The sequence below is a fragment of the Vigna unguiculata genome, chromosome 4, assembly GCF_037176805.1.
Source record: "Vigna unguiculata cultivar grain cowpea cultivar isolate G323 ecotype 2 chromosome 4, ASM3717680v1, whole genome shotgun sequence".
NCBI lineage: Eukaryota > Viridiplantae > Streptophyta > Magnoliopsida > Fabales > Fabaceae > Vigna > Vigna unguiculata.
This window is the reverse complement of record NC_140795.1, coordinates 46,189,723-46,313,070: the sequence shown is the minus strand read 5'-3', so window position 1 is coordinate 46,313,070 and position 123,348 is coordinate 46,189,723. Positions and strand designations below refer to the sequence as shown.

Here is a 123,348-nt window from a genome sequence, read left to right as displayed (position 1 = left end):
TTACTTACTATATATAAATTTGGTCACCTGTTAATTATCAAATCATATTTATAGTTATTACATATAAATATTGAATATATTTTATATTGTTTAAGATAGTAAGCATTACCATAAATGAATAGGATACATAGTAAACAGGGGTGAGAAAATAATTGGTTTTATTATAACATGGATTATGTGGGTTAAAATAATATTCACCACATTTTATAAAATTATCTTAATTATTAAAAAAAAGTATTTGTAGTTCTCAAATAAGTTACACTGATACCTATTCAATTGTTGTGATAGATTAAACAGCTTTTTTTTTTGGGATTAACTAAAATTAAAAAAAATATAAATATAAAAGTTATTTAAGAATAAAAAATACTAAATTAAGAAGAACATAATTTCATTCGATAAAATTTAAAAGATGCATAAAATAAAGAAAATATCTTAATTTCTTTTATTTAACATATCTAAGAATAAATAATAAGAATAAACTTGTACACGAATTATGAAAAATTACAAGTATTATAAATATTTCACGTATTTTCGCTTATCTTTTCACCCATTATTTATATATATATATATATATATATATATATATATATATATATATATATATATATATATATATATATATATATATATATATATAATCATCCTTGTATCTTATTTATCAAATATCGTCTTCTTTCTTGATATTGTACTACCGTGATAATAATTATGTTCCGATATATTTAATAATTCTCCATTATTTAAGAGTTAAGATTAAAAAGATTAAATGTAGTTTGAATTCTTCTTCTTTCTCTTATATTTTTAGACATTTTAAAGAAATGGGATGATTGATCCTAACAATGTTGTCATTCTCTTCATCATTCGAAACGTTTTTTGAAAACAATTCCCTGAGACATGATGATTAGTACAAAATTTGTTTTAGATACTATTATCTTCTCACTCAACAAATTTGTTTACATATTAAGGGTTTTTTTTTTCAATTTCTCTATTTTTTGTAAATATAAAAATTATTATTTTTAATAACTAAATATCTTTAGAATTGAGTTCTCAACCGAAGTAAGCGTGTCAACAAAATATATTTGAATTTTCGTGTCTGGATCAATGATATTCTTCAACTCTGCAGCAGAAGTAGATAGGTTTCTTACCTGTATAATGTACAAGCCACATTGTCAATGGTGTGTAAGGACCATTTCATCATAAGAAAAAGAGACAAAAAAAGGGAGAAGAGAATTAAAGAACTGCAACTAAGTGTTACTTCATTCATTCTGTTACAAATAGATATTGTATATAATGAGAATTAAATATGTAATAATAGAAAAATACATTTTTAATTTTTTCTTCTTCTTATTAATAATATATATATAATTTTAGAATTATCTAAATGTTTTATATGTTTGACATCTTACCAATAATATTATCTTTATATAAAATATTATAAAAGATTTAAATTGTTTAGTTATTTCTTTTCCCTTATTGCGAATTTCATAAAATCTTGCCACAGTTTGTTATTACTGAAGACGAGTTACATTTGATATATTATTTTTCCGATATATTGTTTCTTATATTTTAGTATTTTCATGGATATTGTTTCTTGCATTTTAACACTTTCAGTTTTTGTAAATCTTTTGTTCTATTTCAAAGGTCTAAACAATGCACAAGACCACACCTCTTTTCTTTCACATGCCCATGTACACCTAAGATTTGAAATTAACTATTATTTTGAAATTTGAAATTCTTCTCCAACCAACTAATGTTATGAATGTGTGTGGTACTCATCAATGATGTAACTGTATTGAACAGCAATATTTAATGGAATAGATAAAAAGTAGTTGAACTTGGTGCAAAAGATACATCATTTTCTTCAAATGGGGATGCTACATAGTTTCTTTTTTAACTTACTCTTTCTTTGTTTCCACCAAAAAAAAATATAAAAAAGTAAGATGGGTTATGTTTTGGTGAAAAGAAAAACAGTTTAGTAGTAGAAGAGATGATAGAAGATTAATTAACCAGAGTAATTGATTTGAGGTTTTTAACGTAAAGAACGTGAAAACCTAAACCTATTTCACATTGTTCCTTCCTATGTTGTAATTGATTCTAATTGATAGAATTTTGACATATATGCATTATAATTGATTCTTGTACCTCACCTACCATACCATACATAGTCATCTTCATCTTTCTCCCTTGCATGGTCCCACAGTGATAAAAACTCTAAGCATAAAGATAAAAGGGTACAAAATTTTATTCTCTGCAACAGTCATATTCTTCAATTCTGTGGCATAAGTAGAAGCCACGCAAATTTCCCAATGGTGTGATAGTGTGTAAGGATCATTCCATTATCACAACAACAACTATAAGAGAAAGAGACAAAAAAAAAAAAAAAGGAAAAAGAGAATTAAAGAACTGCAAGTGCAAGTGTCATTTCATTCATTCTTTTACAAATAAGTATTATATATAATGACGATTAAACATTTAATAATAGAAAAATATATTTTTAATTTTGTTTCTTCTGTATTATATTAAATTTAGAATTGTCTATTATATTAAATGAAGTTTTTATATATTTGACTAGAGATGGTAAATTAACTTGTCTGGTACACATTATTTTAAGTTGTTATCGTTTTGATAAAAAATCATCTATGGGCTACGACTCAATCTTCTTAAATTGAGTATGGGTATATGAAGACGAGTATGGATATAAGGGGATGGGATGATTATGTATATACATGTAATGCTTTAGTTCTTGATTCTCATATTGCATTGATATATATATCATCATGTTTCCATTTAAATTATTTAAGTATTTGACTTGGTCTATATTTACAAAATTCACATAAAGTACTTTCTCTCTTATTATAATCTTGATTATATTTTTTATTTTTTTGTATGATTTTATATTCAAATAATGTATTATCAACTTCAATGAATAAAATAGATTTTATGTCTCACATTTGATTATTTTTACTTAATACTTTATTTATTACTTATTTTTTTCACATAAAAAAAAGTTTGACTCTTAATTTGAAGTATTCTATCAAGTTAGCCATTCACTTACTAGGTAACATAAAAACTTATCTTCTTTTTGTTAAAAAAATAGATCTGTCTAATATTCTTAACCACGAAGGGATCTGAATTGATTAATGAGTTTTTCACTTGTTTAATGTGAATCTTGAAGGAGTCTTTAAGTCTTAAAGCTCAATTAATCAATTTCGTTGTTATGGGTTAATGGACTGTTTAAAAACAATTAAGAAAGATTGTGATAGAAGAGAAAGAAGCAATACACCACAATTTATACTGGTTCGATTCAAAAAGAATCTACGTCCAGTCTTCTCCTAAGTAAATCCACTTTACCACTAATACAATTAGAATCCAAGAATTACAAGAACACCTATATAATTCTAGAACCTAAAACCCAAGAACTTGATCTACTAATCAAGAACTCCCCCTAGGAGCAATGCATCCACGCAATTGTACCTAGGCCTACACTTCACACAATGAAGCAACTGTAATCAGGAATACAATAAACAGAATCAACAAGAAACAAATACACCTATGTTGTGCAGATTTGACAATATGCTCCTTGATTCAAGCAAGACCCATCATGGTAGAATCAACTATCAATCTTCTTGGATCTGCACTTGAATGATCTTCCAGAATGATCAATCTCTCTGTGACTATCAGAAGGCTCTCTCTCAGAAGGAAAAACTGCGTGATTTGTCAATGCTGTCCAGTCCCAAAACAGATTCTAAAACCAGCTTTTATACAGAGTTTTCTGCTGTCATTAATTGATTAGCAATTTACCTAGTCGATTATCGTGAGTGTATTTTCATGGCCTTAGTGCAGTACTCACAACTAATCCATTAGTTAAACAACCAGCCATTCATGTTTGCACCAACAAGAGTGTAATGGTCCAAAGCAGCACAAAGCAGGCCTAATTTACATCTGATAAAGAAAAACTATTAGCCTAATGCATAACCTAACTAGACCAAATCTATGTTTTATTCTAATCCAGTAGACATCATCAAAACCATTCTTCATTCATAGGTGAAGTAGCTCTGCCTACCAACACTTTTATATTTTTTTATCCTCAATTTTTGTTTTATTTAAAAAACTTTAATTTTGCTATAACAACTTTTATCATCTCTCACCTATTCGACTATTTTTTATAAAATTTTATCAATCTTCAAGGTATTTCTTATTTTACCATATTATTAATTATACATTTTTTTCTTTGTACAATTTTATTCAATGATGTGTCAAATCATTTTTATCTTTTTTACTTATTTTTTTAATTTTTATTATGTAAAATATTTTTTTGATAATTCTTTATATAATATTTTTATTTTCTAATTCTTTTTCCCGTAAGTATAATTTTACCACTACAATTACATGAAAATCATTATTATAATATAATAATTTAATGTTCTCAAAATCATGTTTACACAATCCAACATATATTAGAACTTAAAAAAAAATAGTTTAAAACAACCTTGATTATATACAAAGATAACCCCATTTTTTTTGAAAGTTTTACCAGTTGCAAACCCTACTCACAAAGCCTTATTCTCCCTTCTTGGTAATAAATAAAACAAACATGTTTATGGTTTCAATCTTGTGTTGTAATGCAAGCAAAAGTAGATGAAAACCATGTGAATACCATAATGCAAAAGACAATTTTAGAAGCATTCTTAAGTTCAAACTCATTTTCATTGTTCCCACTTTAGGAATGAGCCCCACGACCTTAATAATGGGAAAAATGTTAATTCAACAACAACTAATACATTGAATATGGATAAAAAAAATAATTTAGAGGAAAAAAATGTCTTGATTTATAAAATTTGGAGGCTCTTTCTTTTCTAATATCCTGTTTGAAAAAAAAAAGTATTTTGGGAATTATCTTCATTATCATTTATTTTTTCTTGTAATTGTTAAGGGAATTATTTAATAATGTTAGATCTTATTATTATGTGTATTAAAAAGATTCGAGTGAACTAAATTAATTGGACTATTTATTAATGAGCCTTATTAGTTTGGATAGGATTAGGGATGGCAACGGGGCGGGGCGGGGACGAGTTTCACTATCCCATACCCATTCCCGTATAAAAAATTCATCCCCATCCCCATACCCAAACCCAACGGGTATCAAACTTTTTTCCCATCCCCATCCCCACCGGGTAACGGGTATAATCTCGTACCCATACCCGTACCCATGTTCTAACTACTTCAATATTAATTTTTATAAAAGAAAAAAAATTACGGTAAAGAAAACATAATATTATGAAATATTCAATATTAGGAGGATTTTCTTCGATGCCAAATACATTAAAATAAATTATAATTGTTTATATTTTATATTAGAATACCAAATAAAATTTCATGTGAACCAAAACATTTATTAAATTTGCAAACTACAACATTAATGAACTTAGTTGATAAAATTAAAAAATATTTCAAAAAAGTATAAAAGGAAAACAAATATTCAAATTAAAATATATTTTAAATGTTTGTTTACTTCAATTTTTTAAATTCTAATGAATCTCTTTTTTATACACTAATAAAAGTTATAATATATCACTTGATCAAAATGACACAAAGAACAAATATTCAAATTAAAATATATTTTAAATATTTGTTTACTTCAATTTTTTAAATTATAATGAATCTCTTTTTTATACACTAATAAAAAGTTATAATACATCACTTGATCAAAATAACACAAAAAACAAATAATAAACATAATAATAAAATTTTGACATAGATTTTGTATCTTTTGAACTTCAATATATATTGCATAGTGACAAAAAAATATTCATAGAAATTACATTAAATTTTTATATTGTAGTAAATAAAAGTTATTTATACAATTAAAGTAAAAAAAATTACAGTATGATTAATAGTGAGTTATAAAATAACAAATAATTAGATAGAATATATCGAAATATTTTATTCTACATGATGAAAATAAACAATAAATAAAAATATTAAAAAACTAACAAATGTGTGTTTTAGAAATAATTTGAGAGACTATCGAAAGAAATCGCACAAAGGAAATCAAATGTATAATTAAGGTATGATAAAATGAAAAAAACCTTAGAGAACTAATTATTAAATTATGTTTGAAGTGGTTAAAAATAAATAGAAATATCATTAGTGACCAAAAAATTTATCATTAAATTACAAATAAATTAGTAATTAAATTGGTCACTAAATCAAGTACCGATTCGATCATTGAATCAGTCATTAATTTAGACAATAAATCAACTACTATCACCAATGACGAAAAATAGTGACTGATATGGGTTACTGACTAAATCAGTCACCATTTCATTTTTTCTTGTAGTGAATTATCATATACTATTCCTAAATATCATTATATATATATATATATATATATATATATATAATTTTAACCACTTCAAACAGAATTTAAAGTGAAACAATTACATTATGATATATTATTCTACATGATGAAAATAAAAACAATAAATAAAAATATTAAAAAACTAACAAATGTGTGTTTTAGAAATAATTTGAGAAACTATCGAAAAAAATCACACAAAGGAAATCAAATGTATAACTAAGGTATGATAAGACGAAAAATATCTCAGAGAACTAAGAAAACTTTTCAAATATCAACATATATACTTAATGGTTGAAAAATAACGAAAATTACTTTAATGAAACAAAAGAGTTCTTCAAATTAAACAAAAATTAATAATAATAATAATAATAAGTAAAGAATTTTTTTTATATTACCTTAAATTGAGAGTATAAACATTCTCATGTGAAAGGAAAATTTATAATAAATAAAAATATTAAAAAATATATAAATATTCAAATGTAAGGCATAATTTTTTTTATTAACATACATTATTTTAACATAATTACATAAAGGTTATGATAAGATAAAAAATATATTGGAGATGAGAATGAGTTTAATGACAAATGAAATAATTAAAAGAAATAAAAAATAGAATATATATATATATATATATATATATATATGGGTTACTTGATTAATTGTGAATATTTTAATAATTTAAACGAGAATGAAGATATGGCGGGAACGGGTATTATGGCGGGTATATGTACATCCCCATACCCATCCCCATACCCAACTGAAAAAGTCGGGGATTCCCCATACCCATACCCATACCCAGTCAATGCGGGGATTCCCCGTCAAAACGAGGACGGGTTCGGACAATACCCACGGGGACGGGTTTATTTGCCATCTCTAGATAGGATCATGTTTCTACTTTTTTCATTGGGCTGAATTCTTAGAACTTGAAATCCAAACAATACTATACTTAAGGCTCTTGCTATTTACACCATTTTTTTGCTAAATAATCCATTTAGTTTTTTTATTTAAAATGATATATTTTGTTTTTACTTCCTTTTTTATTCTATGTTCTAAAGTTACTTTTCTGAATATTAAAAAAATAAATATGTTTTGAAACATGTACGTTATGAATTAATGTGAAAAGAAATATGACCACTTAAGATAATGCTTTTAAGAACACGTTTTTTACATTCTGAAAAATACTTTCCAATATACGAATTTTCTTTACGTTAAGAAAATAAAATGCGTTTTGGAAAGTACATCAAAGAATTTAAAAAAGAGTTTTACGGAAATTAGTTTCTAAAACACTTTTTTTACTTCTTATTTATATTTCAAAATATACTTTTTGAAACAATTTTTTATTTTTTATTTTCTTAAACCTTTCAAAAATTGCTTTCAATTAATGAAAATAAAAAAAGTTTAGAAAGTACTTTTTACAAGACAAAAACTTCTAAATAGTACTTTTTTTTTCATATTTCAGGATATATATTCTTAACATTTTAACATTTTCGGAACGCAATTTAATTTCTTAATACTAGCGTTGCGTCTGTGTGTACGCATTTTTTATGCGTGATATTATATTAGTAGGAGACGATAATGTAATATTTTAAAGTTAATATATAAAATAAAATTATATTTATTAAAAATAAAGTGAAATATATAAAAAAGATGAGAGAATAACTGTTGATAAATAGAGAAAAAGAGTAAAAGCTGAGATAGACGATTTTTAGAAAAGCTTGTAAAAGTAACGGTCAATTTTCAAAAATATAATAAATAATTATATTTTAAAGGACAAAATTGATATTTTGAAATGTGAACACAAAAGAAAGAATTTTATTCGTATATTATTAAACTAGGGTAAATATATAACGATGAATAAAAAAACTTTGGTGCATTTAGCAAAATGGGAGTGTAAATAGCGATAGAATATGCTTAATCACTTGTCCTTTTTTTTAAGTGAATTAATAAATGGAGTAAAAAATTCTACTCCTACTTTTAATTCCTATGTATGTCCATTAACGTTTTGCATTTTTGTAATCTTTTCGGAAAAACGTCCACATATCGTTATACATTTAACGTAATAATAAAATATATAAATTAAGAAAGATAATAATAAAATGTTTAAAGAAACGATAAAATGTACAGAACGATTATAAGTGATCAAATGTGCAATTTTTAATATTGATGATTTAAGCTGACACATTTTTAGTGACACTTTTTATTTACAAGAGGGAGATCACTTTTTTGGTGCTCCCAAAAGTGATAACTTTAGTTTGAGGGAAAAAAAAAAGCTGATTCTTCTGTATCAAATTTAACATTTTATAAAAATTAACCTTTTTGTTTACGACTTTAATATATAGAATAAAATTGTTGAATTATGTCCTTAATTATCAACACAAGTTGCCCTCTCAGTGACCAAATTTTTAATTGTAATGCATGCATCAATCCCTAACACCAATAATGCACCAAAATTTATGTACCTTTTGTAGTACGGCATGTCCCCATTTGAATAATTTTGAATGATAGTGTTAATAAAAGTTATAGATTACAATCTTGAAAGTTATAATAGTGGCTAAACTTTATTCACCAAATCTTTTTCTGCTAATTAACTACTCTTAATAGTGTACCACTTCATATCACATTCTCATAAATTACTATTTCTCTTTTATTTGAATCCAAATCCATTTCTCTAGAACTTCCAAGAGATGTGGATGAACCCTAGATTGAGCACAAAGGAATATTATATGTGGAGTAAGTTGGCAATTGATACAATTATTGTCATGAAGAAGACAAGTCATTTTACATCACGAGACTCCTTCATCTAACTTTTGAAGGAGAAAACAATGATGATTTTGAAATAGGAGAGTTTTTCACAATAACTATTTTTCTTAAGTATAATTATAAAGTGGTCAACAATATTAATTATTTTTAAGAAAATTAGTTTTTTTTTTCTCAATTTTATTTGAAAATTTTCAAGCAAGCCTTCTTGTTTTTTTTATTCAATTAAGTTTTAATTTTTTAAAAATTGATTCAATTAACTTTTTTATATTATTATTACATATTAGGTTCGTGTTAATATTAGTGTCATGTGTTAGTGTCAAATGTCACTTAACTATATTTAATTCGATTTCTATATTTATTTTTTAATTCAATTTTTTATTTTAAAATAGATTACTATTATTCTTTTCCAAATTGGACCAACTTTTATAAATTTTATGTTTGAAATTTCCGTTTAGAAATAATCATTATCTTGGCTAGTTAATTCTAACTTTTCGGGAAAGTTAAAAACTTTTTAATTTTGAATAATGTTATAAATATAATATTTATATTTTTTGGCTTCTGAAAATATTTGTATAAATTAAAAATATGATGAAGTTTTATTTTTAATGCAGGCACTTCTCCTGCTTCCCCTTACTACGATGGTTTTGCAGATTTATTAATTTGGTGGTTTCAACAATAGTTTTCTTTTTCTCTCAGAGCAATGCATTTGTGGTGAAATTAAAGTAGAGTAAAATGGACTTTCTTAACTCTTAGGTTTAGATCTCTGACAATTTTTATTTATGATAACAGTAACATTATGAACATGAAGTGTTGGATACTTCTTTCATAGCTTTTTCTTTTTTTTGTTATGTTTCTCTTTCACTTTTTCTAGGTTATTGTTCCCCATGTAAATGTTTGCCGCGTATATATAACTTTATACGTACTTTTTTTTTTCTCTTTTTACTTTAATAGGAATATATAATCTAAGGAAATCCAAAAGAAAATTTAATAAATTGGAACCCCTGATCAAGTTGTTCACATAAATAAGTCATATATAAAAGTAGAAGGTTGTTGGATTATTTTCTATTATGTATAAATTTGTTGGAGAGATATATGAGATCCGTATTGGAATCAAAATATTTGAAACTTTGAACGAAAGATTTTGGAAATTGGTAGAACACTCCCCAACTCAATTGAGAGTAGGTAGCTCAAATAAGTTTTCAACTACTTTTTGTATTTACTGTGAAAATTACTTCAATTATGATGCATAATTAAGTATATGATAGGGTTTGATGTTTGTATAGTATATGTATAAGAAAGTTGAATAAGAAAGTTTTATTGTAAGTTGATATATAAATATTTTAGTCAAATATTATTATTATTATTGTTAATTTAAGAGGAAAAAGAAAATCAACTTATACTAATATAGAGAGTTTTAGTGTTGGTTATTTTCGACATTATACTTCGATTAATTATTGAATCAAAGCATAACTTATCAAGATTATTGACTTTGATTAACTCAATCATAAAATATTATATTGTAAGTTGATATATAAATATCTTAGTCATATATTATTATTATCATTAATTTAAGAGGAAAAAAAATACCAACTTATACTAGTATAGTGAAGAGTTTTAGTGTCGGTTATTTTTGACATTATACTTTGATTAATTATTGAATCAAAACATATCAAGACAAGGTAAAAATAGAGATTTTTGACTTTAGTTATAAGTGAAGCAACATTAGGCTTTAATTATCTCTAAAATTGAAGCCCAAAACAATAAAAAAAAAACAAATAGACTTTGAGTCCAAAAAACAAAGGCTTTTCGAGTATAAGCTTTGATTCTTTGGACAACTAAAGTATATTGTGGTATTTAAAAACAAAATATTTTCATTAAGTAACTCCTACACTATATTAAACAACTTGAAAAATTAAACCAAAATTTAATTCTACCAAATGAACTAGAAACAAACAACATAGGTAAAAGATAAGAACTAGTACTGAAATATAGATTTTCATGCTTTTACAATACACACACAAAATTATCATATTATTTTTAGGATTCAAAAGAAGGGTATGCTATCATGAGAATATAGTCTTGAAAGATTCAATATTAAAAACATTCAAGCATGAGAGCTCTTTAAATGGTGAACAAATTATAAATAAAGAACAACAAACTTAACAACGAATATCAAATATTCATTTAAATATGAGATGAGAACTTACGAATGAAGAAACCTATAAACGAAAGAACCTTAATTTAAATATTGTGGTAAAAAAGCAACTTTTTTAAAAATTTAATCTTAGATAGACGAATAGGCTTCAATTCTTATAATTAAAAATATAATTTTAAAAATGTCATTACATTTAAAAAAAATTCGTTTTGCTTGAAATCCAAGTCTATTAAACAATTTCAAATACATGTTGTGCATTGTTACTATATTTATCAATGAGTTACAACTATCATTACTAAACTTAAAACCTTATAAACATGATGTTACATCGTCTTACCTTTACCACTTTTGAACTCCATATATTTCAATAAAAAAATTTATCATAAATTTAATATAACTACTGAAATCAATTAACCCGACAAATATATATATATATATATATATATATATATATATATATATATATATATATATATATATATATATATATATATATATGATCTTGATAACACTTATTAATAATTAAAAAAAAATAACAAACACCATAAAATTTACATCAATGTATCATAAGTCAATCATCATATATACCGAACTATTCAAAACTTTAATACATTATATTTATAAAATATTATTCCTTATATATTATTTAATTTATTTACTTATAAGATGTTTCAAATGGGAAATACAACTTTAATATACTATATATTTACAAAATATTATCTTTTATACATCATTTATGTTATTTACATATCAAATTTACATTCACATTTGAATGGATCTTTTATATATAGTATAGAAGATTTACATGGAAGATATAATATAAAAAAAACGTGAGTTTAGCTTACATAAATAATTCACACTAATATCTATAATCCAAAGCCTTAGTAGATTTATAAGTAAAAATTTTCTATCATATACATCCCTCAACTTTCTATTTTTACTTTTACCTAATATGTATCTAAAACTTACTTGAATATGTTCTTCATTTATACTCCAATGTTCTTCACGTTAACCAGAGATCTCGAACGAAAACACTCGGAATTTGAACCTGCAAGGTAATGAAAAGACTCAGAATATGAACACAATGAGAGCCAACCTATAACAAAATATAAAATTCCCAACAGAGAGAAAGGTGCTGAATTTAAGCATAAAATACAGTTGATCTAAAACGTGGCGAACAGAGGGACAACGTAGGCAAATGCTAGATTGGTGGTGCATGCCATGTGGAGAGTTACGAGTTACAAGGTGACATTGTTTGAGGTAGAAGTTGCTGTTATTGTTAGCACTGAATCTTGTTGTTGAAGATGCATCAAATTGTTTACATTTTTATTAAAGGACAACCTCACACACAATTCACCAACCTTTTAATATCATATTATATACTTATCATACAAATCTCTTCTCAAAGATTGTGTCATTGTTGTTCCAACCAAAACCTCCAAAATGGAACACTACTGCTATTTAATATTCATTGCTGAGATCTTTGCTCTGTCTGTGCCATTCTTCTGCTGCAGATTATGTTTGGTTCATTGTATTAATCCTAATCAGTAACTAAATTTTCTATTGTTAACAAATTTATAAGAGCAAGTTGAAATTAGGGTTTGTGTTTGAATAATGGAAAACTGTGCCCTAATAATTGGAAGCAATGGCTTGGTGTCCCCAAATTTTACACCTGCCAATTTCCTGCATCTCCACGCACCCTGTTACAGCTCATTCTCATAAAAAAATTTATTTCTTTTTAAATAACTTAACCAATAAAAGTGCACTGTTTACAAGTAAAATTTTGATTTCCAAAAAATAATATATCGTTAGAAATCCTTTACAATAATATAAAAATGAGTGAAAATTAATTTTTCATAATATAAAATATATTTAAAATTTAATTCTTAATATAACGTAAAATTATGAACTAAAATTTATTTTAATAATTTATTGTTCGTTAAATTTGTGATTTTATATGTTATGGGATTAACCATTAGTCTTAAAATCTTTCATTAATATAAAATAAAATCTATTTATAGGATATAAATAGAATTAACTTAGGTTTGTTTAAAGTTCAACTCTTAGATAAAAAGAAAAAATTTCAGCATTAAAAAAAATAAATTTTGAGAGAAGGAATATCTCAATGCCATTGTGACACGTGTATGGATTCATGGGTTATATATATGGGCCAAAGTCACACCTCAAAACTTGGTCATGAAATTAATGCATCTCAAATTTTGTTCCTACTGAAGCTTACTCTGTGACACCATGAGAGCACCATCAGCAATCCTCAGGAGCCTCTCGTTGCGGCGGATTCAGCCCCGGGCCGCCTCGGCTGCGGTGGCACCGTTGCCGGCAACAACCCAATTCAGCCGCGACCTCACGGCGGAGCTGACCACCCTCCAGTCAGCAACCAAGAGTGGCGAATATTTCATCCCTCAAATATTTTTTGACGCAGCAATCAGCACCCAAAAGATAGCGTCAAACACACTCGCTCACGTTTCCTACTCTTCCGATGTGGACCGTGAAGCAGTGGAAGAGTACCTGGAAACCAACACTGATATTCTGGACGCATGCAACTACTTTGTGGAAAGAGTAGAGAGCGTGAAGAAGAACTACGTGGAGTCGCTGAGAAAAGTTGCACGCTTTGTTGAAATTAACGCAACATCACGTGCTTTGGATGGATTGGTCCAATTGGAGTCATGTGAGGGTACAGAAAAAAGGAGAGTGAAAATGGGGAAGCGAGGGTGTTGTTTGGGAAGAACAAAGCAAGGCCATGAAAGTGAGTTGGGTGAGGTTTTGTGTGGCTCGAAGGGCATGGCTTTGATGAGTTGTTGGTTTCTTGAACAGGGTTTGTGTGTTGATTGTGGGAAAAGTGAAAGTCCGATGATGAAGGGTTGTTCATGGTTGAGGATTGTGCAGGAGTTGGGAGAGAAGAAAAGGAGAAGTGGGTGTTTGCAGAAGACGGTGGGTGCAGCGAGGGAATTGAAAGAAGTGATAAAGGGTAAGAGGGGAAAAGAGATGGTTGAAGGTTGTGTTGAGAGAGTGAAGAGAAGGTGCAAGGAATTGGAAGATGAGATTGGTTTTGTTGAAGGGAAAGTGAGAGATTTGTATAGGAGTTTGATTGATGTTAGAATGGCTTTGTTGGGAATTCTTTCCCAGGCTTAGATCAATTTTTAGATCAGATTAAACTAGGAACTTAGCTTAGGTTTGATGCCATTTTCTGGCAATCACGGATGTATAGAATTGATATGAGATTTATTGACAAAATAAATCACCTCTCCCACTTCATTAATCTTTCAATTTCAAATTTCTCATACTTACGTAAATCTTTCGATTTCAAAATTCAGTGAAAAGATAATGATATTTTGATTCATCTCTTTTATCTAATTTTAACTGACGATCACTCTTAAATCATTACATCATGTCACCAAACAAAATCAAAATAGACAATTAAAAGATTATTGATGTGGTAGGTTAAAAGTGGTAAAAGAAATGGATTAAAATATCATTATTCATCTGTGAAGATTGTTAAAAGTGTAAGTCTAAGTCCCTCATTGACTAAAAATAAGATAGTAGAACATTATATAAGGATAAAGATCCATAAACTCATTATCTTAAAGTTTTAGGTTGAGAGTGGTGTCAGTGTCTTATGTAGTTGGGCTCAGGTCTCATTGATGTTGTATCTCCCTGGTAACTGGATAGTCGTAAAAAGTGATATCAAAACCGATGGTTAAAACCGACTCAAAAGAACATATGCAAGTTCCTGTATTGAAAGTCAACCTAAAAAAGATAACATCGTTACGATCTTATATTTAAGATTTTGTTCACTTTAAAATCTAGATAATTAAAAATAAAATCATAAAAAAATTTCAGATTTTAAGGCAAACAAAACTTCAAATAGAATGATTAATTTTAATGATGTTATCGGAATAAGTTGGAAGAGTTAGTTTTTGGTGTGCATAATCTTCGACTGTTTGGTCGTTTGTTATTTGTGTTAGTTTTGGACATGATTGTTGCTTAATTTTCACCAACACCCAAAATTTTGAGTTTTTTCACCACATATTTTTTGGAAGGATCTAATTTAACTGATCAATTTTGGGCAAATTTTTCTCTAAATCATTTTTTATTTATTTATAAAGTTTCTAACTTGAACATAAACAATGATAGTAACAATACAATGATGTGAAAGGGAGCTGAACTTGTGGTATGGGAATCAGAATCATGGAGTGTAAAGCACTAACCATTTTCTAATATTAACACTCATATCACATGTTTAGCAATCCCATTAATGTAATCAAAAGTTGAAACTTTCAACTCTTTTCAGACATTATAACCTTTTTTAACGTTCCTTTATTGCGTACAGTAAATAGTACATATTTTATGAATGTTGAAATTGATAATATTTATTACGTTAAATACATATATCTCTAAGTTTTTATAAACCTACTTGGCACATGACTCTGTTTCTTTTCATATGTTGATCATATATAATTCACATGATTATCAACACTTTTCTTTTTCTTTTTTTGAATAAAAGAGTATATTTATAAGGATTTGGTGCATATATTAATTAAAAAAAGTAACTTGATGTGTTGCTTTTTACTTTGAATTCTCTGGAAGCTGAAAACGAGAAAGGAAACTTGATTTGGACTGAACTTTGAAACTAGAAGGCGAATTCTCTTTTCATAGGTAGAGTAAGAAGGATAATGATATTATGACTCATATTTTTTTATTTTTATTCTTTATTTTTGACGTGATTTAGTGTATGTCATTAATTAATACTATATTTTTCTTTGAAAGAATCAATGATCTACACTAATTTACGTCAGACATTAATAAATGAGAGTCAAAAAATGAAAGTCAAATTAAAATTTTTCAAATAAGAAATACATGAAAAAAAATAAAAAGCAACTAGGGTATTAAAATAAATTATTAAAAGGGATATTGTGGTGAATAATATCCCTCAGAAAATTTTAACATAATTCAAATATGTTGTTTGGTCCATGCACTCATCTTATCTAGTGAGATAGGGTAAGATTATTATTGTTGTTGAAAGGATCCGAAAACAAATTGTTGGTACATAGAATTTGTTTTTGTTGGGATGAAACATGGAATTTGTGTTTATTGGGATGAGATTGTAATATGTCACCTTCTTAATCAAGATTTTTTAAGTCTACAATCTTCAGTATAAACAAGATATTAGAATGTTTACAGATATTTTGATACTAAGTCAACATCACTTAAGTACTAAATATAATAATTAATAAATAATATTCAATAATTTTTTATAGTACTTTAATAGACCCATTTAACATTCTCTATCTTATCTTCGCGTGGTAATCTTACTTAGATGTGTATTCCAAGATGATATTGTGCGATATAAATTTTATATATAATACATATATGATCTCAATAAATCACAAATTTTGAGTTTATATTTTACAGATAAACCTAAGCTTAAAAACTTTTTTCATCATGCAAATATATCAGTTTTCACTTTTAGTCACTTGTAATTTTTTTTTTCTTTACTATTTCTATAATAGTGTAATATTTAAATATTCTTTTAGTACTTACCCTCATTTTCTATTAGGTATTTATGTAATATGGGATTTCACACCACAGTATTTAGAATAATTTCTAATCCACTGTGCATGCTCGAGATCATAACATATACATTTTATAGAATTTTCAATATAAGACGGATTTTATAGAACATTTTTTATTGAAACATGTTAACGTGAAATAAAATGTTACCCTAAATCTTAAGATCAAAATATCATTTTTTAAGTTTTGAAAAAATAAAATGCATATAAAAAATTATTAAAATGTTATTCGTTTTAAAATAAAAAGTTTGAAAAATACCTTATAATTTATTTTTTTTATCGTAAATGTTAGTTTTGTTAGTAGAGGAAGTTCTAATTATGACCGCTTGCACTTTTCTTTTTAAATCTTTTAAATCAATTTTATATTTTCCAAACTTTAAAAGAGTTTGAATCTACAATTTCTCCTATCTTTTCTTTACACTTTTATCACTAGATTAACTTTATAGTTCTATAACATGCATAAATTTTATATTACAATAATATACAATTTATTAATATCACATTATTTATAAATATTTTATTTTATTAAAAATAATGACAGTCATAAAATAAATATATATATATAGAATAATAATAATAATAATTAATAAGTACTACTATAATGATGATAATAAACATTTAAATAAAATGATAAAAATATAAAGGAGAAAGAAATTAAGATAATTTTTATAGAAAAAAAATAATAAAGAAAATTTATATATATATATATATATATATATATATTATAATATTCTATGTATGTTCATTTAATAATCATCTGAAAGCTAAAGCCTATCGGAATATATATACATATGACGATGCATCGGCTCCTTTAATATATATATATATATATATATATATATATATATATATATATATATATATATATATATATATATATATGAGTTTTATTTCTTTTGATACACGATGCATGGAATATAATGATAGCATTTTTGTTTAGCTAATTACATTGAACGTCGTTGAATAAAGCTTAAGTACATAACGTCAGAACATTAAATGCTTAGAGCTTTGGACAAATGGAGATAAACCAAATCTGAACAAAATCTAAAAGAAATTGAATGCAAAAGTATACCTATATATGTATGTATAGATTTAGATGTCTATAAATAGCAAAGATTCAAAGCTAAAAGAAAAAAAAGTCAGTGAGAGTGAAAGTGAAAGGAAGCAATACAAGAAGTGAATGATAAAAACAACAAAGGCGTTACAAAAAAAAAGAGTGCTAATAGTGCGAGTGTATAAAAAGGAGAAACGAGCATTTATCTTTTTCAATCTTTGAGGTAAGGGAGAAGAGACATTTATCATTCTATCTTTTGACTTTTATTTTTTTTTTCTTATCTCCTCGTAATTATTTTTATATTTACATTTAAGTGAGGTGTACCTAACCTCATTTATTTATATTCATATCCAGTAGTGCACTGGTCCTATTTATTCAATTTATATTTACTCTCATTTATTTATTTATATTTATCTCTAGTACTTGTCCTTTTTATTTATTTTAATTATTCATTGATCCTATATATTTATTTATATAATTATATGGTTTAATATTGAAATAAAATTTATGATAAATAAAGATTTGATTATTGTAGTTGGAGGTATGACCTTGGGGATTTATACGAGTTAGTATTACTCAATATGAGATGTTCTTGAGTTACTTGTTGGCCATGAGCTCATTTATCCGGACTAGTCACTACAAAATTATTCAATATCTTTATAAAGTATAATAAAATCTAGTTTTATGGATTTGAGAGAATTTTCATATTTTATTTTATCTTATTATGATATGCTGTATTTTTTGTGTGATATTTGTCTCACTTCCCTATTTTATGATTGTATGTGAAACACAAAAATTTGATAACCTTATCATAGATGGCTGCCCCCAACATGCCTGATCCCTTCTTCGCCGACATTGTGGGTATTTTTCCGGGGAATGCATGGCAAACCAATGCAGTGAATAATTTTATAACATTTCAGGGAACGAAAAACTCTACCATCACTTTTCTCTCTGCTCCAAATGCGCCGATTGTCATCGAATGACAAATCGGAGTTACCTTCTATTTACTTCCAACAGTCCAAGTGAACTCTATCCATAACCTTTTTCCTCTACCTGTTTGAAAATCAGTATATGAGAAAAAAACTGTAAATAAATAACACTCCTTCCTCTTTTAGTGTAGAAAATATAAAAGGTATTAAACGATATAGATATAAGATGCATATAGTATTATATATATATATATATATATATATATATATATATATATATATATATATATATATATATATATATATATATATAGTATAATTAGATATCATCGTATTGTCTTTAAATTTTATAAGTATATTGTAGAAAATAATAATAATTAAATAAATAGTATTTTTTTTTCGTCACAAGTTTCACCTTAAAATTAATGTATCATAGTAAAACTCATATATATATATATATATATATATATATATATTTTTTTTTTTTAGTATAATTAGATATCATCGTATTGCCTTTAAATTTTATAAGTATATTGTAGAAAATAATAATAATTAAATAAATAGTATTTTTTTTTGTCACAAGTTCCACCTTAAAATTGATGTATCATAGTAAAACTCAAATAAAGTAATATGAAATGTATATAACACGACTTCTGCTGTTCACATAAGTGTTATAGAGACCATAAAACAAAAATAAAAGATTTAAAATATTACAAGAATCACAAGCATAATAAGATATTAAGATAAAAGAGCAATGTGATATATTTGAATAAGCGAAAAAAAAGGTGGTTATTCAAACATGAATTGATTCTAGAAAAGAAGGGTAAGTTTGCTCATACAAAAATACACCCAAAATTCTAATCCGTTTGGGGCACACCATTAGGTTAAAGGATTAGTTGTCAATTTTCTTTTTTAATTATTTATTTTTCTAAAACTATACTATTTTAATTTCAGAACACTAGTTTCTCCTTGTATGATAAGGAAAACTATAATAGTATTAACGTTGTGAGGATGTAGAATAAGTGGATCAGAGATTTTCAAGATTTATTTATTTCAGTTATTTTCATAATTACTGACCAATTTATATTTTAAAAGCGATAAATTATACTTTTATAAATTCAATTATTTCCACACCAGAATGATTAGGTGAGTGAATGAAATGTGATAAGACTATTTTGTCCATGCGTGAGCACTTGAAGTTGGTGGATGTTTCGTAAAGAGTGAAACAAATGAAGTCCACTCATTTGTGTCTTCTCCTCTATTCTCTCTCCCACATTTGTGTGTCTATATTATGAAATTTTGATGCAGTGTTGTTTTGTTTCGAGTGTGTGGCAAAACGAAGATTTAGCAAAAGAGAGAGTATAAAGAAAGAAAAGAGAATTTGGTAATAGAAATGGCGTTGAAGGAGACATTTTACATATCTCATGGATCACCCACTTTGTCCATTGATGAAACCATTGAGGCTAGGAAGTTTCTTCAGTCATGGAAGAACGACGTGTTTCCTCACAAACCCTCTTCAATTCTCGTCATCTCCGGCCACTGGGACACCACAGTTCCGACGGTCAACGTGGTTGACTCCGTCAACGACACCATCTACGACTTCTATGGATTCCCCAAAGAAATGTACCAGGTTTCCACCTAGTACCTCTAAATTTATGACACCCCTCTTCTTCATTCTTCTAGTTGCATTCTTTGTTTTGAGAAAGTATGTGCTTTTAGTTTCGTTACAAAGGAGGAATTGAGTTTTTGACTTGTTGCTGTTTGATAATTTCTCCCAAAAGAATGTTTTGTTTGTTTTCATTTGAGATATAGGACTTTCCATGGTGATGTTGTTTGGTATATTTTTGTGGAAATCTCTTATGCTTCCTCTGTTGTTAGCTTAAATATCCTGCTCCTGGAGCACCAAAATTGGCAAGGAGGGTGAAGGAACTACTGAGAAAATCTGGTTTCAACCGTGTTGATGAAGATACAAAGAGAGGACTGGACCATGGAGCTTGGGTTCCTCTCTTTTTGATGTACCCAGAAGCCGACATTCCAGTTTGTCAGCTTTCTATTCAATCAAACCAAGATGGAACTCATCATTATAACCTTGGAAAAGCATTGGCCCCTCTTAAAGATGAAGGTGTACTCATCATGGGTTCTGGAAGTGCTGTTCATAACTTGAGAGCCATTAGTCCTAACTCCACTGTTCAGCCCTGGGCTCTAGAATTTGATAACTGGTTGAAAGATGCTCTTCTTGAAGGAAGGTATGCAAGTTTTCTCTGTTCTGGTGTTCAAACTAGATAAGTGTTTTACTTTGTTATGGATGTTTAACTACATGCATCTAATTACCAAGCTAGTGCATGGCATTGGAAAACTAGCCATTGAATGTTGTAGAGTTTGGCTCTTCATGGATTGGTTGTAAATCACTAGGAACAGATAAATGCTTAGTTGTTCTTATTAAGGATGTTAGCTGCCATGGATCACTTTACCAAGATACTGTATGACATAGGAAAACTAACTAGACATTAAATGTTGCAGAATTTGGCTCCTATGGATTGTTTGTTAAAGTTTTGTATTGATTTTGTAGATATGAAGATGTGAATCATTATGAAGAGAAAGCACCACATGCAAAAAAGGCTCATCCATGGCCAGATCATTTTTATCCGCTGCATGTTGCTATTGGTGCTGCTGGTGAGAATGCAAAGGCCAAACTCATCCACAGTAGTATTGAACTTGGCTCTCTCTCTTACGCTTCTTACCAGTTTACATCAGCAACTGGCAGTTGAACTTCTTAATACAGAATTCCTGCTGTTCATTTGTGTTCTTTGCATTCTGAACTTTCTGTTCTTTTTCCGAATGGTCATCTAATATGAATGTGGTTTATAGGCATGCCTTCTATACTTTGTTGTATAAAAGTCAGGCATATTTTATAGTTCATTCAATGTGTTGAGTTGTTCTAGTCTGAGTAGATTCAATTGATAGTACAGGCATCAGTTTCCAGTGATAATCCAAGAGAAGACTAATTTATCTACTTTGAAGCCAACATTGATGAATCTTGACGTCAATGCTAGTGGGGTTGATCAACTAACATACCTAATAAACAATCATTGAGGATGATCAACTAACATACCTAATAAACAATAATTGATGTTGACATTTTATATTCATTACATTAAAGATATTTATGTTTTAATTATTTCATATTGATAACAATTTTCGTTTTTTTAAAGTGAAGTTAAATTTATATTTTACAGAGCATAATAGATGCAAATGCTTTTGGAAAATTTTATTTTGGTGAATTACAGACATATAGATATTTAATATTATCTTTTCCCCATTTACATAAAATTTAATTTGCATGATGCTTTTACATTATCAAACCAACAAACTAATGTAAACTGATTTTATAAAGTTGGTCTGAAGGGTTTAGAAGAGAGGGTGAGATAGGTTGTATGTCAATAAAAATACGAATATAAGCTGATGTTATGATATTTTTACCTGTTAAATAGTTTTTACTTATTTGAATATATATTTTAATTTGGAATGAAAAAATTTAAATGAAAGTATCAAGCGTGAATATTAAAAGTTATGAAAGGTTATCATTAGAGTGAATATTAGTTAGTGTTTGTTTAAATATTGTATCAAAGGCTCTTTGTGAATGCTATTCCAGGATTCCCTCTTGTTATGATCCTTTTCCCTCTCTTTTGAACTTTCTTTCTCTTTTGGAAGATCTTTCCTCTCCCTCTCCAATTTTTCTACATCTTTATCTTCCTTGGCAGATTCTTTGTTGTCACCACTATTATTGTTAACTGGTGTACTGCTTCTGCGATCACTTCTCTCCTTTTCCCTATCCCCCCAATCCCGATGCTTGCCATCCTTTCTTTTTCTTTCTTTAAACCTATCTTCACTTTTAGAATCAATTTTGTTTTCTCCAACAGCTTCATGAGTTTCCAAACTGTCCCTTTCTTCTGCCATTGAACTGCCCTTTCCAACTTCTGGTGTATTGCCACGTGATGCATGCCAAGAATCCAAACTCCCACCAGGAGTATCAGAAAATCTCTTCCCCCTATACTCCTTTGATTCTTTCCAATTCAAGTGGCTGCTGCTGCTTACCATACCATAGCCATCCTTATCTGTCTTAATGTCACCTTTCGAATCATTATGACTATCTCGTTCATATCTGACATCCTTGTTGTCATCTCCTCTGGCATCAACTCGTGCATCTTTTTCACTTTTAGCAATCTGAGAAACCCTTCTGACTTCACCATGCAATTCCTTCTTCTCAGAGTTCATATCACGATTCTCAAACCGGAGATCCCTACTCTCCTTGAAATCCCTAGATTCTATCCTGTTCTCAGTTCCAGTGGGATGATCTGTATGAGAATCATTTGAAGATGATGGCATCCGATACACTGTATGAAGAGGAGATCTTCTATCTGCATCACGAGATTCAGTACGGAGTGTCTTTGCCACCCGGGAATCCTGACCCATATCATACGGAATATGGTGGTCATTTGAAACAGATGGCATCAACTTGGAATATGTACCAGAATCTGGATGTGGATGCTTTGAAGACTGATGAACAGAATCTTCATGAGACCTCTTAGGCACCCCGCTCATAATGAAAACCCAACACGGTTAGAAACCTCAAAAGAAAGCAATCCGACAGCAAAAAAAACTCCTATCTCTGCTGTCCACACATTCCACAGTAGTCAGTAGCTGCAAGCCAACAATGGAAACAATATAACACCACATTAATTAATCACACCAAAAACAATTTTGAAATGCATTCAAGTTCAACGTATGTAAACACGACAAAGAGAAATAATGACTGAAGTCAACGAGAAAGCAACCGACAAAGCACATCCCCAACACAATCAACATCAAATTAACACACATACCACAACATCCCAACACAATCAACATCAAATTACACATACCACGACAAACATAACACCACATTAATTTATCACAGCAAAGGCAATTTTCAAATGCATTCAAGTTCAGCATATGAGAAACACGACAAAGAGAAACAATGACAGAACTCAACGATAATGTAACCGATCAAGCAACATCCTCAACACAATCAACATCAAATTAACACATACCACGACAAACATAAAACCTAATCAGAATTAATATTTTATAATGTCCATATATAACTTATCATGCCAAAAACAAATTTCGTATGCCTTCAAGTTCTACTTATCAGAATCACCACAAAGAGAAACAATTATAGAGAAGTCGCGCCACAATAACAAATGAAGCAACATGATATCAAAATTAACTGATGCCACGACAAACATAACTTAATAAGATTTTTGTATTCTTAATCAAACACAGCATTTACATGCAGTATAAATATAATTACAACCCTAGAATCAAGTATCGAATGCCAATTAGCCAGAACCAAAACTTAAATCTCTCACTCACTCACACACACATAATCATCCTCAACAACAACAAAATCTCTCCTCACGCACACACGTCATCATCATGAGCAATAACATTATCATAGAACTCAATACCAAGCGACCTAGTTTCCAGCCAAAAAGCCGAGCATACAATTAGAAACACTGTCAATTTCAATAGAAAACCTCCAAACAACTTAAAGAAAGGGAACACCTACTGAAGAGGAAAACTAGATAAGCATAAAGAAAACTCACTAAAAATTTCCGTCTATTCTATTTCCTCAATTTGAACAACATGATGGAAATTGAAAAATGTTGAACCATCTAAACACTAGTCAACATCACTCCTACATAAGTACAGAACATATGGCCTTCAGGTAAAAGGCAAATGTCTTAACCTTGTGCACCAATTTCACCATCCAAGATTGCATGCCTAGTTAAAACAATCTCTTTTACAAGATTTCTGTAAGTGAAAGGTCTAACAACCCCTCGCAAAAATAGCTCTGGAGGAATTCTGCTTCTCTTAATCCTTTTTCTCCATTTTCCAATCCCAATATACTTCCACTCTTCTGGACTCACCTTTGCTCGCTTGCCTCTCAAGGCAGTTTCATCTCCATCTACTGAGGGTGTTGTCTCTTCCTCTACATTGTGCATCATTGGTTGCTTCTTATTCAGCTTTTTATTGGTTTCAAGAGCCTTCCTCGCCAGATTTTCCATTGCATCCCCGCTACTTAATGCTTTTTCAAACTCCTCGTTCCAATTAAAGTCAGTCTCATTCTCTTCCATGGCCTCATATTTGCCGTCTTCACCTTCTTCCATGTCCATATATAGATCTTGGTTTTTATACGGATCAACATCATCATCATCATTCAACTCCTCTTCCTCCTCCTCGTCATCATCATCATTAGCGACGTCATCACTACCTTCATCCTCAATCCAATCTAGAATCTCAGTATCATTAGGGTCATCAACAACAGCATCATCTTCTTCATCAGGAGCATCACAACCCAGCTCCATCTCTTCCAACTTAGCCTTCCACTCCTTTGTATATGGATGTAACAATTCCAAGGGATGGTTTTTCAACAAAAACTCCAAACATTTTGACTTTTTCTGATCACTCAATTTATCATATGCATTCACCACATCATCGACAAATGCCTTTTGATTCACCTTCACAATCTTACACAATCCGCCATAGTAAGTACACAACTCAACACTACCATCATCGTTTTCCAACTCAAAAAGAAAATCCTGTTCTGTTTCGGGGTTAAGTTGTTGAATTAGTGGCTTGAAAAAACCATCTTGTGGCTCAAACCTACACTGAACACCGGCTTCTTCACATATATAATATCAGGTCTCATCCATGCAGCACATTGCCCTATCGCCGACCTAGCTTTGTTCCCAAGTCTACCCATCAAGTTCCACTTATCTAATCTCTGTTTACCTGCCTCAAGTACTACTTCACAAACAAGAGTCCATTGCTCCCACGGAAGCTCTGAAAGTCTCCACCTTGGGTGCCTTACAAATACCCAAAAATACCTTAATTTACTTTGATCCAGCTGCTTCACCTTTTCTCCATAATCTTCAGCCATTTCAGCTTGTTCAATTTTCTCCCACTCCTCATGGTCCCTCACTTCACTGATTAGCGTCACACACTCATCCGTGATCCCTCCACGAACTGGATCGCCCACAACAACCCCACGCCAAGAGTAGGGTCCATATTGACCATACTTGTACCAATCATAAGGATGACGCAAATTTGGGTCATCCTTCTCCATGAACCGAACCATTCGATCATACCCGAGGCCAATTTGTTGGAGCTCATCCTCAGTGAAGTTATCAGGATAATTCCCACCACCATGAGGGTTTTTTAGCCTGTAGAACAGAGACTCCGCATACTTCTTGGTTCTTGCGCTATTAATGCGCCTCCACCGACTCCGTAACTCTGCAGCGCCTTCAATTCGACCACCAGAGGAGCCATCACCACCAGACTTCTTGCTACGACCAGCGTAACACCTCAGGTCCCTTATTTTGCCCGGTGAATTCCGCCCCAAAATTGAGGATTCACTTCCTGGTTTGAGAGTTTGGGAGAGTGATACAACTGAAAAGTGTATGTGTAAATCGAATTTTAGGTTTGGTGTTTTGTGAAAAGGCTTGTGAAAAGGCCTGAGAGGAGAAAGTTGAAGGTATGTAGAAGATGGGTTGAGTGTTGTGGGCAAAAAATCACTTTTAAAATCCCTGAGATCCATCTAAAAAATCACCGACCACCAATAACTAAACACATAAACAATTGCAAAACAAATTAGTTTTTCAAAGAATCATCTAAAAAACAACTAAACAACTACACTAATTCAATGTTTAAAAAACGACAATAATTACCAATGAGCCCAGACACGGCAACGGTTTACGTTCCTCTTCCGAAGCCTCTCCGACACGGACACGGTGGTGGTGATACGGTCCGCTCCTTGGACACGAGTGCCGCTGAAACCACGATTGGAGACCTAGGCACAGAGACGACGGTGGTGATATGGGTTTCGAACGACGCTCCGGTCGGAAATGCAACGCGTGCCGGCTGTCTGAACAGAAGAAGAAGGAAACGGTGACTGTTTGAAACGCTGCTGCAGCTGTCTTAGATAAGCAAAGATAATATCAAATAAAATATATAACAATTTAACAAGTATTCAAATACAATCGTTAATTGAAATATTACGATTAATTGATTATTTCAATATTTAAAAAAAAAAAACTACATAAATCTTTTCTATTTATTTAGAAAGTTGCTTATAATTTTAGTGCTTTTTATTTTCATTTTCAGCTCCATTTATATTATGTTCTTGAATAGAATTTAAGTCTAAGTTACTTTTATTCATTTTATTAATGCAGGATTAAAAACATAAACTAAAATTCGAGAAAGAAATGAAATGAAGAGAAAATAATTAAGAAGTGCTGAAAATAAACAACAAAACATTGTGCTTGGACTTTTTTCACACTACACTCCATTTCCTCCTTCTGCAATTACAGCATCAACCCTTGCACCATTTTCCTTTCCAGCATTCGTTTTATAGAAATCTCTGAGTTTATAACCCATTGGCACACCCCTTTGCTTCATTTCCTCCAAAATTGACATTGCTTCTTCAACCTTCTTCAAATTCATCAACTTGCTAGCCAAAACACCAAGAAGCTGAGCATCCAACAATTTATCCCTCCCAACAAAACTCCTCACATACCTCATAACATCTTCATAGCACTTCATTCTCAAAAGGGCCCCAATAACATACATGTGCGTTGAGTACATCATGTACACTCCATCATCCACCATCCTCCTCAGTATCACCATTGCACCATCCACCTTCCCCGCCCTACACGCGCCCAACACCAACGCGTCGAACGTACGCGAATCCGCCGCAATACCCTCTTCCTCCATTTTCCTCAAAACTCCGGCCGCCTCGTCAAACTCTCCGCCGTAACAGTAAGCCTTCAGAAAAAGGTTGTAGCCTATCAGGTCCAGCCTAATACCGAACTCAGCCATTACATCCACCACGCGCCACGCGTGGTCGAGGGACTTCTCCCTTGTGAGGAAGCTGAGGATGGGGTAGAAAGTGCACGCGGCTGGTACACAGACCCCACCACGCGCCAATGTCTCGATCACTCGAAGCGCCTCCTCCGTGCGTCGGATCTTGCAGAGGCGCGTGACCAGCAAGTCGAGCGCGTTGCGGCGGGTGATACCTCCATTGAGATGGGAGACGGTTTCTACGAGCTTATCGATGATGGAGGGAGAGCAATTAGAGTGAGTTATGAAACTGAAGGTATGTTTGCTGTTTTTGAAGCCGTCTTGGACGCGCTTGTTGAGGACGTCTCGGAGAGCACTGTAGTCGCCGGAGCTGAAGGCGTCGGCGGCGAGGTCATCGTAGTATGCAACGGTGGGATTGTCGGGGAAGGGTTTGGTAATTAGGGTTGTTGCGAAACGACGACGTAGATAGGAGAGGGATTTCAGAGTTATGTTTGGGGTTTTGCGGAAAAACAACATCGTTTGTTGTGTTTGTGATTGTAAACTGAAGTGAAACTTGAGAAATCTACACATTTGTTATTTTAAACCATCACATAATTTTTTAATGTTATTTTTATGAAATTATGTATATTTTTAAACGGTGTTATTTTCACATTGTTTTGATTAATTACCCATAAAAATAATAAAACTTTAAAAGCAATAAATTATAAAAATTATATATACTTCTAAAACTATATTATTTTAGTATAATAAAAAAATATTAAAAAGTTGCGCTTCCCCTGTTTTGGCCAGTGAAATGAGAACGGTATCAGCCTTTACTAAATTTATATAATTATTTTATCACATATTAACAAAGTTATTTAATTACTAATACAATGATAAAGAAAGATGTAAAATTTGATTTTTGAAAAAAAAAAATGTAATTCTGTTTCAGTACACCAGTCATGAGTAACTGGTGACTACTAACAAGTAAAACGACGCGTTTGAAACTGAGAAGGTCGTGAAATTTTGCCACTGTTCTCTGCTTCATTTCAGAATTTCTCACATACACAATAAAGTTAGGGTTTCACAATTTCGTATTTCCGTTCACCTCTTCACTGAGATAGACAGGGATTTCTTCGCGCTTTCCTGCCGCCACTTAAGAAATCGAAAGACTACGAGACAAGGTACGAGGATTTTGTTCCCTTTTCCTTTCTCATGTCCAATGTAAAAGAAAAACAAATCATTAATTTTTGTCTGTTTTTGCATCCGGGGCTCTTTGTTATATATATACTTTTTAATTGTAGAATTCTTAGTTCCATTGGGGTTTTTGAATTTCTGTTTATTGTTGATAAGTTGATATTTTTATGATTCCGGGACTCTATTGTCTGTGTTTTGGGAATTTCCCTTTTGGTTGGAGTTTTAAATGTATACGTACTTTGTTTCTTGGTTGCAATGCTGTTGTATGTTAATTGTTAGATTATGCGGTGGTTTGCAATTGGCATCGAGAATTTGAGACATGATTTGCATGCACATTGATTGATGATGTTTGCAGTGGCAATGACTTATGTGGATGATGATGGTTCTTCTGGCTCTGGAGATGATGTAAACATATTGGATGGACACAAGCGTCAGGCTGGCATGGCATTGAATTCTTGCGGTGGCCGGAAGAGGGGCCGGAAAGCTACCGGAGCTGCCATAGTGGATGCTATGCTGGAGATAGTGACTGCTTCAAAGATGAGGGCAAGTGCAATCGCGAAGAATGAGGAAAGGTTCTCTATAAACAAGTGCATCAAAGTGTTGGATGAGATGCAAGGTGTTGATGAGGGGATTTACTTTCTTGCTTTGGATTTGTTTGAGGACCACCCTAATGCCCGGGAAGTTTTCATCTCTCTTAAAAACGATTGCCATGGTTGCAGGGCAAATGTGGTGTTTCCTCTAGTTGAATTGTTTGAGAAAATTTCCCATATTTTATTATTAAAAACTGCCCTATACTTTTGTACTGCTAAATCGACTGCAAGGGATGATGCTAGTTAGTGATTTTACTTCTTTGATTTTGTGCTTAATGCCTATATTACCGAGTTTGAGTTTGGAATTTTGAACTAGATATATCAGAGAGATGTTATCTTTACTATTCGTACTCTTGAAGTTTATCTTTACAGATACACCAATCAGCATGGATGATGATGACATTGACCTAGAATTGGATGAGATGGAACTAGTTGCTGCTGCGGCTGGATTCTATTACTATAGCTGTCTGACCAAACAACCTTCACGTGGTTTATCACCTAGGAGATGTGAATTTATGACAGAAGTGCTCAATGGGCATGATGACCTTTGTCGGGAAATGTTGCGAATGGATAAGCATGTATTCCATAAGTTGTGTGATATTCTCCGTCAAAGAGCCCTGTTGCGTGATACTTCTGGTGTGATGATAGAGGAGCAGTTAGCAATATTTTTAAACATCGTTGGTCATAACGAACGTAATAGGGTGATTCAAGAACGCTTTCAACACTCCGGTGAAACCATTAGCCGGCATTTTAATAATGTCTTGAAGGCTATTAAGTCATTGTCGCGTGAAGTTTTGCAACCTCCTCAGCTCACAACGCCTCCAGAAATTCACAATAATGCTAGATTTTATCCATATTTCAAGGTTACAATGATCTCTGATCTCCTTCACCTTAAATATTCAACTAACTAGTGTTTACTGCTTGTGCGAATTTATCTAACCTCTCCCTTCCACCTCTATTTCAGGATTGTATAGGAGTAATTGATGGTTTGAACATTCCTGCACATGTTCCAGCCAAAGATCAATCTAGATTTCGTAACAAGAAAGGTATCCTGTCTCAAAATGTGTTGGCAGCTTGCACATTTGACCTGCAGTTTATATTCATTTATCCTGGTTGGGAAGGCTCTGTCACGGATTCGCGAGTGTTAAGGGCAGTCCTTGATGACCCAGACCAGAATTTCCCTCAAATACCCCAAGGTTTGTTTGTTAGTAATAGTATATCTCAAGATTTGGGTTCATTATCTTTCCATATTAAACATTGTACTAATAGTAACTTAATGTACTTTTTTTTCTTTGGATTTATTTCATAGGAAAGTATTACCTTGTTGACAAGGGATATTTAAATACAGAAGGGTTTATTGCTCCTTTCCTAGGGGTTCGATACCAGCATTATGAGTTTAGAGGTGCTAATCAATTGCCAAGAAATGCAAAAGAGTTGTTCAATCACAGGCATTGTTTTATGAGGAGTGCTATCCTTAGGTCATTTGATGTGTTGAAAACTAGATTCCCAATCCTTAAACTTGCTCCTCAGTATTCCTTTCAGATTCAGCGCGACATTGTCATCGCCGCATGTGTTCTTCACAATTTCATCCGCCACGAAGAAAGAAATGACTGGATATTCAACAGTGTTGGGGGGTCTCCGGTGGAGGAAATGTCAGATCTTGATGAACTTCCTGATGTGCCGATGCTTTCTTCAATAGAAGGACAACTTGCATTCTCATTGCGTGATTCAATTGCTGCATCTATGTGGGATGATTTCTTGACTAAATGGGATGAGTGGTGAATCATAATTGCTGGAAGAGGTGTCATAGCTTGGTGACTGTGGTTTTGTTGCAAAGGCAGCCACAGGACTTTTATCTTCTTCCATCTTAATGTGATTTAATTTGATGTTATGGTCAATGCTCAGTATTTGGTGAGTAACTTGAAATTTTGTATAGGCTCTGTATATCTTTGTCAAATAATAGATTTATTGAAATGGAATTACGAAGGTTGCTTTGTTTAGATTAGAATATTTCTATGGAGGTATATGTTATAACAGCATAATGCATTCCTAGTTTGCATTAACAGATGCAAATGCTTTTGGAAAATTTTATTTTGGTGAATTACAGACATATACATATTTAATATTATATATTCCCCATTTACATTAATTTAATTTTATCAAACCAACAAAGTAATATAAACTGATATTATAAGGTTGTTTGGAAGGGAGGGTGAGAGTATTTGTATGTCAATAAAAATACATATATAAGCTGATTTTATGATATTTTTACCTGTGAAATAGTTTTTGCTTATTTGGATATATATTTTAATTTGAAATGAAAAAATAAATAAATGAAAGTATCAAGAGTGAATATTAAAAGTTATTAAAGTTGATCATTAGAGTGAATAATTAGTGTTTGTTTAAATATTGTATGACTGCAAGAAAGAAGTTTAAGAATTGAAAGCTAAGTTTTATTGTGAGAGGTGAAGATTAGTAAGTTCTTTAGTTTCATTTGACCCACAGGCATTCATTCTTACAAAAAGAAGTTAATTTTTTCTTTTTTTTTTCTCTCGGCCAAAGTAAATTTTGATGTCAGTATCTGCACCATTTATAAGATTTATTTAGTTAGTTATATAATGTGGGGGGTTTTATTTGGATTTATGTTTGTGTCCTTTTGAGTTTGAGCATTATTTTCAAGGATTTAATGATATACACTTAAGCTCTTTTCACAATTCACTTATATTGGTCTAAATGCTTTTGGGCTTTCCCTCTTTAATATTTTATTGTTAAGATAAATAGTATTTATGTATTGGTTCAGTAAAAGACACAAGTGTTTATATGTCGGGGGATAATTTTAAATCAGGCAATCTTATAAAATGTTTTTTTTTTCTTTTCATTTCCTATTATATCTTTAAGAACAAGAAAATGTTTGGTGAAAACAATTGGCATCGTTTGTTTTGTCTGTAATAATCCATGATAGTATTGCCGTGATAAGGGTCTCTATTCGGTTCAACTATGGATTATGCAAATAGATTTGAAAAGAAAATTTAATATAATTTGTATTTCTTTTCCTATTAAATTTAACCGTATTATTTTGTGTATGTTGAAAACTGATCACTCAGATATAATAATCTCAGCTATCTATTTAACCACCAACTATTCTACTAATTACGAGAACTAGAAGAAATCACCATGAGTATAATAAACAACCTCAATGAGTAAACCTCCTTTTATATAAAATTGAATTAATAATATCAATTCCGAAAATTTTCAAATCTGAACCTGTTCTAAGTGATTTGACTCACTAAATTTAAAAAAGAAAATCTAGCAACGATATTTATTGAAGGTCTTGTATGTTTGTGTGTGTACTAATTTTAACTGAAAAAAATCATTTGTTTTTTCTTTTTAAAAAGTTATGGAGAATCTCGTGCATCATACCTATGGATACAACTTATACCACAAATGATACTTCAACCTTAAATCTCAAGATAACATTCACAACAATGGGACACAAAGGCTCCTGGAGTCGATTAAGAAAAATTAAACATTAAAACTTTTTATTGAAAACTAAAAAACTATTTTAAGTTACATGAGAAAGGTACTAAAATTTACTTTTTAATGTTAAAAGTACACATGCATTACATCATGGCAGCACCCTATCCCCCTTTTGAAACAAAACATGACAATGAACTAATTCATTGACAAGAAATGTACCCGAGCAAGGGTATATTCCTTTCTTCCAATCCAAACACCAGTTTGGGACCACTGTACATCTTCCCAGTCCAGGCTTTCTTCAAGCACCTGCATCAGAAAATGCAGAATTACGATTTTCAGTATAGTTCTTTTTTCATTATTATTTTTTTAAAATAAAAGCTCATGCTAAGTATTAATATTTACTATGACATCTCAGCTAAGCAAATACTTTAAAATACATCTATTATTTGTCATCATATAAAAAATATTATTAAAAGAAAAAGAGAAAAGAACAAAAAACATGAAGGACCTTTGCATTCTGCAATAAATTACAATAACATTATTATTATATGTAACAAATAGAGCGATTGAGCATATGTTGAAGTAAACCAGTTATGGTTTACAAATAAGGCCTTGGAATGTATGCGGAATAGAGAGTGTAGTAGTTGGTACAATGTTCACATGCTCATGGAAGAGAGATGAAAGATTGGTTCGAACAAACCTCCACGTGTTCAAGAGGAAGAGGGATGCCAATCAACCGCATCACTTTCTGGGGCAGAGGATTCTTACATCGAGACCATCGAAACACATCAACCATGACATGATCAGAATCAGCTTTGTCACCATTTGTTGGATGGTGATGGTGATTTTGAGACTTCTCTGTATCTGGGTCATGCATCTGACTTGCTGGTATAGCTTTCACCATCTTTTCTCCAATAAAACAGAGCTCGTATCTACAAAGATTAAGACTCATTTAATTACAGTTTCATGACTTCAAGAGCCCTTAGATTTGAAGACAAACATGAAAACCGACTTCCGTGATCAAAGTGGATCCTTAGAGTTTGATAAATTAAACGGAATATTTTATTGGAAAGAGAATAGAATAAAATAACACTAATAACAGTGAAAAATTGCTCAAATAGATATATTAAGCAATAATAAAAAACAGAGTGACACAGACACAGTCCAATATTGTTTCACATTGATAAGAACATTGCAATAACTCGTGGCATATGGTCCCTCTAAAGGGACATCAAACGTGAAGCCCATAACACAAAGATCACACATTTTGGTCAAGAACTTCGATGTAAGAAATACCTGCAGGAGTGTGTTTCCAGATACAGAACTTCTCCCTTCTTTAAACGAGCGGAGGTATAGAGTGGCTTTTTTAGACCCTTGTCAGCAACAATGCTTATACTATATTTGATCCTGACAAATATTATAATTAATACATATTAAAGACAAGATAAAATGCGAAATAGAACTGCATTCGTATCTAAATGAGAAAGAGTACGAAACATTTGGACCTGTTTGTTTTGAAAAAATATATTCTCATTTCCCATTTTCTCAAATAACCACAAAAAAACTACCTTGTTATCTTTACGTATCCCATTTTCAAACCTTTGTACATGAAATAACCAAAAGAAAATACAGTAGCATTTTAGTAATGTGTGGAAACAAAAAACCAAACAGGGAAAGTCTTACCAAACCAAGCTCCAACGTAATGTTTGAAGATGAGATATTTTCATATATTACAAAGATACCACATACTAGGATTTGATAGATTTTGCTCCAACATAAAACATAAATCTATTATATTAGACTTTAATTCGCCAACTAATACTAGCATACCAAGGTTCATTGCAAAGGTTGTACTGTATTGTAACTTCACGTACAAATCTTTGTTGCCGCAATGCATTCTGAAGAACAAAGGCCATGGGAAATAAGATGAGAATAGAATATGAAATAACTATTAATTCAGCAGTCAATATGAAAAGGTTTGTCAATTAAAAGATAGGGATACTGGACAAACCGAAGCTGCAGCCCTAGTAGTCATTGTCCGTTCAACAGCTACTGGTGCAAGGGTAGGTTCAATGGTTGAGGTATGCGTAAGGCAGGGTTCAAGATCAATAGTTCCACCTCCTTTCTGGAGAGAAAAGAATAAAAGCTAAGAATTTAAATATACATGCATTTACACAGTCCAATTGAGAACGAACATGCTTGTATAAAGCAGGTAACAACGTGATGCAAAGTGCAAACTCAAAGCACAAGCACCCCTTTACATCCCGTATATAATGTCCTCATTAGAAGAACATATTATATTTGAAAGAAAATGCCATTATGTTTGAAATGGAAAATAGTGAACTAAATTATTTGAAAAACATCAATAGAAGATGATGTTTAAATGAAGAAAATATATGACTTCAGGGGAAAATGTTCGAAAGGATGAGGAAAGAAGAATTTTACAGTTTGTACGACTTTCCTTATTACCTTCACAATGCAGCACCGCTCAACTTTATAACTACAACCAATTGCAGCACCCCAAGCACGGGATCGAACATTGTTTCTCAGGGTTGATATATAGCCTGATGTTATACACAAAATATCTAAAAGATTATTTGAACAGCTTCAATGGAAAAATTGAATATAAGACTGCAAAATCGAGAAACCAACAAAACTACCCCAGTTACCCACAGTAATGAAGACTAAATGTATGTGTGTGTGTGTGACGCACACACAATTAATACAGTCTGAAGTAGCGCTTCAAGCACTAAGCAGATAAGCCACTGATTGGTATTTGTACCAAGGAAAATTAAGTTTCAAGACTTAAACAGGAATAGTAAAATAGTTTCTATTCTAATTCTTTCTATTTAATTCTTTCGCTGGTACACGTGTCACCTTTTAAGATTTAGAACCACCATGGAAACTCAATTTACAATGGTCAATCGATCTTAAGATCAGCACATGAATTCAATGTTTACATATTCTGAAAAGAAAACTACTAAACCTTTCAAAATTACTCAATGGCAAACCCCAATTCAACTGGGATACTTCGATTATTTATCATATACATCACGTAGGACACTTATTGTAAACTTATTCCCCGTTATTACTTCAAGATCACTTAGATGGAATTCAATGTTATTTAACACAGAAACACCTAGGTACTGTTAGATAATGAAGAGTGCATCTTTCTGATCTATAAGGACATACAATCTTGTGGAGGTAGCACTCGAATGGTTGTGCGCAACTCTTGTACAGCCACGGGAGGTGGAGAAGCTGTTGGGCGACAATAACCTGTATGCATGAGAACTATGCAACAAAAATTTAAAATCAGTACCGATTTCAAACATGTCAAATTCCGTCATTTGCAATCAAAAGCTATTGCAAGCCTTTTCACATTAACACATACCAGCAACAAGATCCGAGTCATAAGTGTAAACATCGGTCCCCCACAGCTGGCCACCTCTAACCTGAACATAATAATGTATACTCTCAAAGATAGGTATAGCATCAATAACTAAAGCATATATAAATTTCATACCTTGAATTTCAAATTTAAACATACAATATGGTTATGTAAGTAAATAAATAAAAGACTTTCATCTCATCAAATCATTTTATTAGCTTAAGTACTTCAACAAATTTCTGCAACAGGAAAAGCAATCATAAAAGGGGGACTATAAAAGTTGCTTCCATTGCAGGAACAACAACAAACGAAAGGGAAACTAGAAAAACGTTGAGAGGGAAAAGGACATAAAAATTGTTTTTTATGAGATAAGTGCAGAAATAATTTCACGAACATCAGCCTTCATGAACCAAAGTCCTCAAACTTCTCTTTAACAAGTAACAAATAAAACACACATAACTCACTAGGTAAAAAATACAACAGAAGCCAGGAATATACGAACAAAAGAGAGCAAAACCTCAACAAAGACTTCACCAGCAATAAGAAAGAAGCAGCAAAAACAATCATCAATGTAAAACACACACAAAAAACCTAATACTCCCTCCCCCAGCCCCCAAATGCACTCAACTATCAATTTTATATCAACAGAGTTTGATCTCACTTGACGGTTTGTAGCGGTGACATTCTCAGCTGGTATACGAATTTCAAAAGTAGGGCCACTTTTAGAACTTTCACTATTTTTTTCCACTTGAGATTGAGATAATTCATATTCCTTCCATAACTTTATCAGTTCTTGCATGCTTTCACCAACTTTATAAACAACAGAAGATACTTCTGCTTTACCTGAAATATCAGAACTCACATATAATATAATGAACATGAAGAATAGAAAGATATCTGCCTCTGATCCTTTTCATTCTATCAACAACTACTAACAAATGACAGGTGCATTGCACATTATAATGGTACTATCACACAATGACATAACACAACAGTAAAAAGGAAGTGTAATAGAAGATGAGCCAATCTGAAAGGAGAGAATGCATCACATAAGCCAATGGGCCAAGTAGAGCAATTTCTGTCAAAAACCAAACTAATTCATGGCATGCAGGCACAATTCTATGACAAGTCAAATTCGTTGAGCCAGGTAAAACAAAATAGCCGGGGTACCTTGAGACCTGAAATATAAATGAAACAGAAAACTTGTCAAAAGAAAAACAAAAATGGGAGACAGTGGGCTATACATCTAAAAAAATTAAAATGGCAGCAATGAGGTATAATTCAAGCAGGAATCAAAACTTCAATATGAATACGAGAAGAAACCAATATCAAGATCTCTTCAATGTGCAATAGTAAGTTAGTAACCAAATTCACACATATTCTTAATCTTCAATCAAAATTCTTAAGTTTAAAAACAACTAGTACATCAACAACCTGAATTTCGATTTAGCAAATAAACATATTAGTTGCCTAACTGTCTTCAACTAAATTTCTCTCAATCAAAACTGGATTTTGTGGAACTCATTCCTTCAAAGGTCCAAGCATATTCAATGGTTTGATGATACACATACAAATGCACAAGTGTATTCCTCCAAGGCCCAAATATAAAAAAAAAAAAAAAAAAAAAAACTGATAGCATTGTGAGAGAACGATAGAATCTGGTATTTTTCAAAGATATAGCGGAAAAAACTCAAGGAGCAAGCTCCTGATTACAGAGCATAGCAACAGTAAAAATATAAAACACTAGTAAGGAAAGAACAAAGAATACAGTTAATGTCCAGCTGACAAATACACCACTATTTTCTTGGCTGATCTAATGTTAAGCTATTTCGAAGGTGCTTAACTTACACCAGTGCTTTCTTTGCTGACACATACTATTAATGTTAAGCTGTTCATCCACAGATTCAATTGTACTTCCTAAAAAATTAGCTGTTCATCCACAAATTCACTTGTACTTCCTAAAAATTCAGGCTAGTAAAATACACGAACAATAATTGGGTATCATTTGCTACCAGTCAAAAATGTTAAGAGGTACACATTAGATTATAGTGTCCTCCCAAATGCAATTCAGAAAAGGATTAAAAAAATTATCCAGCCATTCTAAATTTGTTATAGCACTCTGAAGCCTATCTTCTATAACTACATGATCACAGGGAATAAATTCAAAATATACTTTAAATGAAAAGTACTTATTGAGCAAGTTACAAGTTATCACACAATTAACCAAGAAAAGTGGAGGAAAAAAACATACTCTTCATTCTCAGGGGCATGAGCATGGGATCTAAAACGAGCCTCCCGATTGGCCACCTGCGGGCTTCCCCTTGATCGATGGATCCTTTTACGATGTTGAACATTATAATTATGAACTTCCCTCTCCTTTTCTCCAGACCCTTCCCCGTGAACAATTCCATCTTCTGATTGTTTGTCAATTTTACTGCGCTTCTCAGGCCGATCTCCCTGTAAATCAGCATCCCTTTCTTTCCTCCTCTCTCTAGCTTCTCCATCAACATTTTTCCAGCTATCAACATCTTTCTGTTTCTTCTGTTCTGGTAAAACATTTTCTTGCACAGTACTTTTTGCTGATCCATCACCAAGTTCCATGTCATCATTCAAAGCCTCTTTGTCAATGCTATTCCAGGATTCCCTCTTGTTATGATCCTTTTCCCTCTCTTTTGAACTTTCTTTCTCTTTTGGAAGATCTTTCCTCTCCCTCTCCAATTTTTCTACATCTTTATCTTCCTTGGCAGATTCTTTGTTGTCACCACTATTATTGTTAACTGGTGTACTGCTTCTGCGATCACTTCTCTCCTTTTCCCTATCCCCCCAATCCCGATGCTTGCCATCCTTTCTTTTTCTTTCTTTAAACCTATCTTCACTTTTAGAATCAATTTTGTTTTCTCCAACAGCTTCATGAGTTTCCAAACTGTCCCTTTCTTCTGCCATTGAACTGCCCTTTCCAACTTCTGGTGTATTGCCACGTGATGCATGCCAAGAATCCAAACTCCCACCAGGAGTATCAGAAAATCTCTTCCCCCTATACTCCTTTGATTCTTTCCAATTCAAGTGGCTGCTGCTGCTTACCATACCATAGCCATCCTTATCTGTCTTAATGTCACCTTTCGAATCATTATGACTATCTCGTTCATATCTGACATCCTTGTTGTCATCTCCTCTGGCATCAACTCGTGCATCTTTTTCACTTTTAGCAATCTGAGAATCCCTTCTGACTTCACCATGCAATTCCTTCTTCTCAGAGTTCATATCACGATTCTCAAACCGGAGATCCCTACTCTCCTTGAAATCCCTAGATTCTATCCTGTTCTCAGTTCCAGTGGGATGATCTGTATAAGAATCATTTGAAGATGATGGCATCCGATACACTGTATGAAGAGGAGATCTTCTATCTGCATCACGAGATTCAGTACGGAGTGTCTTTGCCACCCGGGAATCCTGACCCATATCATACGGAATATGGTGGTCATTTGAAACAGATGGCATCAACTTGGAATATGTACCAGAATCTGGATGTGGATGCTTTGAAGACTGATGAACAGAATCTTCATGAGACCTCTTAGGCACCCCGCTCATAATGAAAACCCAACACGGTTAGAAACCTCAAAAGAAAGCAATCCGACAGCAAAAAAAACTCCTATCTCTGCTGTCCACACATTCCACAGTAGTCAGTAGCTGCAAGCCAACAATGGAAACAATATAACAACACATTAATTAATCACACCAAAAACAATTTTGAAATGCATTCAAGTTCAACGTATGTAAACACGACAAAGAGAAATAATGACTGAAGTCAACGAGAAAGTAACCCGACAAAGCACATCCCCAACACAATCAACATCAAATTACACATACCACGACAAACATAACACCACATTAATTTATCACAGCAAAGGCAATTTTCAAATGCATTCAAGTTCAGCATATGAGAAACACGACAAAGAGAAACAATGACAGAATTCAACAATAATGTAACCGATCAAGCAACATCCTCAACACAATCAACATCAAATTAACACATACCACGACAAACATAAAACCTAATCAGAATTAATATTTTATAATGTCCATATATAACTTATCATGCCAAAAACAAATTTCGTATGCCTTCAAGTTCTACTTATCAGAATCACCACAAAGAGAAACAATTATAGAGAAGTCGCGCCACAATAACCAATGAAGCAACATGATATCAAAATTAACTGATGCCAGGACAAACATAACTTAATAAGATTTTTGTATTCTTAATCAAACACAGCATTTACATGCAGTATAAATATAATTACAACCCTAGAATCAAGTATCGAATGCCAATTAGCCAGAACCAAAACTTAAATCTCTCACTCACTCACACACAAAATCTATCCTCACGCACCCACGTCATCATCATGAGCAATAACATTATCATAGAACTCAAAACCAAGCGACCTAGTTTCCAGCCAAAAAGCCGAACATACAATTAGAAACACTGTCAATTTCAATAGAAAACCTCCTAAACAACTTGAAGAAAGGGAACATCTACTGAAGAGGAAAAATTAAACCCAATTTAGAGCAATAGCAACTGTAGATTAAGAGGTTTCACAATAGCAGTTCGTGAAGTTAGAAAAATCGGCATTATCAGGTTACTCAATCAAATACAAATTTCAAATTCTCACTATCCAACTCAAACTCCGGGGCGGAGAAAATACCAAAGGAAACAGCTGTGTAAAACAGAATAAGCAAATTAACGAAACATCAATAACAATTTACACGACATTCGAATGTGAGCGAAATAGAAAATAGGGAAATCGAACAGCACGAAGATGGAAGGAAGCGCATGTGAAGGGAATTGAAGAGCGAAATGCAAATGCAAATGGAAGTGAAATGGATTGAGAAATTGGAGCAGCGAAAGAGTAAGAAAACCCTAGAAGTTGTAGAGAAAGAGTGTTTTGAGATAACCTGAATTGTCGCGGAGCCTCTTCTATCGGAAGTGTGTGTTGTGTGTGGCTTTTGAAGTTTTGTGTTGTGTTGTGTGTTTATGTGAGACTGTGTTTGAGACTCACTAAATGATTGCTTCTGTATCGGGAGGATGCAACGCCAACACCAAACAGAGAATGCGGAAAAATTAAGAAAAAAATAAATCATTTTAAAATGTTTTTATCGAGATTTTTATTTATTTTTATTTAAAATCAGTGAAAAAAATTATCCGTACTTATAAATATTATAAGAAAAAAATATTATTGTAAAAATAATATCCATCACAATTTGATATATTAAAGTTATTTTAATCAAAACCTAATTCTATAAATCACCTTTCATATCTTTCTATAAAATTTTAGATCAAGAATTATTGTTTCATCATATAAATGCAATCAATAAGAACGAATTAAATTACTAATATTAGATAGAAAATAACAACATGTACTCATTTATAATTAAGAACAAAAAAATATATTCAATCTCAAAATAGTAACTTCATAATGTATATACAAATAAAATCATAATAGTAAGAACACGGTAGCTTCCCAACTATTTTTCTGTTTGCTCTGATTTCTTTGAATTACATAATTATCACAAACACTCCTAATAATACTTTTACAAATGGAGGAGGAAAAATAAAAGAAGTTGAACTAAAATTCAATATTTATCTCTGTCCATTTGTAAATTTCATATTAATAGTTTTACGTATTATTGGGATGCGAAAAAAAATTGTATCCGCTACTATAATAAAAAACTAAATTATCCATGGATAATCATTTAACTACAAGAGTTTGTCTGTAAATTTTTATTACCTATAAAATCACCCACTAATTTTATTAATATTAAAAAATAAAAATAAAATGAAACTGAACACATAATAAGTTTATCTATGGAAAAAAAAATCATAAATAAAACTAATTAAACCACAGATAAAATGAAAAGAAAAATATATTTAAAACAAAAATGTCAAACCGCCTTCTCTCCCCATCTCTCTGAAACCTAACTCCAAATCACTCAAAACCTCCATTGTAAACTCTCTCCAGAGAGACATCTACATTTATGTCGACTTAAAGGCCTCACATCTATGTTACCTCCACCATCAAAGTCAGCCAAGAAGGTGTTGGAATCATAGTATAAGTAAGAAATAAATATTGTAAATTGATATCCACAGTTAACAATATACGAGTATGTTTCATCCGCATTTTAAGGAGACATGTACGAATATCATAGTAAGCATATCCGTAGATATCTGTATCCGCTATACTATAATTTAAATTAATTAAAAAGTTAAAAAAAACATGTTTAAAACATTAACCCATCGATTTTAAATGGTTTTAAAAATTATACATTTCTTTGTAAGATACGTTGTTTAGATAGATTATTTGAACTTTGCTTGAAATCTATGAATATTATGTATTATATTTTATTTGAATTAAGGATTAAAATATGTTGTTAAATATTTTATTTTATTCTTTTATAAATACTCACAAATACATGTAGATTTTAATAAAATATACAAGTACTCGTATAACAAATACATAAATATGAAAACGAATACAAGACAAATGCTTATCTAATAAATAAAGTAAGATGAGTTATTGTCCGTACTCCATTCGTCTCGCTCCATCATTCTTCATCATATGTCCACTTGGGTGAGGTCGTTACTTTCGTGCTAAGTACGATGACATTGTTAATAAGGATTAAAATTGCCTTTTCAATGACAAATTACTGTTAATCTAGAAATCATTAGAAAATGGGGCATTTTTTGAAAGTTCCAGATTGTTGTAAATGTCATTATATGCGTGAGATCAACGACAAAAATCGTATATGTTCTTAGTTTTCCTTTTTGTTAAATTTTTTTATCAACTATTAACAAATTGTCATCCAAAATTACGTGTGCCATGACAACTACATTAAGAACTTTAACTTTTTTCTTTAAATGTTACCGAGTACTATATTTGTGCCAGGCTTCTCCAAGTTCTTCTTCACAAATGTTTCTGACCGTTTGTCTTCAAAAGAAACGTTTAGATAATAGAAAAACAATTATAACAAGAATTATTTGTTTGATTTCATCACAAAATGTTGGCTGGTCAAATCAAATATCATAAACATAGACTCGGAAATATAATAAACAAAATTTTTCTTTCTTCTTTTTCTTCTTCACATCTCTTTAAATTGATTACTTTCTATCTATGAACAAAACAGAAAGTGTTTGATTTGATTGAAGAGAAGAAGAAGAGTGATAATATGGGGTTGAGATTGAACGAAACATTCTACCTTTCGCATGGATCACCAGCTCTGGCCGTAGATGATTCCATTCCGGCAAGGAAGTTCTTCACTTCATGGAAAGAGCGGTTTCCGGCGCCACCCTCCGCCATTCTCGTCGTCTCGGGCCACTGGGACACTCATGTTCCCACTGTCAACGTCGTTGACCGAAACGACACCATCTACGACTTCTATGGCTTCCCCGAATCCATGTACAAGGTTTGTTTACTGTTGTGATTCATAGGTTAAAGTATTCTCTTAATCTTTCTGTTTGCTTAATTTTCTCAAAATTTTATCTCTTCATTATTCTAATTTTTTATATGTTCTTTAAAATCTACTCTAACGAAATTTCTAAACCTAATATTATTGAATCACATATTAATATTTAGTCTCACATTCAAAATATATATGTTTTGTTAAAAAAGTTATGCTTAAAGTCAACAAAATTTAAATTGTCTTTTTGAGGTTAGGTTAGACTTAAAATCAATTGCATGAGGATCATCCAAAACTTATTTTGATGAGATTTATTGTTTATTAGACTTATCGTCATCAGATCACTCATTAATATATAATTTCACATTCAGCGTGTACATAATGTACATGTCTCGACGTGAAAGAAGTTAGACTTATGTCAATAAAATATAAATTGTTTTCTGATAATATAAATCAAACATACACTATTTTCTTTCTCACATTTTGGTCTTCTCCTACTATTTATCTAGTTTTTATCTTGAACTTGTGTTGGTAGTTGAAGTATCCAGCACCTGGGGCACCACAGTTGGCGAAGAGGGTGAAGGAGCTTCTGATAGGATCAGGGTTTGAGCAAGTGAACGAAGACATGAAACGTGGGCTTGACCATGGTGCATGGGTGCCACTTTTCTTGATGTACCCAGAAGCAGACATACCAGTGTGTCAACTCTCACTTTCATCCAACAAAGGACCCACTTACCATTATAACATGGGAAAGGCTTTGGCTCCTCTCAAAGATGAAGGTGTTCTTATCATTGGGTCTGGGAGTGCCACCCATAACCTCAAAGCAATGGGGCCTCGTAATAGCCCACCTGCTCCATGGGCTCAGGCTTTTATGACCTGGCTCAAAACCTCTCTTCTTGAAGGAAGGTAATGATTTTCCGCAATTTATTCCTTCATCCCCATATTTTTCTCATGCTAGATGTTTACACTTGATCCATAAGTGCTTAAAACTAGTTTTTGAAGTGGGAATAACATGCTTCTTAGTTATGCATTTGAATCCATGAGTGTAGGTACGAGGAAGTGAATGAATATGAAGAGAAGGCCCCATATGCAAAAATGGCTCATCCCTACCCAGATCACTTCTTGCCACTGCATGTGGCCATGGGTGCTGCGGGTGAAAATGCAAAGGCCAAAGTTCTTCATGATAGTTGGGATGTTGGTTCTATTTCTTGTGCTTTTTTTAGTTTTACAACTACTAACACTTAATACCATATTCTTCCTTGTTTTCTTCATATATATATATATATATATATGGTACAAAATGTTCAAATTACAACAAATACATTGTTGTGATCAATAAGAACATGTGATGATGTGAACTTGGTGTTTGTTTATTGTAGTATCTCCTTTCACCTCTTCCTGCTTATTTACCATTTTTCTTCTCTTACATACTCTTTAATACTAGAGTGTAATATTTTTCATAGCAATATTAATTCTAAATAGTGAATTAAATATGTTTGTAATTTCTTTAAAATTAGTAAGTTTTAGCTTTGATTCTTATAATTCTTTTTTTTAATTCCTGGAAAATTTTAAATAACTATTTTATTCCTTATAAAAGGTGTAAATTTAGTTTTTTCTCCTAGAGAAATGTTTTTCTTTGATTTTTATTTTTTTAATTTCTAATATTATTCATTTTAAAATAAATAAGTAATATCTATTTTATAGATTTTGGAAGTAGTTTTTAAGTGCCATATGTTGATATTGTATAACAACATTAATATACATAACTTGCCATTATTTGTTTAACACATGAGCAATTACTAAAAGAAAAATGTTTTTTTTCTATAAACAAAATTCATATGTAATGCATAAAATATATAGGTAATTAGATTTGCGGATTACATACGAAAAAAATCTAATATAATATTGTTGTATGTAAATTCACATTTAGAAAAAATTTCATAAGTAATTTTACATATAGATTTTTTTAGTAGATAATGAAATTTGTAGAAAAATTTATACTAATTATTTTGTGTGTTACTCTAGGTGAATTACACAATAAAAAATAACTTATATACGGAATAATCGGTAGATAAATTCACTCAAAATATATATATATATATATATATATATATATATATATATATATTGCATCCAGAATAATTCGTAGATAAATTACATATAAAAAAAATTATAAATAATATTGGGTTACATAATAATTTGTAGGTAATGTAGAGTGAATTACATACAAAAATCTGTATGTAATATTGTATTTTTTAAATTAAAAAATATTTTTTTTCTCTGTTTTTCTTTTACATTTCCTATAAATAAATTGTAATGAAAATTAAATTAAAAAAAATAATTTAAAATCAACAATTCGTCCAAATTAAAAATCTAAGATATAATCTTAATCAAGTTGTAACAAAACATAATTTAAAATTACTAACATAATTAATCCAGAAGTGAAAGATTCTATGTGTTTTCTTGTTAATAAGGAGCTACTGTGACGAAGAGTGCCGCATTGATGCTGACATGAATTAATCATTTCAACTTTAGAAGGATTCAAAACTAACTAAAATCAAAAGCAAAATAAAAAGTCACTTATTTAACATAAAAACATTTGAAAGTGACACGTTACTTGAGTTGATTTCATCACAAAATGTTGGCTGGTCAAATGTCATAAACATAGACTCGGAAAATATGACAGACAATACAACACGTTAGATAATAAAAAACATTATAACAACTAGCGTTCACACCCATGAGTTATACATATTTTTTAAATATATGTATATTACATTAATAGGTGTTAATAATATAATATTATATTTATTAAAATAAAATAAAATATATAAAAAAAATAAGAGAATAATTGTTGATAAATAAATAAAAAGTTTATAAAAATTTTAATTTTCAAAAATTTAATAAATAATTATATTTTAAAAAATAAAATTGATATTTTAAAATATGAAAAAAAAAATCTTTTTATTATTGTTATAGATAAAAAAAATGGAATGTGAAATAAACAAATAATTATCATAATATTTATTCATCCTTGCATATAACTGTTTTAATAGTTATAAAAAGTGGTATATATAAATAATAATAATAATAATAATAATAATAATCCATAGTATTATTAGTATATTCCTTCTTCTTTCTTTCTTCCTTTCTTTGCCTCTCTTTAAATCCTTCATTGATTACTTCTATCTATGAACAAAATCTTGAGATTTTGTTACAGTTCAAATACTAGGGCAAGGGAAGAAGAAGAAATAGAAAGTGGTGATTTGATTGAAGAGAAGAAGAAGAGTGATAATATGGTGTTGAAATTCAAGGAAACATTCTACGTTTCGCATGGATCACCAGCTCTGGCCGTAGATGATTCCATTCCGGCGTGGAAGTTCTTCACTTCTTGGAAAGAGCGGTTTCCGACGCCACCCTCCGCCATTCTCGTCGTCTCCGGCCACTGGGACACCCATGCTCCCACCGTCAACGTCGTTGACCGAAACGACACCATCTACGACTTCTATGGCTTCCCCAAATCCATGTACAAGGTTTGTTTACTGTTATGATTATTAGGTTAAATTACTCTCTTAATCTCTCTCTTTCTTTAATTTTCTCTGAATTTGATCTCTTCATTGCTCAAATTTTTAATGAGTTATTTAATTTTAAAACTGAGCTAATGTTAATATTTTTTAGTTATTTTGACATTAACGATGGAGAATACGTATGAACCTCGCACTTTCTATTGATTGTGATGACAAGAAAAATATTTTTGTTCAATTTTAAAAAATTAAGAGATTAAAATGGATGAAATAAAATTATAAAAACACGTTCCTTTATTATTAATAGAAAACGCATTTTGTGGCTTGTTATCTTTTTTTTAGAGTTAAATTTAATTGTGAATAACTTGTTAAAAAAAAAACTTGTTTTGGATAATATTTTTTGTGATTGTGGAATAAATTTCAGCATTAATGGAAGAGCAAAATAGAGAGAAATAAACTATGTATATAAAAGATGAAATATCTTATATTAATTGTATAAATTGTTGTTGTTTGAGATATTTTGTTTGAACATCGTTTGTTAGAAATGAACACAAAACCTGTCTGAGTTAAGCTCTTTGGTGTTTTCAATTTTCGGGCAAACGTTATTGGTAATAATTTAGTTAATTTTTAGGTTAAATTTCTTATTCCTATATTTTCTTTTATTACGGAATACGAGAAAAAAATGTAAATGAAATGAAATTAAATACGAAGATCACTATTTTCTCCTTAAAAAAAGAATAACTAATATGTAAATATCATTTCCATATGTTCAATTCTCATTTTAATGGGTTTATTACAATCCAACTAAACTTTTATATGATATAACAATAATAGCCTATTATTATTAAATAGTATTTATTTATCAATAAAGACTTTAAAATCATTAGTAATGCAAGAATTTATACATGTTCAAGTGATCAACAATTATATATTTTTTATAGAAACTATACTTTAAAAACTTGGTCAATGTCGTTAAGAAGAAAGCTAAACCCACTTTACATGCATATTTTTTTGTTAAGTTAATTATATCATAAGTAGCATGATGATTCATGATTTGAAATATAGAGAGAGAGAGAAAAGAAAATAAAACTAATTTGACTTGTTCCTTGGCAATTGTTTATGTTTGGTGAAGTGTTACCATCTTATGAAGTTGGTGATGGACACATATTTATTCTTTGAAAGCAAACAATGCTTTCTTTTCTTTAAACTTACATTCTAATTTTTTTCTTATCTCTTGGTATCTTTGACTTCTAATCCCCACTTTCCACCTCAATTTGAAAACAACTTGGTAACCATGATTTAACAAATATAAGAGCATGTTATATATATATATATATATATATATATATATATATATATATATATATGTATATTCAAAAATTCATGTTTTTCATCAATTAATTAATTCTTCTTCAAAATTTATAAAGTTCTTAAAAATCCAGATAAAATATATTGACGTGAAAAAACCTAATTTATCACTAAACTTTAAACTTGTTTTCTTTGTTTTGTTAAAACTTATTCCTATATCACTAAATATTAAACAAACTTATATAAGTTGATACAGGAGTGATAAAATGGTTGAGTGATAAAATGGAAGAGAAGTAAGGGAAAGGTCATGTAGTTTGATCATTCCTGTTAACAATTTAAAAAAATATTATTATGGACCAACTAATAAAAAACTAAGAACTAACATTTGTCTATAAAAAAAAGTTGATGTAAACTTCATAGAAAAAAATAATTTTGTGAGATTAGGCTAAGTTAAAATCTAGTTCTAAAGATTGCATGAAGGTCATCCAAAATTTATCTTAGCAAACATTGTTGCTTGTTGTATCTATTATTATCAGATCGTTCATTAATATCTAATCTTACATTCAAGATGTATATGCTTTGTCGTGAAAAGTACTAGGCTTAAAGTCAACAAAACCTAAACATTGTTGAGAATAGAAATCAAACATACACTAATTTTTTTTCTCACATTTTGATCTTCTATTACTATTTCTCTAGTTTTTATCTTGAACTTGTTTTGGTAGTTGAAGTATCCAGCACCTGGGGCACCACAGTTGGCGAAGAGGGTGAAAGAGCTTTTAATAGGATCAGGGTTTGAGCATGTGAATGAAGACAAGAAACGTGGGCTTGACCATGGTGCATGGGTGCCATTGTTGTTGATGTACCCAGAAGCAGACATACCAGTGTGTCAACTCTCACTTTCATCCAACAAAGGAGGCACCTACCACTATAACATGGGAAAGGCTTTGGCCCCTCTCAAAGATGAAGGTGTTCTTATCATTGGGTCTGGGAGTGCCACCCATAACCTCAGAGCAATTGGGCCTCGTAATAGCCCACCTGCTCCATGGGCTCAAGCTTTTATGACCTGGCTCAAAACCTCTCTTCTTGAAGGAAGGTAATGATTTTCAGCAATTTGTTCCTTCATGCCCATATTTTTCTCATGCTAGATGTTTACACTTGATGCATAAGTGCTTAAAACTAGTTTTTTGAAGTGGGAATAACATGCTTCTTAATTATGCATTTGAATCCATGAGTGTAGGTACGAGGAAGTGAATGAATATGAAGAGAAGGCCCCATATGCAAAAATGGCTCATCCCTACCCAGATCATTTCTTCCCACTGCATGTGGCCATGGGTGCTGCTGGTGAAAATGCAAAGGCCAAAATTGTTCACGATAGTTGGGATGCTGGTTCTTTTTCTTATGCTTCTTTCAGTTTTACAACTGCTAACACTTAATACCACATTCTTCACTCTTCTCTTCATATATATGTTACAAAATTCCTTCAAATTACAACAAATACATTGTTATGATCAATGGGGACATGTAATGATGTGAACTTGGTGTTTGTTAATTATATCATCTTCTTTCATCTTTTCCTATTTATTTACTTTTTTTCTTCTCTTACATACTCTTTACTTACTTCGTAGCAGTATTAATTTTAAATATTGACTTAACTATGTTTTTCATTTCTGTAAAATTAGTAGGTTTTAATTTTGGTTCTCACATATTTTTTTTTTAATTCCTGTAAAATTTTAAATAACTATTTTGTTCCTTATAAAAAGTGTAAATCTAGTTTTTTTACCTCTTGGAAAATACTTTTCTTTGATTTTTATTTTTTTTTATTTCTAAAATTATTTATTTTAAGATAGATAACTAATATTTGTTTTACAGATTTTGAGGTTATTTTATGTGTCATATGTTGATATTGTATAACGACATTAGTATACATTATTTACCATTATTTGTTTAACACATGAACAGTTAACTAATGCTTAATAATTCAAGAGATCAAAATTAATTTCAATTTTGGAAGGATTGAAAACAAACTAAAAGCAAAAGCAAAATAAAAAGTCGCTTATTTTTCAGAAATGAAAACATGAGAAAACATTTGAAAGTTGGTGCAACGTGTCATTCTCCTTACTGGTAGTTAATTTTCTAGGTGAATAAGGAAAATTACTGGTGTCTTCCATAAGTTTTTATTCATGAATAAGTAATTTTATAAAATTGGCTTAAATACCTTTTTTTTTCTCATTTTCGTAATATTTGTTGCGAATGGTATTCATTTTGACAGAATGTTTAAAATGGTCATCATTTTTACCGAATGTTTAAAATGATCCTCATTTTCGCAATTCATGTTTTATTTGATTCTTTTATATGACGTCGTTTAAATCATTAACGGGACATTACGAAACATTGTACAGTACACGTAACACACCCTAATACAGAAAATGACCAAATAAAACACGAATTACGAAAATGTGGACCATTTTAAACATTCGATAAAAATGAGAACCATTTTAAACTGTCAAAATGAGAATCATCCACAACAAACACTACGCAAATGAGGACCAAAAAAGTATTTAAGCCTATAAAATTATATCATGATATCATAGTAATATGTGAAACTAAAGAAACCCAAATAAGTTTCTAAAAAATTTAGAATTTCATTTAAGTCTTCAATTTCTTTTAGTCTTGATTCCAAATCAGTTTTTTTTTTATGAAGTTAAACAAAGCTCTAAAAAATTCCAGAAATCCATTTAAAATTTTATTTAGTTTTTCAAAAATTACTTAGACAAAGAATTTAGTGTTAGAAACTAAATTATTCATTCATTGAAAATCCTACGTAAAAAAGGATATATTCCTTTGTTCATCTCCTCATTGTAGTGAGAAGACATGCGAGAAAAGGAACATAGTAATTGACTCTATGTTTCTTGCTAAACGAACATGATTCTCTATAATATTTTCCTTGTCCTCTTTTTCCAACTAAGACGTGATTTTTTTGCATTGGTTAAATGAATCAGATGTTTGGTTTGTGCTGAAACAATAATTGTTCTGGAATAAAAGGTTGCGAACTTTGGGGTATGGCCATCCTCGAAAGCAGCATGAAGCAACGAGAAGAAGAGTGAGAGAGAGAGAGAGAGGACAAAGCTGAGAGAAACGAAAATCTTTACATTAGCTCATAAACAACATAATACAAATTCACAAGATTTTACGTCTAACAATCTAGTGGAACCTATACAAGACTCCACCAAAGGAAAGAGCTGACAATAAAGAAATTCATAATCCCCAACTGTATTTCAGCGGCAGAAAACCTTTTCTCTAGTACTTCAAGGATACTGGGGGTGTCAAAGACAATGCCATTGTTTTTTCAGTTTATAACCTAAAATTCAGTGTCAAAGCATGAAGCCATGATCTTTGAAACCATGGACCTTGCAAAAGGGATGTAGCTCAAACTATACCTGCCGATCAATACATCAGAAGATAGAAGAAATATGTCAGATTATACAGGAGTGATACATGTCCATCACAACAGCATAAATCATATTATTGCATTCTTGAAGAAAAATCAGATTATACAAATATTAAAACATAGATATCATTAATACTTCAAATGAAAGAAAGCCCTTTTAGTTTCATTATCAATTCGTGGCTACCCTAATTGATTCCATAACCATTCAAACTATATTGTTTCGGGGCTTATCGGTGGACAAATAGCCTCTCTTTGGAGCATATACATTATATAATTGAACTTATCTTTATAATTTTCCCTATAATAGGCATACTACTTTATGGCACATCAGATTTATGGTAAGGTAACTTAATGTGCGCATACAGCACACTTCAGGATATATATATATATATATATATATATATATATATATATATATATATATATATATATATATATATATATATATATATATATATTAAACAAATGTATATGGAAGACAAGTGGAAAATTTGAGACGTACCAAACAAGTGCCCCAAACTCCAAAATAAGTGCAAGAAATGTCAGTAACTTGTTATGGACCTGTTTAATGCAAAATAACGAGATAATAAGCTAGTAAAAGATAGGAGCTTTTTTTTTGCATAAATAAAAGAAAAGACAATTACATGTTGACTTACATAAAGAGCACAAAACAAGGCGATTATCATACTTGCAATGTATATGGAAGTTGCATATATACGAACAGGATCGAGCATCATTGTCACTTGCCTCTTAGGACCTATCAGGAACGCTGTGCTGCCATAAAAAAGATTTCCAATTAGAATTTAAAATAAACAGAACAGCATTGAAAAGGCGTTTCATATATTATATTCATATAATATATTTGAAAAATCGCATTCAGTTTCCTTTTAGCTGGGTGATGTAACACTCATTTATATGCATATGATTTCTTACGTGTATATATAAAAGTTATAATTTGAACATTATATTTTGCTGTAAGTAAGTAGCTATATTGGCCTGCGGTCTAGATTACTAGTACTAAGGGGATCATTTTTCCATAGATGCAATCATCCATATTTAAATTTTATTTGTCTATTATAAGAACATATATCTCTTTTTGTTGTAGATATTTTTTATAGTTCCATTATACTCTTTCAAGTTTAGTATTTTAAATTAGAAATAACTCAATAGTTTGAAGTTGAAAAGTTATGAATAGATTCATATGTTTTATTTTTTCATCGTACTCTTACAAGTGTTTATTCATATTTATTCTGATTACATATCTCGTTATGTCTGATTTGTCACATCATTCGATACTTGCCGACGGAAAGTTGATTGGTGACAACTTCTTGGACCATTATCGAAATTTGAAAATTGTTCTCCAGCAAGAAAAACTTATCTATACAATCGAGAAACGTAATGTGCCTAAACCAAAAGACAAGGATGATGCTGAGCCTTCTAGCACTTACAAGAAGTACTTAAGGATTGCACGAATTCCAAATGCATCATCTAAGCATCAATGAGTTTAGAACTCCAAAGACAACATGAGGACATGAATCCATATGCTATCATTGATCATCTTAAGAAGATGTATGGTTCATAGAGTAGGACAGCCAGATACCAGCGGTATAAGACCCTTTTTAGGTCCACAATGAGTGGAAATGCTAATGTGGGACTGCATGTTCTGAACATGATTAGTCTTATAGAACAACTTGAGAAGTTGGATTGCAAACTTGAGATGGAGTTATCTCACAATTTGATTATGCAATCACTCCCTAACTCATTCTCATTGTTCATTGTTAATTTTAACATGAACAAGATGGATTGCGAGTTGCATGACATGTCGAACTTGTTGGTTGACTATCAAAATCAGGTAGATTCTGGTAAGAACCAAGGATCTGTCTTGGTGGTTGGAAGGTCTAACAAGAAAATGGGCAAAGGCAAGTACAAGCCTAGAAAGAAACCTTTTGCAGCTAAGGGTGGTGTGACCCAGCCTAAGCACAAGAAAGGTGATGTAAAAGTAATGTTGAGTGTTTCTTCTATAAGGAGAAAGGACACTCGAAAAGGAATTGTCGTGAGTATTGATTCTTTGAGAGAAAATAAACAAGGTGAGACATTCTTCAAAAATGTTTTCATGATTTCCTTAATTATATTATTGATCCTTCAGTATGGGTATTAGATATTGGTTGCCTTCAATATCTCAACCCGTTGCAAGGACTACGAGTAACTAAATTGTTAAAGAAATGAGAAGTCACTTTTCAAGTGAGAAAAGAAATGGTGCAATTGTTGCAGCCAAAGCCATAGTAATAGTTTCCTTAATATTGATAAGTTTATCTTGCATGAGAACAAATCTCAGATTTCGATACCAGTCCAAAAAGTTGTCATCAACCAACTTTCCATCGGTGAATATCGAATGTAGTAACTAAGCAGACATATTGAGATATCTAATAAGAATAAATATGTCCGTACATATTCAAAAAATATTTATCACAAGTAAGAATACTCGCACTTACTACAATAGCAATTTTAGAAATTAATATTTACTTTAGTGGAAATATAATATAAATGTCTTAAAAATATATGAATCTATTCATAATTTTTCAACTTCAAACCATTTAGTCATTTTTAATTTAAAATAACAAACTTGTAAGAGTACAATGAAACAATAAAATGTAACTACAAAAAATATCTATAGAAAAAGAAGTAAAAAAGGTATATATTCTTACAACAGAGATAAATAAAATTTAAATATCAATGATTGCATCTATGGAAAAATGATCACCAATACTAGTAATCTGGACCACAGATTAATCTGGCAACTTACAACAAAAAATAATGTTCAAATCATAACTTGTATATGTACAAGTAAGACATCTTATGCACATAATAATGAGTGTTACATCACCCAAGAAGTAAAAGAAAGAAAATGGAAACTTAAGTCCGAAATGAGATTATGCAAATCGGTCTTGCTTATTTTCATATTGATATCCTAGCCTTAAGAAAGTAGTTCTATATTGGTTGTTAAAATTTGTTTAATGCACAGTAAGGATTCAAAACATGTAACACCTATTTTATTAGAATGACTTCCGAACACTTGGTGCTCTTCATCCATAAGAACAGAAATTAAACCATGAAAATCTCTCTTTTAAGAATTGTGATAGATACTCAATAACAACAAGAGCCTAGGTGAAGAGGAAAGAAAGGAAGGGATTAAGGACAATCATGAGTAACAAAGGTGAGATAAAATAGAATATGCAGGGGGATTTCTTTGAATAGACTAGACATACTGATGGGATGCAGCGTAGAGGAAGAGTAAGGAAGGTCTGACGTTTGCAAAGGTTACTAAAGTAAGACAGAGAATGAGCGGAAGGCAAGCACGAATCAGCAAGAACAGTGGGACTCAGGAGGAAGCTAGGCAACCTTGAAGAGCTGACTTAAACACTGTAATTCCCCATTTCTCATTTCACTCTGCGATCTGTGGGTTATGCCAGTTTCCTGTATTACTTAATGGATTTTACTGATTATTTTTTTGGACTCAAGTTCACAAAGAGAGCAAAATAACAAAATAGCCTATCAGCTGTAGGGTCTTTTGGAAAAAGTACTAATTTGAGGTTCATAGGATTATTGTTGTCTACAGTGGTATAAAGAGTAAAGAAACCTTATCGTCTCCCCCACACACCTCCTTTTCCAAAGGAAAGAAAGAAAAAACATTTTCCATTAGTTATAACAGTGTAATATTTGAAACCTGTGAACTAAAAACATTAAGTGTATCCTTATTTCTAATACATTAAACTGTAGAGTATAAGGAAGTCAGCATCATAATGCAATTATACAGCTCTAAAACAGGACATACCTTCCAAGTGAAAGCAAATTACCAAGAGTGAATGCTATTGCAAACTTGATTGGCTTGAAGAAAACAAGCATAGACTGTAACATGGGAGAGGGAAATGCCATTTATTAGTGCTTATTCTTGTCTGCCAAAATAAATGAGTTGCTATACATTAAAGTAGAAAGAGTAATAGTTGTAAGTGAAGTTTTCAGAAAGGAAATGAAAGAACTATATTCCCATCAAATTTTCATACAAAAGGCAAGAGAAGCCATTACCCTCATTACCAGTTGTTGATTTAAGTAAAAGAACCAAAAGTATAGGAGTTTTTTGCTTATTCTCTAAAACTAAAGAGTAATACAATATAATGGTGAACACATCTCAATGGCATTGTTGCGCCTTGTGTTTTGACTCTATTGGTCGTATGTTACAGTAATACTGGACATAGAAACATTCTCAACATTCACAGGGGTATAGGGTGCATACACAAGCCCACAATGGTAGTGTACGGGCCTTTGTTTCGGGCTGCCTTTCAGAATTGGGTTTGGCCATATTCTATGAAAGAGTCAAGCTTAATATTAATATTTCCACATTGAACTCAAGCACTAGCATATATGCTTCACTTATTTAACAAGAAAAATCATAATGTCAAACTTACCAATAGTGTACAAGTTAATCCAGCAGCAAAGCATATGGCAAAACCATATAGTCTCTGGTCACAGACAGAGAGCTTATTAGTTAAACTGTGAAAGACAATTTACAAATAGAAACCTGTTAGATGAATCAAATGAACATTTCAACATGATTAGAAGTTTAGGTAAATAATAAAACATCAGGCGATTGATGCACACAGTTTAGTAAAAGAATCCAACATATAGGAGAAAAGAGAGAGAGAGATGAAGAGGGTAGAAACTATAGAGATGCAGAAAATAGCAGAATAACCCTAATCACGGGTGTTAATCAAGCCTTACAAAAATTTGAATTAAAACTGATACTTCAGACCTTTTCTATATTCCCCAATTCCTAATCAACCAACCAACCCCCAACAATAACAGGTAACAATTACTTCAGAGAGCTATTTTGGAGTATATACACTGTCACTATGAACGCTCTACAGTCTGCTATGGCTTCTAAACCAAACCGCTCTGCTGTAGCCGGCCCTGTAGAGCTCTATGGCATGCTATTGAAAGCCCGGACAGGCTTTCTTCCATTTTCTACAATCTATTATTGATAACACTGATAGCTTCCAGTATGCAAAAACAGAAAAAAGTGATGACCTCAGCCCATGCAACTCTCTACCATTATTCCAATTCCCGTGCACCTTGCCAGTTCGATGTTCAAATTTAAAAATATTCCGAAGCGGCAATATTTTGCTAATTTTCCTTAAAAACATTGTAAATCGAGAGGGGGGCAAATAAATCTCGAGGAGACTTTACTTGTTCCACTTAGGGTAGTTCGTAGTTATCAGGTATGCAGTAGAAGTATGGATTCATGATACGCGTAGGTACACGATTTATCACTTTTTACACTGTTATTATTATAAGATCTCCATTAAAAGAAATCCACATGGGACAGTAAATTTGGGTGTGATGTGCATGCATAGCTATTGTGAGAATTATGTAACTATGCAGTAGCTTTCCTCATTTAACACTGAGATATAAAAAAAAAAAAAAAAAAAAAAAAACCTCTTACCAACCTATCTTCCAGCCTAACACACTAACTACAACAGTTTCTAATCTGGCACAGTAAATCAAATTAAAACACCCGAACTTGGAAAATGATAATGAAGGAAAATCAAATTCTAAAATATAGCAATGTAAAAACCACAATTACGGATCAGATCCACGTCCAAAACCTAGCACCTCCGTTTCCCCTACCCAATCAACCACACACTCAAATTTTCTCTTCCTTTCTATCACATCGCTGCGTATTATTCTATTTTCTCAGAAACAAAACGATTAGCAAATTGAATTTGCTAATTGGAACAGAAATGGAGCGAAGTAGAAACCTGTGTGGTGGACAAGGTGCAGTTGCGGTTGAAATCATCCACAAAGGCGAAGGAGTTGCTGTTTTCCAATGCCGCGGCTTGTTGCTCTTCGTCTTCGACATCCATTCCCACCATTATCTTCACTTTCTCGAAGGCTCTGTTCATCTTTTCCATTGTTTTCCCACACTTTCTCGGGAAAACGGAAAAAAAAAAAAACGAAACGAATAAAACGATGGATCTGTGGTTATGGGAACGAACAGTAACTAAGTGGTGAAGTTGCTTCGATTTTCAGAAATTGTGTGGAATTTCGATGGAGATATCACAACAACGACTCCACTACACTGAAACCAAGCTCATGTAACAGCTTTCTCTCATTCTGTTTTTTAGGTGGTTATGAAGATGCCATGAGACTTGGGCCAAAAATTGGGCCCTATTTTTCTATTGTTTATTTTTTTTTTCTTTATCAAATGTATTTTTATTTTAGAAAAACAAATGCATTTACAAAATCATTTAAAAACTATTTTACATTCTAAAATATTGAGAAAAACAGACATATTGTAACTGTAATAGAAAAATAACTTGTAGTTTAAATAAAATAATATTTTTAGTTATATATTTAGTTTCTAAGATTTGACGTGAATTTTTGTTTAGTTTTCCAAATAAATTATATTTTTGGAACACTCAGAACAGATATATGCCAAATATATATCTCCACTTTTGACCATTTATTGATACTACTTGATTTCAAAACTAAAAACATATTGCTTATAATTTTAAGAACTCGATAATTTTATGCGATTTATTTTAAACTTCATTTATATTTACCTTTCTAATATCCGAAGTAAGTGGATTCTTGAAGAAATAAATATTTACTTAAAAAATAATTATAGTTTTGATTTTTATATCTTACAAATTCAGAAATTTGATATCACTATTTTTAGATATTTAAATTGAGTTATTTCTTTTCCTTTCTTTTAAATGCGAGAACGAACATTTCATGTATACCTTTTACACTTATTATTAGACAAATTCTCACTCATTAGAGATAACAGTTTAACTCTTGTTGATAATCTTGTATCACCTAAAGAACATTTCGACAAAATTCGATAATAATACATTTAAATTTAGAAAGACACTCGTCTAAAGAACTTAATATTAACATTAAAATATTAAAATTTAATTAAGTTTTAAGTCTATAGTAATTTTGGGTATATTAATTTTTATATTCATTGAGCACGCAAATTTTTTACATTTTTTTATCGAGTAATTGTTTAAACTTTTTCATTAAGGAGGTGATTGTTATATTGTCAGTATCTTAGCAACTTGTCTTTTTATTTTGTCTATTAGTCTCTATATATTAAAAAAATATAAAATTTTGTGATTTATTTATTTGTCTTTACATCATAAGTTTTCTGATTAATATGAAATGATATATAATTAAAGTAAAACGATAAATGGTTTTTATTTTTTAATTAAAAATATGTTGAATAATGAGAGTGCCGTATTCTTAATAATTTTCGCTTCATCACCTTCACGATCAAGGAACCATCACCTTCATCATTTCACCGTTGTAGAAATTCTGTTATCACTATCATTAATGTAGAACAACCAAAGCCCCAGAACAAAAGTTCAGTTTATTTTACGGCAATTTTTTCGCACTTCCCCTTTGGAACCTTCTTTGACATCGAGCGTGCTCATCTTCACCATTGCCTGCTGAAAATCCAAGAAGAACAAAGCTTGGTTCATTGCATAAGAGTTCACAATGTTCCTGGTTTGTGGGGTAGTGTACAACGTTTGATCTGATGCGAGAACACCGTTGTTTGAAACCAGAGCATTGAAGTATAGGTTATCGAAATCGTTCCTGGTGGAGTCAAAGGGTTGCTCTGCATTGTCACCACCACTGCATGTCTTGGAGAGCGTCTTCGCAAATTGCGAGTCCAAAGATGGATCCACTGGGGTAAGTCTCTGCTTGAACGAAGAACACCTTGCCACTCCTAATGTGTGAGCTCCTGCACAATCATGAACCATTTTGATTCACACTTAACAAACCATTAACCATGTTCTCAAACTAGTTGGGGCTTACTAATTTGGAAATGAGTCAGAATCTAGTTTCAAACACATGGCATGCACCGTTACGGTTAGGTCTATATTCTCTTGATATTGTACAACACACAGTAAAAGTAGCAAAAACACAGGCATATCATATCATATTACCTGAGAGAGCCACCATGTCTTTTGCAGAAAACCCATGTTGCCCAAACACCTTGATGAGCTGAGAAGCATTGAAAATGGGTGCCGGAAGATTTATGGTATCCTCAATTTTTGACCTTCTTCCGTCCTTCCTACCTTTTGGTATGTCATACACAGGACCCCCTGCCTGCACAGTTAAGAATTTAATCAGAGTAAGACAATGATATTATGTTTAAGAGAATCTGACTAAATTTTACAAAACTTGTAACTTTCATCGGTGTTGACCCAGAAAGAAAATGGAAAATCAGGGACAGAAAATGAAATATGTGTAGTTTCATCTTACAAAGAAAACTGCATCTCTAGCAGCCATTGCAAGAATGTCAGCACATGAAACCACTCCTGGGCATTGTTTTTCAAGCGCTTCCTTGATATCATCTATTACTTCATATCCCCTCAAGCTCAAATTTGCTGGTGAATCTTTTTCTGCTGTGTTGTCATTAGAGTCGATCAGAACTGAACCATCACATCCCTATAGTAGACAAAAGCAAACCCTTCTGGAGTATAACTCATATTCATGAATAATGTTAAGAGCTAAGTTAATGTACAGTTTTGAAAGACAAGCATGGCATCTTCAACTTAGAAATTGCATCTGATCAAAAGTTCATTTTAACGTGTGTTTTCATGAGTATCTTAGTTTTTTGTATTACTACTCTAACCATTTCTTTTACCACTTTGTTGCATCAATATATATGAAAATTTCTGAGGAGTGAGGGAGTGGTTTTTGTATACAAGAGAAAGGAGAAAGAAAATGAACCTCTATGAAACAGTCATGGAAGTGCATTCTAAGAAGCCCTGCTGCTAGAGTGGGATCATTCTGCAGAGCTCTGTTGACTGTGTTCTTAACAATAAGTTCAGCCAAAGGGCAACTCAAGAAGTAGTAGTTCATGTTCAAGCCACTTGCTCCCAAACTGAAACCACTCACCACTATCATTTCCACAGCAAAAAACAGCAAATTAGCCATGATCACAGTCTTCAAAGACTTCAAAAGGGGTTTTGTACAGCATCTTGAGGAAACAACAAGGTATATATATAGAGAAAGAGACACACACAATACTTGGTTTGAGGATTGAACTTTGTTTGTAATGTGGCCCAGCATGGAGAATAAAGAAAATGAAGCTTTCTATAGTAGGGAAAAGCTGGCACCCTTGTTACACTTCCACATATTTAAGCTCATGTTTATGCTTTATAATTTAAGATGATATCTTTTAAATAGTTTTAAAATATAAAAAAAAATAAAAGATCACTTAAAAAAATATTATTTTTGTAGAATTTTTTTTCAAAATTTAATTATTAACAAATTATTTTTCTAACTTTTATTACTTCTTGGAAGATTCTATGAGAAAAGTTATGAAAAATGATAAACACCTCCATAAGAATACCTCTGTATAGTTTCACATTTTGGTTAGATTAGTATTATATTTTGATTAAATTAGTATACTTGTTTTGGTTAATTTTATATTTAAACTAACATGTCACTTATAACACATACAAACATTACACAATTATTAAAAGACCTTCTGAAACTATAATTATCATCCATATTGTGTTAACATAAAAAATCAATTATCACTTAATTATGATGGAAATACATCATATCCTAAATAACTTTTGAAGTCCGACACCTTAATTAAATAAGTGAAATTTTTTTTTGTTAAATTATAGTATAATTGTGAGTTAAAGTCTAAATAAGTTATATTAAGTTGGTATATACAATTTTAGTGACACTAACAAATTGTGGCATTCTTTCTTTATTGAAGTCTATGCTTTTTTGAAGTTCATAAATGTTACTACTATACGTACATTATAGATTAATATGTATTGGTTTAATCTTGAGGTAATTAGTGTTCACAAATAAAACTATAGGATTAGGTAAATTAGGATTCAAAAATTTGAAGGGCAGAATTTAAACGACGCATATGTAATGTTCGAGTTAAAAGTAAGAAAAAAAAACAAACTAATAGGTGCTGTAAAATGATGAAAAGCATCGAATATATATTAAAAAATTTATATAAATTAAAAATATAAGATAAGACAATTTCATAATATACAAATAATTATAAATTTTATTTTATAAAATAAAATTAATGCATATTATAAAATGGTAAAAAGTGGTTAAATATATATTAAAAATTTTATATTAATTAAAAATAAAAGATAAAATGATTTTATAATATACTAGTGTAAACACAGGCACTATCGCGTATATGTGTATGATATTTTAAATATGTGTGATATTATATTAGTAGGTGATAATATTGTAATATTATTAAGTTAATATATAAACTAAAATTATATTTATTAAAAATAAAGTAAAATATATCATAATAAAATAATTATTGATAAATAAAGAAGAAGAAAGAAAACATAAATACCCAATCTTATATAAAACTGATAAAAGTAATGGTCAATTTTTAAAAATTTAATAAATTATTATATTTAAAGGCTAAAATTGGTATTTTGAAATATGAATAAAAAAATGTTGGGTTTTACAAGGAGGGGGTTTCACTAGGGAGAACAAACACCAATGAGACTTGAGCCTAACCATATAAGATATTAACACCACTCTCAACCCAAAACCCTAAGACAATGGATTTATGGGTCTTTATTCTTATATAGTGCTCTACTTTCTCATTTCTAACCAATGTGAGACTTAGAATCACACTTGAATTCCTAACAAAAAAGAAAATCCTTATAGATAAATGAATATAAATTTTATTTTATAATTTAATTTTATAAAATAAAATTAGAGTAAATATCATTTCTTAAGATAATTATAAATTAGAATATATTTAAAAAAATTATTCATTGATGTATATAACTCGTCAAGTAACATGTTCTCGTGTCAGTTATTTATATACATCTTCTACAAAATTATTATTTTATTTGGAGAATGTAATATCGAATAATTGTTCTTGATGATTATCTGTCACTTCATTGTTTCAGACAAATTGGATCTTTGTGACTACAGCCTTCAAGTTTCCAGATTTTTTCTTCCTCTCCATCATATAATTAATTCAGAATCCTATGTGCACTTTTTACATTTATTTTATATAATATTTTAGTGTCAATGACTTAATTAGGGAACCAAGTTACCTAATCATGATTAATGAGATTTCCTTTTAACCATAATTTTATCATTCATTCATAAAATTTAAATTTCGAAACCCTTCAAAGACTATTAGATCAATACTTGCATATGCTTAGTTCACTTTGAATTAGCAGCTCCAAAGTTATAGTTTTTTTTTTTTTTTTTACCAGGAAATATGATAGATTAAAATTTTTTTAAGTTAGTTTATTGAGAACTCTTATACTTACTGAATAATGATGTGGTTGTATGGATGATCTTTCAATTTTGACTAATTAACTAAAATATATATTTATTTGAGATGTTGGCGCCTAATTTTTTATCAGTTTATTTCAGTAACAAGACTTGTCAATTATAAAATAAAAGAGAAAAGAATGTTTTAATTTAACAAAGTTATTAATATAGTGAATACATTGTTTTAAACCACGATCTTACATTTATAATATATATATTCTGATGGCATATGGCAAATACAACAAAAAAAAAAACATTTGCAGAATATAAAAAATACACATCTTCTCAATCAATTGTCAAAATTTATGAAGACAAGATATAAAATTAAAATAAACATGAGAATTGGAGCATAAAGATATATAAACATGACAAGATATAAAAATAAACATGACAAGATATAAAAGTAAAACAAACATATAAAATTAAAGTTTTTTTAAAATTAAAATAATTACTTTATTAATTTAATTCTTTACATGAGTTTTTTATTAAATTTATCTATAATAAAAAAGTTACCTACATACAAAAATAAAAACTATTTACAAGAACATTGTAAAAATTGCTTTCATTTACTTTTATAAATATAAAAATAATAATTTCACTATTTTTATCATTAAAAAAAGGTGATACACACATGTAACACATTTTTTTCACTAGTTTTAGTAAATATGATTAACAACAATTAGGAAATCTATTATGTTTATATTAAATACAAACAAATAAACCTAACTAATCCTGAATATTATAGATTAATTGCACCGACTTGTTTAAACTTAAAATAAGTGTTTTTGAAATAAATAAATAAATTTTAAAACAATTACTTATTTAAGAAGTATACGTAATTTTTCTCATCAAAATAAACAAAAAGTCATTGTTTTTCAAATGAACATTTACATGAACACATAAAAAGCACAATCCATTTATTTTGTGAAATTAATATTTACAGTTAGTTATACATTACAATTGTACCGATCTATCAACACTTATAGTTAGATAGTCTAAGGATAAGTGGTCAAATACCGTTCGCTATAGGCGGACTATCCATCGATTGTGGTTCAATATTTGTGAACTTTGTTGATGTGTCAATTTTTTCGGAGTGATTTTAGGGAGCCCACAATCGATCGACCCTAAGGACAAGCGGTCGAAGGACCCCTAAACCGGTCGGTCGACCTGGCGATAAGTAATTGAAAATCACAGATACCCTCCTTATGGTGAACATCGACAAATATATGGCCAAGCAGGAGAAGCGACTGCTCAGCTATATCAGTCGGACGGACCAAAAAGATAACACCTCAAATTAAAGTAAAACAATTAAGTAACCAAGTTTAAAAAGCAATTGGACTTGATTAAGAAAACTCTAATCACAAACTCATATCGAAAATTATAAAGGGGCCCAAAGTAATTTGGTAAGAACTTTTACCTCGCATTTATTACACTATTAATTGTATATACTCGAACAGTCTTAAAATGACTTAAGCATCAAAGTCTAATTGACATATATCCCAATCGTCTGAACAACCAAACGGGATAAAAGGAAAAAAGACCGAATAAAAAGAATTGTAAGGAGAAGAAGAGAGATTGAATCAAGATTAACGGTATTTTAGATAAGTGTTTGGTCCATATTCCCGAAACAATAATTTAGTGGGTCTCTAACATGGAAGAATGATTATTTGAAATCAAAATGTCAATTAAGCTTATAAGTAAAGGTTCCATGCATTGTCAACTCATCATTACTTTATGAGTCAAATAAGCTGAAAACGAAGCAAAGTGGGTTTGTTGATGGTTGTGTGGTGCTGCTAGCTGGGTGCCATTTATGTTCAGAGAGAAGAAAATATATTTCAAAAATGGAAGTGTTGTTATCTCTTTTATGAAGTGCGAAAAAAAAAAAGTGGCAAAAAGTGAAGGGAAAGCATCAAATTTCAACGTTGATAGTGTTTTTCTTAGTGGTTTCAACGCGTCTAAGTTAAGTTACGTATGTGGGGGTGATGATCTTTGTAATTGCACATCATTTTTTTGTAGTAGGGTGCTAAACTATATGCATCAAGGTGGGGTATATTTTTCAAATAATACTTTACATAGTGCACATATACATTTTTTTTTACTTTATATAATTTTAAATGAATGAATAAAATTAGTTGTTGATTTACAACATTCAATGATTTTTTAAAACCCATTAAAGAGTTTATATCCAGATAATTAAATAAATAATAACCAATTTTATTGATAAAAAAATAAATAATAATTATAGTGACTAATTTAGATACTAACTTACAAACTAAAAATTATTGATAATTAAAATAGTTGTAAAAAATTATAATTGGTCTTTAAATTGGTAACTAGTATAGTTTTTATTATGAATTGGTCTAAATCCATCATTAATATTAGTTACCAATGTTTTGATTATCAAAGAAATTGTCACTAAATTAGTTTTTAATTAATTATTTAGAAACCCTTTTTTTTAGCCAAAACTTTGATAGTTAATATGAGTAACCAATTCATAAGAGAAACTATTTTAATTATTAATTTAGAGATCAATTATAATTTTTTGAAACTATTTTAGTTATAAATAACTTTTAGTTTTTAAATTAGTATCTAAAATGGCCACTGACTAATTATTTTTAGTCACTAAATTTTATCATTATTTAAGGTTTTTCTTGTAGTGTATATAAATAATTGTAAATCTCATCTAATAAAATTTTGTAAAATTACTTTTAGTAATACTCATGATATTCAATTTTTAGTGTGAAAAAATATATTAAGTATTAATATTGATTACAAATATAATTAAAATCTAATATATAAATAAGTGAATTCTTATATTAAGATTAAATTTAATTTTTTTTTAAAATTACTGTAGTTAATTTACTTAGTAAGAAGACTAAATATAGGAATAAAAATTAATTAGAAAAATGAAATGTCTAAAAACTTCATATATAAAACAAAATAGAACAAGGGAGTATTTGTTTTCTTGTTTAAATGTGTCTTAAAATAGTTTAAAAAAAGTTGAAAAATTAGTAATATATATTTACTTTATTTATATTCCACCTAAATGTTTAAATGAATTTATAATCGCGTCCCTTTTGATATAGCATTCTAAAAAAACACATTATCCTAAAATAATATATTTTAAAAATGAGTTAATTTTTTTTATTGAGTGTGGAATATTATATAAAACACAATTAATATGAGATAGGGGTGAAGACTGTAGTCGAATTTAATAAATCATCATTGAAAGCAACTTGATTAGAAGAACATAGAATTTCTTGACATTTGGATTATCAATGATAACTTCAATATTTATAACTCTTCTTCCTTCCGATATTTAGAATTTGTTCATCATTGACATCTATATATATATAATTCAGAAAGTCAAATTTGTTATTCGACTTGATTGCATCGTGCCCATGTATTTGTTTGCCACGAACCAATATATATATATATATATATATATATATATATATATATATATATATATGTACTTTTAAAATTCAAATATTTTAAATTTAAAGAAATGATATTGTCAACTCTAAGGCTATCAAACTCAAGAGTCTACGTAGACTCGTGAAAGTTTCGTAGTCTCGACTCGACTCGTAGACTCGTAAAAGTCTATTTCATCTTAAAAGTTGTATATAGTACCATACAAATTCAAAATTTCATCACCACAATTAATGCAAAAAGTAAATAATAGTTCAACACACATGCCCTAATTATATAAGTTCAAAGTACACCAAATACATATGTTAATACAAATCACAACATACATAACTTCAAATTTCTGGCTCCAATCCTCCAATTATATCATCTCCAATATCATATTCTTCTTCATCATCTTCTCCATCACCATCAAGCTCTTCCTCAGATGATAATTGTGCATCGTCAACATTGGCATCAAAAACTATATCATCAAGATCAAATGCTTCTAAAGTAGGATTAACTGAACTTGGCCCAACTATGTCAACATTTCCCTCGTCACCTTCGCCTTGAACAAGTTCAAACCCAACACTATCTCCATCTTCCGTTATCCATTCACCATCAGACTCAATATCATCAAATGGGAGAGCAACCGTTTTCCTAATTTGTTTACTTTTGAGCTTCAAGTTGTACATGACATAAACCAAGTCATTCATCTTTTTCTGATGCAAACAATTTCTTCTTTTTGCGTCCACCTATAAAACAAATATGAATGTTTACAAGCCAAAAATTAGAAACAAAAAATAACTTAACAAAGTTGACTTACCATTTCAAATGAGCTCCAATTACGCTCACACCCAAAAGAACTGCAAGTTAAGTTCAAAACTCGAATAGCAAATCGCTTCAACTTTGGAGTTCCATCTCCATACGTCTCCCACCATTCTCTAGGAATCATAACTTTCCTACAATCTTTTGCATTTTCCATTGAGAAAAGTCCTTTTGCAAAATGAAACTCTATAAGTTGCAAATTAATTTTTTTCCTTTCTGCAACATCCTTGACCAATCTTTTCATGCATTCATACAACCCTTCCTTTACCTCAACATCATCATTTCTAAATTTAGGTTCATAGTGCATGGGAGGGTTAAGGTAATATGCAGCCGCATGCAAAGGTCTATGAAGTTGATTATTCCTCCTCTCATCAATTATGTTCCAAACTGGTTCATAACTACAGTTATGCAATCATGCAATGTTAGAAATAATTCTTCTCCCCTTCTTGATAGTAATTTGATGAACCTTTAAATGTTTCTCAAAATCTTCAAAGATCAAATCAATGCAATGGGCAGCACATGGAGTCCAATACAAATGCTTCCATTTTTTTCATCAATAACTTCCCAGCTGCCTTGAAATTTGCAGCATTATCGATAAATTTCACTACATCATCCAACATCTTAAACACTTTATCTGCAGTTTTTGAGATACCTGATGTATCCAATGAATAAAGAAACACGGTCTCTTTAGGACTATTCACTAGAAATCCACCCATCAGACATGATTGTGCAACTGTTTCTTTTCCACTCCTCCTTAAACTCTTCAAGGATTACATCGATTTTTTGCACTGCTTGTTTCAAAAGTTTTTCTCTAATATCATGATATGATGGAGGTTTGTAGCCAACTCCATATCTTCCAATCATTTCACACATTTTTTGCAAAAGCAAGATTTCTAATAACATTGAATGGAATAACACTTGTGTAAAAAAATTCAGCCACTTAAGCATCAACTTTTTCTTTATCCCCTTTCTTGTATAGCTTATTTAAAGTAGATTGAACACCTTGACTGAATTTTTCCATTCCTTTATTTTTGAACATCATACTACTGCTACTTTGTTTGGTATCCACCTCATAAATATGCTCATCATTAAACTCATCAATTATATTTCATCTTCTTTTCTTTTCTGAAACATCCTTAGCCTCTGCCACAACTTTCATTTACAACTTTCACTTCTTCAGAAACTGAGGAACATGGTTCATAATCATATCTAGTACCAGCAATATGATGCTTAAATATGAAAATTCCTCCATTGAATGTTTTTGAGCAATAGTTGCATTTAACTTTTTTTCCATTGTCCAAAACATTTGTTCCATGTTTCCATCCAATGTTAGTACGGTTTCCTGAAACATTCTTACTTCTAGGTCTAGGAGGTCTAACATTGGGTTCAAAAGAATTTGAAGTTGTCCCACTTCTAGACATTGCAAAACAGCAATAACTAAAAATAAAATTATTTTTCTTTTTAGAAAACCAGAAATAAAAAAATATTAAATAACAAATAAAGATATAAACATACGTAATAACAATAATTAAGAAACTAAGAAACAATAAATAAAAAGAATAAATTATATAAAAAAAATAAAGACTCATTTTAACGGTACTGTGCGACCCATTTCAACATCATGATTCAAGACCCATTTCAATTTTAACACTTTTAAAATAACCACTGTGACCCATTTCTTCAGATCAAATCATAAAATGCAAACTGCGAAATTAGAAAAGACACATTTGCGAAGACCCATTTGCTTACCACTCAACTACGGGACGCAAAGATCAGAGAAGAGAAATGCGATGTCGCGAAGCTGGTCGGAGGTCGTGAGGCTGCGAAAATGTCGACGCTTTCACCTTCGATTCTCGTCGAGGCTGCTTCAATCTTTGCTTCTTTTTCGTTTAGGGTTTGCGAGGTATGCTATCTGGGGTTCAATCTCTGATTTCATATGGGTTTTCAATTTTTGATGTTGGGGCTTTTGTTTGGGTTTAAAATCCGCATAAGAACGACATATTTTCATGTCATTTTGTCCCCCATTACAAACTCGGTGACTTGTTTCGAACTCGCGAGTCTATTACGAGTCAACCGAGTTTATTCCGGGTCCACTCTGAGTCTGAAAAAAAACGAGTTTACGAGCGAGTTAACTCGTGAACAATGCACTGATTCGCAGACTCGTACGGATTTACGAGTCAACCCGCAAGTTCAATAACCATGGTCAACTCTATAATAATTTTCTTTTTCAAACATATATTTCAAGCATAGGTGTTATATATGTATCAACTTGTTACGCTCAACAAATAAATAAATGTATATATATAAATTAAGTAATTAATTACCAATACATATTTACCAATATATATCTTTAAATATATATTGATTTGAGTTTAAATGAACAATATTAAGTTCAATTAGTTGAGTATGTTAATTGAGCTCTTATATTTGACTATTTTAAGTTTGTCTAAAATATTGCCTATGTTATATTGAACGTTGTAATAACTTTTGGTATTATTTTCTGTTTCATTGCATAAGTGTTTTGTTACATCTTTTTCTTATCACTTGTGGTGTGTTTAAATATTTAAGAAAGTAATTTATTTATTTGAAAATTTTGAAATTATTTAAAAGAAAATGTCATGTTTTGATGGAAAAATGAAAGGAAATTAAAATTGAGTAATTTTTAAAAAGTATTATAAATAATTAAAATAGTAAAATTTTAAATTCACTAAAAGAAAGAAATCCAAATTTTCAAAGTTGTGGAATTGTTCATTTGTTATTATGACATAAAAGGTTCAAAGGTCCAAAGAGTCGAATTGGGTCGGACAGAAGGTCGAAACGAGTCAGTTGGGCTAAAGGTCAAGTTGGGCCGAGATGAGTTAAAGGTCGAGTCAGGTCTGTCTGGAACGAAGGTTGAGCCAAGTTGATTCGAAACAAAGGTCGAGTCAAGTAGGCCCAGACACAAGGCGGAGCTTAGTCGTGTCCAGCCTTAGGTCGAGCCGAATCAACCCAGATTGTAGGTGGACCAAGTCAGCCCAGGTCGTAGGTTGACTGAGTCGATCCAGACCAAAGCTCGAGTTGAGTTGACTCTGGCCAAAGACTTAGACCGAAGGTCGATATAGGCCTACACATGCCAACGACCTATACGAGTTGGACCAAGTCGGACAAACGACCTAAATAAGTCATCTCGGGCCCATGACAATGATATGTTGTCCTGGACCCACGAACGAAGCAGGCCGGTTTGATGACTTTGACGAACTGGGCTGATAACTTTAACGGGCCAACAACCTAGATGAGTCAGACCATGCCAACAACTTAGAGGATTGTATTATGAGTGATACTAAATATTCACATCTTTAATATGTAAATAAAATTTTAATTTTACCAATATTAACTTCATCTTCGAATCAATAATTTACTTATGAGATGTCCGTAACTTAAAGTGTTGAATTCAAATATTTAATTAATCATTCCAAAGATAAAAGAAATTAAGAAGTGAATCAAGAGCTGTTTTGGTAGAAAAAAAAACAAAATAATGAAAGAGTTGTTTGAGACTAAAAATAATGTAGTAGTTTTAATGCAACACTTAGATATATGATAGAACATCTTATTTTTATCAACCTTCTTCCTCTACGAAAATAAAAATGACATAAAAAAATATAATAATCTGGTGATATTTCACGTTGATTTCAATTTTAAAAGAGTCGGAGGTTGCGAAATTGGATACAATACAAGACTCCTTAGAAGGAGAAATCATAATTTTCTTTTTTCCATTTATACTGCACGAGACCCTAATATTAAGGTGAATAATAATCGTTTTTATCTATAAATATAACTCTTCATCATCATCACTACAAGAGTACATACATTAAATATGTTCTAACTTAAACAATTGTTTTTTTTTTTTGCTATAACATATTTTTTTTATCTATTATATTACTTAAACTTTGTTTTTGTTTATCAATTAAGAAAATTTTGCATTTGAATTTGCAAGAAGTTAAAGTTAAAGTTATTGTGATGTAGTTTGATATCTTATGGAGATTTGAAAAATTTAGAATACTTTGTATTAAAGTTGGGCTCCAATTTATAAAAAAAGGGCTTCTCCTTGCACTTCTAATGATTTCTCCTGTACCCCCAAAACTTACTTTAATTCCATCTTTGCCCATGGTTAAAAAATGAATTACTGTCTTTTTACCGCATTGCACCCCCAAATACTCGTGCCTCACCGCACTGCATCCCCAAAAGCAAATTCCCTGCATGCTCTGCACCCCCTGCACTTGGAATCTTTGACCTAAGTTTTTTTTTACCTAAGTTTTTTTAAGGTGCATGGCCTCCATCCTCCACACACTATCCCCCTTCTCCCTCTTCTCCCTCTTCTCCCACACAACAGCACCCACCTTCCCCCTCTTCTCCCTCTTCTCCCACACAACAGCACCCACGCCATCCTTTTCTCTTCTCCACACACCATTCTTCTCCCCAGCGTCGGCAACCGCGTTTCATCTCTTCCCGCCGCTTCTCCATTTTTCACAGTACGTGTGTATTTTGATTTTAATTGATTTTAGTTGTAGGTTTGAATGTGTACATCTTCACTGTTTTGTCTTAAACCTGCTTCGGAAATAGTTTGGAAAATGTGTTGTGTTGATGTCTGTGTATTTGAGAGATGGTTTTCGAGTTTTTTTTTTCTTTGTTTTAGGAAACGGATTGTGGAATCCGTTCTCCATCGCTGTTTTGTCTTAAACCTGCTTCGGAAATAGTTTGGAAATTGTGTTGTGTTAATGTCTGTGTATCTGAGAGAGGGTTTTCGAGTTTTTTTTTCTTTGTTTTAGGAAACGGATTGTGGAATTCGTTTCCCTCTTTTTATTTTTTATTTTTTTACAAAACGGATTGTGGAATCCGTTTGGGTTTTTTTTTTAGGAAACGGATTGTGGAATCCGTTTCCTTTTTATTTTTTATTTTTTTTCAAAAACGGATTGTGAAATCTGTTTGATTTTTTTTTTGAAACGGATTGTGTAATTCGTTTCCTTTTTTTTATTTTTTTTTTCAAAAATGGATTGTGAAATCCGTTTGATTTTTTGAACGAAATAATTGATTCAAATATATATTATATATTTACGACAGAGTAGCGTATAAAAGTAATGGGATGAGGTGGATGGGAAAATCAAAATTTATGGGAAACGGATTACGAAATCCGTTTCACAGTGTATGAAACGGATTCTGTAATCCGTTTGATAAAAAAATTTGCAAATTTTTTTATGAAACAAATTCTGTAATCCGTTTCCCATAAATTTTGATTTTTTTCGTGAAACGGCTTTTGTAAAAGTTTGAAACGCGTTATATAGTTTATGAAACGAAAAATTTCACTTCACAAGCAAACAGAAAAAAACTTTAACTCGTAAGAAGCTGCTAAGAAGGCTAACCTGGATGGGAAAAGACAACGCAGTTACTCACAACGACCTTCTTTCAAAGAACCAATGAAATAACCTTCAATCACAATAAACATAAATGCAAAGTAAAGACAACGACAGAATAAACAACATTCCTTAAAAAAAAACATAAAAGTGATACAAACCAGAGGGACCACCACTAGAGACAATGAAGGAATGAATGAAGGAAAGAAAATCTGAGGGACCACGGAACACACAGAAGAGAATGAGGGCAAAATTTGAAAAGAAAGCACTGGAGAAGAAACGGAACGCGAGCACAAAAAATAGTTGGGGGTGTAGGAGGTTGCTGACGCAGTAAATGAAATTTACTGCGTCCCTAACGACTTTCACCCACTCTGATAAATAAGGGTATAAGAGTCTTTTTTGGGAGTACAGAAGAAGTATTGGAGGTGCAGGGAGAAACCCCCTAAAAAAAACAAAGTTGTGCCTAACATTACAGTTTCTTTTTGCAACCCTACTATCTCAGTGCACACCTCCTATTCTTTTTTTGTGTACATTTTTGAACAAGAGTGGGCTAAAAAGAGTGAACACACCCCAATTACCAAGTAAAGTAGAAGGGTGAAATAAATGGACAAATGTATTATAAAAAAATGTTGTTTTTATTTTATAGTAAGTTTTTATCCATAAAAAACAAATCCCTCATTGTCATACTTTTATTTTTTTTAAATTTGATCTCATCAAATAATAAAACTTTATCTCAAGCCGCATGAAAAAAAAGTTGAAAGGGAAAATTTTTATTGAACATACTCAACCATTATTTATACTAATTTTTTTAATAAGAAAAATAATTAAAATTTTAAATATTAAAAATATTATATTTGGAATTTCTTATTGTATATTTATTTATTTGAAATATAATAATAAATTATAATTATATTTATTAAAATTAATCTCATAATAAAGATTGACCTATATTCCTTATTAGAATCTTAAGTAAGTGAAAATATTGGTCCGGCCCAAACCAAAACCCTATAAGTATATTCTTCCGAAATTAGGGTTTGCCGTCACAACCTCTGTTTCTCATTCTCTGTGTTCAGATCAGAATCAGATCGCCGTCGTTCCGTTACTTAGTGCTCATTTCCAAACATGGCGACTCAGATGAGTAAGAAGCGAAAGGTCAATAGTATCTCCGTCCGGAAACACCAATATTTCTGTTTGAGTTTCTGTTTTTCATTTTTCTGATATTTTGTGCGAATTAAATATCTGAATTGTATTCATAAACAGTTTGTTGCGGACGGAGTGTTCTTCGCCGAACTGAACGAGGTTTTGACACGTGAGTTGGCGGAGGATGGTTACTCCGGCGTGGAGGTTAGGGTTACGCCTATGCGAACCGAAATCATCATCAGAGCCACCAGAACCCAAGCCGTTCTCGGTATATATATGATTCTAGAACCTCTGTTGTTTTTGTTGAATGTTAGTTTATTGATTGTGTATTTTAATGTGTAGGTGAGAAGGGAAGAAGAATTAGGGAACTGACTTCAGTGGTGCAGAAGAGGTTCAAGTTTCCTGAGAACAGTGTTGAGCTTTATGCTGAAAAGGTGAACAACAGAGGTCTATGTGCCATTGCTCAGGCTGAGTCTCTTCGTTACAAGCTCCTTGGTGGTCTTGCTGTTCGCAGGTATGTATAGTTTTCAGCAAATTTATTCATTTATGTAATGATAATAATATTTATACAATGATAATTATATTTCTGTATTTTAGAGTTATCAATACCAGGGATTACAGATTTGGGTATTATGAATCTGTTAACTATTTTTTAATGATTATGTGGGTTGTTTAGTTTGTTATGAAATTTCAGAATTGTTTTTGGAAGGAAAGTAGGAAACTTTTGTAAATTGTTTTTGGTTAAGATGTTGGTTTTAATTTAAAGCGATGTATTTCTGGATTCTTTTATTTGAGAGTAATTTATCTTCATGTTACTGTAAATCCTACTACCTAGCAATGTATAACTCTTTTATCCTAGAGTAAGTTAAGTACTTCATAGTAAATTCTACAACTTAGTTAAGTATTTCTTTGTTGCTTCTAGTTATACCAAGGTTTGGAAGCAAAATTTGATTTTACCTTTCAAATGGCAATGTTTACATATTTACTAGAATCAAGTTTGACTGGTGGCAGGATGGATTCTTGCTACCAGATGGGAGCTTTATAATGTTGGAAGTTTGGTGAATAGACTTCATCTGCATGTCTGGCAAAATTATAATATTTGTTCATATTGAACTGTTTGTTTCAGGGCTTGCTATGGTGTTTTGAGATTTGTGATGGAAAGTGGTGCCAAGGGATGCGAGGTTAGTTTTATAGAAGCAGTTTTGTCGTATTGCTTTATTATGTTATGGTTTTGTTGTAATTGTTATTTGATTTGAGCAGGTAATTGTCAGTGGGAAACTAAGAGCTCAGAGAGCCAAGTCCATGAAATTCAAGGATGGGTACATGATTTCTTCTGGACAGCCAGTGAAGGATTACATTGATTCTGCAGTGAGACATGTTCTCCTAAGACAGGTTTGTTTCTATTTTTTTTCATGGATTCCTGATAGTTTATTTTTTGAAAGCAGGGTTTCATACATCTGTATCATTTTCCAATTCTCTAATCATAGAATGATTGTACTAATGATTTTTTTACTGTTGTCTTGTAGGGTGTTCTTGGTATAAAGGTTAAGATCATGCTTGATTGGGATCCTAAAGGAAAACAGGGTCCTAAGACTCCCCTCCCAGATATTGTCACAATCCACACTCCAAAGGAGGAGGAAGAATATGCCCGGCCTGCTTCTGTGTTGGCAACAGCTGATATTGAGGTCCCTGTTGCTTGAAAATGTTTTAATTGCTCGACTAGATTTATATTCTGAAATAGCACCTCTTTGAGTATTTGATGCCGAAGACCCAGACCGATTTTTGTAGTTTCCTATCTTTTCAAGAAACCTTATCCTTGAGTGCAAGTATTCAAGCATAGATTATTTTATATTCCCCCTCTTTCTGCTGTTTGAATTGTCTTTTTGGGTGTTATATTATTTAATGTTAAACATTTTTTGAGGTTCATGAGAATTTTAGGAAGTGCAATGCGGTATTAGATTTCGTACTGAAGTTATAAAACTTGTTCGAAAGGTGATTTAGCATTGAATTCTACTGAAAAGCAGCTTACTGTTATCTTTAACGAGGTTTTTGGAACGACTTTCACGGTTAATACTTTAGCGAAAAGAATAATTTAGATCCTCTTCCTATTGGATAGAAGGGAGAGAACAGCTTCTAAGAAGAATCCATTATCATTAATAGGAGGAAGATTGACTCAAATGTTAGAGATTAAGAATTAGTGAGAAAAGGGTTAGAGAGTAGCTGCTACAACAAGTATGTTGTCACCATTTGTTCAAGGTCGTGTCATTTATGCTTAACATAATTGTAGTTAGCACATTAACATTTGATTTTTTGGTTGTAAAAATTGTAGAATAAAGAAGGTATAGTTTGTAAGTTATGAAGGGAAACAAAATTTATGATTTAAAATATCTCTCCATTTTTCCATTATCTAATGTCAGAGTAAATGAGTTATTGATTTTTAACCCACTAAATAAATCATTTACAAGATTGTTATTTACTTGTATGCTCCCATCTCTTCAAACTAAGATGATCAAACAACTATCTTTTTCGACTCCCTTTCGTTCCCTCAATTCTTCCTTAAAGAGAGAATGTCAGTGTTAAATATTTTGGAGAGTAAGGAAATGCAGAGTGTGAGGAAATGTTTCAAGAAAAAAAAGAGTGAAACCACCTAAAATTAATTCCCTAACAAGAAATGGAAGATTTGGCTAGAGAAGTTGTAGCTTCTCTTAATCATGTAAATCTATATTATTAATAAATATTGTTGTTTGGGCTAATTTATTTTAGCACTCGTTTTCTTTCTGCAATTTAGTAAGGTATGGTAAAATGTCAGATTCTATAAATTATTCTATATATTTTCCATTGCATAATTTAGAATTTAAAACAATGTTTTATACATTGAAACAATTAAGTTAGAAATATATTTCTAAAATTTATTTTAAACTATATAACTTTTAAGTGTACTTTGAATTTGAATGATAAAATATGAAAATGCAGAATATATTTTGGAAATTCTCTTCTATAATAAACTTTTAAGAGTAAGAATTTGTTCTAATTTTCTAAACGATAGAATCTAAAATATATATTTAGATTATTTTATCAAATATTTAGACCTTGAACAATTTAGACTTCTTTTTAATACTTGACAAATGTACATAAAGAGACATAGGGTGCACAAAGAAATACCGATTGTGTTCTACTTTTTAGAGTCCATTTGCTGTTGCGCTTTCCACACGATTCTTTCCAATTCTTTAATTATTCTCTTTTTCCTTTTGACATTTAGCCGATAACCATGAAAAATTATACATAGGTACATGAGCATAGAAAATATAACAGTTTTTAGATTATCGAGCTTAATTAGAATAGTTTGATTCAGTTCCATTTCATAAAAAGACAATTTTTTGCTGAGTAGTTATTGAATGATTACAATTACTCAAATATCGCACCATGAAATTACCTAAGAAAAAGTTTGTTTCGGCTTTTAAGTAAGAAATGTTTGACTAACACTCCAAAAACATTGTCTGCAATATTTGCATTTCAAAATCTCTTGTAACTCTTCTATAGCGTATAAAAATAAATAAATGATCATAAAATACATTATTTATCAATTCATATCATATGATGGATTTCAAATTTCTTTTAATCTTATACATAAAATATATAACATGAATTTTTATATTCATTAATAAAATCTATAGTTTTGTTATTTTTGTACTTATTTTTCACAAATTATCAATAACATGAGAAGTCATACAAACTTAAATTGTTAAATGATTTTTTTTTTTTAAAACTACTACAAACTTATTCCCTTTGATGATTTCTTTGCTTCGTTTGCATTATTCTAAAAGATTAATCTCCGATGTCTATTAAAATAGATTACTCCAATCTCCGAAATTTTCATACATTACACTAATGTAATTAACTATTTTAAAAATATCTAACAGTTTTTAGAAACATTACAGTGATGCCTCTAACCTTTAATACATTATATTGATATCTTTAATTATTTAAAAATCACTACGCCCATGATTAAGTTAATGATTTATCTGTATAAAAAAATTAATATAGAAAAACATTTAATATATTTAGAAATATTTTTCAGACTCTGCAAATAGCAGTTATGGTTCAACTTCACATATAATTGACTGAATAACTGAAAAACAAGAGTATGGAATCAATAAAATTAGTATTTTAATCTAAAACTAAGTATATTTTTGGCCCCATACTGATTTTGATTGATGCTTGTATTTTAAAAAAATCTTGACAAATTAAAACTTCATAACAATAAAAAAACCCTAAACCCTAAACTTAAAAAAACAAATATTAAATTTAAAACCTTTTTTTTATCAATTTTGTAATTTGTAAAAGTAAAACTTTTATCAGTAAATATTAAATTTAAAGTAAACAAACAAGACAAAAACACATTGAATTTGATTTACTTTTTGAGAAAAACAGTTTTCCAACAGCAAAACCTGTAACAAAATTTAAACTCTCCACTGCTCAGCAAAAGAAGATTAAATCATAAAAAAACTGTTTATGCTTAAATACCAAAATTTAGAACTAGAAATCCAACAAATACTGCATAGGAATTCAACAACCTATTAACAATCAACATTTTTAAGCAACAGGAACCTCAATATCATTGGCCAAAACAGGAGCAGTAGCAATAGCAGGGTGGCTGTATTCTTCCTCCTCCTTGGGAGTGTGGATTGTGACAATATCTGGGAGGGGAGTTTTAGGACCTTGTTTCCCTTTAGGATCCCAATCAAGCATGATCTTAACCTTTATGCCAAGAACACCCTGTAAAACAATGAGGAAAATTTTATTTGCACCGTCACAACTAAGTGTAAGAAAATTAACAAAAAAGTTGAAATCCAAATGCGAAATGACATTAAATAAAATAGTATCAGGTAACGAAGAATAGCAGCAGACCTGTCTAAGGAGCACATGTCTGACTGCAGAGTCGATGTAATCCTTGACTGGTTGTCCAGAAGAAATCATGTACCCATCCTTGAATTTCATGGATTTGGCTCTCTGAGCTCTCAGTTTTCCACTAACAATGACCTGCTCAAGCCAAACAGTAATTATAACAAAATCATTGTATAAAGCAATACAAAAAACATCAGTTCAAAGAGGCTTCTGTAGACAAACCTCGCATCCCTTGGCACCGCTTTCCATCACAAATCTTAAAACACCATAGCAAGCCCTGCAACAAAGAGTTCAAGACTGTAGAGCTTCCACAGAGACAGAATAATTGTATTCGCCCAAAATAAAAACTTTAAAAGCTTCTCAAGTCCTTAAAAGCACTTTTAACAATGTAAAATATTAAAATGTGTTCCTATAGAAACAAAGTAATAAGATGAGAAGCTATCATATACATATATCATCTCAAGATACATTACCATTAAACAACCACAGAATATTGCATTTATCATGTTCCCAGAGAAGGAGTTTACAGCTGAAAAGGGGAAAGGCTAAAGTGTATGGGTGAGGGATTCATTGCTTGGAAGTCCCCAAGGACATGGTAGTCAAAATCGAGATGTTACTCGGGTCGCATAGCAGAGTATTGATTATAAATTGGGAATTAGAAACATTGATAGTAAGATCCTACAAAGTTTATGAAATACATATCCACAAAAAATCATATATAAGCACATTATTGAACTTCAGTTCAACATGATAAGCAACAAAAAAAAAGTAAATAATGAACAGTAAGCCAATAGTTGTAATTATATAGTAAGCACCCATCCTAGTTACAATAACAGTAAGACAATAGCCCCATCCTAGTTAATTAATTCTAAAATAATAATTCATATACAACATATAATCTAGCAAGTTAAAATCATACAAAGATCTTCAACCCCATTATTTCCAATTTCATCTGCTTCACCATGCAAATTAGTAATGTTAAGATCATCTAGAGGTGTACTTTCATCTTCAACTTGGATTGAAACCAAGTTTTCATCCAAATCCAAGCTGTCTACCTCGAAATCTAATCCTTCATTCATGCTCATCTTGCATGATATACTCATCATTGGGTGAACAATCATCAAGATCAATTTGAACCAGTTTTCTTGTTTGCTTCTTCTATGCTAATTTTGAATACGCCATACCAAAAGCATCATTCATTGTTTCCTTCTCTTTTTGAGGACAATACAAAGGTAAATATGATATGAAAGAAGTAACTTACCATCTAAAAGGAACTCCAATTACATTCAAATACGGAGGAATTACATGTCAAGCTCAATACATGATGGAACAATTCAGTTTTGGATGCTCATCACCATAAAACTCCCACCAATCTATTGGAGTTGATAAATTAATTGTCCTATTGGCTAAAGGTAAAACCAAAACATTTAGCTCGTTTTTTGAAATCGTCAATTTGAACATCAATCAAATCTTTCACCATCATTATTAAACATTACATTAGATCTTGTTTCATTACCAACTTAGATTTAAATCCAAGACAATAATGCATTTGAGTGTTAAGGAAATAACCTGCAACATGCAAAAGGATGTGAATTTGCTTATCCCACCTTTCATCAATAAAGTTCATTAAAAGCAAATAACTAATCAAAATATATCACACTAGTTAGTTCTCTGTTCCAAAATCACTAAATTAATAAATAATACATAGATAGTCAAATATCTTTTCTGGACAACATTGAAAGTTTTTCGTATATTCTCCTTAACTTGGTCCATTGCTTCATAAAGGAAGCCCGTGGCTGGGAATAAACAAACTGAAACATAGTTCAAATAGAGGAAACACACCCTTTAAACAAATTATGATAGTTCTCCGAAAATCCTTATCCTTCCACATCCTCAACTATTTTTCCATCATTTGCTTTTGCAAACCTATTATACTTCTATTCATTAACAGTAAACATTCTAATTAAAATTACCTAATTCTCATGAAGCCCCATAATGTCAAGTAAGATGTGGCACAACGAGTAAGAATAGGCCTCACCAAATCTTGCGAAATGGTGTAGTAGAGAAACTAGAGAAGTTCTCAAATAGATAAAGGTTGCAATTTTAATGAATTAGGAAGTTCTTCTCATAATCCTCCAATTTTAAGTCAACACAAGGTATCCAAAATAGTATTTTCCTCTTTGCAATCATCATTTGACCAACAACTTTGTAGTTTACTGCGTTATCTGCCACAGCTTGGACAACATTGTCTTCCACCACCTCTTCAACAACACTAATAAGCTATTGATCATCTCAAACTTTTGCAGCTACTGTGGATATTACAGATGTATCTATGGACTTGAAAATCATGGTTCCATTGGGGTTGTTCACTAGTAAAGTTTATTATTGTTCTTTTCTTGTCGGTCCAGCCATTGACCATAATTGTAGATCGTGTTTTCTTCAATTCATCCCTACGTGCTTGTAAAGCAAGAACATATTTTAAACTTCCTCTCATGATGCCTCTCGTGTTGCACCATGTGACTTCTCGTGGCAGCTCTTAGGTTAGGTAAAGAGGGTTTTATTGGGTTGGGATGCATGACCCGTTTTGTAACCTCTATCCTACCATGAGATTAGAGTCAAATATTTGGAGGAAGGTCAAAATACATCTCTTGTTTTACAAGCACATAGGGAGTAATGGAAGAAAACAAGATGTACGATTATGACTAATGGTTGGATTGATAAGGAAAAAAGTACAATAATAAACTTCCTAGTGAACAACCCAAAGGGAATTGTGTTTATAAAGTCCATAGATGCAACTGCTATATCCAAAACAACTAGGGAAGTTTTTGAGATGAAGGATAAAACATTGTTGAAGAGGTCCGAGAAAACAATGCCATTAAAGTTGACAGATAATGCAACAAACTACAACTCTGCTGGCCAAATGTTGATGGGAATGAGGAAAATGCTATTTTGGACACCTTGTGTCACACATTGTGTTGACTTAATGTTGGAGGATTATGAGAAGATCTCAATTTATGAAGAGACAATTCCAAAAGGTAAAAAATTGCTACCCTTATATCTATGCAAAAACTCCTCTAATTTCCCTATGTCAACATTTAACTAAAGGAAGGGATTTGGTGAGGTAGGGTGTTACCCACTTTGCTCCATCTTACTTGACATTGACATTAGGGTGCCTTCATTAGAATAAGGGTGATTTAATTAGAACGTTTACTAGCAATGAGTGAAAGTCTAGCATGTTTGCTAAAATAATTGATGGTAAAGTAGCTGAAGATGTGGTTTTAGGTAAGGATTTTTAGAAGAATATCATAACTTGTTTGAAAAATGCATTGCCTCTAATTGAAGCGCTTCTAAAAAGTCAGCCATGAGGTTCATTTTTGAAGCAATGGACAAAGCTAAGGAGTAGACACAAAAGGCTTTCAATGCTATCAAGAAAAGATATTATTCAATCTAACTTTCTATATATTTGTTTGCTAAGATAGTGATTTTTAAATTGAAATCAGAAAAACTAACTAAATGTAATATATTTTGGTTAGTCAAAGCCTTGGTGGAACATCATTGATGAAGGGTGAGACAAGCAACTCCATTTGAATGCTGCAAGTTATTTTCTTAACACCCAAATGCACTGTTCTCCTAGTTTTAAAGGAGATTTGGAAGTGAACGAAGTCTAATGAAATGTATAACTACGACTGAGGATGAACAAACTCTTATTGATGTTCAAATTGATGATTTCAAAAAACGAGGTACATATTTTGGTTGTCCTTCGGTTACTAGGTCAACCAATTTAAAGACTCCAACAAATTGGTGGTCTTACAGTGATCAGTATGCTAACCTCCAAAAATGTGTCATTCATGTATTGAGCTTGATATGTAGCTCCTCAATATCTGATTGTAATAGAAGTTCCTTTGAGATGGTTTGACTAGAATGATAAAAATTACTTATCGTTAGGTTGAAAAATTTATTGCACTCAGGATAGAAGAATTCAGACAAACGTCACTTCAATAGAAAACCAATTTTTTAAACCAAAATCAATTTCCTGATCTCCTCAAACAACCAATTTTGCAAAAGCCTCTCTAAGTACACTAAATCAATCTACCACAATAAAGCATAAGCAAGTAGTGCACAGATTCATAATACCCAAAACTAAAACCCAGCCTATCTAAAATTCAGAAATACTATAATCATTATATACATGAATAAATTTGCTGAAAATTAGACATACCTGCGAACAGCAAGACCACCGAGGAGCTTGTAGCGAAGAGACTCAGCCTGAGCAATGGCACATAGACCTCTGTTGTTCACCTTTTCCGCATAAAGTTCAACACTGTTCTCAGGAAACTTGAACCTCTTCTGCACCACTGAGGTCAGTTCCCTGATTCTCCTTCCCTTCTCACCTACACATCAAATCACAACCAATAAACTAATCTTCGATTGAACCAAAGTAACAGAGGTTCTAGAATCCCACTTACCGAGAACGGCTTGGGTTCTGGTGGCTCTGATGATGATCTCGGTACGCATAGGCGTAACCCTAACCTCCACACCGGAATAACCATCCTCCGCCAATTCACGTGTCAGAACCTCATTCAGTTCCGCGAAAAACACTCCGTCCGCAACAAACTGCACAGTCACACCGTTCAAATATTCAATTCACACAAAATATCAGAAAAAAAAAAAAAAGGAAAGAGAATTTGTTATTGTTTTTGAATCCATAAACAACTAACCTTTCTCTTCTTACTCATTTGAGTTGCCATGTTTAGAAACAAACAAAGCGGATCTGATCCTGATCTGAACACAGAATGAGAGTTAGAGATTGTGACTTCAAACCCTAGTGTGTCTCGGATATGACTTGTGGAGTTTTGGATCAGGCCCAGATAAAATGTTTTAAATTATTTAAAATTATACTTTTTACCTAAATATTATTGTTCTATGTTTTAAATGCAAAAATAATTTAGAAATACACTAAGAAAATAGGTACAAATTAATTAGGAGACTTATTACAAAAATAAGATTGATGTAATTTTTTAATAATTAATCTTAATCAAGAAAATTTACAAAAATTGGAAGGTGCGATGAGATAAAAGAAGCGGTGCAAAAAGAAGTTCCAAAATACGGCCCTATATGCTTATCTACTATGCACTATTAGGAGCCCATTTTCATATTTAAACTTCACAAATGGTCATACTTCAATTTGATTGTTACTCTAAACTCTAATTCTGGAAGGAAAGGATGTTGTTATTCATGTGTTTTTCAAATAATAGATGTTAAATTACAACATAAATTATTGCATTTGAAAAAATATGTTTTTTTATTATAAATTTTGATCTTATTTACAAAATTTCTTGTTGCATAACGCTGTGAATTTTTACAAGTAATCATGAAATATAGAGCTAATTAGATGCTTATAATTTTATGTCTGAAAAGTTAATTTATTTTACATTTTCTTTTATACTAACTTTATTATATTACAAGGCCAATTAGTGGTTAAATTTTATGGCGCAAAATTATTTGAACAGATAGTGATTAATTTAACACAATGTCATAATGATTTTATATTCATACAATACACACAAAAGAATCTCCAAACATGAGTGCTCCTTTGCATTGGTCATGTAACATTCAATAAAAGAAAATAAACACAACAAAAGAGTAATGGATATTTAACAAGTTTCTCCTTGTTTTTCTTCATCAGAACTCCCTCATTATCAGTAATAACCTTATGCTCGAAAATTTGACAGTAAAAAAATACAGTTGAAACAAGAACTACACATATATCCTAGGTAATGGTACAAGAAGAATTCTCATTTTAGACAGTGCTTAGGATTTAAAAAAATACAAAGATTATTTGCAGTACTTTGAACAACAATCATCTAGGCTAAACACCATACAGTTTGTCAGAAGAAAACAAAACTTATTGATATCTTGAATCAGTAAGACTTGTGTTTTCATATATCCAGCTTCATATTCCGTTGATCAGAGCCTCAGCAACTACAAGAATTATGCACATGCAATGAAAGAATAATGACTGCGATTTTCAGTTTTTCACCTCCTTTCACCTGCACCTGAACAACACACAGGTATTAAGTAATCAATATATTCAGAACTGAATAACATGCCCTAATAATCAGCATATACACTAAAAGTAGATCAACTAGTTTTCACCATTTCCCATGTTGGCAAATCAAATTAAAGTGTCCTGCCAATTTGGAAATTTACCAATTAAAATACAATATATCACAATGTTATGCAGATAGATAAATCATGCAAAAAGAAGTATTCAATAAGTAGTTCCTACCAAAAAGTTGCATTACTATCTCACAAGCTCCCAGTCCTCTTTTGACATGTCATAAATTTCAACATGACCATCCTCGAACATGATCTGCAAAAGCAAAAATAAATACATGTTCATATTTGGTGACAATTTTCATCTAAATTGTCAAAATCCAGACAAAGAAATCCCTTACTGAATGTTTTCGAGAATATTTATCAAACCGTTTAATGACTCCAAACCTGCAGAATTTTAAAAATGAAAATGATTAAGGATATAATGTAGTTATGACTTTATCAAGTTACCTAACTTAAGAAAACATACATACATAAACTTCAGAAGACACTGCCACAACTAATAAAGGGACAATTTTACCATACCTCTCCTTTTCAAAGAGTTTTATTCTAATAACTTCACCAATGCAATTGTGTAAGCATTTTCGGTGGTCAACACGGGAACCACCTAAAAAACCAAGTGCAACAGGGAAAGTGGTGTTTTATATATCGAAGATTAAAAGAGGAACTGATCATAGATTTTATGCACATTTACTTTCCAGAAGAAAAAAATAGTAAATATAGTACAAAATAGAGAAGCAAACGTACCAATTTGCAAACGTCCATTCTGATAAACCTGTCCAGACAAAAATACACAATTAGTCAGCAAAACAGATACTAAATTCAATAGAAGTGATTACGCTAATTAAGTAGTATGGAATGTGCCCAGTAGTTTAAGTGTTTATTCTCCCTCCTTAATGGCTAGCTTTTGTGGTGTAGTTCACCAAGGCTCTAATTAATTGGCATTAGAGTCAGTTGTCAATATCTCAAAAAGGTTAACACCTGTTAGAAGTTTGGAATTTAAGCCTAACTCAACCCCCACAAAACCGGTTTGTAAGGTGAGGATTGCATCCACTGATATATTGTGAATTGGCCTTATCTTTAGTCGATGTGGGACTTCCAACACACCCCCTCATGCCGAGGTATATTCATCTCGTGCGTGGAACAAGAAATTAGTGGACACCCCCTCATGCCAAGGTATACCCGATAACGGGTGGAACAGAGAATGTCCAAGAAATTTCACTAGGATAGGCTCTAACCTGGTTCTAATACCATGTTAGAAGTGAAATTTAAGCCTAACTCAACCCCACAAAACCGGCTTGCAAGGTGAGGATTGCACCCACTTATATATTGTGAATTGGCCTTATCTCTAGTCGATGTGGGACTTCCAACAACAACAAATAAGTTGAGTGAAGTGTCATAGAGTTATTCACTGTCTCTCTGAGAGAGTACAACGATAGAACTTTTTGGTTCTCCCTCCTTAACGCATCAATAAAATATGTAGTGTTAGTCTTTGGTTCCTACCCTTATCAATTTTCTTAAAGTTCTTATCAGTATCTAAAACACCTTTAACTTGTTAGTTTGTTAACTTTTTCATAAACTAAAATTACCTTATGCACAAGTTAAAAATATAAAAAGTAGAAAAACTATACAAGAAAACTTCTACAAATTAAGCTCGGGAAGAAGTTTATTTCAAATTTTTTCCTAATTTCCTCTCAGAAGGAGCTTGTGGAAATGAATTTCAATGAACTCGGTTTCTCTTCTCTGATTCTCTGTTCAGCAATAAATTTTCTCTCTTTGTTGTTATAAGATAATTTGTGGAAGCTCATATTTGCCATACTTCTCATTCCCATGGTAGAAGGAGGGTATCTTACGTTTCCATGGAAAAGGAAGTTACTTTCTACATGTCTACCTATCCCCAATCAATTTTTCCACCTTTTTTTTTCAAATTTTAATTAATTTTTTAAAATGCTAAATACCAACCAAATGGTGAATTGACTTCAATTAGGGTTTCAAATAGTGTGCAATAGCAGCGGAGCAGAGTGGCCAAGAGCCACTACAAGAGCTGCTACAGCGGAGCAAATTTCTAACACTCGTAACTGATCAAATAGTGGGCTGCATGGCGATGGTAGCAGTCATAATGGCAGTGCTATGTGTTGGTTCCGAGAAAACCCTCTGAATAGAGACATTACAGCTACCTCATGGGGTTATTTTTGTGGCGAGTTTATATGTAAATAGCTATAATTATATAAAGAAATTTAGAAGAGTGACCATTCCACTGTCCACTATCCCTCTATAGTGTCAGCACCACTATAGAGGGATTCAACTCAAGGTGCCGTATGCTCTTTCAGGCACATAACTTGGTGACACGGAGAAAAAGCAAAAAGTAACCGATTACTCAGAGGAGATTCACCTCAAGTGCTGTATGCTTTTAGGCATATAACTCAGTGACATGGAGAAGGAAAAAGCATAATGTAAACTCAGTGTACTGTATGCTTTTAGGAGTATAATTCAGTGACAGAAGAGAAACGCAAAAATGTTGTGAGGACAAGTCTCGATGCAGAATTTCAGACTGTATGAAGCCATTTTGTGAAGGGTATTGCACACAACCCAGTTCAATGTTTGTAAAAATGTTCCTTTAGTGTTTCAATTGGTATTGACTAAGGGATTTCCTAAAGAACAGTTTTGACATGTTTTTGGCATTCACCAACTTAAGAGAGGGTAGATAATTTTATATTTGTAATTTTTTATATCCACTGTCAAGAGTCAACACATTTAAAACGTTTTACTGCAATTCACCATTTGTTTAAATTCACTAATAAAAGCCATACTCGAACAATTCATTCAGCCACACCTACGAGGCTTGTGCAGTGGTCAAACTCAGCATTATTTAATCCTCTGTTACCCCTTTACCCCTAATTCTTGCACAAAATATGGAGTCTGTTCTTTTATATTTATTTTAATGTAAATGCAGCACTGAAATGATAGACTTACGGACCTAATAATAAGTTCCCAACGTAAACCCAAAGAAAAAGAAATGTTACATCATAAGTCACTGGAATAAATTAAAGTTTCGTAGAGATCAGAGAGAAAAGCATAGATAGCATGGCTATTTTGTATGAGAAGATGAAGCCACCTGGTATGCAACTAATTTTAATGCAGCATCTGAAGACATTTTAGGTTTGGTAGGTCGAACACCCAATTTACGCCTACATGCAGCAGCACCACAGTGACAATCTTGATCTGCACCAAACTGAACAAACCTGCAACGTAGTTAGAAACATCCCAGCCAGCCGGTGTCATGGTAGCATAACTCGGGAGAAGCCAACACCACCAAAACTTAAAGGGTGTAAACCAAAGAACAGGTAAGTGCTCATACTGGTAATCGTAAGTCAGATGCTCGCCCTTTTGTATGTCACGAGTTGCAAATATGCCAATTCTGGTTTCACCATCAATTATCCTTAAAAATGGAGAAAAAAATTCACGTTACAGGAAATGTCTAAATCCTGCAGCAACATCATCATAGAAATAAAACAATTAGTAATCAACCATTTCTGCATCTCAGTATTGGGACAGCAACTATGGTTGATGTATCTTGATTTGTTTCCCTTATATGTTGCATCTATCACCATATCTCGATTGATTTCACATAAGTAGAAATTTGTTTCCCCACGATGTTTCATGTTCCAAAGCCTTTCCTCACATGTTCTGTCATCAATGACTGTAGAGAAAAGGCAACACTTGTAAGTAGCTTTTAAAGTAGTTAAGTAAAAAATCATTTCATAAATATTGATAGGAAAATAATCACCTTCTCCAACATATTCTATAACAAACTCCCCGTGTTTGATATCTTCATCCGCCACAATACCAGAACCACATTTCTCAGTCTACAGAAATGTTAAATCTCACCATGTCAAGTGTAGATATTAGAAGAGAAATGCAAGTGATCATACAAATTCAAATAATCTAACTAGAATAAAGACATATCTATCTATGAGAACAAAAATAAAGTATTGTGATGATAGAAAAGTGGTGGAGATAGTGAGGGGAGAACGAGGATATTAAGGAATATAGTTATTTTCAAATTTTCAAAGTTACTTTTATGAATGTAAATATTTTTATTAGTTTCTTTAGCAAAATTGAATAAAATAAGGCTAAAGAACTTTCAAGACAAAAATTTAAAGAAACACACTGCAATATAGACTCAAATTAAAATGAAAAACAAGAGCAACTAAATTACATAACCATGTCAGCAGGACACATGCAAAAATTACCTCAACAAGTTTAAACGACTCTAAACAGAATCGTGATTTTGCTATGAAAAGAAAAATATAGGAATAACTTTTGAGAACTATATTATAACAAAAAAATCCTTAGCCAGAAATTTATACCTGAACCAATTTCATCTTTTTCACTGGGCGATTCTGGAATGGTTTGTTAAGACAAGAGCTCCCACATTTACAGCCTGATGAACAGCTAGACAGAAGCATACTACAGGAACAGTCAACATGATGAATAAGCTATGACTTAAAATTATGTTGAAAATTCCTAAATAATGACCAATTTTAGTGACAAAAAAATATGTTTAGAGAACAATTGGAAGACCAATTTCTTTCATAGCCCAAACCTTGGTAGTTAATGTTAGTGACCAATTTAGATATCAATTCATAATAAAAACTATTTTAGTTACCAATTTAAAAATCAATTATAATTTTTTATTCATAACAGAAACTATTTTAGTTACCAATAATTTTAGTTTATAAATTGGTCACTATAGTAACTAATTATTTTTAGTGACTAAAGTGGGTTATTATTTATAAGTTTTCTTGCAGTGTATACTTGCATATATAATATTATATGATACAATAAGCAATTAGAGGCTTTATGTTAAATAGTAAAACAAAGTACTAGGTGCACCTCTAATATCTAGAAACAATAACCCTTCCAGCCATTTTAAACATCACACAACTTCACAAGGCTAGCAATTCGCATGATTAGTCAAAGAGGTAATAACCCTTCCGATGATGGAACAAGTTCAATGCTACACCATCTCATTCCTTATTGGTTTTGAAGGGTTTGAGAATGCAACATGCTTTCCAGGACATGGTAGCTAGCTTCGGAAACAATCATTATAAAGGCTCAATCAAGCAACAATGAGAATATACAGAGCTAGCAATATTAACCATATTTCATAAACTAAGCATGCTTATGAAGAACTTAGTTAACCACACTATACAGCTCATTACACAAATACTCAAACAGACACCAAAAATAAATATTTCTGACAAAAAAAAAATGATGATTTTGGATGGTTGACTGGCTGCTGACAATAAACTTAATAAAAACATATAAATAATAGAAATAAAGGAGATTTGGGAACATTACTTAATATGGAGTAAAAACGTACTAAAAATGAGAATAAGCACAAGGTTACCCTAAAGAACATGCAAATGGAATACTTACCCACAATGGCAATCTCTACCACATACACTAGTAGATCCAGCAGAAGTACAGGAACAGAATATGCCATCATCCTCAAACCGGGATCTCTTGACCTTCTTGGTGAGATATATATCTTAAATTTGTAAAAACAAACAAATATAGACGATTATCTAAAACTCTAGCCATCTGAACAGACAAACTAAGTAAAACAGGATCACATAATTCAGAGGCATTTAGGAAATTAAAAACAACTTAAATTCGAGCAGGATCCATACATGCAAATTTACTTATAAACCATACTGCTCTACATGAAAGATACACAATTACTGTTAACATTTCAGAAGAAGTACAAAGGATACTGCGTTTTATATAGGTGTACTGCATTGGTTTCGATTTAAACCAATCTGGAAGTTCAAAGTCAACAGGTTCTTGAAGCTCCTTCAACAACTTGTTGAATACAGATCCAAAATGAGTCTGCTCAGTATTCTGTTAAACAGGAAAAAAAAAACAGGAACTAAATCAACAGACCAAAGGCAATTCATTCAAAAGGAAAAATTCTAATTGAGTTGACTAACACAATAGCAATGGACTACCAACAACATATTCCAAAAAAATTGAATCTGATATGAAAAGCCATCAAAACCAAAATAAATTATTTGATTAAATGGGCGATCTTAACTTAAAAGGACCAACTAAAGATATGGCACAACTAATCGTAAATTCTTGCTAGTAATTTCTATGCACTTGGTCAATCCCCCAGCATCATCACATAATATTTTAAAGAACTTAAGCGAATGACTAGTCAAGTCAAAGGTATTACAACAACACTAAACAACCTTTTTCATGGCAGGCATGAAATCTGATAGTGTACTTGATATTCCTATGTGATCAACCTGTATCTCAGTTTCTCAATAGAAGCTCAAACCATAAATCGGATATTGAAAATCAATACCACAAAATCCACATACAAGACTTACTTGATTCCTTCAAAGGCATACTTTGCCTACAAAATGAAGAAAAATGTATCAGCTTTAAGCAAAGTAAGACACCAAAATTTTTCCCTATGCTGAATTTCCAAAATCAATAAATCAAATCACATATAAAAAATATTTTTTTCCTGTCTATGTTAGTGCCATGGCAAACAGAAACTAGACAGGATAAGCAGGCAGAAAGATGGTTCAATATTTATTCCTTGACAAGCAAAGTTGGGAATTGAAAAACAAAAGAATACATAATGAGAAAAACTGCACAATGAAATTTAAAAAAATATAAAACAAATTTATCTAATAAAACCAACTCTATTTAATTGAAATTCATAATGAATCATTACTACCATGCCATCTTAATCTGTAAAGGGAACTCCTCCTCGTGTTACATTAATTTAAAATGAACAGAAAACTTCAAAGTCTTTATTTTTTAACCACTAATAATCAGCACTTTATCTGTCAATCAATTTAACAATTTTGAAATTTGAATGCAGAAATAAGGATCAGTATAGGAGAACTTAAAAGAATTTTAAATTAGTATTAAATTGAAAAATTAAAAGGACCCTTACATATACACAGGGTTTGGGTTCTACACACCAGCAAGGATCAATTTAATTTCCTAAATCCCATTCAGAAGAAACCCCCAATGTGCAAGTATCTACCTTTCATGAATTCCACTAAACCCATGGCCCATATTTGGGGGACAACATCAATCACCCCCACCCTTCTTCTCCTCAACTTGCTATCTGTTGACATTGGAAACTTTCAATCCTTTCAAAATCTTCCCCATTACCCAATCTTTCAACTATTTCATTATCCTGCACTGGACAAGTACTACTCTTAATACAGCCAATTGCTCCAATAAACACATTTTTTCCCCACAGATTAATAATAAACGAGTATCTGTCTCGTTTTATAACCCTTCTCACTACTTTTTCATTGCATGGAAGGCAAAGAAAATAAAAAATAAAAAGAGGAAACAAAGTTCTGAAAATTTTGCAATGGGGTAACAACTATGAAATCCTACACTCACAATTCACAATTATCCTATCCCCCCCTTCCCTCTTATGCTTTTCCCTTCACCAAACTCAAGAAAATTCCTCACAGACAAAAAAAAAAACTTTTTTGAAAAATTCAAACTTTTCCCCCCCTTTTCCTCACAAATCACAATGTTTTCTCCCCCTATTTCACAAATCACAATTGATATCCTACATTTGCAAATCACGGTTCTCTCCTCCCTCGACCGTCTTCTGCCACTTTGCCCTTCGTCCAACCAAAACAAGATCCTCAAAGAAAACAATAACTAAGCAACTGAAAAATTCAAACTTTTTTCTGCCCCAGATTTAGAATTAAACACAACAGAGTGAGGAAACCAGAGAAGGAACAGGAATTATAAACTAAACAGAGAAACGGAACAATAAGCAAGAAACACAAACAGCTTTAGCAAGTAAAAACAAAATTTGGCTCAAACCAATGAAAAGGGTTGGAATGGTAGTAAGTACAGTGTAAAAAGTTAAGAAGTACAAAAGGGTTGGAATGAAATCAGCGAGAATTGAAAAAAGATTCGTAGAAGCAGAACAAGTACAGTAAGAAGAGGGGCAAAATGGGAAATATGTGCATAATCGAAGACAAGAAGAAGAGATAACCTGAGATGGGTTTGGTGAAGAAGAAAGTGAGATTGGAAACGAAATGGAATTGACGGTGCCAATGTATATTTACACACATATATATATGTCAGTATATATATATTTGACAAACTCAAAAAACTGTCAAAGCGCTTCTTGGTTGAATCTCAGTGGAAAGCTTTTCAAACTTCAAAAATCTACTTCTGATTCAGAACTTAGGCACCAGAATAGGGTTCTGTCATTTTTAATTATATATATATATATATATATATATATATATATATATATATATATTTAATACTACTCAAATTTATTATATAATAATAATAATAAATGTTTTGATTTCATCGAATATTTAATTTTTAAAATATTTTTTTATGTTGTAATTAGTCAAATTATTTTTTAATAATACTTCAAACGATCATATAAGTTAAGGATTCAATTATCTAGAATTATACTTTTTTTCATATTAGAAAATTAAAAGAATATCAAAACTACAGTGTATACATAAAAGAATGGTAGACAAATTATATTCAAATAAAGATGATTTTCTTTAAGCGAAATAATGTAAAGGATTTTTCTCGGGAGTTTAATTATCATATATTTGATGGAATTTTTAAAATGCTGTAATTATTATGAAAGTAAGTAAATTTATTGTTATAAAATATAAAATGTGTTGAACTATCTCTTGAACTTATGAAACAGATACTCACCATGAATGATGCTTGAATGCTCTAATTTTTCATGTTCAAAATTCAAAAACACAAAATTACTATATTATTTATTTATTTTAAAAAATAATAATGTTTTTGTTTAAACTTCTGAAAATATTATACAATCTGAAATTACCATCGAGAAGTTTTCCTAGTAAATTCAAAAAAATAGTGTTCCGAAACAAAAGTATTTTTGAGCATCTTCATATACAAAATTGCCTTCTTTTTTTTCTTTTTCAAGCAACTTTTTTTATACATTTTTACTACTATTACTTTAAAACATAACTTAAAGCTTTCAATGTCATGCAAATTATAAAACTTTAACAATTTCACACAATCAAGTATAAACTTTAGGAGATTGAATAATAGATCGATAATCAAACATTTTCATTGTATTCATATCCGTAATTTGACGTGCATAATAAATTCTTGAGATTTTAGTATATTCATGAATGTATAACATTGGTCTTTTTTATTTATACAATAATTTAAAATATTCATGCAGAAGAAAGTAATTATCATACACAAGTGTAATAATTTTTTCAAGCAAGGTCCTGCACTGACTCATCATGCACCGTCCTAGTTTCGCGTGAACTGCAGACCTGTGCAGGCTAAGGCTAAAAAGTCTAAAATCTCAGCCTACTCCTCATTTTTCGTACAGGTCTATCTGCACAGTCCGAGCCTAGTTTCGCGTGAACTGCATACCTATGCAGGCTAAGGCTAGAAAGTCTAAAATCTCAGCCTACTCCACATTTTTTGTACAGGTCTGTCTGCACAACCCAGGTCTAGTTTCGCATGGACTGCGGACCTATGCAGGCTAAGCTAAAAAATCTAAAATCTCAGCCTACTCTACATTTTTCGTACAGGTCTGTCTGCACAGTCCGAGCCTAATTTTGCGTGAACTGCACACCTTTGCAGGCTAAGGCTAGAAAGTCTAAAATCTCAACCTACTCCACATTTTTTGTATAGGTCTGTCTGCACAGTCCGAGTCTAGTTCTGCATGGACTGCAAACCTATGCAGGCTAAGGCTAAAAAGTCTAAAATCTCAACCTATTCCACATTTTTTTTGCAGGTCTATCTGCACAATACAGACCCCTTTATCAATCCTACAAATAAATAGCCTTTTTAATCATAAAAAAATATTAAATAGAGTGACAATAATACACACTCCACCATTATTGTTTTTAGTTCTTTAAGATCCTTTTAGTTATTTTATGTGACATTAAATTCAAAAATAAACATTGGTCATAAAATATTGACAATTAAAAGTTATTTAGGCTAATTCAATATATAATTTTTATTTAAGAGAGAGAAAGAAATTATAGTATTATGATAAAAAAGTTTATATTTGTTCAATTTTGAATATTATCTTGTCATTCCAGTGAACCTTCAAAATGCCCTCATATTAATATATTAGAAAAGTTTAAGTATAGTTTGAAACTAAAATTAATATTCATTAATACATTTCAAAATATTCAGTATAAAATAAGTATCAAAATCTCATTTAAGAATCCAAATTAATATATATATATATATATATATATATATATATATATATATATATATATATATATATATATATATATATATATATATATATATAATTTAATCCATGTAAAGAGAGAGATTGTGGACCCTTTCAAATATTTAAAGTTTTCCCTCCAATCAATCACCATGCAAGCCACAAATGGTTCATTACACTTATTTTTTTATCCATATATTCTACTTTGCCTTTGTCAAAAGGAATGCAGTTTTATGGCTATGCTTTTACTCTCACCAACACACATTAGACCAAGAAGAACATAAAAACATGAATTTGTGTTGTTCACTTTCCAAACTAAATGAACCAGACTCACAATAATTTTGTGAAAGTAAAAGTTATTACACAAATTATTTAAATATGCATTTCTCTATATGGGTGTTTTAAGTGATTTATGATATAATTTTTTTTATAAAAAAAAAAACAAGGTGGTAATCTCCATATTTCAGAATTATATATTAATCCATAATGTTTTACTTTCATCGTTAGTAGAATCCACAAAAGAACTATAAAGCTGGTCAGTGTAGCATGCACAAGACGACAAGCTTAGTTATTGTCTTGTGTTTGTAATGCACAGAAAATTATTGCAATTAAAGACTACAAAGTTTTAAGTTGAAATTTCGATGTATGTGAAAACATTTCAGGATCCCTTTTCAAATGAAAAAATTTTGTGCCAAAGGTGGGAGATGAGATAATGAACTTTGAAATAATGTATGTATAATTTTAAGAATTAAAAATTCCGAGTTAAGTTTTAATTCACTTATAAACTTAGGTACTTCTAATTAATCTTTTAGTAAAAAAATTGTCTATTGTGCATCTTAAATTTTAATGTTTATTTAATTAAATGTTTATTATTTTTTTAATGATTAATATTGTATTTTATCATCTTATTTAATTGTTTTCAAGTATTAAGAAATATGGGATTTTTTTGTGTGAATATAGAGTTAGTATTATATAAAATGTAAAATAATAAGTTGTTTTCATTTCTTTAATTAAAAACTTGTTGATAATGATCATGCTCATGGTGGATGACTTCTACATTAATATTAAAACATTTATGGTTTGTCATCATGACATGTTTTTTATAGAAGATCACAATTTATAAATATTTCAACATAAAGTTTGAAGACAATGAATCATGGATATTCATTGTTATATAATACTCAACTTTATAGTTTTTATTCATCGTGAGATTTAAACTTAATTGAATTTCAAACATGTCATTGATGAAGTGACTATGACAATTCATGATTAGCTAACACTTATTTAAGGAAAACAATAAATTAATTGAATTTTAATTGTAATATAATTTTATATTAATCATAAAATCTCACATTTAAAAACTAAGAAAGATTACAAAGTAATACAACAACCATTTCGGTTAATAGAAAAAAATGAGAGAGATAAAAAGAGAGTAGAAGGTTTTACATAGAGTAAAAGTTAATGATGGTTTGGTTTTAGGCACAATTTTCCATAATGTTAAAATTGTGATTTCTTTTTCCATATTAAACCCATTTTTATAAAAAGCAAATATGCAAATGAACATGTGTTATTATTATTTTTTCAGAAAGTTAAATATGTTTTTGATATCTAATGAAATTGAAATTTGTCACTCACCGAACAAAATTTGTATACAATTTGATCTCAAGCTCTAAAGATAAATATAAATATAAATATATATATATATATATATATATATATATATATATATATATATATATATATATATATATATATATAGCCTCGCATGCCAAATACTTTAAACTCTTGTATGTATTAAATAAGTTCAATGGTGACATTTTAGTAATTTACACCATTTGTCATGAATAATTTAAAGATGTTATTAGGTTAAAAGGACTATATCCATTTATTTTTTAAAGTTTGTGGATAAAAAATGTATAAAAATTTAAAGATAGTGACTTTCCAAATTCACCTCCAAATTTAGGTACTACAAACATATCTGACCTTTTACTAAAATAGACTTGATTATTTGCATGTTAAAAATTTGATAATATTAATTTTTATAAAAGTTAGTTAATGGATGTTTAATAAAAAATGAAAACGGATGCAAACATAGACACATGTATATTCGTTATTAAATGGAAATGAATATGAAACAAAACAATTTTAAACTATTCCCACCCCTCCTGTTTCCATTCCTGCCAGAATTTGACTTCCTAGATACTGAATTTTGATGTTCCACAACATTGTTCATAGTCGAGAATTTAACTTCTCATAAACCGAATTTTGAGTGCGTTTTCAGTGTCTGTCGACCACGGTTCATCGTTTATTCACTTATCTAAGAACTCAATTCCAACTAATTTTTTGACACCAAAAACACTATTTTATATTATGAATTCTGTTTCTCAAAAATCGAATCTTCAACGTGAACATTGTAAAGATCTATTGTTGTAGATCATGTTGACATCTTTTTGTGGTTTTTTCTTTCTTTTAAACTTGGTTTAGTGCAGAAAAAAGTCGTCAAAACACCATTTAATGCAATTTAAGATAAATTTTCGTATACATGATTTCTGTTAAGGATTTTTTTTTCCAAATTAAGCAACTTCTAGCTTAATGGTTTTTCAATTATTATGGTTAGTTTTGTAGTGTGGTCAAGGTTTTTATCACTTTTTCTATAAATTATCCCAAAAGGTCATAAATTAAGTGATTATTCTGTTTAAAATATGTTAAACCAATGAAAAGACAAATAAAGTGGTCTTTCACAAATATTTTAACTAAGCATTCGTTACAAATATTATCTTGTTCCATCTACATTCATTAGATATCTAAGCATGACAAGAAGATTGTTAATAAGATCCAAGGAGAAAACAAAACTGAAGAAATGTATAGGCCGAACGAATTTGAATTCTCTACTGAATGTTTTTGTATTATCCCTTTACCGATCCCAATTGATCTTTAAATGGGATGGGGATAAAATGAAATATACAAATTCAAAACCTAAACAAATTTTTGTGAACTTTGGGAACCAATCGACAGGTCAATGAAACTCTGTTGGATGTTCTTGATATATTCTTATACTCTTCCTTTCCTGTTGTATCCAATGCTGCATCCTCTAAGTTAAAGAAGTCTCCCTCTGATTCCTTGTGTTTCAAAGCTTGAGTTTCATTCACAGCCTAAAAAGGACAGATTTTGAAGCATGAGAAACACAGATTCAATGAATTACTTTGGACAAAAACAACCGCAGTAATCTGTACTCTTACCCCATTGTAGCAGTGTAGTGTGCAATCTTTTATACCGTGTAAGTAATCTGTGATCACACACAAAAATGTGACTAAATTTTAGCAAGAACAAAAGGTGTTAAGGTTCCTCAATTTGTTGCTAATGTAGCATTACACAAGAGTTTACTATAGCAGTACCTGAGTATGCTTTGTCCTTGAATATCAATAAACTGCGAGGCATCAATAAAACAGAGAAAGGGTGGTGTTCATCAAGCCACTTATCTTTTCCAATCTCAAAATCAGAATCTTTGTCAACATCATCCTGGGAATCTTGTTTGAATCTTGCATGGGGAGTGAAGTTCATGACAACAGGAGATTCAAGTGATAGAATGGCTACTACTGGAAAATAGGCAGGTCCATCTTGATGTGGCTTTATAGAATAAAAGAATTCATTAGGAAATAGTAAAATACACACAAATGCATTATAGAACTCACTTGTGTTTCAAAACATATAAAAATTTCAAAACAAAAAACACAAAAATCAATGATGAGATATTACATAGTCCAAAAGGAAGAACAGATAAATGGCCACAAGCAGGGTTGAGGTTCAGGACAAACCATTATGCCTTGATTAGGCTGGTATTCATTGATAAGAACATGGTTCATTGGTGATGGGAACAGCCCAGATTCATCACATATTTTTTGTGTGAGATTTGTTAACCATGGAGGCACTGTATGAGAGAGAGACTATTGATAAGTTAGCAGCATATTGAAAAACAAAACAAACAAAAGTTCCTTGCAGAAGACCAACCTTGTTTCATTAACACAATATTATCATGTATTATCATCTTTGAAAGTTGGTCAAATTAAAAACTAATCAAGTGGGAAATGAAGATCAATGATATCAATGTTTTAATCATCTTCAATTCATATTCAAAAGTCAAAGCATTTTGCCCACAAAGGAGTGAAGTTCCAGAAACAGCCCCAAAAGTATACACAAAGGCAACAACAAACTAACAATGATGAACAAAGATGATGATAGAATCATTTAATAACTTTGAGTCTGAACAACAGAGAGTGAATCAACAAAATATACCCTTCTGTTTCTGGTGTACAAATTCTTTTCATCTTGCAGCAGGTACATAAAAAGGTAAAGAAAAAGTAACTAAAAGCAGTAGTAGACCTATGTGTACACCAGGTAGGGTGTGCAGGTGCACTTCTGGTTTTGTTAAAATTATTACTAAGTATTTGAAGAAAAATTATTTTGTCTCTCCTAATCTTATATATTTGAACCCGCTGGATGATGCTCTATGATAAACCTGTGTGTAGGTGACAGTGTACAAATACACCACTTGATTTGCTCTCATTGACTTAGGGTCTTAAATCCGCCATTGACTAAAAGACTGGCATAACAGAATAGCTCAGTCATAACTGTTAGAAACTACCAAAATGCAGGTTTCTCACATCTACAAATAGAGGTTTCTAACACCCAACAGAAAAATATCTATTTGTGCAGATAGCAGCATATCTAGTCTAGATTATAAAAGAATTGCTGATTTCCTCACTTACAAACTTGAGGTAGAAGGCCCTTCTCGTGGACAACACCACCTGCAATCAACAATTACCAGACAAGTGATAAGGAAAATTTCACTTCAAATTTGCTAAATCTTTATGATTCAATTCATAGTATGAGGGTGGAAAAGATAAATATTTTTGACAAGTGCGTGCTCAAATTATTCAGAGTGTGTTTGGTATGTGGTGACCTCTTTCCAAGGCATGTTCAACACTGACACGACTCTTTCTGGTCATTGATATACAACATGTCTTAGTTTATATTCAAAGTTTGACAATAACTATTTAAAACCCTGATTCAACCACAACCTTAAAAATTGCCTTGAATGAATACAGGGACTAGTTCTAGTATAGGTACCAATATGAATACCCGTACAACAAAATTTCTAAAACTTGGTACAGAGGATATATCATATAGAAATATAAAAACATAAACATCAAAGTATTAAAATAAAAAAAGTAAATACCATTTTCATAATATTCTAAGTCAGGTGAGCAAAAACATTTAAGAACTTGGCGTTATCTGCTATGCATTATCAGATACATAACCATGTATGCAAACCTAATGAATACCGGTACCAAGTACATGTAGCTGGTATAGGTACCACAATGATTCATAATACATGACAATAACTGAGAGATAAGAAAAATAGCATAATCATAAATCATATCATCAACTCCCCCAAAACAGTAAAAAGGAATCTGCTGGGTATTGTAATACTTATAAGGCAAGTTCAGTTCCCCAATTCACTTTTTTCTCCATGATTCATTCTTTCTCAACTCCAACCTTCCAAAAGTTTGCCAAAGAACCATTTACCTCTATATCTGTTTATTCTACAAAAAAAAAAGCACAAAAAAAGGAAATTAAAAAGTGATGAATCATACCCCAATTCTGTAGCCTTCTATTCTTTAACATCTTCCACTTTGATGCAGGGGCTTCATAAATCTAACAACAGGCACAAACCCCATCATTAAAAAAAAAAAAGAATATTTAAGGAACATTAAATAGAACAATGAGAAGCAGAATGAGAGTGAGTACTACGTTGTTTAGAAGAAGGCTTTGGTCACTGTCTGTGATGAAGTCAGGAACGTAAAACAGAGTTGGCAAAGACCCAACTTTGTAATGACCCAAATTCTCTTTTTCCTCCACCATTCTGGGAAATCAAGGTTTTCGATATCTTCAAAAAAAGAAATAAAAGGAGAAACTTTATCACAACAGTGTGTTGGCAATAAGCATGCTAAATATTTAATCACTTATACACACATCAAGGGATAATGGGTTTCATAATCTGAGAGAGAAAAAGAGAGAACCAGTTGGGGCTGCCGGAGATGTGGTGCAGCGGCGGCGAGGAGATAGTCTTTCGAGTTTGGACGGTGGGGTGAATTGAAGAATTTCAGCTTTACACAAATGCAATAAATAAATAAAGATGATAAATTATTCTCCAAAACTCAATTATAATTAATATAAGTGAAGAAAAGATAAACTTAAATATAATTTTTTTAATTATTTTTATACTGTTTTAACACTGCCGTTTTAAATATTTAATTAAATGATTTTTTATTATTCATCTTAATGAAAAGTATTTTAGGAATAATTTTTTTAAACATAATTAATAGAGTTAAACCTTATTTAGTTAATTTCATCCCTCTTATGTATGATTTGCTTTAATAAAAAATGATTTGCTTTAATAAAAAACTATCAAAATCTAAAAAATCCATTTTTCAATTACAACATTCCTCCGACCAAACCGTTGTTAAAGTTCCAAGAACAGAGCATGATTTAGCTTTCGGAGCCATGCTAAGGTTCTAACAATGGCGCACAAAACCCTCTTCAGACCAACTTTAATTCTCACTCTCACACTCCACAAAGCCCCCATTTCAGTTTCATACCGTCCATTTCGCCCCTCTCAACAACAACCCTTTTCCTTCCTCAACACTCACCGAATCCCACTTCCTGCAACAGCAAGAACAACCAGCAAAACTCACATCCACACCCACTTATGGTGCTCTAATTTCAGCACCAACACGACAATTGAGGGTTCAGAAAAATGTTACCTTTACCTCACGGACGAGGATTTGTTGCGGCAGTGCGAGATGGATACCTTCAAGGCCTCAGGACCAGGTGGTCAACACCGTAACAAGCGTGAGTCCGCAGTGCGCCTCAAACACCTCCCCACAGGAATCATTGCTCAGGTTTCGCCCCTTTCCACTCTCAAAATCTCTTCTTGCTTCATTTCTCGTCATGGGGTTGTTGTTGATTCATATGTTTCTGGTTTAGGCTTCAGAAGACCGCTCCCAGCACAAGAACCGCGCTTCTGCGCTGAATCGCCTTCGCTCTCTTATTGCACTCAAAGGTATCTCTTTCACTGTTTGTGTTGAGGATGTGAAGGATATATAGATCATAGGAATTAGCTAAATAAAGAGTATGCGCAGAAGGTAACATGTTGAATTGATAAAAGATTCAAAAAATGTTCATGGTGCTCTTATACATGTTATATTGTACTGGGCACTAAACAGTAACTAATCCCAACAAATTCACTATAAGTAACTTACTCTAATAGAATTTTATAGTTCTACTAGTTTGTTTGCATGTTGTTCCTAATTTGATTGTTTGATTCATTCATTGTTTCTTGGGTCACATTGCAATTTGCACGTAATGAATCAGCTGGTTGACAACAATTTTTCGTAAGACTGCTGTGCTCAAGTTGAGTGCACTAGTTAAGTGTGAGTAAACCCTCTCTCTGGTTTGTTTGTTGAAGTTTGACCAAAGGACAAGCTTTTGGCGTTGTTCTTATTATGTGAGTCACAAGGTGAACTTTCAATTTTAATGGAAAAATGGAGAAATGTTTGTAATACGCTCTTTCTTTTTGGCTAAAATTGATTGGAATCCATATGATTTTGTAGGTCTCCCTTCTTATTTATTAAGATTCACTTTTGATTTTACAGTTTTTAATAATTTTAACCAATAATAAAGGGTTAGAAAGATCGTATTAGACGTTGTATTGATAGTATTCCTATTGGATAATAGCATAAAAAACATGTAACTTATTTAAGTAAAATCAGACTGAATATATACTGGTTCACAGTATGACTGATTGAACTGACCACTTTGGTCTGTGGTTCCAAACATTGACTTTCAAGTGTTATGGGGAGAGTTTTTATTTCTCCCCCTTTTCATATTCAGGATATATTTTGTAATGAGATAAGCAATCTTTTTGTTTATAGTAAGCAATTAGCAATCTTTTTGTTTATAGTAAGCAATTAGCAATCGTTTCTGACAGATAGCATGTTATTTTCTTGATTTAGTCAGGAAAACAGTGGATCTTGATCCTTATTCACCGCCTCGAGAACTTCTTCAAATACTTCCTCCCAAATCATCCATTAGAGGGTCAGATTGTGGTCCACAAATTGGACCTAATAACCCAAAATTTGCATTGGTATGTTGTTCGAGGCATTTGGCTCTTTGCCCCTTACTTTTTATTTATTTCTTCTTTATTTACTTATATAATCGTTCTGCTAGTTAAAATTTAAAATTTACTTGCAGCTGAACTATGTCTGCTTATGGTCCTTCTAACAGGGAATGCAAGCTCTTTTGGATCTCATTTTTGCAGTTGAGGGGTCTGTCTCGGAAGCTGCAAAGTATCTTGGGTATTTGATATTTGCATTAAGTATGAGTTTTTCTTGGGGTGTTTTCAAGCACATGGACCTCATTGGTTACTGATCATGACATTAAAGATTTATAATTTTTTTATTTAGAGGGTTACTTTTGGGGTGAACAAATGCCTTTGACGTGCACCTATGTGAATAATTGTTATTACTTTCTAATGAATGTATGCTCAAGTTGACAAAGAAAATACCACAGTAGTTTCACTATTTTCGTTTAACTGAAATATTTGCCCTTTTATTCTAGGCTAACGTGAGATGTTTATATTAATTACTGGCCTACCTATTAATTTGTTAAAAACTTTTCTTTAATTGTTTTGGTGTTTATTAATTCTATTGCAGGTTATCCACTGGGGCACTGTCTCGGTTAATCCTATCTGATGATTCACTTAGAAAGGAAGTAAATGATCTGAGGGCATCAAAGGTATACTTGTGGGAGATTCTCTTGAATGATAGCAGTATTTTATCTAATCACGTAACACTTTATTTAATAAGTGGTTACATAAAATGAAATGCATTTCAGATGGGATTGTTAGCACCCGATTCCCGATTAGGAAAAATAAGGAGGGGGCCCAAGGAATCAAGTGGGCAAGCCCCTGTTAGCTACAAATTAGGCCTTTATACTTGATAGTAGACCATGTTAGTAAAAGAGTAAAAGTGTAAAACAGCTAAAATCAGTTTATCAGTTAGATTGTGAATGATATGAATAGAGGCCAGGGCATGTAAAGTGAGTTAGTTAATCAGTGAGTTTTTTGGGTGGGAGAGACAAGATCCTTGAACACACGGAGGCTTTTGCAACACATTCTTGCTCATCTTCACTTTCGGTTCCACTGATTTAGTAGGAGAAAAATATTCAATTAATCTCTACGTTTTGAAACAGTGTCTATCAAGGACCTGTTTTTATGATATGTTCAGACTAAAATATTCACAATAAACCGTTTTTCTAATAACAAAATATATAAATATCATATGTTGTAATTTTCTTTCTATTTATTAAGAAATGAGAGAGTTAGAGGGATATGATTGACATGGGTAGTTACAGTCTGGACAGAAATTCTGTTATAAATGATACATTGTATTTTAATTGGTTATCTTAAAATTTGAATTTTGGCTTATTAACTGTCTAAAACCAGCTTGTAAGAGGGGAATTTTTCATTACATTTATATTTCATCTCACTAGTCGGTATGAGAACTCTTATACGACAACTAACCAAAGACTAAAACATTTATGGATGATTTGATGATCCGATAGCAAGCAACTTGATAGGTCCAACAATAATCACTAAGATAGATTTTGATATCATTTTACGATTAAGTTAAGTCTGACTCAATCGTATAAAACTCACTTAAAAAATGAAGTTTGTCCTCTTCGTTTATGTATACTGCTTTTGTCTTCGTTGATCTTGGGATCTTCAGCAGGTTATGTAAGGTTGTCTTCAGACAATCTGTTTAAGGTTTTTGAAGCTTTTGACAGAAACTAGGTGTCTGATTTTTTCTGTGAGAAGCTGATACAGTTATGTGCTGTAATATGTGTTCATTTTTTTTCTGTACAAAATTTTGTATTGGATTCATCAATAAATAGTTTGCTTTGAAGTATATTATTGGGTGATTGATTGATTTTTACACCCGGAGAAATTAGTTTTTAGCTTGATCTAGCTGCAATCCTAAGTTTTAAACTCCTTGAAAATCTTGTAACTAATTGCATAAAATTAAGGTAGGTAGGAACTGTTTGAAGATGAGTATCTTTCACACTTCAAGTTCAAGCATCAAATATGGGTGGATGTGTAATAAGTAGTAACTGGTAGCCACCAATAATGAAGTTTTTGTTTTTGTCTTTTTCTAAACTTTATTTGTTTGTGCCAAATGCTGAATATTCTTATTCTTGGAAAGACAAATATTCTTACATCGGCTTGGGGGCAAAGATCGTTTCAGGAAATTGAACATCACAGCATTGTTGTAGTTGTGTGCTCCTGCAAGAAACCTCAGTCCAAATATGATTTAAATATAAAAAACCTTGTGATGTGTTTCTCTTCCATTCATTGGCTCAAAAGGGATACCTTTCTGAATTATTATTGCTATCGGTTAATCTTTCTTTTTGCTATTGTGAAGGCTCAATTTTCAATGGAGATATTTTAGTTATTTCATTGCTTTGTACCCTGTTGAATGCTGGGAAATGTTTTGAAAATGCAAGGCATAATCTTTGGATGGGTATCCAACAGTGACATGCTTTCTTATTGGCTATTCTATAATGTTAGTCACTAAATTACATTCATATCAGATAATAGTTCTTCTGTTATGGAAAAAAAAAGATATGACTCCATCTTTTTCTTTTCGAATAGTATTGCTATATTTTGTTCTTAGCTTCATAAGAAAGTTCTATATTCATTTCATTTTATCTAACTACCGGGAATCTACTTTTTTGAACGTGAACAGGGTATGAAGCCTCTCAAGTAGAAGAAGCTCTCAAGTTTTCATTCCTTATGAAGGTACAATTTATTCCATTTCCTGCTAACCACACACCAACAAATTTGAGTCACCATTTTGAGTATAGTTATAGAATAAAGAGTGAAAGAGAAAAACTTCATTATCCTTATAAACTGGTCAGATAATGGAAATTATGTTTCTACTAATTGTTCTTTTGAATGATACCGCCTAAACTTCTGTTAGGTTAGTAGTGTTTTTCCCTTAGTTAAATCATATAAACTTGAATCCAGTTGCAGACTTTAGCTCTTACACTATTTTGCGTTGGATTTGAACTAAGAGGAAAAGAAAGGATAGATTTTAGTCCAATATTTAACAAATTCATTGTGAAGAACATGTAATTTCCTATTTTTACTGGAGTTATTCATGACATTAGTTTGTGCAGTGTTTTTTTCTGTTCAGATTTCTCAGATTGAGATGAAGGGTTCTTTTATTCGGAGAAGACAAATCTTTGAACCTGTACAAGATATTTTTCCATCAAAAAGCTGAGGTTGACAATGAAAAATGCTGAAGCTGGTGAGAAGAAAGGTGTCAGGTGGTTGAATTTTTAGCTTGTAGAAAACTCATTCTCTAAAACTCAATGAGCATGTTGAAAAAGCTGGTGCTTTAAGGTGTACTGAGTGAACATTGAGATGACAACCTCATAGAAGATGCATTTCTCTGAAGATCAGAACTTCTGAAACAATATAAATTTCTTGATTTGCTCACACTGTATAGGAGTTTTTGTTTCAGTTTAATTACTAATATTCTTTCGGTGGAAATGTGAAAGCACTTTTAGACTCTCAATTAGCAGAAAAATTATCATTTTTATGATTTCATAGATAATCATTGGACCCTTTGAAACAACATGGTCATTGGAGATAATCCATGATGATTTGTGATTAAATACAATGTGAAACTGTTTTAAATTGTCCTTATATAATTTATTTTCTCTTTTATTTTATATATTATTGAATTTTTCGACTGGATAAGTCTTTTATTCTTTATTTGTTTCTACAGAAACCAGTATCAAATTGTTCCTGTAAGTCATGATTCTAACAATATTTCTTCGAACACTCAATGGCATCCACTAACAAAATGAATATATAACATTTTATTGGATAAGAAACGTACATGTAATCATATTCTTTTGGATTTATCTCTTCCAATTTTACTATAGTGTTGCTTTTCAAAGGAAGACTTATGGACCCCACCTAGGTTTATTTTCGACACACTTTTTCAGTAAGATCAAATAAAATGAATTCAGAAGACAAAACTCTTTTTTTTTTTCTCAGAAGATATAATTAATTTGTGCATCTTAACTTTTTAAAAAGTTATTTGATATCTTTTTCACGAGTTGAAGTGTGTAAACAGTAATTTGAATTGATGTAAGGAAATTTGATCTATTTTATATATATATATATATATATATATATATATATATTGCATTACTTTTTATCATAGATCATTGAGTGTTTTTATTGATTCTCTATATTTTATAAATTACATTTGGTTAAAAATACTTTGAAACCTTTTTTCTTTGGATAAGATTAAGAAATGTTCTTAAGAATTACTTAATAAGGAATTAAAAAAGTTGAGTAAATTTCTTTAAAAAAAATTAAGTTTGTTTTAAGTCTCTAATATTTGTGTTTGTATTTGTTTCTAATTTTGAAACACATGACTTTTTGTTTTAGTTTTAAAATAGTTCAAATAATACTTTACAAGCATTATTAGATATTGATTTTAGACTAAAGTTATATGATTAAAAACATACAATATATTTTGTGAGACAAAAAAAGTATAGTTAACAAAAAAATAAAAATCGTCACTAGTATGTTCTTAACATAATTTCTTCTTATTATATAATCTTTAACCAGGTCCAACTGTTTGAGAAATACTCATATGAGAGTGAGAAAGATTTGATATTTCTACTAGGAAGCTAAAATCTGGTTCCACAAACCATGGTTTTTGATGCAGATATGCATCTCATGCAAAGCATAATTCTTTTTGCATGTTTTTTTTGGCTTATGCTGAAGTGAAGCATAGATTTATGATCACATTCAAGTTAAAATTATTTTCAGAAGGAAGACCTGAATTCAAAACTCCAAACCAGAAACCAAACATATATGCTTTCACTGTTTTTACTTTTTACCTTTCTCAGAGTCAAATTCCCATCATGCTGTTAACAAAGTCCACAAGCAGTGGCTGATAACTGACCACTTGTTTTTAGATCAACACCAAATAATAACAAGTTCTAATTGGTTGAAATTCTCTTTTCTCCATTTTTCTAGTGTACTCTGTATATCGGACAAGTTTCTAATAAATCAATATGCAAAGTTTTCTTCTCATACTTTCAATGAAGTATTTCTGTTCTAACTTTTTCTCACTTGTGTTTTATCGAACACCAACCATATATTGCGTAGATTCTGGCTTATCTTGCTGTTTCTTGACTTTGCTTTGTCAATGAGAATATATCAGTGAATGAACAGTTTCTCATTCTCGTACTAGTCACACTGAACAGGGTGAGGGTCTGAGTCACTGTGAAGGATAACATTTGTTTAATTATAATGCATAGTTTATGTGCACTATTGGCTTAGTCCATTAGAAATTTGGCAGCCCTGAAATTGATGCCACACAACACAATAATCTTAATGCTGTTTTTACACCATCAAGTTGGAAATTGAGGAATCCTCCATAACATGGATATTCCTAGCCGCCAACAGCATATACATTGTAGCTGATTGGACGATTTCTTGCTGCATAACCAGAAAAGGAGGGTCACTGAATAAAATACAAGTGTGTGTGAACATTAGTAGTTTATTTAAGATTCAACACATTTATTCAATAGATTTATAACAGACTATTATAAAAATTACTTTAATAACAAGTTGGTTTAAATGAAATGGAATTCTATTTTTCAGGTAAGGTTTTGTATTTCAGTTGAAAAACTTTATTAAGATGGATTATAACAAAATTGAATTCACGGCTTCATTGAAAACATATTTTGATCACATTCAGATAAATGGTTCAGAAAAAAATGATATCTGTACCTGATTTTTCACATATTTTACATACCCTTCATTTTTTCTCTGCTTTCTCTCTGATATTTTGTTTGTGTGAAAATAAAAATCTATATTCAATGAATGAACAAAACAAGTTACTTTAAATTTGATTGAAACAGTATAATATAGTTGGTTCTTGCACTGTTCTTTTTCTTAATGACTTTTTTCTGTCAAGTCATCAGTTCAACACGATGGAAGCAGTGAAATAGAGAACTGAACTGACCAATGAATCTCACCAAGGTCAGTTTTACAACCCTGGTTCGGTTCATGTAATTTGACTTTATGTTATCTTTTATGTGTACTGTAAAAAAAACTATTATACCACCTTTTGTTTGGCACTATTCTGTTTGCAAATAGCATTCTCAAGGTGCTGTGTGTGACCATGAGTCTATTTTGTTTCTGTGATGAATCATGAATTTATCCCTTTTGACTTGTATGCGTTGTGTTTGATTTTAGTTGTAGCTGAAATTGTGATCTGACCAAGCTACAGTACCTTGAGGCACAAACATATAGGATTATTATTGGTAGAATAGAATATTGCAACAACACTTTTCTCCTTTGGATCTGTATGCCAGTGGGTGGGGCTTCAACTTCCCTACCAAAAGCAAAATGAAAAGTTGCATGATTGTATGGAGAACCTGTGGATGAGAAGAAAGATTTCTCAAAGTCAAAATTATTTTGTATGTTGCGAATGGCAAGAGAGTTAGATGCTGGCAGAATCATATTCTCAAAAGAATAAGGTTCTTTTTCACCTTCCACCATCTTCCACTTTTTCCCTCGTTGACTCTTTCTTCTAAAATGACATTAAAGTCTTATATGCACTCCAAAACTTCAAACCCTTCTTCTAAGCCAAACTTTATTATTCCATTTTCGTTATTATTATCATACTCATGGCACCATCTTTAACAAATGAAAAGCCTTGATCACAATTAACTCTCATCTAAGCTTTTTCCTGTGGCTAATTATTTGCTTCGTGCTTATCTATAAATAATTGCTGCCAGCTTTTAAGGAAAAAGAATTTTGGGTAGAGAGAACAAAAGGCTATAGCTAAGGGAAGATAAATGTCTTTTAAAAGGTTAAAAACTAGGAATAAGGGCAAAGCTAACCCAAGAATGCAGTATGTGTCATGACTTTTGCATGTATGACATAGCATAGCATAGCATCTCCTATAAAGCAATCATGTGCATAACATCAAAGATAAATAATCAGAAAAGGGTAACAAATGTAACAATCTCAAGGGTAGATTTTAGTAGCTTTATTCCTACAATCTAAGACCTCCTATATAGGTCACAAAGATGCAATCCATTGTATCATGTTTGAACATTAAGTGTGTGTTTGGTTTCACATATAGAAGTATTTCTTCTAAGTCAAATAAAGAACTCTTTCATGTAATTTTTACATTTTCATTTTATTTAACATGAAAAATTGAGAATAAGTAGGCCTATTTGACTGGCAGGTTCATATCATACACAAATTACTATTATGAGCATACATTCCTCTAAAGAAACTGTATCAGATGAATGCTGCATAATTTTAACCAAGCTACCATTTTACATCAATCTCTTCAATTCACACCAATTTATGATATGATCATGGTTAAAGAAAAAGGAAGAATTAGGGAGCTAAATTTGGCATTATCAATAATCTTGCTTGCATTTCTGTCACTTCAAGGGAACCAAAGAAAGGAAGCTCTTCCTTTTTGGTTATACTCGTTGACTTTGCACGTGGATTATTGCCCTTCTAATATATACGATATTGCTGTGTTGTTGCCTTGTTGGGTTTGTAGACTTCTAACCTATCACACACAACAATCTAAAAAGTAAAAACTATTTTATATGATGAATGTTCTTGTCCATATTACAATTCTGTGTTTAAAATATGAAAGATTTGATTCTGCAATTTGTACTGCTTCCAATTTTTTAAGGCCAAACTTTTTCTCACTCTTCTCCCCACCCACCTTTATATGCCTCTATTCCTGCAACTGCTTCCCTCTACACATCAAATTGTGCCATTAATCTCATATCAACATTGCAGAACTTCTTCTCCTTTTTCCTAAAAAGAAGAAGAATAATAATGGGTGTGGACATACAAGGTAAGCTTCGTTTAGCTCTTGGCTCAGTGAAAGATCATGCCTCTATTGGCAAGGCCATGATGTATCATTACCAACATGATGGCTTTTCCAACATAGAGATTGCAGTGCTGCGTGCCACTGGCCATGATAATGGCACCATTGGTGACAGATACATGCATGAAATCCTCTTTCTTGTGTCAAACTCTCCAGGGTCCATTCCTTTTCTGGCTGAAAGGATTTCACGTCGCTTAGGAAAAACTAAGGATCATGTTGTGGCCCTCAAGACCCTTGTCTTGATTCATCGCCTTCTTAGAGGGGGAAACAGGTCCTTTGAACAAGAGTTATGCAAAGCACATGTCTCAGGTCATTTACAGATTAATACAAGGTGTTTCACAAAGAGTTCTGATCACCCTTCAGCTGGTTTTCTTCACAAATATGCAGCTTATCTTGAAGAGAGGATGAGTTGGCTCATCAACCAAGCAGGGAAACTTGAACCAGTCATGTCCAAAGGGTTAGAGTTTAGGCGCTATGATGAGAAATCCTTTGATATGGCATTCAGAACATTGCCTAAATGCCAAGTGCTTCTTGATAAGGTGTTGGAGTGTTCACCACATGATATTTTGTGCTCAGATCATGGCTTGGCTCAAGCTGCTATGAGCAACACTTTGAGAGAAAGTTTCCAAGTTTACATGACATTTTCTGAAGGCATTGCAGCTCTTGTGAACATGTTCTTTGATCTAACAGCATCAGCCAGAGTCCTAGCCTGTGAAATACTCAAGACAGCTTCTCTCCAGACCCAGAAGCTTCATGATCTGTATGAAAGTTGCAAATTTGTGGTTGAAAACAAGAATTTGGATTACCCTTCTGTTCAAATAATCAGTATGAGTCATGTAGTGGCACTGGAACAACTTGGTACTCAACAAAATGAACTTGCAACTTCACATGTCTCTCTTTCTAGCATCTCAAGGCCTCCTCCAAAATCAAAAGAGATGGTAGAGTTGGAAGTGGCAGCAGAAGAAAACAGAAGGAGTGAAGAGAAAATTGATGTAAACCTGTCACCAACACCAACACCAACTCTTTTTTCATGGACACTAGAGACTAAAATAAGCATGGTGTGGGTGGTGTTTGAAGATGAAGTTCCCAATGAATCACAGGTTCTTCCAGCACAGCAAAAGCTTGGAACTGTTGATGCTGTTACTGATATGAAAAGTGAATATGGTAGGCCTAGTGTGTTCCTGAATTCATTCTCATCTACTTTTCAAACAAGCATGTCTTCAAAGGTATGAGCTTTGCCGAATCAACAAGGTTGAATGAGTACTTCAATGGTTTTGGTAAACTGAATAATACTACTGTCCAATCATTTTCCCTGTTTTACACCATGTTGTGAAGGAAAAGTACATGGTGCTATAGCTTCTGCATACTGCATAAAGAACTGTAATATGTGAGTAAACGTTACTGTGAGAAACATGGGGCAAAAGAGTTCGAAGAGTACTGAAATAGAATAGATTATTTTCAGACATGTATAATATTGTTTTCATATTTTGATTGTTTCGTGTAGGTACAAATGTTTTAGGTGATTCAACATAAAGAGAGGGAGGAAATTATTAGTGTCATCTTTTGTGGGTCATGTTTTAGTTTGGTGTTATTTTTTGTTTGTTCAGTTACTTTCTCTGTATAATAGATGTATAATTTTGTATTTGATTATTCTTGTGCAAACAATAAACATTAGGTAAAATCTATAGTCCTCTAATGTAGAAGACAATCATTAAAGTTGATATAATTTAATCCTCTAATTAAGAAAAATTACTCAAAATTTGTCTGTGATTCTTTTTGGAATATTGATGATAGCAACTTTGCTTGAGGAACTAAATGTTGATATTTTCATTATTAAGGAACTAACTATTGTTATTTTCTTAATGAACACCTTAATTATTATTTATTAGAGGTCTCTTTTATTTTTTATTATTAAGAATAATGTTAATTTTTGTTTATAAATTTTTAGGCCTAAGGTAAAAACTTCAATGGATCTTTATAGTTACTATGTGTACTTACATAGATACATGTTAAACAGTACTAAGAGATTTAATAAGCATGTCTACAATTATCAACTAATATTTGCTAAAATGTATCAAAAGTTTTTACTAAAATTTTAAAAAACTTTATAGCAAAATATCATAAACATAGCAAAATCACCTCTATTAGAGAAATGTACATATATATTAGTAGCCAAAAGTTCGAGGACATCTCAATTTGCACCAAATGGCCAGAGACACATAGGCTACTACTGTGGTATGAATCCACATAAACAAAATGACAAATCACAAGAATTAAGGATAAATAAATATAATAGGGAGTTCTAAAACAAGGTAATAAATTTGGAAGCCAGATCTAACAGGCAGTGTCCATCCAGGTATATAAATAGTCATTATTCATGGATATATATCAATCATAAATAATTAACTTAAGTATTTGAGTATCTTTGTAGGTTTCCCAGCGATGTCGCATCACATTCATATAAAAAGAACTTGTGACGAAAAAGATTAATTAAATGAAGAGTAGATATTAAAACTACATTATACATACTTGAATACATCTCGACTCGGCACGAACAAGAAATAAATGCATCCATTCTTCTTTTAGTAAAAGATATTATATTTTATCATTTAAGAATAACTCATAAATAAATTTTATGAAGAGAAAACTATAAACGATATTATTTGAGTTAAAGATACTCATTCTCTCTCTCTCTCTTTTTTTTTTTTATTTGTATGACATCTCAAACATAAAAATTGAAAGATCAAATAGATTACAATAATATTACTAAAAAACACTAAGTCTTTTGAATTGTATTCTGTGCCATAATATTCAAACTTTAAAAATCAATTCAAAGAATAATTATGTTAATATAAAAAATAATTTGTTTGAGGAGTTAAAAAACATAAATAAAATGTTTAATGTGGAATAAATCACCTAAATTAATAAAAATGATAATGGTTCTTAAAAATATTTTCATTCACAAATGAGTCCTCAGATCATCTTCTATATACTATAAATTAGAATATTTAACATAGAAAATGAAGTTCTCAACTTCTCAATTTGAGATTCTTGCTCTCTTTTCTCGCTTTTGGGAGGTAGATTTTACATACTATAACTAGAAAATTTCTCTCATTCATATCAAATTGCTATCATTTTATCTTTACTTTTATGATTTTTTTTTCTTTTCTTCATTTCTTATCCATTTCAATTTAAAAATAAATTTATATCCCGATTTAAATAATTTTCTTATGAATTTTAAATATATATATATATATATATATATATATTTATAATAACTTATCATTTTAGAAAAATAAATATTTATACTGTATAGTTTACAGGCTAAAATATAAGTTCTATTCACTACTTAGAATAATATATAATGAAATTCAAGTTGAGTCTTAAAATAAAATATATATCAGAAGAGGTTAAGCCTATTTAGCATAACTTGATGGGCTTAAGGGTGTGTTTTTTTCTTCGTTTCTCCAAACCCATTTTCATTCTGAATTGAATGATTGGAAAGTGATGTCAAACATTTGACATTTTTTGTACGTTTCATCTGATCCAAAATGTTGGTTAATTTCAAAATAATTTTAAGATATTTTTCGTTTAATAAGATTTTTCATTTTAAGAAATTCACTTTTTTCATAACTCCAATAGAAAAAACTACTAATGTTTTGGTTGAACCAAATAATGTGGACCAAAAAAATTGAACCTTTTTGATCCAACTTGATTAACTATTTTAGTTTTATTTTCCTTAAGTTATTTTTAATGGAATTTTGTATAGTAAATAAGCTAAATTTTGTTTTATATTATTTTTAATCAGCGTCATCTAGCTCGATTTCGCATTTTTTTTATAGTAAATAAATTGATGAAGATAATTTTATTTAAAAATTACCCATAAAATTAGACATTAAATTATAAATAAGTTAAAATTTTAAAAAATAATTTTTGACAAATTTGATTTTATCAAAAAAACCTTATTTTCAAGAAAAATTTTAAGCTAAAAGAATAAAAATTTGGAATATAATTTTTATTTATATTTTTTTAAGTTCTGATTTTGATCTTGAATTTTAAAGTAACTTGAAAAAAAAAAACTGAACCAAACATATTGTCCCATCAAAATGCATAACCCTCTTAGAACTTACATTATTTTAAACAAGTTAGAATAAGTTGCAGTACATTTTCTTGAACAAATTACCTCAATTTAGACTTCATTCAATAAATTCTAATATTTTTTTTCTTTTTAAAAATTTAATTTTACTTTTTTATTTTTTTAGTTACTTTAAATTTAAAATATCTCTTTTGCTCTTAAAAAGTGGTTTAGATTAGCACTTTAGACATGCTTAAAGAATAAAAACGACGTATTTGAAAATGGATAAAAATATATTAAGGATTAACATTTTAGACGGAATAAATATGTCTTTTACCCATAACTTTTTACTATTACATACAGAAAATCGAGTTTTATGTTTCAGTAAATAATCACAAGTACGCTCAAAATAGATTTCTAAGAAAACAAAATCTGGTTTATAAATTAGATTATATAATTTGAAATTAATTTCATTGTCACCCAATTTTTATCATGGATTATAGGGATATATATTATAACATATTTTCTTTTTAAGTTGTGTATAAGATATGAATGACAAATTCTTAATGTAGTTTTTATGAATAAAAAGATGAATGATGCTAACATTATATTAACATTGAAGTCTGTTGTTTACAGTCATTAAGTCTACAATTTCACAAATAAGCACAACTGGTCTGCTTCAAGCAACAGCCACAGAGCTTACTGGTTTATCAACAACACAGAGCTTACTTTTTATATAAGAAATAAATAAATTTATGCCTTCAAAATAGAAGACATGCTGAACATTTTATACGCAATGAGGAAACATATTTTACCCAAACTTCTGAACACAATCTTTTGGACAAATGAGAACTTAAACTGCTTTGAAGTATACCTTCCAGTATCTGAATCTCTCTATGGACACCAAACAAACATAACAGTTATGTCCACCTGAATCTTGCAACATCATGTTGCCATCGAATTGAGTTAATAATGTCTTGGCAAAAACATGTGTGCTTATCAGAATTGTCATAATCCAGGTTTGAATTTCCTAGAAGAAATTCTTTACATTCTATCATCTGTTCATGATCAACTTGAACCCACCATGCTGAAAAGGTTGAATCCCATCATTAAGAGGCCTGGTTGATGATCTAACATTATGACCAGATTGGTCACAATACTTGATACAAACCCAGCTCTGATAATCAACAGACACTAAATTCCCACAAAGTTCAGGTCAGCAACATCTCTTGAAATGCATTATCTCCTTTATTAGCAGATAAGTAACGTACAATAAATTCAGTTGTGCCAGCATCTACTCTAAATCCTTTGTCTTTCATTATTTGAAGATATTTTCTAGACCTAGAAATATCATATTTTCGCAACAGTCCCTGCATAAAGACATTATAAGAGTTTTTATTAGGCTGGTACCCATTCTCTTCCATTTTATTAAGCATCTCTTCAGCATCATCCAGCAGTCCTTCTTTACACAGACCTTTAATCATTATGTTATAAGTATATGTATCAATTTTCAACCCTTTATCTACCACACCAGAAAGAAGCTTCCTTGCATCATCCAGTTTTCCTGCTTTGCACATTCCATCAAGCATGATATTGTAAATAACAATATCAAGATCCAAACCACTCTTCTCCATTGCTGTGAACAACGACACCGCCTCACAATCAAGCCAGCATTTGAACAAACCATCCAACACAACAGCACAGGTGTGGAGACTGGGAACCTGGCCATGCTTTTTCATATTGAAAAACAACTCCTTTGCAGCCAAAGGCTTTCTCACTTCACAGAACCCACCTATAAGAATGGTCCAAGTCACCACATCAGGATCCAACCCTATTCCAACCATTTCACCCATCAGAGACATAGCCTTATCAACCTCCTTAACCCTACACCACCCATGAATCAACAAATTATACGTAACAACACTCGGCAAACACCTCTCCCCCTCACTAAACATCAATCTAAACACCCTCATCGCCTCCTCCATCCAATTCCTCAAACAATGCCCTCCAATCAACGAGTTATAGGTAACAACATTTGGCTCCACACCAGTCCTAATCATATAACCCATCACATTCTCTGCCCATGAAACCAACCCCTCTTTGCAAAATCCATCCACCAAAATCGAAAACGTTTGCACATCCGGTGCAATCCCCTTCTCCACCACCATCTCATTGAACAAAACCACCCCCTCCCTCCACCCTTCAAACCCACCACACAAACCCTGAATCAAGCAATTGTAACTCACAACATTAGGCTCAACAGTAACACCCATCTCACGGAACAACGCAAAAGCCTCATTCACCAAACCTTTCTTACAAAGCCCATCCAAAATCGCATTATAAACCACAACATTCGGCTCCAAATTTCTCTCAACCATCTTTCTCAAACACTCCATAGCACCAGAAGTATCCCCAATTTTACACAAACCATTAACCAACTCCCCATAAGTTCGAGCATTGCACTGATACCCTAAAGTTTCCATTTTTTCCACCAACCATAGGGCACGATCCATATCCCCTTCGATACAAAGACCGTTGACGATGGTGTTAAAAGTCACCAGCGTGGGTTCCACGCCGGTTTTGGTCATGAGGCCCAAAACGGCGAACCCCGACGTCGTTTGGTGCAGGTGGCAGAGGCAATTGATGAAAATGTTGAGTGTGCACACGTCAGCACTTTCGCTTAGCGAGTGGAGGGTTTTGATGAGGGAAATGGCGGTGGCGTGGTGGTGCGATTTCGCGACGAGGCCGAAGAAGAGGTTGAAGTCTTGAATGCAGGGAAAAGGGACTAGGGTTAGCATTCTGTGGAAGAAGTCAACTGCAGCGGCGGCGGTGGCGGTGGTTTCGACGGCGCGGATGGAGTTCAAGAGGCGGGTGCGGTCGGCGGCGTCAGGAGCGGGTGGTGGAGAGGTGGAGAAGGGGTGCGAATAGTAAAGTGATGTGACGGAGGTGTGTAAAAGAGAGGTGGCGGAGGGTGTTCTGTTGAACCGAAGTAACATTGTGTTATGGTACTGTGTATTGAATTTGGGGGAAGTTTAGGTTTTTAAATTTTTACACTGCTATTTTTAGTTCATTTCATACTACTTTACTTTTTGTTCTGTCTTCGATTTAAAAAAATAAAATAAAGGAATTGTGTCACTGTTTATTCAAAATTTGAAACAATTATTCATTGTGATTTTTAATTGTAATATATTGTATTTATTTTAAACAAGTACTCGAAAAACAAGTTTTTTCTTATTTGATAAAGAAAATTGGGGAAGGCGATGTCCTAAATTAAGATGTCTTTAAAAAAAGAAACAAGTCGTAGAAAAGAAAAGGAAGGTTAGAATGCCAATAAACAAATATCTAAAGTCTATATTTTGATAACTTAATAAATAGTTACCACTGTAAAATAAAAAGAAAACTATATACATTTTTTTATTTAATTAATAATTAAATAAAAATATAATTATGTTAATTACTTTAATCTATATAATAGTTATATATTTTTATGTTTGCTTAATGAATTTTATATTATCACGTGGCATAGGACCCTTAATAAAACTTTCAAATAGGATTAGATTCAATTTGAAATTTGAATTAAAGTCACAAGATATGACAAGGAAATAGAAGGAATATCGATTTTATAAAACAAGGAAAACATAATACATTGCCCATAAAACAAAAGGGCAAAACACAATACACATGATCAATTGTTTTTAATGGATTTGTAAATATTTTTTTAAGGAAATCTAGTGTTTTTTAAGGTTAACAAAATTATTTGACTCAATGAAAAAATATTAATTATATAATTATTTAGAAGTTTGTTATTTTTAAGAAATAAAAATGCTTAAGAGTAGCTTGAATTTTAATTTGTATATAATTAAAATGCACTAGGATTTGATTTATGTATCTTTTGTGTTCTGATATGAAGGGGGAATGAAGGTAGACGTAAGAATCTTGTTTGACTTATTAAAAGTTAATATGTTACAATATCTTACAACATATAGACACACCTATATAAAGATGACATATTATATATATATATATATATATATATATATATATATATATATATATATATTTATTGCTACACGTTCGCCATGAATAATGTGGAAAGATGATGCTACGTGAACCATTTATGATAAATTAACAAAAAATTATCAGTGCTTACTAGACATAAGAATTTTTACGGTGAAATTAACACAATTATATTTTGAAAGTGTTGGGTTTTATATAAATATTTGAGGGACCAAATATATATATTTAATATTTTTTAAAAAAATTATTGTATTTATACATTAATTTTGGTTTTATATATAAAAAAATCATAAAAAAGCTCGTCCCTGTTCATGAAGTTGATTATCATATCAAACTTAGATGCTAGCTACAAGGGGCCATGAGGATGATACATTTTTTAAGATCTCAACCGTTTGAATTCAACCAAAATATGCATTCATCACACACAAAAACGCGAATAAATAAGAATAGAGGTGATAATGTCATAAAAACATGAATGAGTATATATGCAATTCCCAGAAACACATGAACACAAACACCAACACAATGAAATCTAAACTATCCCTCACTCTTTCCTCCTTGTCTTCTCTACCAACTTTCTTCCATTATCCTTCTCTAAGATTCCTGAAGAAGTCCTTGACTCAAATGGAGTACCCATTTTTTATGCTAAATACTACATTTCACAACTTAATCATCATGGCCTAGGTGGTGGATTAGAACTAGACACAGATGGGATTCAGGTGCCGTATTCACAAACACAGCATTGGAGATTACATTTGACTATCATCCTTATTGTGCTTCATATAGTTTCATATTATTAGCAAATAATTGTTTACAAAAATTTGAAAAAATAAGTTACTGGTAAATTCTAATATACATTCAATGGGAAAGAAAATTTGAATAATAATATTTTAATGTACTATTAATAATCATAAAAATACATGTATTTGATTTTTAATCGGTTAGACAACAATCATAATTGTTATTTATTTAATACTTAATTAACATTAATAGTGTTATTGATGAGTTTTCCAAAAATAAATAATTTTAATTAAATCTCATACACATGATAACTTAATATATATATATATATATATATATATATATATATATATATATATATATATAACTGTTAAGTGATTGTTATGAATCAATTTTTTTATATTTTTGTTCTATAGTTTTTTATAAATTTTTACTTTACAACTAGATTTCTCAAATATAACGTTAATAGGGTAATTATTTTTTTTAGAGAATTTAAAATGTTTTATGAGAAAATATGTTATTTGAATAATAAATTTCGAAAGAAATTAAACTTTTATAATTTTATTAAAATAATTAGATTATTAAAATTAGAGAATTTCAAATCCAACCTAAAAGGATTTAAAATTTTCGTATTTTCCAATTCACGTCTGCTGCTATCTATATTTGTCCGTAACTCAATTTTACTTGATTAAGATCAAAACACTGTTAGAATGACAATTCCATGAATTTGGATGTTTTTATTTATTTATTTATTGTTATCAATAGGAGTTATTTTATTATTTAAGTTGTTAGAATATGTTTTTAAACCACTGTTATTTTTTATTCAAAATTAATTAGAGCTTTCTCGTTATTAAAATTTATTAAACAATATTACAAATATAATTAATTTGTGTCATTTATGACAATGTTAATAACAATATAAGGATATATTTTAGGATACACATATTTCTATCATGAAATTAAGAATATAAATATAAAAGATATTCTATTTTTAATATCATATTTCATATTCATATTTTTCCTTTAATTATATCTTACAATAAAAGAAATCTATACGCCTTAATAGTGTCTACCATATTACAAATCATTTATAACCAAACACTACTTTTTTGTTTTCATTTAACTATCATTATTAATATTCCTTTTAAAACCCAGAAATATAAACTGTCTCATTGCCACTAGTTCAAATAATAATAATAATAAATAAAAAAAACTTGCATATTACATAACTAAATGCATACCTATATTACAAAAGTAAACACACATAGTCACTAGCAAAGATACAATTACTTTTTAAAATTTAAACCATATCTCTATATTCTAAAATAATCACCACCAACAACTTTTTTCAATAATTTTACACACACACACATACATACATACATATATATATATATATATATACATATATATATATATATATATATATATATATATATATATATATATATATATAAATTTAAAACTATATTATTTTAACATAATAAAAGTTTGAATATCTATCTGAATCTCATTTAAATAAGCTGAGATATGTTGCCCATACTGAGTGATGGATTCCTCCAGACACGTTTTTTTCAATAATTTATTCATTTTAAAAACACATTTATATCAACTTAAACTCAAAACGAAAAACATTTTTAATTTCAATAAATACATTTATTGGTGCATTGATAGTGAAAACAAAACATAAGAAACAAGACGAAAGCTTTGACCAATAGAATGAAACAAAACACTAACTTACTACACATGCAAGCTTAAGAAAAACCTCTATATATACCAAACAAGAGTGAAGCAACAAAAACACACAGACATAAACACAAACATGAAGTGTGCAGTATCACTAACCTTCCATTTGTTTCTGTTTGCCTTGGCATCAGGGTTCACGGATCCTCCTGTGCCGATCATTGACTCCAAAGGTGTTGCCCTTTCTGCCACCGAAGAATACTACGTGACGCAGCTCAACGGTGGTCCAACAGCCGGTGGATTACAAGCGGGTGTAGAACGCGACGTGAAATGCCCGTTGATTGTTCTGCAGAATTATAATCCGGCATTTCCAGGGGAGAAAGTGAAGATCACTATGCGAGGATCAAATTCGAAAAGGATCATGACGGAGACACCATTAGATATTGAATTTGTGAAAAAACCTGCGTGCGCTTCATCGTCGAAGTGGGTGGTTGTTAATGAAAAGACGTACCCTGGAGAATGGTTGGGTATTGGTGGTGCCGCAGATCTTGGAGCGGGTAAGAAGATCGTGGAGGGAGTGTTTAAGATTGAGAAATACTTGTTTCTTGAGGGTTACAAGTTCGTGTTCTGTCCCAAGGGCTCCACCAGATGCTTCGACTTTGCGCGACGTGAAGAGAAAAACGGAAAGCGTTTGATCTTGGTGAATATAACTACTACTCCTTTAATCTTTGAGGCGGAGTTTGTTAAAGCTGTTAAGCCAAACTCATCAGGTGTTTTGTTCTAGGATATGTAAAATGAGGGTTGAGTGGTGTATGATGGCATTAGAACACACGATGTGGGAGTTGCTTAAACCAGTTTTTTGTTTTATTAATAACACGAGTGGGTATTGGCTAAAAAAAATGTTCATTTCAATAGTTTTTCTTGTTATTTTTTTTTTCTTAAGAACTGATATTTATAATAATGTTTTTGTTAATGATTTTATAACTTTCGTTGATTTTCTGTATGTTTTCTAACAATAAATATTAAAAGTTAATGTGATCATTTTTCTTTCCCATTTTCGAATGAGTTTTATATCTAGCTAATGTTTATCTTAATTATATTTAGTTTTATTCTAATAATTAATATATATATATATATATATATATATATATATATATATATATATATATATAATGTTAACAATTTATCATTTTTTATTTAAAATTAGAGATGTTTTTCGGATTAGATCGGAT

The 123,348-nt window shown here is 31.2% G+C and overlaps 18 protein-coding genes and 2 pseudogenes across 30 annotated transcripts; 8 read left to right on the top strand and 12 right to left on the bottom strand.

The window, feature by feature from the left end:
* The first annotated feature begins 13,479 nt into the window (after positions 1 to 13,479).
* LOC146887296 (uncharacterized) lies at positions 13,480 to 14,564 on the top strand. The gene has a single exon (XM_085671797.1). The coding sequence runs from the start codon at positions 13,524 to 13,526 to the stop codon at positions 14,421 to 14,423; it is 900 nt and encodes a 299-aa protein (XP_085527923.1). The 5' UTR covers positions 13,480 to 13,523; the 3' UTR covers positions 14,424 to 14,564.
* A 5,488-nt stretch (positions 14,565 to 20,052) lies between these two features.
* On the top strand, positions 20,053 to 21,763 carry LOC114181141 (extradiol ring-cleavage dioxygenase-like). The gene is made up of 3 exons (XM_028067500.2): positions 20,053 to 20,474; positions 20,723 to 21,090; positions 21,414 to 21,763. The coding sequence occupies exons 1-3, from the start codon at positions 20,238 to 20,240 to the stop codon at positions 21,610 to 21,612; spliced, it is 804 nt and encodes a 267-aa protein (XP_027923301.1). The 5' UTR covers positions 20,053 to 20,237; the 3' UTR covers positions 21,613 to 21,763.
* A 636-nt stretch (positions 21,764 to 22,399) lies between these two features.
* Positions 22,400 to 26,774, bottom strand: LOC114181222 (uncharacterized; annotated as a pseudogene). The gene is made up of 3 exons (XR_014994610.1): positions 26,617 to 26,774; positions 24,493 to 26,511; positions 22,400 to 23,545 (listed from the first exon to the last, which is right to left on the bottom strand). The product of XR_014994610.1 is annotated as an uncharacterized LOC114181222 (transcript).
* Positions 22,445 to 23,446, bottom strand: LOC114180901 (uncharacterized). Its single transcript, XM_028067196.1, has one exon. It carries the CDS (start codon positions 23,444 to 23,446, stop codon positions 22,445 to 22,447), a length of 1,002 nt encoding a protein of 333 aa, XP_027922997.1.
* A 380-nt stretch (positions 26,775 to 27,154) lies between the features above and the next one.
* Positions 27,155 to 28,309, bottom strand: LOC114180900 (pentatricopeptide repeat-containing protein At2g40240, mitochondrial-like). The gene has a single exon (XM_028067195.2). It carries the CDS (start codon positions 28,262 to 28,264, stop codon positions 27,227 to 27,229), a length of 1,038 nt encoding a protein of 345 aa, XP_027922996.1. The 5' UTR covers positions 28,265 to 28,309; the 3' UTR covers positions 27,155 to 27,226.
* Positions 28,310 to 33,032: 4,723 nt separating this feature from the next.
* LOC114181953 (uncharacterized) lies at positions 33,033 to 41,470 on the bottom strand. The gene is made up of 12 exons (XM_085672664.1): positions 41,330 to 41,470; positions 38,631 to 40,066; positions 37,550 to 37,557; positions 37,041 to 37,222; positions 36,383 to 36,443; positions 36,184 to 36,282; positions 35,461 to 35,555; positions 35,003 to 35,116; positions 34,822 to 34,889; positions 34,288 to 34,398; positions 33,692 to 33,923; positions 33,033 to 33,297 (listed from the first exon to the last, which is right to left on the bottom strand). The coding sequence occupies exons 2-12, from the start codon at positions 39,965 to 39,967 to the stop codon at positions 33,187 to 33,189; spliced, it is 2,418 nt and encodes an 805-aa protein (XP_085528790.1). The 5' UTR covers positions 39,968 to 40,066; positions 41,330 to 41,470; the 3' UTR covers positions 33,033 to 33,186.
* A 1,988-nt stretch (positions 41,471 to 43,458) lies between these two features.
* On the top strand, positions 43,459 to 45,245 carry LOC114180395 (4,5-DOPA dioxygenase extradiol-like). Its single transcript, XM_028066704.2, has 3 exons — positions 43,459 to 43,834; positions 44,364 to 44,734; positions 44,878 to 45,245. The coding sequence occupies exons 1-3, from the start codon at positions 43,598 to 43,600 to the stop codon at positions 45,071 to 45,073; spliced, it is 804 nt and encodes a 267-aa protein (XP_027922505.1). The 5' UTR covers positions 43,459 to 43,597; the 3' UTR covers positions 45,074 to 45,245.
* A 1,728-nt stretch (positions 45,246 to 46,973) lies between these two features.
* LOC114180394 (4,5-DOPA dioxygenase extradiol-like) lies at positions 46,974 to 50,227 on the top strand. Its single transcript, XM_028066703.2, has 3 exons — positions 46,974 to 47,361; positions 49,383 to 49,753; positions 49,898 to 50,227. Exons 1-3 carry the CDS (start codon positions 47,020 to 47,022, stop codon positions 50,091 to 50,093), a joined length of 909 nt encoding a protein of 302 aa, XP_027922504.1. The 5' UTR covers positions 46,974 to 47,019; the 3' UTR covers positions 50,094 to 50,227.
* A 1,560-nt stretch (positions 50,228 to 51,787) lies between these two features.
* Positions 51,788 to 58,298, bottom strand: LOC114181240 (Got1/Sft2-like vescicle transport protein family). 2 transcript variants are annotated; one of them, XM_028067644.2, is made up of 6 exons: positions 57,922 to 58,298; positions 56,572 to 56,656; positions 55,941 to 56,014; positions 52,765 to 52,882; positions 52,611 to 52,669; positions 51,788 to 52,097 (listed from the first exon to the last, which is right to left on the bottom strand). In XM_028067644.2, the coding sequence occupies exons 1-6, from the start codon at positions 58,020 to 58,022 to the stop codon at positions 52,019 to 52,021; spliced, it is 516 nt and encodes a 171-aa protein (XP_027923445.1). In that variant the 5' UTR covers positions 58,023 to 58,298; the 3' UTR covers positions 51,788 to 52,018. The 2 variants fall into 2 exon arrangements, with proteins under 2 accessions (XP_027923445.1, XP_027923444.1); XM_028067643.2 differs by having other exon boundaries at positions 56,572 to 56,625; positions 57,922 to 58,287.
* Positions 58,299 to 59,404: 1,106 nt separating this feature from the next.
* Positions 59,405 to 61,188, bottom strand: LOC114181693 (peroxidase 47-like). Its single transcript, XM_028068217.2, has 4 exons — positions 60,905 to 61,188; positions 60,434 to 60,619; positions 60,115 to 60,277; positions 59,405 to 59,909 (listed from the first exon to the last, which is right to left on the bottom strand). Exons 1-4 carry the CDS (start codon positions 61,109 to 61,111, stop codon positions 59,530 to 59,532), a joined length of 936 nt encoding a protein of 311 aa, XP_027924018.1. The 5' UTR covers positions 61,112 to 61,188; the 3' UTR covers positions 59,405 to 59,529.
* A 6,045-nt stretch (positions 61,189 to 67,233) lies between these two features.
* On the bottom strand, positions 67,234 to 67,964 carry LOC146887295 (uncharacterized). The gene is made up of 2 exons (XM_085672644.1): positions 67,704 to 67,964; positions 67,234 to 67,632 (listed from the first exon to the last, which is right to left on the bottom strand). The coding sequence occupies exons 1-2, from the start codon at positions 67,947 to 67,949 to the stop codon at positions 67,234 to 67,236; spliced, it is 645 nt and encodes a 214-aa protein (XP_085528770.1). The 5' UTR covers positions 67,950 to 67,964.
* Positions 67,965 to 68,117: 153 nt separating this feature from the next.
* LOC146887294 (uncharacterized) lies at positions 68,118 to 69,126 on the bottom strand (annotated as a pseudogene).
* A 4,942-nt stretch (positions 69,127 to 74,068) lies between these two features.
* Positions 74,069 to 76,081, top strand: LOC114182334 (small ribosomal subunit protein uS3x-like). The gene is made up of 6 exons (XM_028069194.2): positions 74,069 to 74,244; positions 74,353 to 74,500; positions 74,575 to 74,746; positions 75,359 to 75,413; positions 75,493 to 75,624; positions 75,759 to 76,081. Exons 1-6 carry the CDS (start codon positions 74,215 to 74,217, stop codon positions 75,930 to 75,932), a joined length of 711 nt encoding a protein of 236 aa, XP_027924995.1. The 5' UTR covers positions 74,069 to 74,214; the 3' UTR covers positions 75,933 to 76,081.
* A 2,641-nt stretch (positions 76,082 to 78,722) lies between these two features.
* On the bottom strand, positions 78,723 to 84,015 carry LOC114182145 (small ribosomal subunit protein uS3z-like). The gene is made up of 6 exons (XM_028068927.2): positions 83,856 to 84,015; positions 83,604 to 83,751; positions 83,357 to 83,528; positions 79,360 to 79,414; positions 79,141 to 79,272; positions 78,723 to 79,008 (listed from the first exon to the last, which is right to left on the bottom strand). Exons 1-6 carry the CDS (start codon positions 83,883 to 83,885, stop codon positions 78,826 to 78,828), a joined length of 720 nt encoding a protein of 239 aa, XP_027924728.1. The 5' UTR covers positions 83,886 to 84,015; the 3' UTR covers positions 78,723 to 78,825.
* Positions 84,016 to 84,877: 862 nt separating this feature from the next.
* Positions 84,878 to 93,514, bottom strand: ASHH3 (histone-lysine N-methyltransferase ASHH3). Of its 8 annotated transcripts, none has more exons than XM_028069622.2 (15): positions 93,308 to 93,514; positions 91,653 to 91,678; positions 91,512 to 91,568; positions 91,035 to 91,161; positions 90,697 to 90,808; positions 89,625 to 89,724; positions 89,042 to 89,120; positions 88,783 to 88,954; positions 88,613 to 88,693; positions 88,370 to 88,496; positions 86,002 to 86,029; positions 85,780 to 85,861; positions 85,596 to 85,641; positions 85,427 to 85,510; positions 84,878 to 85,193 (listed from the first exon to the last, which is right to left on the bottom strand). In XM_028069622.2, exons 3-14 carry the CDS (start codon positions 91,527 to 91,529, stop codon positions 85,442 to 85,444), a joined length of 1,041 nt encoding a protein of 346 aa, XP_027925423.1. In that variant the 5' UTR covers positions 91,530 to 91,568; positions 91,653 to 91,678; positions 93,308 to 93,514; the 3' UTR covers positions 84,878 to 85,193; positions 85,427 to 85,441. The 8 variants fall into 8 exon arrangements, with proteins under 8 accessions (XP_027925423.1, XP_027925419.1, XP_027925424.1 ...); XM_028069618.2 differs by having other exon boundaries at positions 91,512 to 91,555; XM_028069623.2 differs by having other exon boundaries at positions 91,644 to 91,678; positions 93,308 to 93,512.
* A 4,727-nt stretch (positions 93,515 to 98,241) lies between these two features.
* LOC114182346 (oxidoreductase) lies at positions 98,242 to 101,885 on the bottom strand. Of its 2 annotated transcripts, none has more exons than XM_028069207.2 (8): positions 101,602 to 101,885; positions 101,333 to 101,468; positions 101,176 to 101,236; positions 100,288 to 100,326; positions 99,337 to 99,449; positions 98,917 to 99,148; positions 98,761 to 98,807; positions 98,242 to 98,673 (listed from the first exon to the last, which is right to left on the bottom strand). In XM_028069207.2, exons 2-8 carry the CDS (start codon positions 101,441 to 101,443, stop codon positions 98,491 to 98,493), a joined length of 786 nt encoding a protein of 261 aa, XP_027925008.1. In that variant the 5' UTR covers positions 101,444 to 101,468; positions 101,602 to 101,885; the 3' UTR covers positions 98,242 to 98,490. The 2 variants fall into 2 exon arrangements, with proteins under 2 accessions (XP_027925008.1, XP_027925009.1); XM_028069208.2 differs by having other exon boundaries at positions 101,555 to 101,710.
* A 125-nt stretch (positions 101,886 to 102,010) lies between these two features.
* LOC114182347 (Class I peptide chain release factor) lies at positions 102,011 to 107,377 on the top strand. Of its 2 annotated transcripts, none has more exons than XR_014994627.1 (7): positions 102,011 to 102,483; positions 102,569 to 102,644; positions 103,597 to 103,727; positions 103,868 to 103,958; positions 104,296 to 104,377; positions 106,387 to 106,439; positions 106,820 to 107,377. XR_014994627.1 is itself a non-coding variant. In XM_028069209.2 (7 exons), exons 1-6 carry the CDS (start codon positions 102,103 to 102,105, stop codon positions 106,405 to 106,407), a joined length of 762 nt encoding a protein of 253 aa, XP_027925010.1. In that variant the 5' UTR covers positions 102,012 to 102,102; the 3' UTR covers positions 106,408 to 106,439; positions 106,820 to 107,377. The 2 variants fall into 2 exon arrangements, 1 of the variants encoding a protein (XP_027925010.1); XM_028069209.2 differs by having other exon boundaries at positions 102,012 to 102,483; positions 103,868 to 103,938.
* A 3,910-nt stretch (positions 107,378 to 111,287) lies between these two features.
* LOC114181254 (ENTH/ANTH/VHS superfamily protein) lies at positions 111,288 to 113,296 on the top strand. The gene has a single exon (XM_028067660.2). It carries the CDS (start codon positions 111,549 to 111,551, stop codon positions 112,830 to 112,832), a length of 1,284 nt encoding a protein of 427 aa, XP_027923461.1. The 5' UTR covers positions 111,288 to 111,548; the 3' UTR covers positions 112,833 to 113,296.
* Positions 113,297 to 116,381: 3,085 nt separating this feature from the next.
* On the bottom strand, positions 116,382 to 122,419 carry LOC114180291 (uncharacterized). Of its 2 annotated transcripts, XM_028066582.2 has the most exons (2): positions 122,279 to 122,419; positions 116,382 to 118,651 (listed from the first exon to the last, which is right to left on the bottom strand). In XM_028066582.2, the coding sequence occupies exons 1-2, from the start codon at positions 122,305 to 122,307 to the stop codon at positions 116,887 to 116,889; spliced, it is 1,794 nt and encodes a 597-aa protein (XP_027922383.1). In that variant the 5' UTR covers positions 122,308 to 122,419; the 3' UTR covers positions 116,382 to 116,886. The 2 variants fall into 2 exon arrangements, with proteins under 2 accessions (XP_027922383.1, XP_085528934.1); XM_085672808.1 differs by lacking the exon at positions 122,279 to 122,419 and having other exon boundaries at positions 116,382 to 118,934.
* On the top strand, positions 122,221 to 123,007 carry LOC114180292 (kunitz-type trypsin inhibitor-like 2 protein). The gene has a single exon (XM_028066583.2). It carries the CDS (start codon positions 122,256 to 122,258, stop codon positions 122,898 to 122,900), a length of 645 nt encoding a protein of 214 aa, XP_027922384.2. The 5' UTR covers positions 122,221 to 122,255; the 3' UTR covers positions 122,901 to 123,007.
* Positions 123,008 to 123,348: the final 341 nt, after the last annotated feature.

What these genes read in the sequence shown, in the direction of transcription:
- LOC114181240 (XM_028067643.2), bottom strand. Translation starts at nt 58,074, where the DNA reads ATGGAAAAGATGAACAGAGCCTTCGAGAAAGTGAAGATAATGGTGGGA. An exon ending in GCACCTTGTCCACCACACAG is followed by an intron (nt 56,626 to 57,921) that starts GTTTCTACTTCG and finishes GTCTGTGACCAG; the next exon opens with AGACTATATGGTTTTGCCAT. An exon ending in CCTTGTTTTGTGCTCTTTAT is followed by an intron (nt 52,670 to 52,764) that starts GTAAGTCAACAT and finishes TGCATTAAACAG; the next exon opens with GTCCATAACAAGTTACTGAC.
- LOC114182346 (XM_028069207.2), bottom strand. Translation starts at nt 101,443, where the DNA reads ATGGTGGAGGAAAAAGAGAATTTGGGTCATTACAAAGTTGGGTCTTTG. An exon ending in TAGAAGGCTACAGAATTGGG is followed by an intron (nt 100,327 to 101,175) that starts GTATGATTCATC and finishes TGTTGATTGCAG; the next exon opens with GTGGTGTTGTCCACGAGAAG. An exon ending in CAAGGACAAAGCATACTCAG is followed by an intron (nt 98,808 to 98,916) that starts GTACTGCTATAG and finishes GTGTGATCACAG; the next exon opens with ATTACTTACACGGTATAAAA.
- LOC114180900 (XM_028067195.2), bottom strand. Translation starts at nt 28,264, where the DNA reads ATGTTGTTTTTCCGCAAAACCCCAAACATAACTCTGAAATCCCTCTCC.
- LOC114180292 (XM_028066583.2), top strand. Translation starts at nt 122,256, where the DNA reads ATGAAGTGTGCAGTATCACTAACCTTCCATTTGTTTCTGTTTGCCTTG.
- LOC114182145 (XM_028068927.2), bottom strand. Translation starts at nt 83,885, where the DNA reads ATGGCAACTCAAATGAGTAAGAAGAGAAAG. An exon ending in GGTGGTCTTGCTGTTCGCAG is followed by an intron (nt 79,415 to 83,356) that starts GTATGTCTAATT and finishes TCTTTGTTGCAG; the next exon opens with GGCTTGCTATGGTGTTTTAA. An exon ending in GCGGTGCCAAGGGATGCGAG is followed by an intron (nt 79,273 to 79,359) that starts GTTTGTCTACAG and finishes TGGCTTGAGCAG; the next exon opens with GTCATTGTTAGTGGAAAACT.
- LOC114181693 (XM_028068217.2), bottom strand. Translation starts at nt 61,111, where the DNA reads ATGGCTAATTTGCTGTTTTTTGCTGTGGAAATGATAGTGGTGAGTGGT. An exon ending in CTAGAGATGCAGTTTTCTTT is followed by an intron (nt 60,278 to 60,433) that starts GTAAGATGAAAC and finishes TTAACTGTGCAG; the next exon opens with GCAGGGGGTCCTGTGTATGA. An exon ending in AGACATGGTGGCTCTCTCAG is followed by an intron (nt 59,910 to 60,114) that starts GTAATATGATAT and finishes ATGATTGTGCAG; the next exon opens with GAGCTCACACATTAGGAGTG.
- LOC146887295 (XM_085672644.1), bottom strand. Translation starts at nt 67,949, where the DNA reads ATGAAAAGATTGGTCAAGGATGTTGCAGAAAGGAAAAAAATTAATTTG. An exon ending in ATTGGAGCTCATTTGAAATG is followed by an intron (nt 67,633 to 67,703) that starts GTAAGTCAACTT and finishes TTTGTTTTATAG; the next exon opens with GTGGACGCAAAAAGAAGAAA.
- LOC114180901 (XM_028067196.1), bottom strand. Translation starts at nt 23,446, where the DNA reads ATGAGCGGGGTGCCTAAGAGGTCTCATGAAGATTCTGTTCATCAGTCT.
- LOC114181141 (XM_028067500.2), top strand. Translation starts at nt 20,238, where the DNA reads ATGGCGTTGAAGGAGACATTTTACATATCTCATGGATCACCCACTTTG. An exon ending in TCCCCAAAGAAATGTACCAG is followed by an intron (nt 20,475 to 20,722) that starts GTTTCCACCTAG and finishes CTCTGTTGTTAG; the next exon opens with CTTAAATATCCTGCTCCTGG. An exon ending in GATGCTCTTCTTGAAGGAAG is followed by an intron (nt 21,091 to 21,413) that starts GTATGCAAGTTT and finishes TTGATTTTGTAG; the next exon opens with ATATGAAGATGTGAATCATT.
- LOC146887296 (XM_085671797.1), top strand. Translation starts at nt 13,524, where the DNA reads ATGAGAGCACCATCAGCAATCCTCAGGAGCCTCTCGTTGCGGCGGATT.
- LOC114182347 (XM_028069209.2), top strand. Translation starts at nt 102,103, where the DNA reads ATGGCGCACAAAACCCTCTTCAGACCAACTTTAATTCTCACTCTCACA. An exon ending in CCACAGGAATCATTGCTCAG is followed by an intron (nt 102,484 to 102,568) that starts GTTTCGCCCCTT and finishes TTTCTGGTTTAG; the next exon opens with GCTTCAGAAGACCGCTCCCA. An exon ending in ATAACCCAAAATTTGCATTG is followed by an intron (nt 103,728 to 103,867) that starts GTATGTTGTTCG and finishes TCCTTCTAACAG; the next exon opens with GGAATGCAAGCTCTTTTGGA.
- LOC114181953 (XM_085672664.1), bottom strand. Translation starts at nt 39,967, where the DNA reads ATGAGCGGGGTGCCTAAGAGGTCTCATGAAGATTCTGTTCATCAGTCT. An exon ending in AGTGCTACCTCCACAAGATT is followed by an intron (nt 35,556 to 36,183) that starts GTATGTCCTTAT and finishes GTATAACATCAG; the next exon opens with GCTATATATCAACCCTGAGA. An exon ending in TTCCTCTTGAACACGTGGAG is followed by an intron (nt 33,298 to 33,691) that starts GTTTGTTCGAAC and finishes TTTCTGATGCAG; the next exon opens with GTGCTTGAAGAAAGCCTGGA.
- LOC114180395 (XM_028066704.2), top strand. Translation starts at nt 43,598, where the DNA reads ATGGGGTTGAGATTGAACGAAACATTCTACCTTTCGCATGGATCACCA. An exon ending in TCCCCGAATCCATGTACAAG is followed by an intron (nt 43,835 to 44,363) that starts GTTTGTTTACTG and finishes TTGTGTTGGTAG; the next exon opens with TTGAAGTATCCAGCACCTGG. An exon ending in ACCTCTCTTCTTGAAGGAAG is followed by an intron (nt 44,735 to 44,877) that starts GTAATGATTTTC and finishes CCATGAGTGTAG; the next exon opens with GTACGAGGAAGTGAATGAAT.
- LOC114180291 (XM_028066582.2), bottom strand. Translation starts at nt 122,307, where the DNA reads ATGCCAAGGCAAACAGAAACAAATGGAAG. An exon ending in CAAACAGAAACAAATGGAAG is followed by an intron (nt 118,652 to 122,278) that starts GTTAGTGATACT and finishes TCGGTTCAACAG; the next exon opens with AACACCCTCCGCCACCTCTC.
- LOC114181254 (XM_028067660.2), top strand. Translation starts at nt 111,549, where the DNA reads ATGGGTGTGGACATACAAGGTAAGCTTCGTTTAGCTCTTGGCTCAGTG.
- ASHH3 (XM_028069618.2), bottom strand. An exon ending in TCATGCCTGCCATGAAAAAG is followed by an intron (nt 91,162 to 91,511) that starts GTTGTTTAGTGT and finishes CCTGTTTAACAG; the next exon opens with AATACTGAGCAGACTCATTT. An exon ending in AATACTGAGATGCAGAAATG is followed by an intron (nt 88,694 to 88,782) that starts GTTGATTACTAA and finishes TCCATTTTTAAG; the next exon opens with GATAATTGATGGTGAAACCA.
- LOC114182334 (XM_028069194.2), top strand. Translation starts at nt 74,215, where the DNA reads ATGGCGACTCAGATGAGTAAGAAGCGAAAG. An exon ending in AGATGAGTAAGAAGCGAAAG is followed by an intron (nt 74,245 to 74,352) that starts GTCAATAGTATC and finishes ATTCATAAACAG; the next exon opens with TTTGTTGCGGACGGAGTGTT. An exon ending in GACATGTTCTCCTAAGACAG is followed by an intron (nt 75,625 to 75,758) that starts GTTTGTTTCTAT and finishes GTTGTCTTGTAG; the next exon opens with GGTGTTCTTGGTATAAAGGT.
- LOC114180394 (XM_028066703.2), top strand. Translation starts at nt 47,020, where the DNA reads ATGAACAAAATCTTGAGATTTTGTTACAGTTCAAATACTAGGGCAAGG. An exon ending in TCCCCAAATCCATGTACAAG is followed by an intron (nt 47,362 to 49,382) that starts GTTTGTTTACTG and finishes TTGTTTTGGTAG; the next exon opens with TTGAAGTATCCAGCACCTGG. An exon ending in ACCTCTCTTCTTGAAGGAAG is followed by an intron (nt 49,754 to 49,897) that starts GTAATGATTTTC and finishes CCATGAGTGTAG; the next exon opens with GTACGAGGAAGTGAATGAAT.